At 36.1% G+C, this 144,179-nt stretch overlaps 1 protein-coding gene across 4 annotated transcripts; it reads right to left on the minus strand.

Moving 5' to 3' along the window:
• Window positions 1-49,816: 49,816 nt before the first annotated feature.
• On the minus strand, window positions 49,817-113,613 carry LOC100599929 (UDP-glucuronosyltransferase 2A1). 4 transcript variants are annotated; one of them, XM_003265692.2, is made up of 7 exons: window positions 113,554-113,613; window positions 107,254-108,022; window positions 60,366-60,514; window positions 57,371-57,502; window positions 56,280-56,367; window positions 55,595-55,814; window positions 49,817-51,052 (listed from the first exon to the last, which is right to left on the minus strand). In XM_003265692.2, exons 2-7 carry the CDS (start codon window positions 107,966-107,968, stop codon window positions 50,773-50,775), a joined length of 1,584 nt encoding a protein of 527 aa, XP_003265740.1. In that variant the 5' UTR covers window positions 107,969-108,022; window positions 113,554-113,613; the 3' UTR covers window positions 49,817-50,772. The 4 variants fall into 4 exon arrangements, with proteins under 4 accessions (XP_003265740.1, XP_004089029.1, XP_030674300.1 ...); XM_004088981.2 differs by lacking the exon at window positions 57,371-57,502 and adding an exon at window positions 97,510-97,641; XM_030818441.1 differs by lacking the exon at window positions 113,554-113,613 and having other exon boundaries at window positions 50,773-51,052; window positions 107,503-107,578.
• Between the last annotated feature and the right edge of the window lie 30,566 nt (window positions 113,614-144,179).

The following is a 144,179-nucleotide window of genomic DNA, read 5'->3' on the forward strand; positions in this document are numbered from 1 at the left end:
GGAGCTTCTAGGATTTTGGAGTAAGGTCCTGCCATCTTCTGCAGATAACTACTCTCCTTTTGAGAGACAGCTCATGGCCTGTTACTGGGTCTTGTTGGAAACTGAATGTTTGAATATGAGTCACCAAGTTACCATGCCATCTGAACTATCTATTATGACCTGAGTGCTTTCTCACCTATCTAGCCATAAAGTTGGACGTGCACAGCAGTGCTCTATCATCAGATGGAAGTGGTATATATTTGACTGGGCTCGAGCAGCACAAGTAAGTTACATAAGAAAGTAGCTCAAGTTCCCATAGGCCTCACCCCTGTTACCCTGCTTTCTCTCTCCCAGCCAGCACCCATGGCCTTGTGGGGAGTTCCCTATGAGCAGTTGACAGAAGAAGAGACCTGGTTTACAGATAGTTCAGCATGGTATGGAGGTGTGATGATTAATACTGAGTGTCAACTTGATTGGATTGAAGGGGGCAAACTATTGTTCCTGGGTGTGTCTGTGAGGGTGTTGTCAAAGGACATTAACATTTGAGTGATTGGATTGGGAGAGGCAGATCCACCCTCAGTCTGGGTGGGTACCATCCTAGCTAGCACAGCTAAGAAAAAAGCAGGCAAAGGAACGTGGAAAGACTAGACTGGCCTGAGTCTTCTGGCCTCTATCTTTCTCCCGTGCTGGGTGCTTCCTGCCCATAAACATCAGACTCCAAGTTGTTCAGCTTTTGGACTTTTGAACCTACACTAGTGGTTTGCCAGGTGCTCTTGGGCCTTTGGCCACAGACCGAAAGCTGCACTGTCCGCTTCCCCACTTTTGAGGTTTGGTTATGCAGACTGGCTTCCTTGCTCCTCAGCTCGCAGGCAGCCTGTTGTGGGACTTCACCTTGTGATTATGTGAGTCAATACTCCCTAATAAACTCTTTTTCATATATGCATATATCCTATTAGTCCTGTTCCTCTAGGGAATCCTGATTAATTCAGCAGACACCACCCAAAAGTGGACAGCTGCACCACTACAGCCCCTTTCTAGCACACCCATAAATAACACTGAGCAATGCACCTGGTTGTGCACTTTGCTTGGAAGGAGAAATGGCCAAATGCTTGATTATATACTGATTCATGGGCTATATAGCCAATGATTTGGCTGGCTGGTCAAGGACTTAGAAGAAGCATGATTGAAATATTTTTGACAAATAAATCTGAAAAAGAACTATGTAGATTGACCTCTCTGAGTGGTCAAACACTGTGACTGTATTTCTGTTTTATGTGAATACTCATGAAAAGGTAACCTCCATAGAATTTTAATAGTCAAGTGGTTAGGATGACCTACTCTGTGGACACCACTCAGCCTCCTTCTCCATCCACTCCTGTCATTGCCCAGTGAGCTCATGAACACAGTAGCCATTGTGGCAGGAATGGAGGTTATGCATTAAGCAACAGGGACTTCTACTCACCAAGGTTGACTTTACTACAGCTATGACTGAACGTCCCTTCTGCCAGCAGCAGAGAAAAACATGGAGCCCTTGATGTGGCACCATTACTCAGGGTAATCAGCTAGCTACTTGCTGACAGGTTGATTACACTGGACTTTTTCTTTTTTTCTCATGGAAAGGGCAGCTGTTTGTCCTCACTAAAATACACACTTCCTGCAGATATGAATTTGCCAATCCTGCACTCAATGCTTTTGCCAAGAATATCATTTGTGGACTCACAGGATACCTTGTCCACTGTCATCATATTCCACACAGCATTGCCTCTGACCAAGGCACTCACTTCACAGGTAAAGAAGTGCAGCAGTGGGCTCATGCTCATGGAATTCGCTGGTCTTGCAATGTTCTCTGAGGCATGGCATCATCCTGAGCCAGCTGGCTTGTTGAATGGTAGAATGACCTTTTGAAGTCACAATTACATCACCAACAAGGTGACAATACTTTGCAGGGCTGGGACAAAATTTTCCAGAAGCCTCTGTATACTCTGAATCGCTGTCAAATATATTCTACTGTTTATCCCATAGCCGAGGTTCATAGGTCCAGGAATCAAGCAGTGGAAGTGGAAGTAGCACCACTCACCATTACCTCTAAAATAAATTTTGCTTTCTGTTCTCAAAACAATTTGTTCTACTGGCCTAGAGGCCTTTAATAATCAAGTGGTTAGGAGGACCCATTCCGTGGACACCCCTTAGCCACCTTCTCCATCCGCTTCTGTCACTCCTGTCAGGGAGGGAAGAATGCTGCCACAAGTAGACACAACAATTACTTTATTAAACTGGAAGTTAAGATTGTGACCTGGCCACTTTGGGCTCCTCCTTTCTTTAAGCCAACAGAATACAAAGGGAGTTATCATGTTGGCTGGAGTGATTGACCTGGATTACTAAAATGAAGTTAGACTACAACTCCATAATGGATGTAAGGAACAGTATTTCTGGAATACAGGAGATTCCTTAGGGCATCTCTTACTATTACCATGCCCTTTGGTTAAGATCAGTGGGAAACTACAACAACTAAATTCAGGCGGGACTACAAATGTCTCAGACCCTTCAAAGGGTTGGAATAGCCCACCAACTAAAAAATGATGACCAGCTGATTTGCTTGCTGAAGGCAAAGGGAATACAGAATGGGTAGTAGAAGGTAGTTATTAACACCAGCTACAACCTCATAAACAGTTACAGAAACAACAACTGTAATTGACATGAGTATTTTCTCCTTATTTTATTAAGAATACGTTTGTGCATGTATATACTTGTACTAAGAAAATATCTTCATTTTATTTCCTTTCTTTTTTCTTTATCATGTAACATAAATTTATTTACTTCATATTAACATTTAAGTGTTTTTAACTTAACGTAATAGCATTTTGGTTAAGGATTAATGTACTTCCAGTTGTAGAAAGAATAGCTATATTATGTTAGATGTAAATATAATCTTATTATTTTCTGTATTTGGTGATTAATACGGTTTGAAGAGATGTGTATTAGTGCCATGTTGACAAGGGATGGACTTGTGACAGTAAATATTAAGTGCTAACTTGATTAGATCGAGGCATGCATAGATAGCTGGTAAAGAACTGTTTCTGGGTTTGTCTGTGAGGTTATTGCCAGAGGAGATTGAAATTTGAGTCAGTAGACCAGGAGTGGAAGACTCACCCTCAATGTGGGTGAGCACCATCAAATTAGCTCCCAGCATGCCTAGACCATAGCAGAAGGAAGAAAGTGGAATCAGCTGTCTTGCTGTGTCTCCTGGCTGTTATCTTTCTCTCATGCTAGATGCTTCCACCTATTCCTCCTGCCTTTGGACATGAGACTCCAGGTTTTTTGGCCTTTGGACTCTTGAACTTAACACTAGTGTTTTGAAAGTTGCACTCTCAGGCTTCCCTGTATTTAAGGCTTTTGGTCTCAGACTGAGCCACTACTAGCTTCTTTCTTTCTTCCCCAGCTTGCAGTTGCCCTATCATGGGACTTCACCTTGTGATTGTGTGAACCAATTATTTTTAATAAACACCCTTATATATACATATATCTGTTGCAGGAAGTCAGGGACCCCAAACATAGGGACCGGCTGAAGCCATGGCAGAAGAACATGGATTGTGAAGATTTCATGGATATTTATTAGTTCCCAAAATTAACACTTTTACAATTTCTTATGCCTGTGTTTACTGCAATCTCTAAACATAAATTGTGAAGATTTCATGGACACTTATCACTTCCCCAATCAATACCCTTGTGATTTCCTAGGCCTGTCTTTACTTTAATCTCTTAATTCTGTCAGCTGAGGAGGATGTATGTCACCTCAGGACCCTGTGATAATTGCGTTAACTGCACAAATTGTAGAGCATGTGTGTTTGAACAACATGAAATCTGGGCACCTTGAAAAAAGAACAGGATAACAGCAATGTTTAGGGAACAAGAGAGATAACCTTGAACTCTGACCACCGGTGAGCTGGGCAGAACAGAGCCATATTTCTCTTCTTTCAAAAGCAAATGGGAGAAATATCACTGAATTCTTTTTCTCAGCAAGGAACATCCCTGAGAAAGAGAATTCACCCCGAAGGTGGGTCTATAAATGGCCCCCTTTGGTGTGGCCATCTTCTTTGGTGGAAACTGTAGGGATGAAGTAAACCCCAGTCTCCCATAGCACTCCCAGGCTTATTAGGAAGAGGAAATTCCTACCTAATAAATTTTGGTCAGACCAGTTGCTCTCAAAACCCTGTCTCCTGATAAGATGTTATCAATGACTATGGTGCCCGAAACTTCATTAGCAATTTTAATTTAGCCCTGGTCCTGTGGTCCTGTGATCTTGCCCTGCCTCCATTTGCCTTGTGATATTCTATTACCTTGTGAAGTATGTGATCTTTGTGACCCACACTCTATTCATACACTCCCTCTCCTTTTGAAAGTCCCTAATAAAAACTTGCTGGTTTTGCGGCTTGTAGGGCATCACAGAACCTACTGACATGTACTGTCTCCCCTAGATGCCCAGCTTTAAAATTTCTCTCTTTTGTACTCTGTCCCTTTATTTCTCAAACTGGCCAATGCTTAGGAAAAATAGAAAAGAAACTATGTGACTATCAAGGCAGGTTCCCAGATATATATCCTATTAGTCTGTCCCTCTGGAAAACCCTAATACAACCATTATCAGGGAGAGTACCAAAATAACTCATATGTCTATAAGTTGTCCCTGGTACATTTGTATGGTAAAGCCTTCTCATTGATTCAATAATAATGAGGGAGTTTTTCTTACACTCATATAGGAGAGGAGTCCATATTTAGTATGAAGTAAAAAATTAGGTGGGTCTTTTTATTATCTCTACTTGGTTATGGTAAAGAAACTGTGATACTGGAATCTTTTTTGAATTCTTTGTATGTAGTATATGAATAAATTTGGTTTAATTAATTGTATATTTATTTAATAGGATATTATAGTATAAAAATGAACAAACTACAGTGATATGCAAAAATGTAGATAAATTAGACATCATTGAATGAGTTAGACATAGGATATTTTTAAATTACTTTATTACCTTATTTACACAGATGCAAAGACATACAGATTTCAGTCATTAGCCAGAGATGGGAGAAAGAATCAAGAGTCACATCTCTGCCATTTAAGTAACATGTAGACATTTATCAGCCAAATGCTTACCTCCAAAGCAAGATATAAAGACTTCCACTTTCTGGTTTCTTTGTATTGGCATTTATCATTCCACGGTCTGTGTAAATATTTCATTTACTTTTCCAACAACTAACTGGTAGGAACAAGAGTTACAACCAGAAAAACACATAGAATAGAATGTAGTTAGAAAGATAAAAAGTTAAGGTGCCAGAGCTTTTAAAACTTAGTGTTAAGTTTTAACAAGGAACCTCAAGATTTTCACTCAAGGGGGTATGATATTATATTCATATTTTGAGGATAAGATGAGAGAAAAGATTATGTGAAAACCATTTATATTCTTTACTTTCATGAATATTTGGTTCTTATAACTGGAGGTGGAAATCTAAAATAATGTTACTGTTTTGTAGGGCTCCTACACATTTACTATTTTCCACCACCATGTGAGAATAGCTGTATATGGAAAAAGAGGAGTACAGTCCTTTTTGGAGAAAGTGAAATTTGGAATGATTCACAAAACTTTGACACACTCATAGTAAACAAAAGAGGAGGTGACTGCAGAGTAAAGAAGAGAAGCAGAGTACACAAGAAAGTTGTGAATTTTTTAGTAGTGCTTTCAGGTGGAATGTAATGACAGATAAGATGAATAATACATTTCTTAATATAGGTAAGAGCATAGGTAGTACCAAGCTTGAATTTAAAACACTAGCACCTGCATAGAACTTGAAGAAAACATGAAACACATAAGAATCTTCCTTATCTTTAGATGGAATCAAACTGCTTACTTCTAACCTAAATGCTACAATCTTACCTACAAGTATAATCATCCTTTTCTACTCTTCCTCTTCCATTGAATTAATTTCTATGCTGAGTTTCACTTCTATTAATGCCAGTCTTCTGGAGATCCTCACCTTATCAAGTACCCCACCTTCCTTTTTTCTGTATCCATAACTTCCCTTCCATCATAATTCTTTCCCATTTAAAATCAGAGACAGATAATTTATTTTCAAATAGTATTGACCCTGGGCTCCATCAGTTTATGGTAAATTGTTCCCCAATAACTACCAACGAGCATAGCATTGTAAAATTATATGATCTACTTGTCACTGTTCTCTTATTGGTAAAATGTGTCCAAAACTAATATGATTTTTTATAATGTTTAAGAATTTATTGAGTTAGTACATTACACTTAGAATAACATCAAGCATTTTACATAAAACAATATTACAACATACTGGATCTTGATCTTGATGCCACATCTTGATGCTATGTCTTCAGGCTGCTATTGCTTTTGATGGCTTACCTTTAAGTTTCATAGATCTTAGAGCCATTCAAGTTTCATGTTATTCCTTTTATTTTCCATTCACAACTTACTTTTATGGGAGGTGTCTATGCATTTCATCTTCTTTCCTTACTTTCTATTTTGTAACTCATTTTCTATTGCTACCATTTCATTGAAATTGCAAACATGCCAGAATCAGTAAAAAAAGTCTTCAAGTCAGATTTCAAAAAAATTTTCAGTCATTTTATTGACACAATCTAGAATTCAATATTATTTTACTCTACTAAAATTCTTATTTTGATTTATGACTCACCATAGCTTCACAGTTTTCTCAGATTTTTTACTTCTTCTCTCTTCTTTATCAGATATGACAGCCTGTTTCTACCTAGTAAATGTGAGTGTTTTTATTTATTCATTAGTTCAGTCAACATGTCTCAAATTTGTCCTTTGTGCCCAGATCATCACCAAGTACAAAGAATGTGGAGACAAATGAGATCAGTCCCTACATTTTGCTATCTTTATTTTATTGATTGATGCATATCTAAATAAAAAAGTGACAAGATAAACAGAGTAGTTAAATTTGGGAAGAAAATTATGGGAATTATATAAACATATTTTGAATGCCTATGTTTCAATGGCTTTAAAGGAAGTTATTGCAAAAATTATTTTATTTCAGTATTTTCAACTTGTAGCCTATAATTTAAAGTTCAGCTCAGATGCTTCTCAGGTATAACCAGTGTATGGTAATTTTTGTTCTTGATTCTTTTCATGCTCAAGATCACATCAATGAATTCAAAAAGCCTATAAATTTGGTGAGTGTAGGTTATTTGCCCAGATGTGTCATCTAATAAAGTATATTATGAACACATTGTAAAATGACATATAGAGATTGATAGAAAATATTTTTTATCATATAAATACTGGGACTTCTCATGTTTAAGACTGATTTTATTTAGACTACCTGGACTCTAGAAGACTTAAAGGTCAATATTTAATTATAGGCTGGTTATCAGAGACTGGGAAAGCTCACAAGGTTTCAAATGGCTCAAATCTTGTCTGACTCTGAGGTTGTTCTCATCCTTAATTGATACACAGATGCTTTTTATGAAAAATAAGAACACTGGTTATCTGTTTTATGCAGCAGTATTCATGACTCTTCAAATTATCACTGTTTGCAATATGTTTTAACATGTTTATTGTGGGCAAGTTTTGTGAGCTCAAATTTGAAACTTGCTTGTTATAATGCTGATCAAAGATCCACAAAGAATGAGTGTTTCTAAGTTGGAAAATACATAGATAAAAAAGAAAAGATTAGTTTAGGGCTTTGAATTTTTAACTCATGAAAGAATAAAAAAAAAAAACCCTCTGTGGAAGGAAGTCGTAAGTAATGCCTAATATCATGTAGCCAAATTGAAATCATGACTATCAGGCCCAAAATCTAATTGTAGTGGTGAATCACAATGACTGTTCAATGTGCAAACTCATATATGTCTCTAATTTGCCTAATATTACATCAGGAAACTGAGTAGAAATGAAGGGGACTCTGAGATTTAGGGAGGAATATTTCAGCAGACACAGACAACTTAGAAACTTGTACTTCTAAAACTCCTTGAACTTCTTTTATGGGCTAAAAGATACCCTCCTTCTCTATCTGAAAACACTAATTTTGTGTTGTGTAAGACTTTGTAATAATTTAGCATGGAATAGTGTTCTAGCAAGGGAAACTACGGTTTCCAGAAGATCCAACTCTACCACTTCTCAGTGCTTCACTTCAAGAAGAGAATTGCAAAGTCCACCCACATATACAACAACATGAGGCACAATTTTATCACTTTGATGGACTGAACTAGAGGCTCATTTTTCATGTTAAGGAAAAACTATGAAAAGTAATATTTTATCAGGCCAACTGTTTATAAAGATGCATTTATCCACTACTTTGAAGTTAATGTGTTTGTCCAAATACTTAATTATGTCATTATCAGGCATTGGGTTGGATAATTAAAGCCTGGATTTAACATGGCTTATAGTAAATAAAGTTGAAATTTGATAACATTTTTGATATTCTGTATGAAAATAACCTATAGGCTGAGGGAAATGGGAATGTTAGAGGAGATGTATTATGTGCAGTATGCTCAGAATACATTTCACCATCTCAGTGACATTAAAAAAATGCATTCGTGCTAAGCATATCAATATCCTTGAGAATCTCTGTTGTGTTTTTACTCTGTAGGATAGAGATGAAAGTGAAAGATGCTGCAACAAAATTGGGATCCACAATTTCAGTGGAAATAATAGACACCCATAATGGTAGAGGCTGGTTAGTTTATATTAACTACAAAATACTTGATTTGGTAAAGTACCAAATCCAGCCACAGGACGGAAATTGTAGAGTGTTTCAATTTACAGGTAACTATGGCATTGCCTAATTGCTCACATTACTTTTTGGAATAAAATGTATGAACAGCCTACTATGATATTGCTTAATCTTTTATGAGTATATGAAGTAGATATCCTATGTGTAGACACACACATAACTTACATATCTTATACAGGTATTGAACATGTGTGTGTGTGTGATTAGATAGATAGATGATAGATAGATGGATAGATAAATAGATAGATTAGATAGATACATATATACATATATACACAGATACATAGATAGATACACAGATACATAGATAGATGATTAGGTTGCCTATAGACACCTTTTGACATTCATCTTATAACTCGGAAATTCCAACTTCACTTCCTATGTCAGTAGTAGATACCAAAGTTAAATAAACCTTTAACAAAATCTAGTAAGAGAATCTCAGGATTTTGGAGCTAAACTATCACCTATTTTCCTGAAATGTCTTCTCCGTTAGAAAAACAGTCCCTGATTTACTGCCAAGTTCTGGTGGATACTTACTATTAATATTTGTCCATGGGCACCAAGAACCTGTGCTACCTGAGATGGTCATTCTGTTGTGACAACAACAAAAATATAACTGAACATTAACGGCAATATTCTATTGTTAATGAATGCACAAATATAAGAAAAGGACTGAGAAATTTCAGAAAAACAAGTAAATCACTTTAGCAAACGAATAAGGCTCTCACGGAACTGAACAATGTTTTTAAACCAATCTCACTAAACCTGCCTAGAGATTCATAGGGTAATTTCTAATTTAAAAAACACAACACAGGGTTACAGTCCCACTCAGGAGTGTCTCTTAAAAAAATATTTAAACAGGCCAGGTGCGGTGGCTAACGCCTGTAATCCCAGCACTTCAGGAGGCTGAGGCAGGTGGATCATGAGCTCAGGAGATCGAGACCATCCTAGCTAACACGGTGAAACCCCATCTTTGCTAAAAATACAAAAATTAGCTGGGTGTGGTGGCAGGCACCTGTAGTCCCAGCTACTGGGGAGGCTGAGGCAGGAGAATGGCATGAACCCAGGAGGTGGAGCTAGCAGTGAGCCCAGATTGCACCACTGCACTCTAGCCTGGGCAACAGAGGGAGACTCCATCTCAAAAAAAAAGAAAAGAAAAGAAAAAAAAAACAGTAAAGAAAAAATTAAATACAATCCTTCTAATGGGCAGAATATCAAGCAGGATATCCAAATTACTGTCTTTTTTTTGGGAGGGGGAGGAGCATAGAATGGCCTGTGTTACAGATCTACAGAATCAAAGGTAGTACCTAAGGAATTGACTAGTTTATTAAGGATATGGAAATAATCTTAGTGAAAAATTAATGCAAAGAATATTAGAGGTAGACTTACGTGGGTTTACCTCTTGTAATTGGCAGAAATTACTTAGAAGGCATGCGCTCTAGGAACTGCCTCAGCAATAAGGTGGATAGAATAAGCAGTCCTATGGAAATCAGTCTTTTCCTCCAGACTTCCAGAATTTGATTGTAAAGTTTATTTTTAAAAAGGAACAATGGTGTCTAGGACAGAGACTATACATAAGTTTATGACATGGACTTTACCCCATCAAGGCTGATCTGGCTACTACAGCTGCTACATGCTGAATATGTTAATAGCAGATGTCAACTTGACCCATCCTCAGCATGGCATCATTCCCTAAGATTCTGGCCATCCACAGGTGCATTACATACATCACCTTTCATCATACAGCATGCATTCTTTCTTTCATAGTACATATAATTAAAAAAAAAGAATTTTCCACATCTTCTCTTTATTATTTCTGTGGCATCAAAATCTGTGAACATGAAGGACCCATAGTCAAATCATGATATTAATCTCAACATTGAGTATGAACAGGAAATATATTCACAGCCAAGGAAATGCAACAAGTTCTAATGTCTATGAAATGTGCTCATTTTACAAAGTTCCCCATTATCTAATGAAGATCCTGAAAGTTTTACCTGAGAGACAAAACTGATTTTATGGTCTTAAAGAATGCAGTATGTGCTTTAAATTAGAATCTGATAGCTGATATCTTCCATATTTTAGTTTAAGTACATGGGTCTAGAATTCAAGGGATTTAAAAAGGGAATGGATTCTCTCAAAAGTATGCTCCATTATTTTTCCTAAACTATTTTTTTTATTATTGCAACCTTGAGGCAATTTGAAGATTGTCAATCACAAGAGAGGAATATGGGATCCAAATATGGTAATATGGGATTCATATTACCTATGGATTTGGCCACAATTAACTTAGATTGGAAACTGAGAGTGCCTCTTGATTATTCTGAGCTACTGTGTTTTAGACTTTGGCCAGAGAAAGCATTACTCTCCTGGCTGTGGTTATTGATCCAAAATACCAAAGATAAATAGGGATGCTAAAATATGTTGAGTGTAGTCTAAATTATAGCTAATACCTGCATGTTACAATAACATATCTTAATACTTTGGTATTCAATAATAAAATTCAGTGAAAAGTAATGGCAAATCATTAAGACTAAACATATTATTACATGATTTGAAATTGATGAAATTTTGGATAATTCTACCAGCTAAAGAACTTTGACCAGAGGAAGGGCTGCCAGAGAATAAGGGACACATGCAATGTTTACAAACAAAATAAGTTAAACAACCAACTTCAGCCTCCTGATTAAGGGACGATCTTATAAGAGCTGTGCAAAAGCACTCTCACTGATGTGACCTGGTGTCTGCTGTGTGAGGGATGAGACTTTCCACATTTGACTCATCTGAATAGTTTTGCTAACAGCTGTTAGGGAAAGTTGATCCTCAGTCCCTCTCTCTCTCTCTCTCTCTCTGTCTCTGTCTCTGTGTGTGTGTGTGTGTGTGTGTGTGTGTTTGTGCATGTGTGTCTGTGTGTGTGTTTTCATGTATATCCTGCAGTTACACTGACTAATCCAGTTTGCATTACTCAGGAATTTTTGCCAGCTGATCTTCTAATAATATTCAGATAAAGAGAGATAATTGCAGAATATGAAAGAGAAGGAGGAGAGAAAGCAGCTACTATCTTACCTGCTCTTTCTCTACCTTGGCCTCGCCTTGCTTTCAGTGGCTGTGTCTCTCTGCAACCCCGTCTCTTACCATGGTATCTTGTTTCCACAGTTCCACTTCTTAAGGAACTCTAAAATGTCACTTCTTTTACTTTTCCTTTCCAATCTAGGGTTGATGGAGAGTCTCTTCTCTTGGTAAGTCATAGTTCATAATTTATTTTCTTAGCTCTGTCAACATTACTAGGAATAGTAACATCCTAAAGCTGAATTATCCTGGGGATACACCTGTAAATAAAATAAAGCCCCTCAGCTTTCAGGCAAAACAAAACAAACTCATCAGCAAGGAGACCCCAGGCAGATTCAGTGGCTTTGGCAAGGCCGGAGGTTAGTCACACCTCATTACTCCCCTTCCCTATAACTGCCACAGGACTTTATTTTCTAGTAATTGAACAGACACCAATTCCTGAAAAAAAAAAATGACTGAAAGGTGTTTCCACCAACGTTGACAGACTGTCTCACATCACGACTAGACTCCCCTCCCTTACTGTGGTTTCTCTAGGACAGCTGACCGGACTTACAAAGCTTTCTTTCCTAAGCAATAACGACTGACCACAGACTGGTTCTGACCAGCCCACGATGACTGTGCACAAGGCGCCTTTATGCCCTCTGATTGACTTTTTAATGTAAAGAGATAAGTTTCAGTTCATTTTAATGTTAAATCTCCGTGCCAAAGTGAACATGGGATGAACATACAGGTTTGTTCACCATGCATGTGTTTGGTCTTCTTCATACATATTCCTAGGATTATTATATATCCTACTGAATATGTATGCATAACTGGTAGGGTCCTGTTAGGCATAAAGCCCAGCCTCTTTTTTTTTTGTTTCTGAATCATATGCTTTTGGTATTAGCTGGAGACTCTGTTTCCTAGCCTGCAGATTATAACTCTTTGTAACAAATGAATCTCCCTTTTTTTCTTCTTCCACATATTTCACAGTGTTTATTAACACACTTTCCTGAAGCTCCTAAGCACCTACCTAGTACCTAAATTGACAGTTTCAATATAATCCAGTAAATTATTACTATCCGTGCATATATTTTAAAAAGTCAGTTGACTGGAATAATTGAGAGGGGAAAAGAGACAACCAAGTCTGACTCTTTAGGATTGAATTTAAGCCAAGTGTTGAGAGTATTCCTATTTAAAATGAACACACTGTTCCCTTTGTCCAGAAATCATGGTACAAGGGCTTTGAAAAGATAGTTTTATGTAGACTATTTCCACTAAAAAAAACACACTGCACAGAATTCCATTTGAGTTTGCCTTCTTCCCTACTTCTCAAATACCAGGCTTCAAAAATAAATGGAGTACTATAACTATCCTTCAAGTTTGGAAACTAAATAAAATAATTGTCTCAGGTAGCCTAGAAACAAGTTTAGGGCACCTATACAAATTCAGAGCAAATACTGACAAAACACGTAATAAAAAAAAAAAAACACGAGTTGATAACCATTTATATAATATTATTTTTTTTTTCTAAATGGCAGACTAAGAAGGCAATCAAGCATAATATAGGCTATGATCTGAATGTGCCCTCCAAAATTCACATATTGAAACTTAATTGCCAATGTGTTAGTACTAAGAGGTGGGCCTTTAAGAGGTGATAAGGTCATGAGGGCAGAACCTTCATGAATGAAATTAAGGGCCTTATAAAAGGGTTTGGAAGAATGGGCTTCTTCTCTTCCACTCTTTGCCGTGTAAGAACATAGCGTTGGCCCACTATTTATCTTCCATCGTTTCTGCCCTATGAGAACACCAAGAAGGCACCTTTTATGGCCTTCAGCAGATGCCGAAACTGCTGGTGTCTTGATCTAAGACTTTTCAGCTTCCAGAATTGTGTCAAAATAAATTTCTCTTCTCTATAGATTGATGAATCTCTGTTATTTTTTTATAACAGCAGAAATAGGTTGAGACAATATGTGAATCCCCAAAAGAGAATATTTGAAATAAAATAAGAATGTGAGGGTAATAGATTCTAGATCAAAAATCCGATTATGAAACAAAATGATAAAAGAGACAGGTGAGATGTTAAATTAATTTGTGAGAAATAACACTTAAAAAAATTGACAAATAAATTAGAAACAGAAAGCAAGGCTTATGACATTAAAGTGAATTTACTACTTGAAATTATTTAAGGCAATCTCAACGAGCTAAGAATAGTAAAAATTAATTAAAACAATTAGACAAAAAATAATACAGAATGAGGATGATCAAAAAATTTTAACATAGGGACAACTGAAATCTGATGTCCCAAAAGTAGAGAAAAAAAATGGAACTGAAAGTTATCCTAATAATCAAACAAAAATTAATTTCTAAAATAAAAAATGAATATATTAAATCTTAGATTAGCTGTGTTATAAAGACACACTATTGGCCTGGAAAATGTATAAAATATATAAAAATTTATTTAAGCTTCTGAGTTTAAAATACAATGATTTTTTTCTAGTCAAAATGGAAACTTTTAAAAAAAGAAAATAATTTGACAGACCTCCAAAGCTCTTTAGTAGCATTTAAAGCTGGAAGACTGAATATTATTTACACAGTTCTGAAGGGAAGAAAGTGAGAACTAAGTACATGATATTAAGACTTAGGTTATGGTCATTCTCACATAAATGCAATGAGTAAATATTGCCAAACTTGATCTCCGAGAATTAATATTCATGAGTCTTTATTGAAAGCAAATTCTGTATGACATGTTCAAACCAGAAAAAGTTCAAAATATTATGGAATAATCTCTGATTCAATAGTGAACATTGAATTCCTTCAAATATAGCAAAAAGAGCAAAGAAATGTGAAGCAAGTAAGTGTCAGAACTATTGACAAGTTATAATTATGATATAAATCATATAAATTAGAGATGAAATTACTTCCATAGCAGAAGTTTAGCTAATGGCTAAAATTAAAATGCATGGTTAAAAATAATGACTAAAACTATGCATACATATATCATAGTATTTCTTAATATTAGAGACATCTCTCAGAGAAAAACCTATATAAAGATATGTATCTAAAATTCAGTAGAGATTAGAGTTCCGTTTCAATATCTTTCAGCTAAATCAAATAAAATTATATTTAAAATTTTATTTAAAAATCCACAAATAGTACTAATCCACGAGTGTGGATAACCCCCAAAAAACAGCTATCACACTGGCCCTTTGCTCTTGCTGGTGGAGGGCAGCTGCCCCACATGATGAGGCAAAGGGCCCATTTGGCTGTTAACACCTAAGCCATCCACAGATGGCTGAGCTTAAAGAGCACTGTAACACACCCTCTGGAGCTTCAGGGAGTCACAGGCATCTCTACCTAGATGCTGCCGTGGGACCCGCACACAGTTTGTTCATGCTGGCACCCAAAAGCAGCTGGCCAGACCCATTACTCACTTGCCTAGGTGCTACTTCCTACAATGGGTTGAGCCAGGCAAGCTGAGTAAATGGAGTTTGTTCCAGCCAGTGTCCAGAAGTGGTTGTCCGGTTCCTGCACTTGCTCACTCCTGGTTCCTACACTTGTTTGCTTGCATGCTCCCTCTGCAAGGGGTACAGGGACAGGCTGAGTAAATGAGACACCTCTGCCATGAGTCCCACAAAGGGGTCAAGAAAATATCCTGCATCACTAGGTTATACTTTATAGACAGTGGTACTTATCTGGAGGTTTGTTAATGACTGCTCTTAAGATATTTTAAAAATTCACTCTTGTCATTATGTTTACATTCATCTCCACAGCTACCCCTTTGACCTTTATGTGAATGATGTCATTAGGCTAATGAGCAAATATGGGAACTCACACCATACAGAACTATGATAAATAGCTTTATAGATCCCATTACTTACACCATAAGTGATAAATGCTTTCGTTTTGAGATGATCTACTTTGTGGAATGGATGAGAATGAGATAAGGATTTCATTCAAGGGCAGGGCCCAGGTGATGAACTACAAGCAGCTCATGTGTGCTGCTCTCAGGAACAGGAAACAAAAGGGTTATTGGACCCTGACCCTGCAAGTCAATTATTTGAGAAACCAGGTTGGCATCCATCAAAGCAGCAGGGGAACACAGAGAGCAGAGAGGAGCAAACCTGGGCACTGACCTGTCTAGGCTTAGAATGGAGCAAGGAGAACCTCTCCAACATGAGAAAGGAAGAGTGAGTGACAGCTTCAAGAGGGATTGACACTCTCCATAGGGACCTGGGCAAGAACAGGAGTGTGAAAATCTCCCTTCCCCCCTCCTCAGCATCCCTGTAGTGTGCTTCTTGATTGAGGCAGTGAGCCACTCAAACATTTTGCCAGGTGAACTTGCAAGGAGATCTTATAAGCTTTAGGCCCAAGAGAAAACCAGCAATGATGCCACAGGTAAAACAGAAGACACAGTTGTGGTGCCTGGGAGCAGTAAGATTGCTCCCTTTGCTGCAAGGGGCTTAGCACCATTTTCCAGCCCAGCTGTCCTGCTTTGGCCCAAACTTGGCTGGCTACTCCACCAACCCAGCTACTAATAGCCAAGTAGGCAACACTTACTTGAGATTCCAGCCCTCTGTTCACATTTTAGTGTAAACTCAGCTGGAGCGCATAGTCTCCTCATGTCCCAGGAAACACCCAGATGGCAGGGCATGTGACCTCACTCAACGACACCAATTATAGCAGGTAAACAATGCCTCTAGAACTTCTGGCCCAGTAGCTCTGCATCTGTGTATACTCAGCTAGAGCATGCCGCATTCCATTGGTCCGGGAAACACCTAGGTGAAAGAGTGCATGAGGTTGCTCACCTCCATCACTAGTAGTCAGATGGGCAATACCTGTTCGAGCTTCTGACCCAGCAGTCCTGCTTCTATGGGAATTCAGGTAGTAGGTACAGCCTCTTATTGTCCCAGGAAGCACCCATACAGGAGGACAGATGTCCCCCACAATTACTGCTGCTGATAGCTGGGCAAGCCAAACCTGCTAGAACTTTCTGCCCAGCAGTTCTACTGCTGTCTGAATTTGCTGGGCAGCATATCCTGCTGCTGCCTTGGAAACACCCAGACTACAGGGCAGACAACTCCACTTACCCCTACCTCCAATAGTCAGATGGGCCATACCCATTTAGAGCTTCCAATCAGTATCCCCCCTTCCATCTGAATTCTGCTGACAGGTGTAACCCTGGGCTGCCCCAGAAAGTATATACACAACACGTTAGGGCTGGTCTGTCAAGGATATTTCTTGTCTGCCAACAGTGGCCCCTGCCTGAGAAAGCCCCATGGACCAGAACAATCAACAATAGAAACAAGGATATGGAGTTAGTAATTGGAGACAAAACACAAACAATCCACTATTCCAAACCCAGGAGTCGACTAGAATTGAAGCCAGTCAACCAAAGCCACGTAATATCATAATCAGTCACCGGAGAAAAAAGCAAACAATTCCATCCAAAGGACAGTAACTTCAAATAATAAAGGAATATCAGTCCACATAAATGAGAAAGAACAAGTGCTACAAGTCTGGCAACTCAAAAGTGAGAGTGCCTTCTTCTTTCCAAATGTCTGCACTAGTTCTCTAGCAAAGTTTATTAACCAGGCTGAAATGGCTAAAATGACAGAAATAGAATTTAAGATATGGATAGACATAGAGACCATTGAGATTCAGGAGAATGTCAAAACCCAATTCAACGAAGCTAAGAATCACAATAAAACAATGCAGGAGCTGAAAGATGAAATAGCCATTATACAAAAGAACCAAACTGATCTGTTAGAGCTGAAAAACACACTACAAAAATTGCATAATGCAATCACAAATACTAAGGACAGAATACCCTAAGCTGAGGAAAGAATCTTAGAACTTAATGATGGCCTCTTGAAATAACTCAGCCAGGCAAAAATAAATAAAAATAAATAATATCTGAGAAATCTGGAATTATGTAAAGAGAAAAAATATATGACTCATTGGCATAACTGATAAAGACAGGGAGAAAGCAAGCAACTTGGAAAGTAGATTTGAGGATATCATCCATAAAACTTTCCCAAACTAACTAGAGAGGCCAACATTCAAATTCAACAAATGCAGAGAACACCTGCAATTATGTAAAAAGACACCCATCCTCAAGACACACAATCATCAGATTCTCCAAGGTTTAAATGAAATTTTTTAAAAAATGTGAAAGGTGGCTAGAGAGAAGAGACTGTTCATCTACAAAGGGAACCTCTTCAGGCTGACAGCAGACTTTTAAACAGAAAATCTACAAGCCAGAAGAGTTTGGGGGCATATACTCAGAATTCTTCAAGAAGGAAATTTCCAAGCAAGATTTCCAGACAAATTGATGCATAATGAAGGAGAAATAAGATTCTTTTCAGATATGTAAATTCTGAGCAAATTTACCACCAAACCTCACTTTAAAAGGTCCAGAAAGAAGTGATGAATATGGAAAGAAAAGATGGTTACCAACCACTACAAAAACACATGCAAGTACTGAGATTACTGACACTATAAAGTAACCACACAAACTAGTCTGTATTATAATGAGCTAACGATACAACAACAGAATCAAATCTACACATATCAAGACTAACCTTCAATAGAAATAGGCTAAGGGTCCCTCAAATGGCACAGAGTGACAAGCTGGATAAAGAAGCAAGACCCAATGTCATGCTATCTTCAAGAGATCCATCTCGCATGCTATGACATCCATAGGCTCAAAATAAAGGGATGGAGAAAAACCTACCAAACAAACGGAAAACAAACAACAACAAAAAAAAGCAGGGCTCGTAATCCTAATTATAGATCAGAAGGATCTTAAGAAAGATAAAGAAGAGCATTATATAATGCTAAAAGTTTCAATTCAACAAGAAGACCTATCTTAATTATGTATGCACCCAACAATAGAGCACTCAGATTTATAAAGCAAGTTACTTTAAATCTATGAAGAGACTGAGATTCCTGTACAACAATAGCAGGAGACCTCAACATCACACTGACAATATTAGACAGATCATCAAGGCAGAAAATTGACAAAGATATTCATGACCTGAATTCAAAACTTGACCAAATAGACCTAAAAGACATCTACAGAAATCTTCACCCAAAACAACAGAATATACACCCAAAACAACAGAATATACATTCCTCTCATAGCCATGTGGATCGTACTTCAAAATTAACCACATAATCAGACAAAATACAATAATAAGCGAATTCAAACAAAAACCAAAATCATACTGACCATTCTCACAGACCAAGCACAATAGTAATAGAAATTAATAGTAAGAAAATCACTCCAAACCATACAATTACATGTAAAATAAAAAAAAAAACCTACTGCTGAATGACTTTTGCAGAAACAAAGAAATTCTTTGAAACTATGAGAACAAAGATACAAAATACCAGATTCTCCAGAAGACAGCTAAACAGTTTTAGAGGGAAGTAGATGGCATTGAATGCCTACATAAAACATTTTAAAATATTTCAATTAGGAAACTAGCATCACAAATAGAAGAACTAGGGAAGCAAAAGCGAAATAATCCCAGAGATCTCAGAAGAAAAAAAATAATTAGTCACAGCTGAACTGAAGAAAATTGAGATACAAAAAACAAACAAACAACAAAAAATCAATGAAACCAGAAGTTAGTTATCTGTAAGAATTAAAAAGAAAAATACACTTCTAGCTAGAGTAAAAAGACATGAAAAAAGAGAGAATATCCAAATAACCACAATTACAAGTGACAAAGGGGATTTTTCCACCAACTACATAGAAAAACAAAACAAAACAAAAATCAGAGCCTAAAATGAAAACAATACTCCAAGCACACAAATTACAAAATCAAGAGGAAATAGAAAAATGTATAGACACATTCAGCCTACCAAGACTGAAAGCAGAAGAAATTAAATCCCTCAACAGACTAACAAGTTCTGAAATTGAGTAAGTAATAAAAAGTCTGCTCATCAAAAATAGCCCAGGACCAGGTGGAGTCACAGCAAAATTCTACCACATGTATACAGAAAAGATGATACCACAATTTCTTCTAAACTGTTCCCAAAAAATGAGAAAGAGGTACTGCTTCCCAACTCATTGTATGAAGACAGCATCATCCTGATACCAAAACCTGGCAAAGACACAACAAAAAATGAAAACGTCACCCCAATATCCTTGATGAACGCAGATGCAAAGATCCTTAAGAAAATACCAGCAAACTAAATGCAGAAGCACATCAAAAAGATAATCCACCATAATCAAGTAAGCTTTATTCATGGGGTGCAAGGTTGATTCAATATATGGAAATCAATAAATATGGTTCATCTCATAAACAGAACTAAACACAAAAAAAACATGATTATTTCAATAGATGCAGAAAAGACTTTCAATAAAATTCAACAACTCTTCAAGTTAAAAGCCCTCAATAAAAATAAGCTTTGGAGGAACATACCTCAAAATAGCAAAAGCCATCTATGACAAAACAACTGCCAACATAATATGTAGTGGGCAAAAGTTGGAAGCACTCCCCTTGAAAACTGGCATGAGACAAGGATGCCCTCTCTCACTCCTCTTATTTAACATGATACTGGAAGTCCTGGCTAGAGATATCAGGCAAAGGAAATAAATATATGGCATCCAAATAGAAAGAGGAAAGTCAAACTCTCCATGTTTGCAGATGACAGTATTCTATATCTAGAAAACCACAAAGTCTTTGCCCAAAAGCTCCTTGTTCTGAGAAACAACTTCAGCAAAGTCTCAGAATAAAAAACCAAGTTCAAAAACCAGTGTAATTTCTATACACCAACATCCTTCAGGTTGAGAGCCAAATCAGGTACATAATCCCATTCAAAATTGACACAAAAAGAATAAAATACTTAAGAATACAGCTAAGCAGGTAGGTGGAAGATCTTTACAATGAGAACCACAAGGAAATCAGAGAAGACACAAACAAGTGGAAAAACATCTCATGCTTATGGATAAGAAGAATCAGTGTTGTTAAAATGGCCATACTCCCCACAGCAGTTTACCAGATTCAATATTGTTTCTATAAAACTACAAATGGCATTCTTCCCAGAATTAGAAAAAGAAAACTATTTTCAAATTCATATGGAACCAGAAAGAGCCCAAATAGCCAAGGCAATTCCAAATAAAAAGAACAAAGCTGAGGGCATCACATTACCTTAGTTCAGACTATACTACTGGACTATAGTAACCAAAACAGCATGCTACTAGTATTAAAACAGGCACATAAACCAATGGATCAGTGTAGAGAGCCCAGAAGTAATGTTGCACAACTACAACCATCTGATCTTTAACAAAACTGACAAAAGGAAGCAATTGAGAAGACATTATCTATTAAATAATTGAAGTTGGGATAACTGGTTAGCTATATGCAGAATGAAATGGGGACACTTCCTTTCACCATATGCAAACATCAACTCAAGATGGAAGAAAGACAAATGTAAAACCAAAACCCATAAATAGGCTGGAAGATAACCTAGGAAATACCATTCTGGACATAGGAATTGGCCAAGATTTTACAGCAAAGTTCCAGCTTACATTTTCACTTTAAGCTGGTCCCAGCTATGTTCTGTGTACGTTTTTTTTGTTTTGATTACATTATATTTATTTAAAAAAACAACTCATTTCTTTTGTGGTTGTCGCAAATTGTTTTTGTAATTGTTTTTTCAAGATTTAAGTTAAGCATACAGGTATTTATATTACAATCCCTTTATACTGAAATATAGACAACAGGTTGCTTTGTTTTTAAATCTTGTCTCTGATAAATTTTACTTAATATATGCAGGTAGAGTTTTTGGCATTAAGTCTCATTATCATGTATGTCTTCTCATTATTGTCCAGAAAATGTAATTGTAAGTTCATCATAAGTATGAGAAAATATCTGAAATGCATGCAAATTTAAATGCCTCCTCTAGAACAGAGTTTCAACTACTAACATAGGATAATCTTAATGGAAATTAATTTTTGGTATTATATGTTTAAATAAAATCTGTGATTAGTGGTATGTTTTGGGAGTAAACAGATGATAGGTTAGTACCCAGCTATTTAAAAATCTTCTTTTTCATTTCTGCTCGAAAATATATCTCCCATGGTTTTATTTCTGCTCCGCAATGCTTAGCGTCTACATTAATTAAGTAGTTAGGAAGCCCTATATGATCTGAGAGTGGCATGCGTTTCTGAGGTTGCATTCCTCTGAACCTTAGTGCCCAATGCTGAATTGTGCCCATTGTTTCAATCCTTATGAGGCCACATTTCACCAAGGCAGCATTTGTAACCAAAGGTCATCTCAGCTATAGCTGAAATTTTATACAGTTAACAGGGAATGTAAAGTGTTGTAAGAATCCATTAAGTAAAATTCAATGACCATTTGTTGAGCATTTATTTTATGCAAGTTTTTTTAACATAAAGTACAATAGTTATTAATATATTGTATTATAACATTTATGGTAATATAGCATATAAAATAGGTATGTTTTAATGTATTTTATTTTATTTATTTATTTATTACTATACTTTAAGTTCTAGGGTATATGTGCACAATGTGCAGGTTTGTTACATAGGTATACATGTGCCATGTTGATGTGCTGTACCCATTAACTCGTCATTTACATTAGGTATATCTCCTAATGCTATCCCTATGCCCTCCCCCCATCCCACGACAGGCCCTGGTGTGTGATGTTCCCCTTCCTGTATCCAAGTGTTCTCACTCTTCAATTCCCACCTATGAGTGAGAACATGCGGTGTTTGGTTTTTTTCCTTGCAATAGTTTGCTGAGAATGATGGTTTCCAGCTTCATCCATGTCCCTACAAAGGACATGAACTCATCCTTTTTATGGCTGCATAGTATTCCATGGTGTATATGTGCCACATTTTCTTAATTTGATTTGCATTTCTCTGATGGCCAGTGATGATGAGCATTTTTTCATGTGTCTGTTGGCTGCATAAATGCCTTATTTTGAGAAATGTCTGTTCATATCCTTCACCCACTTTTTGATGGGGTTGTTTGATTTCTTTTTCTTGTAAATTTGTTTAAGTTCTTTGAAGATTCTGGATATTAGCCCTTTGTCAGATGGGTAGATTGCAAAAATGTTCTCCCATTCTGTAGGTTACCTGTTCACTCTGATGGTAGACCATCTGATCTTTGACAAATCTGACAAAAACAAGAAATGGGGAACAGATTCCCTATTTAATAAATGGTGCTGGGAAAACTGGCTAGCCATATGTAGAAAGCTGAAACTGGATCCCTTCCTTACACCTTATACAAAAATTAATTCAAGATGGATTAAAGACTTAAATGTTAGACCTGAAACCATAAAAACCCTAGAAGAAAACCTAAGCAATACTATTCAGGACATAGGCATGGGCAAGGACTTCATGTGTAAAACACCAAAAGCAATGGCAACAAAAGCCAAAATTGACAAATGGGATCTAATTAAACTAAAGAGCTTCTGCACAGCAAAAGAAACTACCATCAGTCTGTACAATGTTTTAACTTTCATCTGGAAAGGGCACTGTTAGTCAATCTCCCTTTCCAATTAGTAGAGTGGCCACAAGGATTGCAGTACTGACCTGTGAATTTGAGCGAGGGCTTAGAAAATGTATTAGTCTGTTTTCATGTACTAATAAAGACATACCTCAGACTGGGTAATTTATAAAGGAAAGAGGTTTAATTGACTCACAGTTTCACATGGCTTGGGAGGCCTCACAATCATGGCTGAAGGCAAAGGAGGAGAAAATGCACGTCTTACATGGTGGCAGGCAATATAAGGTGTGCAAGGAAACTCCCCTTTGTAAAACCATCAGATCTCATGAGACTTATTCACTATCATGAGAACAGCAGGGGAATATACACTCCCATGATCCAATAACCTCCCAGCAGTTTCTTCCAAGACATGTGGGGATTATGGGAGCTACAAATTAAGATGGGGTTGTGACACTGCCAAACCATATCGGGCAATAAGATTGATGTTTCTTCTGTGAGATTTTCGACTATTGATCTTGGAGAAAATAAACAACTCCATCCTCACCTAAACTTTGTGCAAAATCTCATCTTTCTTGTGAAGGTAAAATTCTCTCTGTTACCAAGGTGCAGCATCATAGAGGAAAATACACTTTTTACATATACTTCGAACTAGAAACAGTAAAGAAGTGTCAGAGACATAATTAGGCTGATTCTTTCTTCTGACCAGTAGAGCTGTCTAGTCTCCTGAAGAATCATTATGATTCTAATACTTACGGCTTAAATGCATTATCAGTGATCACAAGTAAAAACATGAAACAAAATTGAATTAGAAAATGAGTAAATGATAAAGAGTAATTCTTCTCATGGTGCATGGAACTGTTACTTGAACAGCATAATTTAACCAACCAACAAAGTTTTCCACCTTGGCCTCTCAAAATTTTGGAACTATAGGTATGTAGCACTGAACCTGGACAGAATAAAATTTGTAAATAAGCATGATTCAAATATTCAGAGAAAAAAGAGTCACTAACATAACAAAAAGATGGGATAGGATAAGAAGGATGAATTCCAAAAAACAAACAAACGTAATGCGATACCACCTTACTCCTGCAAGAATGGCCATAATCAAAAAAACAAAACAGTAGATATTGGCATGGATGTGGTGATCAGGGAACACTTCTACAATGCCCGTAGGCATGTAAACTAGTACAAACACTATGGAAAACAATGTGGAGATTCCCTAAAGAACTAAAAGTAGAACTACCATTTGATCCAGCAGTCCCGCTACTGGGTATCTATCCGGAGGAAAAGAAGTCATTATATAAAAAAGATGCTTGCACATGCTATTTACAGCAGCATAATTCACAATTGCAAAATCGTGGAACCAATGCAAATATATGTGATGGAATACTACTCAGCCATAAAAAGGAATGAATTAACAGCATTCACAGCAACATGGATGAGAGTGGAAATTATTATTCTAAGTGAAGTAATTCAGGAATGGAAAATCACACATCACATATTCTCACTGATACGTGGGAATTAAGCTATGAGGATGCAAAGGCATAAGAATGATTCAATGGACTTTGGGGACTTGTGGTTAAGTGTGGGAGAGGGAGAGGGGTGAGGAATAAAAGACTACAAATAGGGTGCAGTGTATGCTGCTCAGGTGATGATTGCAACAAAATCTCACAAATCACCATTTAAGAACTTACTCATGTAACCAAATACCACCTGTACCCCAATAAACTATGGAAAAAAAATTTAAAACTAGATATTTTTATTTTTGAAATTAGAAATGGGCTCCCTACATATATGAAATATTGCCCCCAAGAGAAATCACCTAATGCTCTAGAAATTGCCAGTAAACTGATGAAAACATAAATGTTTTTTTGTTAACAACTTACATTAAAGCTGTCCTCATTACCTGTTTTTCTTCTAAAGCTCTCATGTTTCTACTTGTCTTCTTGGTCTTAACCATCCATCCTATGCTTTGTTGAAATATTTGTGATCTGATTCAATGTGTTTGTTTCCATTTTTATTTCATGCTATCCGAACTCTTGCAACTTGCATGTCCTCATTATGATTGATCAATTCAACTTCAAAGATCACCTTATCTGACCAAGGATTATTCATTAATTTTTACTAGTTTATTTGACCTTGGCTAATTTTATATCTTTGCCAGTCACTCTGAATCACAGTCATAATGACTCAGGATTGTGGATCTCTTTCAAATAACAAATTTATCTTTTATAAAGTCTCTATATTAGAGAAGAATCTATAGAAAATACACAAAAAGAAAAATTGAGGGCAGTATTTGAACAAAATTCTGACTGGATTATAAACCGAGAAAGTGATTAATCAGATTAATAACAGACTTTGCAGTAAAATCACTGATACATTTTTATATATTTGCATTGATAAAATTAATATTTATTTACAGGCAAAGCACCAAATAACTGGCGACTCCAGGGCTAGTTTGTTGGGCATATGACTGGTGGTAGGTGAACAGTACACAGGAGCCCAGAAGAGCATACTGCAACCTACTAGTATCTCAATTCTTATTATACATTTGCACATTAGGAAAAAGACCACCAGTGGGACTGCAAATTCTGTGGGCCAACTCTAAGCTCATCTTTGTTGGAACCTCTATATGCCTCAACTTACAAAAACATTATTTTCTTTTTTTTTTATTTGCCAAGGTTTATTGACAGTGCTGAGCAGTGACAGATAAATATTTCCAATCTAGGCAGTTTGGTTCTAGAGGTAAAATAGTCTAAACAAGAATTAAACATTAAACTGGTCTAACAAAATCTACTTATCCAGAGAATGTCTTTTAAGAGAAACAGGAAATTTATGGACTTTAGCATAGGTGTCATAAAAATTTTGTTTCTACTTTATTATTATTATTATTACACTTTAAGTTTTAGGGTACATGTGCACAATGTGCAGGTTTGTTACATATGTATACATGTGCCATGCTGGTGTGCTGCACCCATTAACTCGTCATTTAGGATTATGTATACCTCCTAATGCTCTCACTCCCCCCTTCCCCCACCCCACAACAGTCCCTTGAGTGTGATGTTCCCCTTCCTGTGTCCATGTGTTCTCATTGTTCAATTCCCACCTATGAGTGAGAACATGCACTGTTTGGTTTTTTGTCCTTGTGACAGTTTACTGAGAATGATGGTTTCCAGTTTCATCCATGTCCCTACAAAGGACATGAACTCATCATTTTTTGTGGCTGCATAATATTCCATGGTGTGTATGCGCCACATTTTCTTAATCCAGTCTATCGTTGTTGGACATTTGAGTTGGTTCCAAGTCTTTGCTATTGTGAATAGTGCCGCATACACATACGTGTGCATGTGTCTTTATAGCAGCATGATTTATAGTCCTTTGGGTATATACCCAGTAATGGGATGGCTGCGTCAAATGGTATTTCTAGTTCTAGATCCCTGAGGAATCGCCACACTGACTTCCACAATGGTGGAACTAGTTCACAGTCCCACCAACAGTGTAAAAGTGTTCCTATTTCTCCACATCCTCTCCAGCACCTGTTGTTTCCTGACTTTTTAATGATGGCCATTCTAACTGATGTGAGATGGTATCTCATTGTGGTTTTGATTTGCATTTCTCTCTCTGATGGCCAGTGATGATGAGCATTTTTGCATGTGTTTTTTGGCTGCATAAATGTCTTCTTTCGAGAAGTGTCTGTTCATGTCCTTTGCCCACTTTTTGATGGGGTTGTTTGTTTTTTTCTTGTAAATTTGTTTGAGTTCATTGTAGATTCTGGATATTAGCCCTTTGTCAGATGAGTAGGTTGCAAAATTTTTCTCCCATTCTGTAGGTTGCCTGTTCACTCTGATGGTAGTTTCCTTTTCTGTGCAGAAACTCTTTAGTTTAATTAGATCCCATTTGTCAATTTTGGCTTTTGTTGCCATTGCTTTTGGTGTTTTAGACATGAAGTCCTTGCCCATGCCTATGTCCTGAATGGTATTGCCTAGGTTTTCTTCTAGGGTTTTTATGGTTTTAGGTCTAACATGTAAGTCTTTAATCCATCTTAAATTAATTTTTGTATAAGGTGTAAGGAAGGGATCCAGTTTCAGGTTTCTCCATATGGCTAGCCAGTTTTCCCAGCACCATTTATTAAATAGGGAATCCTTAGCCCATTGCTTGTTTTTGTCAGGTTTGTCAAAGATCAGATAGTTGTAGATATGCGGCATCATTTCTGAGGGCTCTGTTCTGTTCCACTGATCTATGTCTCTCTTTTGGTACTAGGACCATGCTGTTTTGGTTACTGTAGCCTTGTAGTATAGTTTGAAGTCAGGTAGCATGATGCCTCCAGCTTTGTTCTTTTGGCTTAGGATTGTCTTGGCAATGCAGGCTCTTTTTTGGTTCCATATGCACTTTAAAGTAGTTTTTTCCAGTTCTGTGAAGAAAGTCATTGGTAGCTTGGTGGGGATGGCATTGAATCTATAAATTACCTTGGGCAGTATGGCCATTTTCACAATACTGATTCTTCCAAACCATGAGCATGGAATGTTCTTCCATTTGTTTGCATCCTCTTTTATTTCATTGAGCAGTGGTTTGTAGTTCTACTTCAAGAGGTCCTCCACATCCCTTGTAATTTGGATTCCTAGGTACTTTATTCTCTTTGAAGCAATTGTGAATGGGAGTTCACTCATGATTTGACTCTCTGTTTGTCTGTGATTGGTGTACAAGAATGCTTGCGATTTTTGTACATTGATTTTGTATCCTGAGACTTTGCTGAAGTTGCTTATCAGCTTAAGGAGATTTTGGGCTCAGACAATGGGGTTTTCTAGATATACAATCATATCATCTGCAAACAGGGACAATTTGACTTCCTCTTTTCCTAATTGAATACCCTTTATTTCCTTCTCCTGCTTGATTGCCCTGGCCAGAACTTCCAACACTGTGTTGAATAGGAGCAGTGAGAGAGGGCATCCCTGTCTTGTCTTTTCAAAGGGAATGCTTCCAGTTTTTGCCCATTCAGTATGATATTGGCTGTGGGTTTGTCATAGATAGTTCTTATTATTTTGAGATACGTCCCATCAATGCCTAATTTATTGAGAGTTTTTAGCATGAAGTGTTCTTGAATTTTGTCAAAGGCCTTTTCCGCATCTATTGGGATAATAATGTGGTTTTTGTCTTAGATTCTGTTTATATGCTGGATTACATTTATTGATTTGCATATGTTGAACCAGCTTTGCATCCCAGGGATGAAGCCCACTTGATCATGGTGGATAAGCTTTTCGATGTGCTGCTGGATTCGGTTTGCCAGTATTTTATTGAGGATTTTTGCATCAATGTTCATCAAGGATGTTGGTCTGAAATTCTCTTTTTTGGTTGTGTCTCTGCCAGGCTTTTGTATCAGGATGATGCTGGCCTCATAAAATGTGTTATGGAGGATTCCCTCTTTTTCTATTGATTGGAATAGTTTCAGAAGGAATGGCACCAGTTCCTCCTTGTACCACTGTTAGAATTCGGTGGTGAATCTATCAGGTCCTGGACTCTTTTTGGTTGGTAAACTATTGATTATTGCGACAATTTCAGAGCCTGTTATTGGTCTATTCAGAGATTCAACTTCTTCCTGTTTTAGTCTTGAGAGGGTGTATTTGTGGAGAAATTTTTCCATTTCTTCTAGATTTTCTAGTTTATTTGCGTAGAGGTGTTTGCAGTATTCTCTGATGGTAGGTTGTATTTCCGTGAGATTGGTGGTGATATCCCCTTTATCATTTTTTATTGCGTCTATTTGATTCTTCTCTCTTTTCTTCTTTATTAGTCTTGGTAGTGGTCTATCAATTTTGTTGACCTTTTCAATTCTCCAGCTCCTGGGTCCATTAATTTTTTGAAGGGTTTTTTGTGTCTTTATTTCCTTCAGTTCTGCTCTGATTTTAGTTATTTCTAGCCTTCTGCTAGCTTTTGAATGTGTTTGCTCTTGCTTTTCTAGTTCTTTTAATTGTGATGTTAGGGTGTCAATTTTGGATCTTTCCTGCTTTCTCTTGTGGGCATTTAGTGCTATAAATTTCCCTCTACACACTGCTTTGAATGTGTCCCAGAGATTCTGGTATGCTGTGTCTTTGTTCTCATTGGTTTCAAAGAACATCTTTATTTCTGCCTTCATTTCATTATGTACCCAGTAGTCATTCAGGAGCAGGTTGTTCAGTTTTCATGTAGTTGAGCGGTTTTGAGTGGGTTTCTTAATCCTGAGTTCTAGTTTGATTGCATTCTGGTCTGAGAGACAGTTTGTTATAATTTCTGTTCTTTTACATTTGCTGAGGAGAGCTTTACTTCCAACTATGTGGTGAATTTTGGAATAGGTGTGGTGTGGTGCTGAAAAAAATGTATATTTTGTTGATTTGGGGTGGAGAGTTCTGTAGATGTCTATTAGGTCTGCTTGGTGCAGAGCTGAGTTCAATTCCTGGATATCCTTGTTAACTTTCTGTCTCGTTGATCTGTCTAATGTTGACAGTGGGGTGTTAAAATCTCCCATTATTATTGTGTGGGAGTCTAAGTCTCTTTGTATGTCACTCAGGACTTGCTTTATGAGTCTGGGTGCTCCTGTATTGGGTGCATATATATTTAGGAGAGTTAGCTCTTCTTGTTGAATTGATCCCTTTACCATTATGAAATGGCCTTCTTTGTCTCTTTTGGTCTCTGTTGGTTTAAGGTCCATTTTATCAGAGACTAGGATTGAAACCCCGCCTTTTTTGTTTTCCATTTGCTTAGTAGATCTTCTTCCATCCCTTTATTTTGAGTCTATGTGTGTTTTGGATGGAGAATGACTTTGACGAGTTGAGAGAAGAAGGCTTCAGATGACCAAACTACTCTGAGCTACAGGAGGAAATTCAGACCAATGGCAAAGAAGTTAAAAACTTTGAAAAAAAAATTAGACGAATATATAACTAAAATGACCAATGCAGAGAAGTGCTTATAGGAGCTGATGGAGCTGAAAGCCAAGTTTCGAGAACTATGTGAAGAATACAGAAGCCTCAGTAGCTGATGCGATCAACTGGAAGAAAGTGTATCAGTGATGGAAGATGAAATTAATGAAATGAAGTGAGAAGGGAAGTTTAGAGAAAAAAGAATAAAAAGAAATGAACAAAGCCTCCAAGAAATATGGGACTATGTGAAAAGACCAAACCTACGTCTGATTGGTGTACCTGAAAGTGACGGGGAGAATGGAACCAAGTTGGAAAACACTCTGCAAGATATTATCCAGGAGAACTTCCCCAATCTAGCAAGGCAGGCCAACATTCAGATTCAGGAAATACAGAGAACCCCACAAAGATACTCCTCGAGAAGAGCAACCCTAAGACACATAATTGTCAGATTCACCAAAGTTGAAATGAAGGAAAAAATGTTAAGGGTGGCCAGAGAGAAAGTTCGAGTTACCCACAAAGGGAAGCCCATCAGACTAACAGCAGATCTCTTGGCAGAAACTCTACAAGCCAGAAGAGAGTGGGGGACAATATTCAACATTCTTAAAGAAAAGAATTTTCAACCCAGAATTTCATATCCAGCCAAACTGAGCTTCATAAGTGAAGGAGAAACAAAGACATTATTTTCAAAAGAAAGCCATGCCTCTTACTCATCTGAATCTAAGATTCAATGGCCAAGGGTACAATAACTTTGGGGATGCTAACAAGAGAAATTTGAAATTTGTTTACCATTTTTCAACTGATTTTTCCTCAGGTGCAAATAAAGCTTTGTCATGTTGAATCAAGACCCTGTAAACATTCCTCATTTGCCAGCTGTCTGAATGGTAAGCTTCATCAATACAGGACACTGGAGTGACTGCGAGGTGGTGGAGGCAGGAAGACAGATCCTTCCCAAGGCCCTACTCTTTACTGTTATTCAGTAATTTTTATGATGATTATTGGATTTTAACAATATATATTTTAAAGAATATACTTAAAAATATACTTAAAGAATATAAGAGGACATTTTCAATTAGCATATTTGTTTTATCTTTTAAGAAACATAGCATTCTGCTCAGCAATCAATATAGAAAACTCGTATGTATACAGTTTGTCCTTGATATAGATAGACCCAGCTTTATATCTTATTTTCAAGACTAAGTTCACAATTATTTGATTTTTGTCTTCAACCCCTGTGTTGCTTGCATATTTCTGTCTTTAAGTATCATATTCAAAATAAAAATAAAAAAGATTATCACAGAGATGAAGAATGTTACATAAACTCAGTCATTGTATGTGTTTTCTTAAAATTTATGTGTTTACATATTTTTAATGGATGAGATATTTAAAAGTTTATTGAATCAATATCAAAGAAACAGACAGATGCACAATATTACAATTTTTTGAATTTAATATACTTTGGGATTTTTATGACTATCGAGTATACCTTTATGTTTACATATTTTCCTAACTGTATATATATATATATATATATATATATATATATATCTCACTTTATGTAAAAAGACTTTTCAAAATTAAACCAATCAAAGTGAAAATATTCTTTGATCTCCTACAGATAGATATAGATTTATGTATCTGGCTATGTGGTTTAAGAATTGCAAAGAAGATCTATTTTGACAAAGCCATTAATACACTCCCAGATGATATTTTGATAAGAAAATATAAACAAACTAGTATTTAGCTTCCATAGTACATGTTGAACTTCATTGTTGACTTAGGCTAATATTTATATGTAAGGTTTACTCCTTTAAAAAAAAACATTAAAATAATTAAAGAGCATTCATGCATTACTTTTTTCCTTCCTTGTATTTTACTATTTTTTCTTTTTAATGGAATAACTATATGTTTAATTTAATAAAATATTCAGTGTATATTTCTTTTCTAGACATTATCATAGTTTCATTATCAATTATTGTTAAAAATATTATTTATGGAGGAGCACTGTAAAATTATTTACCATATGTCATAAATTATTATTATGCTTTTTTCCATTCAACTATTCAGATATACCTAGTCAGACAGAAGAACTGCTCTTAACGTGGTTTCTTTCTTCTCTGTGATTTGCTTTGCAATTCTTGTTCTGAATCTAAAGGCTATAATCACCAAAATTTAAAGGCAAGATTTAGAGAGCTTTTGCCATTTATTATGCTTTCTCCAGCATAGACTTTAAAAATTGTTGTACAGAATATTTGTTTCTTTATTCAATCTACAATTTATTTTTTTGTGTGTTATGAGAGGATAGTAAGTAAAATGATTATATACCTTTCTGGTTTGTGTGTCCTCAGTATGCAAGGTATTAAAGTAATTGAAAGTATCTGACTTGACAAGGTAAGGCCAAGAAGTGTGAGATCTTAGTGCAGGAGAGAAATCTTGTAACATTATAATCTAGAGGAACTGGACTAAACTTGCTGGGTTCCATCTGTCATTCCTAACTAAAAGGAACTAGCTTTTTTTTGTTTGTTTTGTGTGTTACTATCCAATTACAAAGGGTCACTACTAAAGCAAAAATAGCAAATCAAGCACATTTAAGGCCATATGAGCAAAACATCCTTAGACTTTCTAAACAAATAGTTTACCAGGTTGCATAGCTTTAGATAAGAAGCCAGTTATGACCATCTAGCATTTTTGAAACAAAGAAAATTTTCATGAGGAAATATTGTGTATTTCATAAACAATGTGGATTTAAACTTCGATGTAACACAAAAGACTTGCCTAAACACCATGCTAAGAGACTTGGCCAAGTTTAGCTCAGCTTATATGTGCACTAGGTGATGGATTTGTCCTGAAAAGTGACCCCAGCCTCCATGCTGAGACTTTGCTGAAAATAGCATGAACTGCTGAACTGCAAAACATATGCTGTCTAGGGGATGTTCCTGAACAATTATCAATTATTTTCCATTTCCTTTTTATGTAATATTCCATTTTCATATAGTCCTACTAGTCCCTTGATTTCCTTATTTTCATTTCCTCATATTTAATTTTTATTCATATCAGTTTTCTCTTTAGAAATCTCAGTACCTTTGTTTCAGTTGGAGTTGAGCTCAGTTTATACCATAGTCTCTATCCCCTACTTCAGTAGTCAGAATAACATCTGTTTTGCAATCTTTAACAAGGACCTTGCTTTGATTTTCTTAGCAGAAACACATATATTTTATTTGATTGTATTTTGTTTATACAGAAGATGTTGTTAAAATGCACAGTTAAAATGCCTAGTCTTTCTGATTTCAAATTAACAGATTGAAATTCCAGTAAATTTTGTGTTTTTACTTTAAAAATATACACTTGTAAGCATAAAAATTGAATTATTTGAGGTTTTCTAAAATTATAATTACACATTACTTAATGTTTAATCAGTATTAAAATTTTTAGATAAATCAGGAATTACAGGTCTTATGAAATGTAGAGGAGAATCTTGCCACAACTTAATGCACAGATGTGGAATTAAATTGAATGATCTCCAGTGTCATGCCTACCAGCCTTAGATCTCAAAGAGTGCTACAGTCTCTTTTCCTTCTTTATGAACTTAACAAACTTTTGATAACCAAAAAAAGCGACATTTCATGACAAATAGAGTAACAATTGCCACACGGGCCAGCACATGCAGACAGTAGTACTGGAACCAGGTGAGGTTGTGGGGAGCTGGTACAGATACTTGGTTGCTTTTTGGTGTGTGACAAACTCAGTTCAGAAGACTTCGTAGGGCTTCATAGCCTGAACATAACGAATGATCAATAACCACGTAACATTCTCTTTACAGCTAAAGGAAAATCAAATAGACACCAACTTATAAACTAGAAAAGATAAATATGTGAAAATCTTTTGCAGAAGTTTAAAATGAGTGCTACTAAACATGGATGAAAACTAAAATATTTTATTTCAAGGTGGTGATAGAGATTTTGGTTTACGGACTAGAATTTGTTTGATGCATAAGATTTCAATATGCGAAGAGAGAACTTAAAAGAGAACAAGTATTTCTAGCCTAGAGAGTGGAAGAAGTTAAAGCCAAAAGGAAATTTATATATATATATATAAATTTATTTATCTAATAGGTGGAATATTACATAAATAAATAAATGGAATATTACATAAATAAAATTTATTTATCTAAAAATATATATATATATCATTGAGAGTACAGAAGTTTAATTATCTGGTATAAAAATTATTAATGGATGTTGTATATACAGTTCAAAATTGTAATGGATGTGGCATACAAGGTTCAAAATAGTATCAAAGCCTAGAGGTAGGAGACAAACCTACGACAAGGTTCAGGTACGCTTCCAGACAAAGCTAATAAGAAGTCGGTATTGATCATGAATTAGTATTGACATTATGTCAGTGGATTAATGTTTAAAAGCATAAAACTGGTTTGATTTAGTGTGAATCTTAGAATACTTGGTAGAATTATTCTCACTATAAAGAGGTTCTCAGTAAATGCTTTTTATTATTACTTTTTCTTGTATTCTGGTTTGCAGAATCTAAGTGGTGCTCAATATTTTACTTTGAGGCATTGTACTTCTATTTGTTTCTGCTGTTGAAATAATTACAGACTAATAGACAAAGAATAAGAATGTGTCTTAAGTATTTGGCTTACCATGTAGAAACCAAAAGGTGCTATACAGAAGCCTCATATTTCTGGTTTGAGACATTTTGGCAACTTATTTCTTTCAAGTCAATTATTTTTTGATTTTATATTTTTTTAAAAAACAAAGCAACCACAGCTATAAAAACAAAGAATATAGCTACATTTATACTAGTATCTTCTTTTTATAATAATTTTTAAAAGTCAAATTTGAAAGCTCTGGTAGTTTACAATTTGTCAGTGATAGAAAAAATGTTAGCATAAAAACTTTGGAAGGCATTAAATACAATGGGAATTACAGTTTGATTATATCATGCTGATTTAATGAAAATGAATTATTTTTAATGAGTTTTAAAAATAAGGGAAAATGTGTAACTAATGTGAGATGCTGTACATATTTATTTGCTTCACTATGGTAAAATTTTTACTATGTATTTGTATCCCATAACATCACTTTGTATACCTTCAATATACAAAATAAAATTTATTTACAAGGAACATTTGATGAACTCTAATGTTGAAAGACCTGCATAAATTAGTCAGTCAGTACTGTCATGACATTCATGGTTCCCAGCTTCAGGTTTGTTCTCAATCTTCCTCATAATCCTTCTGTTACCATCATCAGCAATTTCTCTTATTTCACTTTTCAGCTATGTAAAAACTTGTGCACTATCCTAAAACCTCGGACAAATGTTCCCACTAAAACCACAAAAAGAAAACAGATTGTGATACTCACAATGGTTTATTGACTATTGCCTTCAAGCATTAGAAAACACATATATGTGCTCAGCATTGTGTTCATGTTCAGAGTCACTGCTGCTCCCTTGGTCTTCGTGTAAGAACTCATCAACTATGTAGTTTAAAAAAATCCTGTACATTCATGAAGGACCATTAATGACTGCTTTTAATGAATTGAGCAAATCCGCAGTTGACATTGCTTTTGTGTCCAGTCTAACAGCTTCTCCCCTAGCCTTCATGTGAACAATGTTATCAGGTTGATCTGCAAACAAAAGAAGCCCCCTCCACAGAGGGATCCCGTGGTAGATCCTCTCATAAGTGCCGTTGGCTCCACCATGAGTTATGAAAGCTTAGGTTTACGGATAACCAAGGATTTGATGAATTTTTGAATAATTCTTCGTTATAAGTCTTAGAAATAAAATGAGCAATATGCAATGTGAGGCAATGAAATGGGCAGTGTTCTCTAGATAAATTACTATTACAGTAAAACTGCATTAAAATTGCTTTAGATCTCAGAGGAAGAAACACCTCTGGGGCGATAAGTGAAGGATCCACAAGTGGTATGTGACTTGAGGCTTGAAGAATGAATAGAAGATTGTCAAGTGGACAAATACAGCACACTGTGGACAAAGAAAACTGCATATCCCCCACTCCAAACCCCCAAAAGCAGGGTGCATGCTGGAACATATTCTCTTAGAGAAATAGTGAAGTCATGTTGTCCAGGGCAGCAGGGAGTGGGGTGGTGGTGGTGCTTGAATAGTGGAAGGACAGGTCACACTCCATCACAAAATGCATTAACACTTCATGATAAAGACTGGGGATTTATTCCCATAGAAAATACAGTCACTGATGATAAAAGAAGGGCTGTTATTTTTTAGTTGTATTTGAAATATCTATATATTAGGAGAAAGGGTAGGTGTAACATTCAAATCAGGAAACAGACAAACCAGAATATTATTGAAAAATTATCTGCACAGTATAACTACACTAGAAATAAACGTAGTTTGTTTCTGGCTGTAAATAATATTGTGTCTGGAATTGGTGAGGTCTTGGTCTTGCTGACTTCAAGAATGAAGTCTGAAGTCGCAGACCCTCACAGTGAGTGTTACCAGCTCTTAAAGACGGTGTGTCCGGAGTTTGTTCCTTCTGATGTTTGGACGTGTTCAGAGTTTCTTCCTTCTGGTGGGTTCATAGTCTCACTGGCTTCAGGAGCGAAGCTGCAGACCTTCACGGTGAGTGTTACAGCTCTTCAGGCGGCACATCTGGAGTTGTTCGTTCCTCCCCTCCGGAGTTGTTCATCCCTCCCTGTGGGTTTGTGGTCTCGGTGGCCTTAGGAGTGAAGCTGCAGACCTTCTCGGTGAGTGTTACAGCTCATAAAAAGGCAGCACAGACCCAAAGACTGAGCAGCAGCAAGATTTATTGCAAAGAGCAAAAGAACACAGCTCCCGCAGCATGGGAGGGGACCCAAAAGGGTTGTCCCTGCTGGCTGGGGCAGCCTGTTTTTATTACCTTATCTGACCCCACCCACATCCTGCTGATTGGTCCATTTTACAGAGAGGTGATTGGACCATTTTACAGAGAGCTGATTGGTCCGTTTTGACAGGGTGCTGATTGTTGCCTTTAAAAACCTTGGGTTAGACGCAGAGTGCTGATTGGTCCATTTACAAACCTTTAGCTAGACACAGAGCACTGATTGGTGCATTTACAAACCTTGAGCTAAACACAAAGCTCTGATTGGTGCATTTACAATCCTCCAGCTAGACATAAAAGTTCTCCATGTCCCCACCAGATTGGCTACATACAGAGTGCTGATTGGTGCATCCATGAATGCAGAGCTAGACACAGAGTGCTGATTGGTGCATTTACAACCCTCCAGATAGACATAAAAATTCTCCAAGTTCCCACCTGACTCAGGAGCCCAGCTGGCTTCGCCTAGGGGGATCCCACGCTGGGACCACGGGCCCAGCTGCCCACCAGTCCCCCACCAGGTGCCCACACTCCTCAGCCCTTGGGCGGTCAATGAGAACCAGGCCGGGGGGGCGGGGGGGAGCAGGGGAGGGTGCCCATTGGGGAGGCTCTGGCCACGTGGGAGCCCCCCAGGTGGGGGTGGGCTCAGGCATGGTGGGCTGCAGGTCGCAAGCCCTGCCCCACGGGCAGGTGGATGAGGCCCAGCAACAATTCGAGCATGGCGTGGGTGGGCCAGCAGTGCTGGGGTACCCGGCACACCCTCTACAGCTGCTGGCCCGGGTGCTAAGCCCCTCACTGCCTGGGGCTGGCAGCACCAGCAGCTCCACGTGCGGGGCCCACCAAGCCTGTGCCCATCCAGAAAGCACACTGGCCCACAAGTCCCTTGCGCAGCCGGCATTCTCACCAACGCCTTTCCCTCCACACCTCTGCGCAAGCAGAGGGAGTTGGCTTCAGCCTTGGCCAGCCCAGAGAGGGTCTCCCACAGTGCAGTGGTGGGCTGAGGGGCTCCTCAAGCTTGGCCAGAGTGGATGCAGAGGCCGAGGATGCGCCAAGAGCAAGCGAGGGCTGCTAGCACTTTGTCATCTCTTGATATGACTGTGTATGATAAAATGCCAACTGTTGTAGTTTGTCACATTTTTCCCCAGGACTGGAATATTAATGTAATGAAGCTAGGTTTTGAGTTTTTAAATAATAAATGGTAGAACAATTAGTTTTCTGTTGAACCATTTCATCCTGTTTGGCTGATACCCACTTATACAGCTGAGTATTGGTACTAACGTATCTGATTTCCTGTCATCAAATTTCCATAGAACCATACAGATAAGGGATGCTAACAATGATAGCACAGGGACACGTAGAGGGCCACAACACACACTGGGGCTTTTCAAAAATGATAAAGAGACCACCTAGTTAAATGCCTTCCATAAAGCTGGTAAGGATATGAGGACAGGACAGGTTAACTAACATAGTTACAGAAGACTGAACTAAGTATAAATAAATAAATAAAATATTTGGTTGGTGTAAAAGTAATTGCAGTTTTTTAAAAAGTAATGTCAAAAACCTCAATTACTTTTGCACCAACCTATTTTTTATTTATTTTTACATTAAATTAGGTTAAATGCAATCATGATGTTTCACACATAGTGACTTAGACAAATAAGATAATAAGTGATAAATTCAAATATTTAAGTAATTGTTAAGCAGTCATAATTCTAATGTAAAGAAGAGTAATAAAGTACTAGTGGTCTACACTTTTTTTATTAATGTATTTACCATACTCACTTTCATCTGCCAAATTTAATATTAAGCTTTTTATTTTTAAATCAATTAAATTGGAGAGAATTTACTTATATTCACTTGTTCCATAAGTTAGAGTCTGACAGCTGATGATTTACAAAAAATCAAATCTATGCAATCATTTATGTATGAGAACTAAATTCTGCTTAGAAATTACATATAACTTGCTTCTAATTACAAATTACTAAGCATTTCTTCCATAAAAAATTCAAGTGATATTTTCACATATATTCAGAATATTATCATATTTGCTAGCATTTTAAATTCTTTAAATATAGGAAAGACTGATAGTTGATAAATAATAGGGCAGTTGAAAATTTTCTAAAATTGTGAGGATGCTAAATTTTGTTCAACTTACTGTTAACTTTCCAGTGACAAACTACAAAGCATTGACAGCAGGGATCATTATGGTCGTCTATAGCTAAGCCATTTGGTATATGCCTAATACCAAAATGAAGTACTGATTTTGGAGTTACCAAACAATCTTCATAAACTAGAGTATAATGAACACATTTTAACATATATGTGCTATATAAGCATTAAATGTAACTTCAGGTTTGCAGCAAAAAATTAGTAAAGGTGATTACAGAAGGCTATATAGGATATAAAACTAAAGAATACCTCATAAATATTCAATATGATATTTAGATCAAAGTTGTATTGTACATATTAGAAAGTTAGTTATTACTATATTTTATGGGGTATCTGAACCTCTCTCCCTACCTGGCTTCCTTCTACTTGAGTCTTCCTCCTCCTCCTCCTCCTCCTCCTCCTCTTCCTCCTCCTCCTCCTCCTCCTCCTCCTTTCTTCTTCTCCTTCTCCTTCTCTTCTTCCTCTCCCTCTTCTTCTCTTCTTTTCTCTTCTCCTTCTCCTTCTCCTCCTTCTCCTCCTCCTTCTTCTTCTCCTTCTTCTTCTCCTTCTTCTTCTTCTCCTTCTTCTTCATCTTCTTCCTCCTCCTCTTCCTTTTCTATCTGAGATAGGGTCTCACATTGTCACTCAGGCTGGAGTGCAATGGTGCAATCATAGCTCACTGAAACCTCAAACTCCTGGGCTCAATCAGTCCTCCTAAATCAGCCTTCTGAGTGGCTAAGACCACAGATAATGTACCTGTATGTCCTGCTAATTTTCTTTTTGCTTGTTTTTAGAGATGAGATATCGCTATGTAGCCCAGTTTGGTCTGGAACTCCTGGGCTCAACAGATCCTCCCACCTTGGTTGCCCAAAGTGCTGGAATTAAGCATGAGTCACTGCACCTGTTCTTGATTCTTCGTTATAGTCAGTTTTCAGGACAGTTTTCAGATACAAGTGGTTAAATTACTTGATGTTTATAATATATGCAGTGTACATTTTCTCTGTCCTTCTCTGTCAGGCAGCTATGATACTGAGACACAAATTTTAAAATGCTGCTTTACTGAGCTGTTTCATAGGCATGGCATAAGGCAGAAAACACCAGCTCTGACAAGATAAAACATCATTCTTTTTTACTTTTAGATATACAACTCTGTGATCTCAAATAAAGAATGATTTAGTCATGGGGTGAAAGCCAATAAACATTGGATTTGGATGCAAATATTGCTGGGGCCACACATTTATACTGTTGAAAAATGGTGTACGTTTTAAGCTAGAATAATGCTAAAGTGCCTCAACTCTTATATTAAAATTTTAGCATTTCATTCTGTTCATCGTGTTGCCAAAATGTGTACATTTACTTTTAAACAAGTACATAGGATTTCTTTTCTCTCAGATTTACCTGAGAATCTGTTGGAGTAACAGTTCTTATTGAATGAGATGGTATCTGAAGTGTCTGGCACATAATAGGAAATTCATAGTGTTAGTAACAACAAGAAATAACAATAACATTAATAGTCAACATTGATTCGAATGACTGACTAGGTATCAAATATATTTTAAGAGTTTTATCTCTATTAACTGCTTTTCCCACACAATGCAATATAAGATTTGTACTATTATTAGAGTAGTCATAGTCACCTAGGATAAGAATATTCTCGGATGCTTTTATCACCTGTTGCCTGAACTCTTACACCAGTCTCCTAAATGCTTCTGTGCATAGTCTTGGCCCTCTGCAATTAAAACCAGACACTGTATCTTAAGGCGTTTTTTTTGTAATGAAGTCTGATCATATCTTTCCCCAGCTCAATTTTTTTTTTCCTCTGGCTCCCCAATGCCTTTGTTAGATATTTCAAATTTATTTCTGTTATCTGATTCCAAATTATCTCTCTAAGGAAATCTGCCTCTTTATTCAACCTCTTCCTGCTAAATGGAGTCTTCGGAACTGAACTGTCATTACTATTCTACCTGCTTTCATTTTGAATCTTCCTCTCACTTGACCTATTTCTTCAAATCATTCAGGTCTCACTTTTATTATCAGTGTTGCTGGTATGCTTACTATTATCCCTACTGAATGTTTTCCAAGCATTGTGGTCCTTCCTTTCTAAAACATTTTATACACATTTTATGACATGCTTTTTATTCTACAATTCCAAATAGATTTTAAATTCTATGGGAGTAGAAAATGTGCCTAAATTTCTTTCTCTGCAAATCCAGCACTTACCTCTGGTGCATTTTAGTCACTTTATAAAGAGTTTTTGAGGAAATGATTTATACTGTCTTATGTGTTGAGTAATGAATTCCTTAGTTTCAGTGACCCTATTCTTAATGTTTCACAAGCATCTCACTTTATTCTATAATGATAATGATAGTTATTTTAGACAGGGGGTTAGCAGGTTTTCAGTAGGGTCCTCTAACAAAATCAAAGCTTGGTGAGTTTGGGAGAGAAAATACTAAATACTATCAGGTTCTAATTAGCCATATTTCTGTTTCCCCATTGTCTTAGACAATGTAGTGGGTCTCCCTGAATGAGTAAAATAAAAGACAGGATTATGAGATAATTGTCATGTGAATGACTGTGTGTAATTTTCCAAAATAAGTTGGAATAATACAGGCAATGCTTTGCAGAGTGTCTGTGCATTAATGAAACAATTATACTAATTTGGACATAATATAATTTGTGTGAATAATTTGTTATATAGTATACATGTACACACAAATACACACACATATATGAAAGGCAAAGTGAGAGGAGACCATGTCTCTAACATCACCTAGTCATTAAAATAACCCGCTATAAAATTGAATATGCATTTGTTTTCTATCTAAAGATATAAATGTAAACAACTACTTGAACTCCAGAATCAAGTAATCTTAACATATCCATGGAAACAGGTTTCCCAGGATTTTATTTTCTACTATTTAGTTTCTACTATTTAGCAAACTAGTTCCTGAACATTGGCTTTTCAAGTGAATATGATGTTTTTGAGAGAATGTCTGAATTTCTGGTACCCACTACTGCTTTTGCTTATGTTAATAACTGAAGAATATTGTTTATAGAAATATTTGGAAATATCAGTTGGAATTTTGTTCAGAAATAATGGAAATAAAGATTTGTGCTCACTCTTAGTTTTGGCTGAGTTTTTAAATGGAGAAAAATAGGTTTTAAAAAGTAAAGACTAATTTCATGTATGTCCAAACTTTAACAGGATTTTAGGTCTTTAAAACAGACTTGTGAGGACTTAATAAAGAAATGTATAAATATTAAAAACCTCAAAGTATAGGGTTTTTTTGCATCTGGAGAAAAAGACAATGTATTTCTCACCTGTGAAGAGTCCTTTAAGTAATATGAAATAAATATTTTCATTTTAAATAAGGAAACTGATCTATACAAGAAAAGGCAATTTCCTCAATTCTACACAACTGTGCTAAAATATATGTGTGCCTCATCAATCTATGCATTTGTTTATCAACATATTAGGAAGATGTCTGCTGAGTTTTTATAAGATAAAAATGAGTGTACGGTAAAATGTGTATCTAATTGCTTAAATAAATCTGCAATTCATTAATTCATAGTTGTATGACTTCCTACAGCGTCCTGTATAAGTGATGGCCATAGGCTTCTAGCTGATCCTGTAACAGCAGCTTTTCCACCATATTTGTAAGATTATTGATCATTTTATCTTTGCATTTTATCGTTTCACCTAAAAAACACACAGGTTTTGATTTTATATTTATATAAACTTACCTTAAAAGGCATAAGGAAACGTAAGACTTCATAATACCAATTAAAAACTTACATAGTTCTTCACTGTAAAACTAATCCCATTTCCTTTTCTTTTTTTTTTTAATAAAGTATGATTTTATTCCCTTTGTCTAGCTCACAGTTTTGGTTTTATTTTTTAATAGTGACAGTCCATAGATATAGACATTCCTAAAAGAAATAAAAGTAATTTAGTAGACATGTCATTGTTACAGAACCTGAATGTGGAATGAATTCCATGTTTTTGTTTGACTTTGTTGAGACAGAGTCTCTCTCTGTTGCCCAGATTGGAGTGCAGTGGCATGATCACACCTTGCTGCAGCCTTGGCCTCTCGGGGTCAAGCGATCCTCCTGCCTCAACCTCCCAAGTAGTTGGGACTACAGGCGTGTGCCACCAGTCTTGGCTAATTTTTTGTAGATATGGGGTCTCAATATATTGCCCAGGCTGAATTTGATGTTATTTCAAGTTGATTTTCGTGTGTTTGGGAGCTTGTCTTGTTCCTCAACTACTATGCAGGTAGACAGTTATCCCCCAGAGACTCACTAGATTGCAATATATTGTTCCTAATACAGAATTGTAGAGATGGAGAGTACCTTCAGTTTTCTAAATTTATTCCCAAACAGGATATCACTAACTTCTTTAGAATCATCCCTCAGTATACATCAATTTATTGAGAACTGCGTAATACTCAAAGAAATGAAATCTTGAGTTCAGTAAGCTGTGTTCCAAGCAGGAATTATTTTCACTTACCAAAATATCTGCAAGCTATCCTTGTTGAGGAATGCTGAAAATTAAATTTTAAGTATCTAGTCTAGACCATAGAGTGCTTCGGTGGGAGTATTTTGATTATATACCTACTACCCATCAGAAGCAGGCAGCTAATATTGTGAACTGAGCATTTTCGTCAAAAGTCACAGGGAAGAGACTAGAGAAGAATGAGAAAGGTCAAATGGACCTTGTGTGGCTGACTACATGGATTTTGTTTCTTGGAAGTCTGTCGCAGAAGAGAAAACACATAGAGGTGAAGAAACAGAACAGGCTCAGTCAGCATCCTTACCCAGAGATGGCAACATCTCTATTAAGACCAATGCAATACCTTTTCATCTTCAACAACTGTTGTTTTGTCTGTTTTTGATCCTTGGCATTGTCAAAAACTTAACTGCAGGTCCAGTGTATACTTTTCCTTATTTTTCCCTTTTACCTATCTGCTAAAATGAGTAAATGTCACAACTGTACTTTTCCAAAGAAACAGAATTATTGACAATTTATAGCCTGTCATGCAGGTCATGTTTCAAATTGAGGCTAAAATTTTCAACAGCTGTGGGAAAAAATGTAAAACATAGAAACATTGTACAATGTTAGTGTTTTTTTTAAAGAAAATGTTAGTTCATGGAGTATACTAAATATCTGTGATAGATTAAATATATTAGTTCTAATCTTACTTTTGATTTTGGGAGCCCAAAATAAAGGGAGTGTTGTTTTCATGGTTATGCCTTGTTTGTGGAGTCAAGTGCCGATATACTTGAGGCATGTTATGTGTCTTCTAATTAATATTTTTATCACCTTGAATTTGTGTCTTTTCCAAGCATTAAACTTTTACTATGTATCTTAAATTCCTTATTAAAAAAATGAAAATGTGAATACTTTGTTTAGCTTGTGTTTTCATTTATTGTGGTTGACCACATTTTACGGTTACTGAGTGCCTTCACCCAGCTGCAGTTTACCTTGTATCTATAAAAGTGTAATTTAGAGTAAATACACTGGCTTTAAAGTCGAGATCAGGGGCTCTCCAGCAAAAGCAAAACTTCTGAAATGTGGCAAGGTTTCTCAGTGCAGCTTAAATATTTAAACTGTTGACCATTTGGAAAATACTGGACAAAGGAGAAGGACAAAACATCATTTGCCATAGTTAAAGGTTATGCAAGGCAGGGCAAAGTTATACTTTTTGACTAAGTTATTCTTAAAAGTTAAATGCGGGTGGGCGCAGTGGCTCACGCCTGTAATCCCAGCACTTTGGGAGGCCAAGGTGGGTGGATCACAAGGTCAGGAGATCGAGACCATCCTGGCTAACATGGTGAAACCCTGTCTCTACTAAAAATACAAAAAAAATTAGCCAGGCGTGGTGGCAGGTGCTTGTAGTCCTAGCTACTCGGGAGGCTGAGGCGGGAGAATGGCGTGAACCTAGGAGGCAGAGCTTGCAGTGAGCCGAGATCGTGCCACTCTACTCCAGGCTGGGCGACAGAGTGAGACTTCGTTTCAAAAATAAAAAATAAAAAATAAAAAAGTTAAATGCATTTCTTCTTGTGAAGTGTGGATTATAAAACCAATCAAAGACAAAACCAGTGTGAAAAATGTTTTGTATTCTACAATACCTTTTACGAGTAAAACATAATTGTTTAATTTGTCATTTTATTTAAGGAGAAATACTCTTTCCCTTTAGTATGACCACAGTATTATAAACAGCAAGGAATATGTTCTGCTTTCTGCAGTTTTAGAAAGTCATTCCAGCCTGTGTGACAGAATAAGGTAAGACTGTCTCAAAAAAAAAAATAAATAAAACCTCACACCTGTAATCCCAGCACTTTGGGCACCAAGGTGGGCAAATCGGTTGAGCCCAGGAGTTCGAGACCAACCTGGTAACAAAGTTAGATTCCCCATCCCTCTACAAAAAGTAAAAAAAAAAAAAAAAACAGCTGGTCATGGTGGCACACGCCTGTGGTTCCAACCACATGAAATTCTGAAGCAGGTGGATCTCCTGAGTTGAGACTGGGAGATCAAGGTTGCAGTGAGCCATGCTCGCGCCACCACACTCCAGCCTGTGAAACACAGACCTTGTCGCAAAAAAAAGTCATCTGTGTGTTTCAGGCACATCTATGGCAATGCTTGTACCATGAATTTAAAACTTCTAACTTGATGGCACATTTTTACTTTTTTTTTTGAGATGGAGTCTCACTCCGTTGCCCAGGCTGGAGTGTAGTGGCACGATCCTGGCCCACTGCAACCTCTGCCCCCCAGGTTCAAGGAGAGACAGCCCTCCCGAGTAGCTAGAACTACAGGCATGTGACACCATGCCCAGCCAATTTTGCATTTTTAGTTGAGACAAGGTTCCACCATGCTGGCCAGGCTGGTCTCAAACTCTTGACCTGAAATGATCCACCCACCACAGCCTCCCAAAGTGCTGGGACCACAGGCATGAGCCACCACACCAGGCCCTGATGGCACATTTTAAAACTGATCCCATTTCTTATTGATTGTTTGAAACCAAAAGTTAAAAGAAAACACACATATGTGTATATATATATGTGTGTGTATATATATATATATATAGTGTTCTCCATTTATGTTATTTGAGTATAAAAATTGTGACAGAACAACACACATGTAGGAAGGAGGTAATTGAAGTCCTCCACTATACTTCTCCAGTATGTAGCCAGGAAAGAAGCAGAAACTGTGAAAAAAAAAAGGATGCTTTAGTAGCTCAGTCAGCAGCTCACCACTGAGACCACTGGCATGTGAAAAAATAACATCAAACCTCAACTTTTCTACATTTTCTTTTTAAGTTTATTGTTCAAAACCACATTTTTACAAAGATTTTCATAACAATCAGAAAATCCCCGTAATTGTTTTGCAGTAGTGCAATATCTGTCCAAAATGTATCTTTGGGTACATCTTTTATGCATTGATCTATCCTGCCAAAAAATTCTACAATCCATCTTTAGTGCAATATGTATAAAAAGATTCAAATTCAATACTAGTCTACTGAGATCAAGGAAAATGGAAGACAAAGGTCTAGAACAGTCACCTCATGACCTCTCTAGACAAGTTTATTCAATACTTACTTCATTTGAAGTGAGTTCATCCAGTTCTCAATTCACTTCCTATTGATCCACTGTCTGTATTTTACCAGCAGCTTTCCACAACTCCTCTACCTAAAGTAACAACTCAACTGTAGGGGAAGCAACACTGAAGTTCATTTCATAGACATTCTAGTTAAATGCAATGCTTATTTCTCTGTGCTATTGCTGTTGCTTCTAACTAAGGAGAAATCATCAAGAATTTAAAATAAAACTCCAACACATTTGGCTTATGCAGGCTTGCTGTTATAACAAGATACCCAAGACTGGATAATTTACCAAGAACAGAAATTGTTTTCTCACAGTTCTGGAGGCTGGCAAGTTAAAGATCAAGATGCTGATATCTAGGGAAAGTCTTCTTGCTGCATCCTCACATGGTGGAAGTGGAATGGCAAAAGTGACCAGTTCTGTATCTTCATGTAGCAGAAAAGCAAGCCTGCTGAATGTTACTTGAAGCCTCTTTTATAAAGACCTTCATCCCATTCATGAAGAAGGCAATATCACTTCTTAGAGGCCCCTCCTCATAATCTGTCCCATTGGCAATACCTGAATTTTGGAAAGGACACATTCCAACCATAGCAATGTCAAAGTAAATACATTATATGAACAATCACAGTTTCGGGATGGTAAATGGATCAAGAAAAGGTAGATGGCCTCATGCTTACAAGTGTGTGTCAATGCATCTTTTAAAATTACAAGTGTTTTACTCCCCAGTAAGAGTTGAACTTGTGTGTTCTAGACACTTAAGTCATGTAAGAGGTTTGTGAATTGTCAAGTACAGTGACAAATGGAGACTTCTTGGTCTGCAGTCCCCTTGACACAGAACCGGAGATAAAGTAATTATACAGCTGAATTACCATTTCTTGGATGTCACTGTTCAAGATACTTTTGTGTGTAAAAAATTTGTACACATACAAATCACATATTTGTCAATTTAAAGTGTACAATTCAATGGCTGGGTGCAATGGCTCATGTCTGTAATCCCAGTACTTTGTGAAACCCAGGAAGGTGGGTCGCTTAAACCCAGAGGTTTGATATCAACATGGGCAACACAGTGAATCTTCGTCTCTACAAAAAACAAAAACAAAACGAACAATTAGCTGGCTGTGGTGGTGTGCACCAGCAGTCCTAGCAACTTGGGAGGCTGAGGTGGGAGGATGACATGAGCCCAGGAGGTTGAGGCTTCAATGAGTGGAGATTGCAGTACTGCACTCCAGCCTTGGTGACAAGTGAAACTCTGTCTTCCGAAGAAAAGTTTTAAATATACAATTCAATGGTTCATCATATATTCATAGAATTTTTCAACAACTGGAACAACATTTAGACTATTTTATCACCCACCAAAAGAAACACTTTACCCTTAGCCATTCTTTATCCTGCATTTTAGGCAAACACTAACTTACTTTTTATCTCTATCGATTTTCCTATTAAGTGCATTTCATATGAAGGGACATATTGTTATATGAAGGATCTTTGTTGTTTGTCATCTATACTTAGTATAATGTTTTAAAAAGTTTCATTAATGGTATAGCATGCATCAAGACTTTATTATTTTTATTGCCAAATAATATTCTACAACATATTGTTTATTCATGTATCAGTGATGAACTGTAGTTTTCCTTCCAGTTTTGGATAAGATGTTGTTAATCAACATGCACGTATTAATTTTGTATAGACCTATTGCCATTTGTCTCGGGTATATTACTAGAGGTAGAATTCCCGGGTCATATTGTAACTCTGTGTTTAACCTTTTGATAAACTGGCAGATTGTTTCAAAGTGTCTGGATAATTTTTGATTCACACAAGTGAAGTGTGAAGATTCCAAATTCTCCACATCCTTGCCAACACTTTTAATTATTTATCTTTTTGATAATAACCATGTTAGTGAGGGTGAGGTGGTATCTCATTGTGGTTTTTACTAACATTTTCCTGTAATAATGTTGAACTTAATGATGCAGAGCATTTTTTCATTTGTCCTCATTGGACATTTACATATTCCTTAGAGAAATGCCTGTTCAGATCTTATGCACATTTTTAGATTGCGTCATTTTTTTTTTATCATTGACCTGTAAGCTTTCTTTATAAATTTCTTACATAAGTCACTTACCATGTATGTAATTTGCAACTATATCCTCCAAAGTCTGGTTTCTCTTCAGACTTTAGTGATGGTGTTCTTGGATGTACAAAAATTTTGATTTCAGTGAAGTCCAATTATCAGTTTTAATTTGACTGCTTCTACTTTTGGTGTCATATCTAAAAACCTTGCAAAATTCAGAGTTAGAAAGTTATACCCATATTCTTCCTGCTGAGAGTTTTATAGTTCTTGATGTTACATTTAGGTTATTTTTTTTATCTATTTTTAGTCCATTTTTATATATGGCTTGAGGTAAGGGGTTTAGGTTTATTCTTTTGAATATTGATAATCAGTTTGCCCACTGGTATTTGTTAAAGATACTGTTTTTTCTCCGTCGTATAGTTTTGCATTCTTGTCAAATATCAGTTGACTCTGTGTTTGACTATATTTCTAGATTTTACGAACTATTAAAATTGAGTATATGCCTAGCTATATGCCTGCAGTTAATGCATGCTAGGTTTAATACTTAGGTGATGGGCAGATAGGTGCAGCAAACAACCATGGCACACGTTTACTATGTAACAAACCTGCACATGTATCCTGGAACTTAAAATAACATAAAATTGAAAAAAGAAACAGTGAAAGAAAGAAGAATTTCAAAAATGTTACTAAGGCAATGAATGTAATTTGTCTTCTCAATTTCAAATATTTAAATTACCACTTTAGCTAGAAATGCCATTAAATTTATAAAGGGTAAAGAAAGCAAAATCTTCAATATATTTATTAAATTAATGCAAGGCTTAATCAAGTAAAAGTATTTGCCTTCAACTAGTGCTTTCCGTTGATAAATATTTATTATGCCATATCCTTGGTGAAGCTCTTAGTTTTTTATATACATAGCATAACAATTAATTGATAAATTTAAATTTGTGGAGATAAAGATAAAAATAATGCAATGATATCAAATTCCAAGTAAGCATTTTTTATTTTTTGGCATAAAATTAAACTTTTGATTACAAATAGTGATAATATATTGTGAACATTAGTGATTTTTAAGCATAATTAATTGATGGTTCATGTAATTATTTGCACAGTTAACTAAAAATTTTATAAAATTGATAATATTTTCTAGATTTCTAACAGTTATATCCTCTAAATATGATCTGTTCACCTTCAACATATAACCTAGTACTTTCTCCTTGAAATAAAAAAGAGTCAATTGATTTATTTATTAAAGACAGTACCCAAATCTTCCACTACAGGTTATATAAGAATATATGTTGAAGAAAGGCAGGCAAGTTATACCGTGATTTTCTAGATATGCTCAATGAAAATTTTGTAGACATTTAATAGGGATGCACATCACACTTAAAATTCATTCTCTAACTCCTGAAACATTGAGCAAGCAGAGGAGTTTGTTTTTATTAAAAAAGGAAATCATTACCTTTCTCATAACACACTACTCTCCTGTGGTGGCTCCCTGATTTGTTTGGTATATGGAAACTTGTGAATTTGACTCTTCCTTACACCTATCAAATTCCATCTACACTGTATGCATTACCAGGATTCAGCATATTGTTCATCATTAATTAAGGTTAACTACAAAATAATTTGATACTATGAATAGAACATATTTAAAATTAGGTAGTATCCTTGTGTCAGAAAAATGAAAGGAAGAGGGTATAGTCAGCAGGGAGAGACAAAGGAAAAATAGAAGGCTATAACTCACAAGTTAATAATAATCATGCCAAAATCTAGGCTTTATCAGTAGGCTTATCGCAGATAGAGAAATAGAAAATTTGGAAACAGGATGGGAGATGCGTTTTTGTTAAACTCCTTTTGGCTGGAATTAATAGGACTACACTACTCAGAATTTTGCCAAACTTAAAAATACGTACATTTCCTCTTTTTCTTGACCTATTCTCTTTTTTTCTTCTTTCCTATCTTACCAAGTTTTTGACAGGAAAACAAACAACATCGTATGACCAAAAATATAGCCGTTGTCACACAGACCAGCAAGAACCCAATTACATCCAAAGAGTGGTACTGGAACCAGGTGAGGTCGTGGGCAGCTGGCCGCAGGTGCTTGGCTCCTTTGTGGCGCATGACAAACTCGATCCAGAAGACTGCTCGATCCAGGGGCTTTACAGGTTGATCATGGTGAATTCTTGATAACCTCATAGCATTCTCTTTATAACTAGAAGACAAATAAATAGGCAGAAATTAGATAATTTTTGTTTTTATTTTCATTGAAGATAAATATGTGATACACTTTTGCTATACAAGTTAAAGGCCATAGTTACGTTGAGAAAATATAATTCTTGCATGAACTTTGCTAGTTGCATAGGATTTTAAGAGTTATGAAAAGGAAGATATGGATGAAATATATGCTTAACATAGTATAATCAAATGTAGACATAAAAAAGTAGAGTAAGCCAGTTGTAAATATATATGTTTAGCATAATTTTTCCAAAAATAATTTTGATACTGTGTGAACTCTACTGTCCAGGATGGTTCCAAGATGAAGATGGTACATAACCTAATACTGTGGGATAAAAATCATGTAAGACATACATAAGCATATCCTCTAATGTCTGGCTAGTTCATATGACAGACAAAGGAAATTGGCAGTCAGCATTAGTGAGTCATTTTACAGTTCTAAGCTGTTGTCACTGTGATAATTACTCTGTGGCACACATTTGCATGTTTGTGATGAAAAGGACAGTGTCTGTATCTGTAACATGAAGACTGAACAAAAATACTTTGGTGATTTAAGAAGTGGCATATCCAAGTACATGAACTTTGATGTTTCAATTGAAACATCTCTCTAGAATTAGAGCTCTAAATCAACTTGCCATCACAATAGCGATAGTAACAGAGATAACAGTTCTAATGGCCTCTCAAACAATATTGGGTGGATATCTACATATTTAAAAGGCAAACTATGTCTTCACTTGCAGTTTCCCTAGTTGTTAAACCAAAATTAGTAGGTTTCATTTTGGTTTGTGTCTGGAATAAAAGTTCCAGCCTGTATTCATGAAGATGAGAGAAGGTAAATGGTTTGTGTAGAGATGTCCCGGTGTTGGCAGGACGTTGTTAGGACTGGGGAATGGGGAACATGGTCATCATTTGCAAGAGAATATGGTACACTAGATTCAGCAGCAGGAGTAGTTTACATGTGTTGAGTGTGTGTGTGTTTGTGTGTCTGTCTGTCTAGTGAAAAAGAATATTCATACTTTCAACTGCATTGAAACAGGTAGGATCAAGACAGTAATTTCACATGGATCATCATAATATACTTTAGGCAATAAATAAATCTGTACATGTGAATCGAAAAATAATAAGAAGAAAGCATGTTTTCCTATAAATGATGTGGAACAAAGACCATGATCATAAATTTATTATTTCATGTTTTATTATACACTAATGTTTTATGACTGATATGGTAAAATATTTTGAATAATTAAATTACAATGGTCTATCTATTCAAATGTAATTTTTAATGTTTATTAATTGCTTTAATGAATAACAGAATGGAGTACAAACACATCCATATATATACTCTACACTATACCTTGTGTTCCCAGAGGTGGTATTTGGTTTAGGGTTAAAGTGTATGTATTTTGAATTAAATAATTTTTAGGCATTTATTTAGAAATTTGTAACAGTATTTATAGTTCTCATTTTTTGCATCAATAGTTTTGTCAATGAAATGAATCAAAATCTAAAATATTTGAAGATATTTATTTGTAGCAAGATATGAGTGACCATGGCCCATGATAAAGCCCTCAGGAGGTCCTGAGTATATGTGCCCAAGGTTTTTGGGGTGCAGCTTGGTTTTTACATTTTAGGAAGGCATAAGACATTAATCAAATACATTTAAGAAGTACATTGGTTTGGTTTAGAAAGGTGGGACAACTTGAAGTGGGGGTGCATCCAGGCTATAGGTAAATTTAAACATTTTCTGGTTGACAATTGGTTGAGTTTCTCTAAAGACCTGGGCTCAAAGGGAAGGAATGCCTGAGTTAAGATAAAGGATTGTGGAGATCCAAGTCCTTATTTGCAGAGGCGGCCTTCAGGTAGTAGGCTTCAGAGAGAATAGGTTGTGAAATGTTTCTTATCAGCTTAAAGTCTGTGTTGATGCTAATGCCGGAGAGGTATACTGGGTCATGTTTGACCCTCACTTCCCATTATGGCCTGAAATAGACGCTCAGGTTAAATTTTAAAAGATCTCTGGCTGAGGAGGAAGTCCATTCCGACGGTTGTGTGGGAGGCTTAGAATTTTATTTTTGGTTCATAGTTTTCAAGTCAATAATAAAATGTAGTGATCATTTTAAGCATTAGAGTTAAAGAGAATCACAGACCGTACCTACGCTGATAATTAATACAATGAACCAAATTGTCAGCAACTAACAACTTTGTAATAGTCTAATTGACTAGACATTAAGGTCAAAAAAAGATCATATTTGAGCCTTGCTGAAGCTCCTCACCCACCACTTAGCTCGTGAATTATGATTTCTAAAATTATGACTTACACAACATGTATGTATTAATAAAAGTCAGTTAATTGGAATGTGGATAGAGAGCAAAAGTGGGCAACCAAGGCTGAGTCTTGGTATGAATCTAAACCAACTGTTGAGAGTCTTTCTTTTTTGAAATGAATACACTGGCCCTCATGTCTAAAATGCCTGGCAAAGGGCATTGAATAGATGTTTTTAAGCAGCTTACTTCCATTAAGAAAAAGCACTAAATTCGATCCGAGTTTAACTTCCCCTCTACTTCCTGAATCTCAGCCTTCAGGAAAGTGAATGAAATATTAAATCTGTTCTTCAAGCTTGGACTCTACATGAAAACAATTAAGTCCAATACAACATAAAGCAAGTTTAAGGTACCCACACAAATTCAGAGCAAACACCAAGACCGAGAAAAAAATAACAGCCTGATAACCACTTAAATATACTGAAAAATAAATGAGAAACTAAAAATGCATTTAGGTATGGCATATAGTCCAAAGAAGAGGAGATTCAAAATACAATAATAGCGGGAGGGTAATGAATATGATATCAAAATTGACTTATAAAGCAAGAGGAGTGATAAGGAGACAGGTGAGCTGATGAAATAAGTTGTTAAAAGTGACAGTTGAAAGAATTAATAAAGAAATTAACAACAGCAAGCAATGCTCATGGTAAAAATAATAAATTTACTAATTTGTGAACTATTTGAGGCAATCTCAATGAATTAATAATAGTAAAAATTGATTAGAACAATTAGACATGAAATAATAGAGGAAAACATACCAAAATATTTTATCATAGGGAAGACTAAACTGGTGCTCCAGAAGTAAAGATAAAAAATAGAAATAAAAGGCATTCTAAGAAATAATACACAAAATAATTAATTTCTGAAAAGAAAAACTGGATAATTTTTTATCCTAGATTAACAGTGTTGTAAGGACACAGTATAATTGAAGAAAAATATATAAAATAATTTGTAAGAATACACCATAATTGAGTTTCTGAATTTTAAAAAGTAACGATTTCTTTTTCCAAGTTGAAAAGAAAGCAAAAAGATAAAATGGTCAGGCAGGACTCAGAAATCATATAGCACAATTTAAACTGGAAGGCCATGAGTAATATTTCCACAGGTCTGAAGGAAAGAAAGCAAGAGCTAAACATATTTTTTGCAGATAAAAGTCATTCTCATAACAAAGCAGCGAGTGAATATTGCTAAACATTATTTCGGAGGATTCAGTATACAAGTCTTTATTGGAAGAAAATTCCATGTGAGATAATCAGTCAAGAAATAAATCCTAAATATTTTGGAATAAATAATCTCTAATTCAATGGTGAACACTGAGTCCCTTAAAATATAGGAAAAAGACTAAATGTGAGAAAAAAATGACACAAATATTGGTAAAGTAAAATTACAATATAGGTAATACAAATTTGGAATCAAATAGAGATACATTTCAAAGCAGGAGTTCAACTATAAGTAGCTAAAATTAAAACACATCATCAAAAATAAAGACTCAAAATTACATATACATATATCATATTACTTCTTATCTTTGGTGAAATCTTTCAGAGAAAAAAAATAAGACACGATATATATACACACACACTATCTACTAAGCTAGATATATAGACATATATATAATATACTAAGCTATGTGTATATATATAGCTCAATATATTTTATAGATTCATTTCAATCTAAAAGCTGTCAGATAAAATTATACTTAAATTTTATTTAAAATATCACATAGTACCAGTCAATATTTAAAGAATTATTCACTACCCTATATCTTTTCTGTGTGTATACATATACTAATTAAAGGTATAGAATGGAATATACTCAGTGTTAATAGTTATTTCTGAATGATTATTACTGGGCAGATTATCATTTTAATTTTGTATTTACTGATTAGTTTATAATATGCATATACTTATTAATTAGTTTATAATATTAAGCAGATTATCCAGAAAAAATGAGAATTTATATCATCATAGCATTCTTTATCTTGAAAAATATTGAAATAATATTTGAAATCTTAGGATTTTCTTATTTTTCTGATTTCAGCAAATCACTTCAGCAGTTTGGCAAATAAAATGGTTTTTATATTGGTCAGGTTACAGTTGTTATTGGAAAATAATTAAAAAGTATTAAAGAATGTACATTTTCTGGTATTATAAATAACATAATTAATGTTTGACAAGTCGTTAGGAGCGTTAGTACTTACGAAGGTTCATTAATGACTGTTCTCAAAGCGCTAAGCAAATCCACACTTGTCATTGTGTTTAGGTTCACTTCCACAGCTGCTCCTTTGGCCTTCATGTGAGCAATGTTATCAGGCTGATCAGCAAACATGGGAACTCCCACCATAGGGACTCCGTGGTAAATAGCTTCATAGATCCCATTAGTTCCACCATGAGTGATAAAAGCTTTGGTTTTGGGATGACCTAATTTGAGGATGGAGTGAGAAGTGGGTGTGTAATAATAACACATTAGCGGAATTTGAGAGACAGAAGGGGTCAAAAAGCTATAATATATCTCTCTAAAGAAGGATCCGTTTTCTACAAAAGCAGATCACATAGGGCATTGGTATGTCAGAAAACTGTGATCCCAGGATAAGCAGTAATTAACAGCATTTGCATTTTCTGGGAATATATTACTGAGGAGATGATATCTGAACTGAAAATGAAACTTGAAGTGTGATTAATCTTAACTGAAAATGCTCTTTTGTGAACCAGAGAAAGCATGAATCTATAAAATTAATGGCAAATTATGTAATTATGTCTGCTTTAAAATTGAGTGTCAAATAAAATTTTAAATTATTAAAAATTTATTGAATTTATTTGCTATTAAACAGTTACTTAACTTGTCTATTGTCCCACTATACAGCTTTTCTTCCCCCACAGTCTTACCAAGAAGATCATTCTGGGGTATCCAATCATAGAGCTGAGTATTGTTCCCTAATGTGGCTGGTTTCTTTCCTTTGTATCTCCATAAAACCTGTGGAAAATGGTGCTTTAATTTTGCAAGGAAAAACACAATGAGGACATTTTAAGTTGGTAGAATTATTTAGAAATCAATTAGCCAGCTACTTGGAGGATGGGAATTACATAAGCAGTAGTTTACAAACGTTGAGATACGTAGTAGAACTGTTTATATGTACCTTTTTGTAAAGTCTTGTACTAATAGTTTATCAAGTATAGTATTATTGTTTTGATATTTACCACTTAAAAGCTTTTGGAAGTTAGATTTTAAGTGAAGCAATAGAATGTAAACAGGACCAGTTTAATCAATCACAACATGGAGGAGAAAAAATCATGAGGAGTGCTATGTGCTTTAACTAATACATAAATATAAAGAGTCCTAGGATGTGTCATGAATAGAAGTATAAAAAGAATAGAAATGCAAAATTGTAGAGATAAAAATTGAGGTTAATTGAATAACATAAGTCAGAAACTGCATGTTGTTGGACTATAATATTTGAATTTTAATTGTTTTTAGCTACAGAATATTCAACTTAGAAAGACTAAGTGAATCTAGGCTTCTACTTCTAAACCAACTACACTTTGATAAAGTTGTAATAAAACCTAGACATTTGAATTATATTTTTAGCATAATTTCTCCCTGCTTTGTGTATACACTCTCTCTTTTCCTGGGCCATGGAGCTAACAAACTTCAAAACTTTTGAAAGTAGTCAGTGGAGAACAAAAAATTTCAAATAGTAAAAGGTCAGTGGGGGCTTAAAGTTTTCATTTCTATTCCATTAAAAATAAATGACTTCAAAAAAGTCTGTGTTTCTAAAATAATGCCAAGGCTCAGTAGGCAAATGATTCAATGTGCTAATGTTCACAATTTTAATATATTACACAATGTTACTTACAACTGTTACTAGTGATACTCAGTGTATAATGAGTTTCAATTTTCATATGGAAAGAACATTACTAGCTGCACTGTCTCTCCCATTAGTAAAAAGCTGTGTACCAGGATCCCAGGCTGTACTGACCTTCTGTGGAATCTGGGCAAGGGCTGAGGCAATAAGATTGGCCTTTTCTTCTGTAAGGTTTTTGACCATTGATCCCAGAGAAAACACCACGACACCATCTTTACCTGAGCTCTGGATAAATTCTTCCATTTCCTGCACACATAATATATTTTCTATTACAAAGGTGTAGCATCATAAGAAAAATAAGTTTACTTACACATTTATGTAGGTAAAATTGAGATGTATGTCAGAGAAACTGTTAAACTATCTTCTGACATGCAGAAAGATCTAGTTTCTATTTTTTTTTTTTTTTTTTTTTACAGAGTCTGGCTCTGTCACCCAGGCTGGAGTGCAGTGGCATGATCTCTGCTCACTGCAACCTCACCTCCCTGGTTCAAGTGATTCTCACACCTCAGTCTCCTGAGTAACTGGGATTATAGTCTCATGCCACCGTGTCCGACTAAGTTTTGTATTTTTAGTAGAGATGGGGTTTCAACATGTTGGCCAGGCTGGTCTCCAGCTCCTGGCCTCCAGTGACCCACCCGCTTCGGCCTCCCAAAGTGCTGGAATTACAGGCATGAGCCACTGTGCCCAGTCAGATCTATTCTCCTTAAGAGGAAACATGTCTCTAAAATGTATAACTTGAATATACAATCAGTGATTACAAGTCCAAGCATGGAAACAAAACCATTACAGAAATGAACACTAAATAAGGGACAACTCTTCTCATGGTAACTGAAATTGTTACCCCCAAGGCTTAATTTAACCAATCAACAGGGTTGTTTGCAAACTCATAAAAATGGTTTTTGGAGGGAAGCCCAATAAAGGATACTGAGCTAGGCTTTTAAAATTGTTAGCATGCCAGTTATATCTAATAAAATTATTAATAAATTTACCGGTTCCTGTTAAGCATTCAAGATCATTTTCTCAAGTTTATGCTTTCTTTGATTAATAGGTCTAAGAAAAAGTTTGTTTAAAATGGCATCTAATAGTAACATATTTTAGAACAGGATAACAAAGTGCATCTCCAACTATAATCACAATGATGCTTATGAGACAATGCATCTCTCTCTTCCCGATGTATAAGCTGCCATGAGTGTGATGTTAGCTATGTGCCCTTAATTTGAGCCTTAAAGAAAAATTAAAATATAAATTTGTCTTCCAATAAAGTTCCTTAGGTCATTACTTATAGTTTTGCAAATTTGACACTGCAAAATCTGAGATTAAGGCCTTTCACATCATAATCTATACGAATGATACTTTCTACAGATGTATCCTTCATTCCCTGTGCAAATATTTGTTGTGATCACACTGGAATCACTGATGTATCACTTTATGACTAGACAAATTATTAGGGGAGGGTGATATCTTAAGTGAAAATAGATTGCTATTTTTGGCTTAGTTAATGTCAGGAGAATATTTCTGAAGTCCCAGGAATTGGTGCTTTGCCATTTTGATTTATTTTCCAAACAGATATTAATTCATTAAAATAACACACACACACACACACAAACATACACATACACACACAAACATACACACCTACCATACTGATATGGAATTTTCATTTGACAGTCTCTTGTTGTTTTTGTATTCTGTGTACCCAGTGATTGGCATAATTATTTCATCAGCAATATAATCCATGATTGGTATTCATATTTCCCAAGGCCTATATCGATATTTATATTGATTGAACACATAATGGCATAATGTCTGCTATTGTAAAACATGGCTGATTTGTCTTTGTGAAATTATGAATGTGTATATGTGTGTGTTTGTGTAAAAAGTGGGTTTGGGAGGAAAAACATAGTAGGGTGGCATGGGTCATTATCCAGTGACTTATGGATACGTCATGTATATTTCTGTTTCTTTATTTAGATATTGGTACATTATCTCCTATAATAAACATTCACTAGAGCTTGCCTGCAGCCATAACTTAACTGGCAAGAAAATCCTGAAATAAAATTTTTAGAATCTAGAAATAAAATTTTAAACTTAAATATGTCTTTTACCATAAACAGAAATTTAGTACTCTTATGGGAACCTGCAACTTTCTAAAAAGATTACGTTGGTTGGTGTATGAACCAAATAAATAATAGCCTGTTTCCTCACTCCCTATTGATAGTTAAATACATTGTTCCTGCCCTATGTACCTGTACTCTATGTTGCTTCTCAACACTTTTTCTGTATAATTTCTCTCCACATTTCTTCTCCGAAGACTTCATATTGTAGCATACAACTTCTTTCTCATGCCATAAAACCTGACATTATATTTATAAAGAACCAATACAACATTTGAGTCTCTCAGTTTTATAATAGCTACTTTATGCTGATGAATCTGAATCTATTTCTAATGTTTTCTGCTTGGATTTACACTTTGTACTACCTAAAAGATTTCTAGAAATTACCAAAAATCCTTTTGGTTCCTTAAAGTACATAGGTCAAAAACTGAAGTCACCATTGTCAACTCAAAAGAGTTTTTTTTTTTAACCAATTGATTCCTGACAGTAGATGTCACAACTATCTAATAAATTCTCAAGATTAAAACCTAAAAGCCCTGCCTCATTTCATTGTCTTTCTTCAATAATGACTTCTTACTCAGCAAGTTATATGGAATTCACCCAAGAGTTTTCATGAAGACATCTTTATCTCTCAAGAAATTTGGTAAATGTTCCTGCTCATAATGCTATGTGGCTTGTTAAGAAGACTAGGGCAGTCTCCTTCGTAATTTCTATGATCTGGTTTTCTGTTCCCCCAAGTCCAGTATCAAGGTGTAGACACACTGATATTTGTAACGCAAAACTTGAATCATTTTATTCTTCAGTTTAAATTGTCAGTGTAAAGTCCAAAACACCTAATATCACTTGTAGGAGACCTCTACCATGAGGAAAATAGATGTGGAGTAGCAAATTGAAATGTCCAGCAGCATTTATTTGTTATTGAGGCTATAAACTTTAAAAGAAAATTATGTATTTTATTATAAGGAGCATAACATCCTCCACTGTTGTAGACCTACCTTAGGTAAAGGTTTGGCAGGTTTGCAGTGCAATCCTCCAACAAACTCAAAATTAGGTAAGTATGGACGAGGAAATTCAAAATCCCAATATGTTCGGATTAACCAAATTTCAGCTTTCCCCATAGTCTCACATAATGTAGTGGGTCTTCCTGGAGAAAATGAAACAAGTTAGATGGAGGAAATTAGCTTATATGTTTGCTGAGGAGAAAAAAAACTACCAGTAATTTCCTGATAAGCTATTAAGAAAAAATTCAATTAGGACTTCTAGAATACTTATCATGTTTACATATTAAGAAGAAAGAGAAATTAAAGAGGAAGGAAGAAAGGAAGGAGGAAGGAAGAAAAGAAGGAAGGGAGGAAGGGAGGAAGGCAGGCAAGCAGGGAGGGAGAGAGAGAGGAAAGCAAGCAAAAGTGAGAAAAAGGGAAGAAAGAGATAAAAAAATAAAGAGAGGGAGAGAGAGAGGGAGAAAAGGAGAAACGGAGGAGAAACGGAAGAAGAGAGGGAGTAGAGTGGGGCTTGGGAAAGGAAGGAAGGAGGGAGGATTTTTAGTTAGTGAAAAACAAGTAATGTATAAGTGTAATTTCACCATAATAAATAAACCAAAATTAAACTATAACTACAACTACTGACAAATTTAACATTCATTTTCTCTCTTCAATTAAATGTCAGATAACTTTTCTCCCCAGGACAGCGAACCAGAGGCATTGTTAGCATGCCTCCCTCTACTTGAGAAGACGATCTAGTGAGTAGAGAATCACACTGTGAATTTTTTTACCAGAAGCAACACAGAAACCTAACAGAAAAAAAAACAAAAGTAACCATAAGCCCTTTGAAAAAAGTGGGGGGCAGCAGCCTATCCTGTGAGCCAGGTGAAAAACTATGAGTCCCCAGAGTGTGAGTGGGGAGAAACTGCCTCTGGGATATATACACCCACTGGCAAACCTGGCAATCCAGACCACGGGGAAGTGCCTTAACCCTATCCAGTACTGGAGCTGCTTTAGTGAGCAGTGGGAAATACACGAGAAAGAACAGCATCTGGACATGGTTTGTGTGCACTCCCAGACTCCAGCAGGAACAGAGAAAAGTAAATCCTAATCCTATATCACAAGGGACCTTGTGGAAGTCTGGAAACTAACTCAGGTTGTGGTCACAGGTTGAGAGAAGCTCCCAAGTGAGAGTCACAATACAATCTTGAGTGGGGGCAAACTCCCTTTGGCCATAATTGAGGAATGAGTAGGAAGTGTGCCATGGCCACAGGCACAGGAGATGGACACCCCTGCTTCAGAGGAGCATGGTCTGAAAGCCAATTTCCATCTCAGTGGGTGTGTTAGGCCATTCTCTTATTCCTATAAAGAAATACTTGAAACTGAGTAATTTATTTTTTAAAAAACAAGTTTAATTGGCCTATGGTCCCATAGGCTGTACAGGAAGCATAGTGGTTTCTGCTTCTGGGGAGGCCTCAGGAAGCTTCTAATCATGGCAGAAGGCAACAGAGCAGCAGGTCGTTTTGCATGATGGGACCAGGAGCAAGAGAGAGAGTGAGGGCAAAGGTGCTATACACTTAAAAAAAAAAAAAAAACAGATCTCCTGATAACTCACTCACTATCACAAGAACAGTACCAAGGGAGGATGGTGCTAAACCATTCATGAATACCCTACCTCCATGACCCAATCCTCTCCAACCAGGCCCCACTTCCAACATTGGAGATCACAATTTGACATGAGATTTGGGCAGAGACACAGATCTAAACCATATCAGTGGGGAAGGCTCATGACCTGGGGCATTTTTGAGTTTTGAGAGGAGTGTGCCTGGAATCCAGTTACCTGATGCTAGTGGAACACTACAAATGTGACACCTGCCTTGCCAAGCATGTAGGAGCCAGATAAGGTTTACTTCCTGCTGCTACACATACTCCCCATGTGGATTCTTCTTCTGTGCAGCAGAGGCAGCTACACTTCTCCCTGGAACATTACCCAAGCAGTCAGAGAGCTTCCCTCCGATCCTCTTTGTGACCACTGCTCCTGCCTACAAAGAGGGAGCCAGAACACAGACTTGGCTGACGCAGCCTCCACCTGTCCTTGCTCCTGCACCTGTCCTGGTAGCTTAACAGAAAGGACAGAGAATTTGGGGAGCTCCATGACCCCACCCCCAGCCCAGAGTACTTCTGGGTAACATAAGGCAAGCACAAAACTCACTTCTACCACTACAATTGGAGCTCTTTTGCAAGTGCCACCTCCTGGCTAGAGGCCAACTGACAGTCCATTACAGCATCTGCAGGCAGAATAACACAACACCAGGAAGGAAAAAACTTGTGCATGACCTCAGCTATCACCACTGCCTTCATCACTTTGGGTAACTGGGAGGTCCTGAGTTTGTCCGCGTGCCAGTACATTACTACTACAGCTGGCATTTGAGAAAGTCAACATTGCTAAGGCCAATAACCAAGGAATCTCACAAAGTCTACGTAACTTCCCTGCTACCCGTGTCAGAGCTGGTGCTGGTATCCACTGATGGGAGACTAGAGGACAGGTCACATCACTGGATCCCTTGCAGACATTCCCTAGCACCAGTCTGGGGTGTGACAGCCCCACTGGGTGGCCAGGTCCAGAGGAGCAGCAGCATTCATACGAGTCTGCCCTCAGAGACTCCAACTCTTAGGCAAAGTAGGACTGCACCACACCCATGCAACTTGAGAAGTTAAAGGGTAGAGTAAAACTAAGAAACCTGGAATAATTAATAATCAAGAAAAAGTATATTATTGAAATAGAAATCAAATTAAGAGTCAATCATGCTCAAAATAGATGCTGTTACACTTAAAATTATTATTTGACTAAATCTAGTAATATTTTAACAAAAGATATGAAAAAGTTGGACTCATTATAGTAATGAAATGATAGCTTAAAATTGAAAAATAAATAAGTTCACCTTATTAAAAGGTAAAAAGAGAAAAATCCTATCATCTCAAACAATAAAAACAACAGTTGTTCATAATCTTGAAATCCTATTAATAAACTACAAATAGAAAATAATTTCTTTACACCAACAAAGGCACTCCAAACAAAAAAGTTTCATCAAATGTAACTTTTATGTTAAAATAGTAAGAGCATTCTTATCAAGATGAGAAAAAGTCAGTGGTATGTACTAATGACAACTTTAATTCAACAATATTTTACACTACTGCAGTTAAACAAGAAAAACAATTTTTAGAATAAAAAAGATTTAGGAGTTCTATTTATCTGTCTATCTGATATCATGTTATGTAACTAATCCAAAATAATATGCACATAAATCTTCAGAATGAGCAAGAGAAGTTTTAATTTTGCTGAATGCAAAACTATAACATAGCAACTGAAATTTCTGTGCACAAGTAGACAAAAATTTAATTTAAAATCTAAATTTCCACTGAAAAACTTGGAATAATTTTTATAAAAGTTACATACTCTATTCATGCTTAGAATTACAAAATTGAATTAAAACCCACAATAGAAAAGTAAATAGAGCTAACATGTTCACAGATAAGAAGATCAAAATTCATAAAGATGTCCATTCTCTACGATCAATTTAAAGATTAATTATGAATCTTATCAAGGGTCAGGAGTTCAAGACCAGCATGGTCAAGATGGTGAAACCCTGTCTCTACTAAAAATACAAAAAAATTAGCCGGGCGTGGTGGCAGGTGCCTGTAATTTCAGCTACTCCGGAGGCTGAGGCAGAGAACTGCTTGAACCCGGGAGGCGGAGGTTACAGTGAGCCGAGATCACGCCACTGCACTCCTGCCTGGGTGATAGAGTGAGACTCCGTCTAAAAAAATACTAAATAAATAAATAAATAAATAAATAAATAAATCTTATTAAAATTTCAAAGTCACAGGTTTCATAAACCTTTACAATTGTTGTAGAACTTTATATGTGATTCTAAAATCCATACGGAAAAGCAAAGAGCCAAAAATAATCAAGATACTCCAGATGAAGAGATACAAAGGGAAAGAATATTATTTTATCAGATATCAAGGACTAATATAAAGGAAAGCAGTTAAGATAGTGAAAAAAAACCATTTATGTAATGAAATTCATGAATGACAAAGATGCAGGCATTCAGGAAAAATATGTTTTCAATAAATAGTGATGGGACAAGTCGTTACACTAGTGCAAAGATAGAAAAAAAACTATAATAGGTAGGCTGAGAGGGAGTCAGGGAAGAATGAAAAAGGAAAAAATGAAAGAAAATGCAAAGAAATTGATTCAACTCTACAAAATACATACAAAAAATAATTTATTTTATTATTATTTTTTGAGACAGAGTTTCACTCTTGTTGCCCAGGCTGGAGTGCAGTGGTGCGATCTCAGCTCACTGCAACCTCCGCTTCCCGGGTTCAAGCCATTCTCCCGCTTCAGCCTCCTAAGTAGCTGGGACCACAGGCACGTGCCACCATGTGCGGTAATTTTTGTAAAAAATAAATAATTTTAAATAAATTCAGATGTTTAAAGTAAAAGCAAAACCAGAGCTTCTATGAAGACGGCATAAAAAAATCATTTTTTTAATTTCATGGTAGAAAAGGATTTCCTCAGCAGCATAAAGAAAAATTATAAAGAAAATGATTAATATATTCACTTTCATTAAATTTAAAATCTACAATTCATTATCTCATATTAAAAGATAATGAGAAAACCATCATAAACTGCAGGAGGAGATCTGCAATATATAAAACTGGCCCAGGTTTATCTGGAATATATAAGATTTTTTTTTTGGGACACAGGGTTTTTCTCTGTCTTCCAGCCTGGAATGCAGTGGTGCCAACACAGCTCACTGCAGCCTTGACCTTATGGGCTCAAGCTATCCTCCTACCTCAGCCTCTCAGTGACTGGGACCAGAGGTGTACACCACCAAACCTAGCTTTTTTTTTTTTTTTTGAGACAGAGTCTCTCTCTGCCGCCCAGGCTGGAGTGCAGTGGCGCACTCTCGGCTCACTGCAAGCTCCGCCTCCCAGGTTCACGCCATTCTCCTGCCTCAGCCTCTCCAAGTAGCTGGGACTACAGGCGCCCGCCACCACGCCCGGCTAATTTTTTGTATTTTTAGTAGAGACGGGGTTTCACCATGGTCTCGATCTCCTGACCTTGATCTCCTGACCTCGTGATCCGCCCGCCTCAGCCTCCCAAAGTGCTGGGATTACAAGCGTGAGCCACCGCACCTCGCCTCTAGCTTTTTTTATTTAATTTAATTAAATTAATTAATTTATTAATTAATTTATTTATTTTTTGTAGAGACGATGTCTCCTCTGTTTCCCAGGCTGGTCTCAAACTCCTGGGCTCAAGTGATACACCTTGGCCTCCTAAACAGCTGGGATTACAGGTGTAGCAATCATTGAATTGTAGACTGAAACTGTAAATTTTAAAGCATGTAAATTATATCTCAATACAACTGTTAATAAAAGTCATTAAATGAATTGAATAGTTTGCAGAACAATGGGAAATATAACACCCTACTACTGAAAGTATAAACTAGTATAATCTCTCTGTGATGAGATTATTTATACCTATACATATTCCTATACCTATACCCATACCTATAGCTATACCTATACCTATACCTATACTTGTTGGGTGAAACTAAATTGTTTATATCCTGTAAATACAATTGCTCTTATGGAACGAGACACATAGCAAATGTTCACTGCATTCCACAAAAAAACTACAGTCAATTGTCAGTTGACAGAATGTCATGATATAGTCACCTGACGGACAACTGTCTATAGAACTTGGGGAAAAATAAAAAGGAAATACATGGTTGTATCTCTACACTAATGTTGAGAGTAAGTAGAAATTCTACCCACGTGCTTGTGGTTTCCACTGGAAGAATCACGTTTCTAATACTGGAAGCAAAACTTTACAGTCATATATTATCAAAGTTGATATAGTTTCTAAAAGTGGAAAATACATGCATATTTTAAAAGATATATAAAATATTTTTAAATGTGCAAAAATTAAAGTTCGTGGGTCAATCTTGCATTGTTCTAATTCTGCTATTACAAAAAAAAAGTTGCATTTAATTCATTGTCCTTATGTTTGTAGTATGAAGCACCCTAAAATTCTTTAATCATTTAGTGTCTACCCTCAGACATTTTCTGGGGCAGGGTACAAATCATTTCATTTTCTATTTGGCCATTTATCTTTTTGACTTGTAACTGTTATGGCATTTTAGGTAATTTAAGCCTTTTTCCTGTGATATGTATTACAAATATTTTTTTCAGTTGACTTATGAACCGATTAATTTTATGCACACTTTAAAACTTTAAACATAAACTTTAAATAATCTATTTTAAAAATCAGTGTTATGAATTGAATTGTGTTCCCCTAAACTTTGTATATGAAGCCTGGCTGTGTTTGAAGATAGGGCCTTTAGAGATAATTAAGCTTAAAGTAGTTCAAGGGTGGGTCTCTAATCCATTAGTGACCTTCCAAGAAAAGGAAGTGACACCAGGAATGCCCATATGCAGAGAAAAAGCTATATGAGAACATAAGATGGTGGCCATAAAAACTTCAAGAAAAAACAGACCTGGCAAACCCTGATTCTGGACGTCTAGCCAGCAGAACTGTAAGAAAATAAACTTTTGTTATTATTAGTTCTTGTATTAGTTTGCTAGCACTGCTACAGCTACACATCATTGTTTAGGAAGTTAAATTAGCTAATATTTTGCATACTCAGTATAATCTTTGGTTTGTTAGTTCACATTTCCTTAAGATTCTCAAAAATAATAGTTGGAGTGGAAGTCTACCTCAGTTAATGTATTTAGATGAAAGCTGTGTATATAAAAATTAGAAAGCAAAACCATTATTTAGCAGAATAGGCAAATAATTTTAAAATAAGTAGAATAAACGTTATCAGTGAAGTAAAAAAAGAAATCTACTGGTTTTTTGGTTTTGTTTTTGTTATATTTTTTTGAGACAGAATCTTGCTCTGTCACTCAAGCTGGAGTGCAGTGGCACCAACACAGCTCACCACAGTCTCGACCTCCTGGCTTCAAGCAATCCTCCTACCTCAGTCTCCCTGTAGCTCACCACCAAGTCTGGCTATTCTTAATGCTATTAATTTCTGCCAACTTTTTAAAAAGTCAGAAACAACAAAATACAGCAGGGTCATAAAAGTACTCTAAGAAAATAGAGGTAACATTATAGTCTTAGAGAATGGAAGTCCTTGTCTACAAGATAACCCAGAAATGATAAGAAAAAAAACTAATAAATGTATGCACACACTGTGACAAGGTTCATAATATGTTATGAAATACTTTAAATGGAGAGTAATGCTACATGATATAGCTCAGAGTTTTTTCTCCAAATCTGTGTGTTAGCATAGAAATACTTCTAAATTGTTTTATCTGAGAAAACCAAGGTCTAATTTAAAACTAAGGTCTAATTAATTGCATAAATTTAAAAGGATGGGATTATTTTTCATTAGGCTGGGTGAAATATAAAATTGTTCCCTTTACAAGTCACTTTTGAGTAAGCAAGAAAGTAAAAATCAGCACACTGCCAAAACAAAGTAAAAAGGAATTCTGAAGTACACAGTTTAGTACAACTTGAATGGTTCCTTCTGAAGATGCACAGTACGTTTTAGGGTGGGAAAGTAGGAAAGCCTAATGGGTTGCCCTAGTGTACCTCACTACACATATGCATTCACATAAGTTCAACTCCCCAAATCTGCCCTCACTCTTACAAATAAATTCCATTACATGGAAGTGTACAGCAAGAAAAATTTCCTGTGTTGACTTATCCCTCTGTAGAAGAAAAATATCTTCTGAGAATTAACATAGTCAGCACTCATGTGAATTTCCAGTTAAAATTCAAGCTAGAAAAGCATGTTGGAAGAAACTGACCCTAGCCTCAAAGGCTTCCCACAGATCAAATTCTAGGTTAATAGGCAGCTCCTGTTTACCAAGAAACAAGACTTCATGTATAAAATCAGCAAAAGTAACAGAGACTAGAAATATTAATATAATTATTTCAGATATTAGAATTATTTGAAATAGAATATAAAATTATTCCATATACTATCATGAGTTGGAAGATAGCTCATGAGTTGGAAGAATCAGTATTGTTAAAATGGCCAAATTGCCCAAAGTAATTTACACATTCAATGACATTCATGTCAAACTACCAAAATCATCACATAATTAGATAAAAACTATTCTAAAATTCATATGGAACCAAAATAAAGTGAGAATAGCCAAAGTAAAGAGCTAAGAAGGAAGCACCATACTACCAAACTTCAAACTATAAGACTACAGTAATTTAAAAAGCATGGTACTAGTTTGAAAAGAAACACATAGAAAAATGGAACAGAAAACAAGACTCATTAATAAAGCCACACACAACCATTTGATTTTTCACAATATGGACAGAAACAAGAAATAGGGAGAGCACTTCCTATTCAATAAATGGTGCTGGGATCACTGGCTAGCCATATGCAGAAGAAAGAAACTGGATTGTCACAATTTACCCCATACAAACATTAATGCAATGTGGATCAAAGATTTAAATGGAAGACCTCAGAATATAAAAATCTTTGAAGAAAACCTAGGATATTATGTATTGACATCAGCCTTGGCAAAGAATTTTTGGCTAAGTCCTCAAAAGCAATTGCAACTACAACAAAAATTGACATGTGGGATATAATTAAAGAACCTCTGCACCAAAAACAAAACAAAGCAAAACAAAAAAAAACTCTCCAGAAAGTGCAAAGACAACCTACAGAATGGGAGAAAATATTTACAAACTATTCATTTAATAAAGGTCTAATATCCAGATTATATGGAGAATTTAAACAAGTCAACCAGCAAAAAACAAATAACCCCACTAAAAAAACAGGCAAAAGACATGACTAGACACTTCACAAAAGAAGACATACAATCAACCTGCATATGAAAAAATGTGGATTATCACTAATCATTAGAGAAATGTGAATCAAAATCACAAGGATATATTATCTCACACCAGTCACAATGACTATTGTTAAAAAGTTAAAAAACAACAGAAGCTGACTAGGTTCTGAAGAAAATGGAAGCTTAGAAACTTTTGGTTGGAATGTAAATTAGTTAAGCCAACATGTGTAACAGTTTGAAAGTTTCTCAGAAAACTTAAAACAGATCTACCATTTCACCCAGGCATCCCATCACTGGGAATATGCCCAAAGGAAAAAAAATCATTCCATAAAAGGATACATGTGCTAATACATTCATCATTGTGCTTTTCACAATAGCAAAGACAAGAAATCATCTACCAAGAATGGTGGATTGGGTAAATAAAATATGGTACATATATACCATGGAATACTATGCAGTCACAAAGAGAACAAAAACATATATTTTACAGCAACATGGATGCAGCTGGAATCCACTATCCTGAGTAAATTAAGGCAGGAACAAAAAATAAAATACCCCAAGTTCTCACTTATCAATGGGAGCTAAACACTGAGCACACATAAACTTAAACAGGGGAACAATAGACACTGTGGACTTCTAGAGTGGAGAGAGAAGAAGGGAGGTGTGGGCTAAAATACTAACTTTTGGGTATTGTGTTTACTACCAGGGTGACAGAATGCATACCACAAACATTAGCATTGTAACAAACCTAAACACGTACTCCTATATGTAAAATAAAAGTTGAAATTTAAAACAAAACAAAATAGGAAATGCAAACTAGAAAAGCAAGAGAAAACCAAATCAAAAGTTAGTCGTAGAAAAAAATAATAAAATTAGAACATAATAAATAAAATTGTGTCTAATAAAATAATATAAAAGATAAACAAAAAGTTGTTTATTTGAAGATAAACAAAAAGTTGTTTATTTGAAGATAAACAAAATCAACAAAACTTTAGCCAGACTAACAAAAAGAAGGAAAGGTACAAATGAATAAAATCAGAGGCAAAAAAGTGGACACTATGACTGGTGCCACAAAAATTCAAATACAGGCCACTAGGAGCAACTATATGTAAATAAATTGGAAAACCTAGAAGTAAACAGATATCTAGAAATATACAACCCATAAGATTGAAGTATGAAGAAATCCAAAACCCAAACAAGGCATTATTAAATAATGAGGTAAAGCAGTGACAAAAATTCTCCCTTCCAAATAAAGCCCAGGACCTGAAGACTTTCACTGCTGAATTCTACCAAACATTTGAATAACTAATATCAATTCTACTTAAACTATTCCATACATGGTTGAAATATGTTCCAAAACATAGTATTCCAACTATGTTTAGAATACCAAAACCAAAGACACAACAATAACAACAACAACAACAACTAGAGGCCAATATCTGTGATGAACATAGACACAAAAATCTTAACAAAAATTTAGCAATCTGAATTCAACAACATATTAAAAAGATCATTCATCATTATTACATGCGATTCATCTCATGGATGCAAAAATGTTTCAACATATGCAAATCAATAAATGTGATACATCATATCAACCGTACCCGGACAAAATCCATATGATTATTTTATTTGATGATGAAAAAAATATTTGAGAACATTAACATACCTTCATGATTAAAAACTCTCAAAACAACTGAGTATAGAAGGAGCATAGTTCAACATTATAAAAGCCGTAAACCACAAACCTACAGGTGGCATCATATTGAATGAGTACAAATTGAAAGCCTTCCTTCTAAGATCTGGAAGAAGAGTATGATATGCACTTTCACAACTTTTACTTAACATCATAGTAGTAGTCCTAGCCAGAGCAATTAGATGAGTGAAAGAAGTAAAGGGCATTCAAATTATAAAGAAAATAAAGTCAATTATTCTTATTTACAAAAAATATGATCTTATATCTAGAAAAACCTAACAACCCCACCAAAAACTGTTTTAAGCTGATAAACCCATTCAGTAGTTCCCGGACACAAAATCAACATACAAATATCAGTGGCATTTCTATATGCCAACAGTGAACCATATGTTAAAAAAGGAAGTAATCCCATTTGCAATAAAATACCTAAGAATAAACTGAATCAAATACAATAAATATATCTACAATGAAAACCATAAAATATTGACGAAAAAGTTTGAACAGGACAGAAAAAAATGAAAATATGTTTTCTGTTTATAGAATAGAGGAATCGAAAGTATTAGAATATCTATAGAACCCAAAACAAGCTACAGATTCAATGCAATCCCTATCAAAATACCAATAAAATTCTTCAAAAAGTAAAAAATATATATATCTAAACTTTGTATGGAACCACAAAATACCAGAATAGCCAAAGCTATTCTGAGCAAAAAGAACAAAGTTGGAGGAATTACGTTACTTGACTTCAAATTATACTTCAAAGCTAGTAGCCATAACAGCATGGCACTATCATAAAAACAGACATATAGACCAATGGAATAGAATAATGGACAAAGAAATAAATCTACATCTACAGTAAACTATCTTTCAACAAAGCTGCCTAATACATACATTGGGAAAGGAATGGACTCTTAATGGTGCTGGGAAGCTGGGTATCTATATGTAGAAGAATGAAACTGGACCTCTGAGTAGTCTGTTCTCACATTACTATAAGGAACTGTCTGAGACTGTGTCGTTTATAAAGAAAAGAGGTTTAATTGACCCACAGTTCCACAGGCTGTACAGGAGGCATGGTTGGAGGCCTCAGGCAACTTACAATTGTGGTGGAAGGGCAATGGGGAAGCAAGCACATCTTCACATGGTGGCAGGAGAGAGAAAGAGATAAGGGGAAAGTGCTACACACTTTTAAACAACTATATCTTGTGAGAACTCACTATCACAAGAAAAGCAAGTGGAAAACCAGACCTCCTGATCCAATCACCTTTCAACAGGTTCCTCCCCCAACATTGTGAATTACAATTCGACATGAGATTTGGGTGAGGACACTGGAGACAAACCATATCAATCTCTATCTCTCACCATATACAATAATCAAATCACACTGAAAAATTAAATCACTCTAATTTAAATCTAATCTTTCTAATCTTTAAGTTAAATCTCATTAAATCTCACTGATTTAAAACCTGAAACTTGGAGGAAACACTAAGACAATGTTCTGGGCAGATTTGATTAATAAGACCTCAGAAGCACAGCCATCCAAAGCAAAAATGGACAGATGGGATCACATCAACCGCAACCTAAAAAGCTTCTGCACATTAAAGAAAACAATCAACAACCTGAAGAAACAGTCTACAAAATGGGAGAAAATATTTTCCATGTACCCATCTGACAAGGGATTGATAGGTAGAATATATCAGGAGCTTAAACAATTCAATAAGAAAAGAACAAGTAATCCATAAAAAAATGGGTAAAAGATCTGAATAGACATTTCTCAAAAGAACAGCCAACAGGCAAGTGAAGAAATGGTCAACATCACTAATCATCAAAGAAATGCAAGTAAAAACTATAATGAGGTATCATCTCAGCCCAGTTCAAATGGCTTTTACCACCCTGCCCCCTCACAAAAAAAAATAAAAATAAAAAAATAAAAAAATAAAAAACAGGCAATAACAAATGCTGGTGAGGATATGGAAAAAGTGAACCCTTGTGCACTGTTGGTGGGAATATAAAATTGGTGCAGCCACTATGGAGAAGAGTGTGGATCTTTCTAAAAAAACTAAAAATAAAACTACCATACAATCCGACAATCACACTGCTGAGTATATATCCAAATAAAGGAATCAGTATATCAAAGAAATATCTGAACACCAATGTTTATTGCAGTACTGTTCCCAATAGCCAAGATATGGAATCAACCTATATGTGCATCAATGGGTGAATCAACAGACAAGTGAAAATCCTGTCATTTGCAATAACTTGGATGAAACTAGAGTTTCCTCCAGTTAAGTCAAGTGAAATAAGCCAGGCGTGGAAAGACAAATATGCAGTATTTTCACTCACATGTGGAAGCTAAAAACAATAATTAACAAATGAAGATATAGAGAAGATATAGAGTAAAGGTATGGTTACCAGAGGCTGGGAAAGGTCTTGGGGGGTGGGGAGGGTATAAGGAGGGCATGATTAATAACTACAAAAAAACAGGATGAAAAAATCTAGTATTTGGTAGCACAATAGGATGACTATAGTTAATAATAATTTATTGTGTGTTTTAAAATAACTAAGAGTGGAATTGGAATTTTCCTAACATAGAAAAGATAAATGCTTGAGGTTATGGATATCCCAATTATCCTGATTTGATCATTACACATTTTATGCTTGCATCAAAATATCACATTTCCTGTAAATAGGTACAACTATTATGTATACGTAATAATTAAAAATGAAAACTTAAACAATTATAACATGTACCCCACCAACAAAAAGGAACTGAAGCGTTTGCAACTTCCAGTTTACCATTTCCTGGAAAGTCACTGGCTTACTCATTCAATTAATTTGAGAGAAATGAAGCCAGAAAAAAATGATAATTTTATCTTCTAACTAGGATGTGCAATGGTTCGTTTAGAGAGAAAAGAAATGGAAAAGTATAAGCTATAAATCCTCCATTTAGTTGGAACTGTAGCTTCTCATTATAATAAAACTCAAAAGCTAATGACACTTTCTAAATTTCTCTGCCATTTTCTTTTCTTTTTTTTTTTTTTTTTGAATAGTGGTTTCTAAGTTCATTTTCCCACTTGAAATTGCCTCTGTGTATGTGGCATCTATAATCAATGACAATGGAGTAAAGAAACATCTGCATAAGTTTCTGCCCGCGTTTTTTTCCACTAGTGTTTTGTAGTTACAATGTAGGTGAATAAGAAATATGTAGCTGGTGGAAATGGGATCTAATTCCAGTTTCCAATTGCCAGGAAATTCTCAACTTCTCTGATCTTGATTTCTTCATCTGTAAAATAAAGTTAGAATCACAGAACTATTGTTAGTATTCAACAATAAACTATGTGTAAAAGCACTTTCAAAACTATAAAACAAAAATGTGCATCCTTTGGCAGTTGCTGAATATTAGGACAGGTTAAAGCTAAATCTCACTTGAGAGTTCCTTTTTCGTCAAGCAGTTTATCAAGCTTTAGGATCTGCTGCCCTCCTGTGGATGACGGTTGATAGTGCTGAATAAGTATGATGAGTCCAAATTATTAGGAGTTTAATAACTTTGTTGATGGCGTAAAAATAAACTTCATTTAGATCTACTTACGTTTATACAAATATATAATATACATGTTTATAACATATAAGAAATGTGTATTATAAAACAAATTATGTGTACTTCTATACGTAGATGTACAAAACCAAGATGAACACACACAACGTATTTAATAGGAAATATTGTAGCCATTCTCTAAGCACTAGTTTCCTTCATATTCAGGAAGAAAGACTGTTTCAAATTAGGGCTAGTGCTATTTATAAGTTAAAATAATGATATGAATACATTAAAAAAGTTTAAGTAGATTTCATTAGCAACATACAGGATCCATTAATACGTTCTTTAAAATAATTTTAAACACTAAAATAATACAAATTATTATTCATTATTGGGAATTAACATTTTTAAAAATATTGCCATTATAATACACTTACTATCTATGATTTTCTGATGTAATTTTCAAGATAATTGAAATAAAATATAACTACGTTTCAAAATAAAACAGGATAATAATTGTCTTATCTAAAAATCTTCAATACTTAGTTTCCTGAGGAAGAAACAAAACCAACACAGTAACAATAAAAACAACAAAAATGATAAACAATACTTTACAATCCTAACATCATTGTGTTTAAATATGTCTTTCAGAAATCATTCACGTTTGGGATTTAATGAGAGAAAATTTTCCAGGCCTTAAGAATTTGTTTGTTTGACATTATTTAATTAGGAGTCTAAATAGGTTCAAATTAAAGAAAAATCGGATTACACGTTTTTATATAGAGATTTAGTATCCATGTATGTAATCATCATAATTCTATGAGAAAATATTATTTCTCAGAGAAATAAACCAGTAAGCGTGTGTATGTGTATGTTTGTGTATGTGTGCATGGGTGTGTGTGTGTATGTGTGCGTGTGTGTGTGTGTGTGTGTGTTGAAGGGGGAAGAATGTATTAAATTTGGTAAGTCTGGTTATAGTTCTCTTAAAAATATTTTTGGGGCATTAAATTAAATAGAACCAGTAACCCCAGGAACTCATACTAATCAATCTAATTGGGAGATTACACTAAAGGTTGGCAAAAGGCTTTGTCACAAGAGAAGAGATTTAAAAAGCACAAAAATGTCTTGGTGAATTCTAACACATTTCTAATTTTGTTGGTTGAAAGGGTCTTTGTCTATTTCTGCTGCCAAAAATAAATTTATTTTAACCATGTGGCTGTTGAATGAGAATTTAAATAGATCATGTTAACAATATTTTGAAATAAGTTTTCATGTGAAAGTACACAAAGACTGTATATTGACCATTAATCCCTGAAACCCTGGATACAGTAAAATCTTTATGCTTTTCAGATTCAATTTTCGTTAAAATTTCTTTAAAAGTGCAATTCTAAGTTCAATTAATTCTACGATTATATCAATAAATGTAGAAAACCTTAAGTATAATCCAATAGCCTTATTGGTTAAAAAATAGGAGTGAACTTTCTTAGATGAAAATTATAAAACAACTATTAAATGACAACAAACAAAATAAGACCAGCGAGAAACCAAACTTCGGAAAATTTTCTACTCAAAATTGAAAGGTTAGAAGAAATTTTTTAAAAACTCAGCATCAAGACAAAGATGTTAACATACTTTAAATTAATGTTGAATTTTATAATTTTATTATGCAATAATATATGGAAAAAAGTTATATATTATACAATATATGTATATACATTAGTAAATGTAGGAATTAAAATTATTTATATCAGAAAAAGGTTTATCAATGTTGATAGATATAATTTTAATACACAGGCCGCCTGTTGTGGTTCATGCCAACAATCCCAGCACTTTGGGAAGCCAACACAGGAGGATTGCTTGAGCCCAGGAGTTTGAGATCAGCCTGAGCAACACAGGGAGACATGTCTCTATAAGAATAAAAATAAAATTTAGCCAAGTGTGGTGGTGCATGCCTGTAGTCGAGCTACTTTGGAGACTGAGGTTGGAGAATTGCTTGAGCCTGGGAGGTTGAGACTACAGTGAGCCACCATCAGTGGCACTGTACTTCAGCCTGGGTGACAGAGCAAAATCTTGTCTTAATGCATACATACATATATACACAAAATAAAATAAAATAAAATAAAGCCAATATACAAAAGTAAATCGCAGTCTTACATACCAAATACAAACAAAAGTGAAATTTTAAAATAACATTAAAAAAGACTCTAAAAGTAAGGATATACCCAGAAATAAATCTAACATAAAAGGAATATAATCTTTTTCAGGTGAATTATTCCATTTGTTTGTGTAAAACTTAAACACATTCTAAAATCTGTGATAAAAAATAATGAACTCAGAATCATCCTGTTACCGAAACCTGGCAGAAACAAAACAAAAAAAAAAATAAAATTCAGGCCAATAACCTTGATGAATACTGATGCAAAAATCCTCAACAAAATACTTCCAAATCAAATGCAGCAGCATATCTAAAAGCTAATTCACGACAATCAAATAGGCTTTATCTGCAGAAGGCAAGATTGGTTCAACGTACACACGTCAATACATGTGGTTCATCATGTAAACAGAAACACAAAAACCACAAGATTATCTCAATAGGTATACAAAAGGCTTTTGATACCTTTATACAAAAACTCAATAAACTAAGCATTGAAGAAACATACCTCAAAATAATAAGAGCCATGTATGACAAACCCCCAGCCAACATCATACTGAATGGGGACAAGTTGTAAGGATTATCCTTACAAACTGGCAAAGACAAGTATGCCCTCTCTCACCACTCCTATTCAACATAGTATTGGAAGTCGTTCCAGAGCAATCAGGCAAGAAAAAGAAATAAAAGGCATCCAAATAGGAAGAGATAAAGTCAAACTTTCCTGGTTCACACACAACATGATTCTATATCTAGAAAACCCCATAGTCTCAGCCCCAAAGCTGCTTGAGCTAATAAAATCTTCAGCAAAGTTTCAGGAAACAAAATCTATCTACAAAAATCACTGTCATTCATATACACCAACAGCGAAGCTGAGAGCCAAATCAGGAAGGCAATTCCATCCACAATTGCTAAAAAAGAATAAAATACCTAGAAATACAGCTAACCAGGGAGGTGAAAGAGCTCTACAATGAAAATTACAAAACACTGCTCAAAGAAATCAGAGATGACACCAACAAATGAAAAAATATTTCATGCTCATAGAATCAGTCTCATTAAAATGACCATACTGTCCAAAGCAATTTAGAGATTCAAGGCTATTCATATTACACTGTTAATACCATTCTTCACAGAATTGGAAATAAAATCTATTTTAAAATATATATGAAACCAAAAAAGAGCCCCCAAAACCAAGGCAACACTAAACAAAAAGAACAAAGATGGAGTTATCACATTATCCAACTGTAAACTATACTACAGGGCTACAGTAACCTAAACAGTATGGCACTGGTATAAAAACAGAAACACAGACTAAGAAAAAACAGAATAGCGAGCTCAGAAATAAGCCTACACAACTAACAACCATCTGATCTTCTACAAAACTGACAAAACCAAACAATAAGAAAAGGATTCCGTATTCAATAAATGGTGCTGGGATAAATGGCTAGCCATATACAGAAGATTGAAACTGGACCCTTTTCTTACAACACATACAAATATCAACTCAAGATGAATTAAAAACATAAATATAAAACTCAAAACTATAGAAACCTAGAAGATAACTTAGTCAATACTATTCCAGACATAGAAAGAGGAAACATTTTATGACAAAGATGCCAAAAGCAATCACAACAAAAGCAAAAGTTGACAAATGTATCTAATTAAACTTAAGAGCTTCTGCACAGCAAAAGAAACTATCAACAGTAAACAGACAATCTACAGAATGAGAGAAAATATTTGCAAAGTATGCATCTGTCAAAAGTCTAATATCCAGAATTTATAAGAAACTTAAACAAACTTACAAGAAAGAAACAACCTCATTAAAAAATGGGCAAAGGACATTAACAGACACTTTGCAAAAGAAGACATACATGCAGCCAACAAGTATATTAAAAAGCTAAAAGCTAAATACCACTGATTATTAGAGAAATGACAATTAAAACCACAGTGAGATACCATTTTATGTCACTCAGAATAGCTTTTATTAAAAAGTCAAAAAATAACAGAAGCTGGCGAAGTTGCAGAGAAAAGGAAACATCTATATACTGTTGGTAGAAGTGTAAATTAGTTCACCCATTGTGGAAAGCAGTGTGGTGATTCCTCAAAGACTTAAAAACAGAACTACCATTAAACCCAGCAATCCCATTACTGGGTATATACCTAAAGGAATATAAATCATTCTATTATAAACACACATGCATGTGAATGTTGATTGCAGCATGATTCACAGTAGGAAAAACATAAAGTCAACCTAAATGCCTATCAATGACAGATTGGATAAATAATGTGTGGTATATATTCATCATGGAAAATTGCACAGCCATAAAAAGGAATGAGAACATGTTCTTTTGCAGGAACATAGATGGAGCTGGGGGGAGAGTCATTATTCTTAGCAAGCTAATGCAGACACAGAACACCAAATACCACATTCTCTCACCTATAAGTTGGAGCTAAATGATGAGAACTCATGGACACAAAGAGGGGAACAAAAGACACTAAGGCCTACTTGAGGGTGGATGGTGGGAGGAGGAAGAAGAACAGAAAATATAACTATTGGGTACTAGACTTAATACCTGGGTCTTGCAATAATCAGTACAACAAACCCCTGTGTACCACATCACCTGCATAACAAACCTGCACATGTACTCCTGAACCAAAAGGTTTTTTCTAAAAAAAAAAATTTTTAAATTTAACATATGAGCTTAAAATAGCCAAAAGAAATTGTGAGAAAAAAGTTGTGAATACTTACCTGAACCTATATCAAAATACCTAACAAAGTAATAATATAATGTATAACCCCACAAAGATGGGAAATTGGCATACAAAGTTAGAGATCAAAATATATTTATAGCTAATATGCTATATAATGGAATCTATATAATATACAATATGCTGAATGAATGATATACCTTAATATTATATATGCATTGTATATTGTACTGCCAATTCTTTGTCTAGAGGCTCAAACGTGAGGAGGGCATGTATTGAGGATTTCATGAGTTTTGAACTTCAATTCTATGCATGATGTCTAGGCAATGGGATGCTGCTATTGTCTAGCAAAACGAAGGAAATCTTCACATGACCCATAGGGTCAACAGGAATATAGAGGTTCAAGGTCCTCAAACACATTAATCCAGCAGTCCACATCCCATGTCTTGGCTTCGGCGTAGGAGATTTCCTGACAAAAATTGCTAAAAATTCAGCATCATTTACAATTCTGCTAAGCCACCAATTAGGTCTTGGCTGTAATTTTCAACTTAGTCTACCCACTTGCTATGGGTCATAAGGGTCTCTTTAAAAATTGTCATGGATGTGTTCTGCTTTATATTGTGTCCTGAGTTATACATGTCTGAATTAATTGAAATTCTCTACCTTCTGTTACTGAAGGTAATAAACACAGCTAACAGCTACACAATTCTTATAATTATTATTGCTTCCACACTTCTCAATTGTTGATTTGACACAAGCTAGTCCATCCGCTTCCATCTGTTCCTCATGACAATTCACCAAAAATGAAAATCGTAGTAATTGTGATTGTACTGGATGCCAAGTGATACCACTACGCCATTTCTACCAGTAATGTAGTCTTTACAGCTATCTAGCCTAGGATTATTGCAATATAACACTCTGTTTTGAGTTCCCCAAGAAACAGGCACTGAGAAAAGAATTTAAATACAAGTAATTTCTGTGAGAATCATCCCGAAGTAACACCACAAACACAGTGGATAAAACGCGGTAGGGAAAAGACAAAAGCCAATATGAATGTATTACCAAGTAACTTGCCACTGCAGGAAATTGCACATACATGTAAAAAAAACCAGCATAATATTTAACAGAATAGTTAATGTAAATATTTTTAAAAATACAAAATAATATTTTATGTTATTTAATGATAGATACAAAATGCACAAAGACATACAACAGACGCAAAGAATTGAAGTCACAGTTTTAAAAAGCAAATGAGCAACCAAGGTATAAAAAAACTTGTATAGTAATATTTAATTTCTTCAGATGGCTATCAAATATATTAGGATTTATCTCAAGTTATGTGTAAAATTACATGTAACACATTATAAAAATAATTCAAATAAAACCTTTGAGTTGAAGATGGAAAATTGAGCTTAATGCTTTTTAAAACAGATTCATTTGAAAGTAAATTAAATAAAAATAAAGACAAGCAAAAGCATTTCAGAAAATACAAACAAGAAAGAAAAATATTTTACAAAATTAATGCTGGCCAAAAAGCCCAGAACAAGCACCTTAAAGAAGCATCTTATATATTGTGAAATGTAACAAAAACATGTAATTTTCACAAATTATTTTTCCATGAACAATATGAACTCCGTTATTTCCTCATTTATTTTCTGTGTGCTTGTATTATCAAACACTGAGAGAGGACCATTATAATCTCCAAGTATAAATGGGAATCTGTCTATTTCTCCTTTAATTTTCATCAATTTACTTTCTTTTTTTTATTATTATACTTTAGGTTTTAGGGTACATGTGGACAATGTGCAGGTTTGTTACATATGTATCCATGTGCCATGTTGGTATGCTGCACCCATTAACTAGTAATTTAGCATTAGGTATATCTCCTAATGCTTTCCCTCCCCTCTCCCCCCACCCCACAACAGTCCCCAGAATGTGATGTTCCCCTTCCTGTGTCCATGAGTTCTCATTCTTCAATTCCCACCTATGGGTGAGAACATGCGGTGTTTGGTTTTTTCTCCTTGTGATAGTTTACTGAGGATGATGTTTTCCAGTTTCATCCATGTCCCTACAAAGGACATGAACTCATCATTTTTATGGCTGCATAGTATTCCATGGTGTATATGTGCCACATTTTCTTAATCCAGTCTATCGTTGTTGGACATTTGGGTTGGCTCCAAGTCTTTGCTATTGTGAATAGTGCCGCAATAAACATACGTGTGCATGTGTCTTTATAGCAGCATGATTTATAGTCCTTTGGGTATATACCCAGGAATGGGATGGCTGGGTCAAATGGTATTTCTAGTTCTAGATCCCTGAGGAATCGCCACACTGACTTCCACAACGGTGGAACTAGTTTATGGTCCCACCAACAGTGTAAAAGTGTTCCTATTTCCCCACATCCTCTCCAGCACCTGTTGTTTCCTGACTTTTTAATGATGGCCATTCTAACTGGTGTGAGATGGTATCTCATTGTGGTTTTGATTTGCATTTCTCTGATGGCCAGTGATGATGAGCATTTTTTCATGTGTTTTTTGGCTGCATAAATGTCTTCTTTTGAGAAGTGTCTGTTCATGTCCTTCGCCCACTTTTTGATGGGGTTGTTTGTTTTTTTCTTGTAAATTTGTTTGAGTTTATTGTAGATTCTGGATATTAGCCCTTTGTCAGATGAGTAGGTTGCGAAAATTTTCTCCCATTCTGTAGGTTGTGTGTTCACTCTGATGGTAGTTTCTTTTGCTGTGCAGAAGCTCTTTAGTTTAATTAGATCCCATTTGTCAATTTTGGCTTTTGTTGCCATTGCTTTTGGTGTTTTAGACATGAAGTGCTTGCCCATGCCTATGTCCTGAATGGTATTGCCTAGGTTTTCCTCTAGGGTTTTTATGGTTTTAGGTCTAACATGTAAGTCTTTAATCCATCTTGAATTAATTTTTGTATAAGGTGTAAGGAAGGGATCCAGTTTCAGCTTTCTACATATGGCTAGCCAGTTTTCCCAGCACCATTTATTAAATAGGGAATCCTTTCCCCATTTCTTGTTTTTGTCAGGTTTGTCAAAGATCAGATAGTTGTAGATATGTGACATTATTTCTGAGGTCTCTGTTCTGTTCCATTGGTCTATGTCTCTGTTGTGGTACCAGTACCATGCTGTTTTGGTTACTGTAGCCTTGTAGTATAGTTTGAAGTCAGGTAACATGATGCCTCCAGCTTTGTTCTTTTGGCTTCGGATTGACTTGGCGATGTGGGCTCTTTTTTGGTTCCATATGAACTTTAAAGTAATTTTTTCCAATTCTGTGAAGAAAGTCATTGGTAGCTTGATGGGGATGGCATTGAATCTATAAATTACCTTGGGCAGTATGGCCATTTTCATGATATTGATTCTTCCAACCCATGAGCATGGAATGTTCTTCCATTTGTTTGTATCCTTGAATGTGTTTGCTCTTCCTTTTCTAGTTCTTTTAATTGTGATGTTAGGGTGTCAATTTTGGATCTTTCCTGCTTTCTCTTGTGGGCATTTAGTGCTATAAATTTCCCTCTACACACTGCTTTGAATATGTCCCAGAGATTCTGGTATGTTGTGTCTTGGTTCTCGTTGCCTTCAAAGAACATCTTTATTTCTGCCTTCATTTCATTATGTACCCAGCAGTCATTCAGGAGCAGGTTGTGCAGTTTCCATGTAGTTGAGCCGTTTTGAGTGAGTTTCTTAATGCTGAGTTCTAGTTTGATTGCACTGTGGTCTGAGAGACAGTTTGGTATAATTTCTGTTCTTTTACATTTGCTAAGGAGAGGTTTACTTCCAACTATGTGGTCAATTTTGGAATAGGTGTGGTGTGGTGCTGAAAATAATATATATTCTGTTGATTTGGGTTGGAGAATTCTGTAGATGTCTATTAGGTCCACTTTGTGCAGAGCTGAGTTCAATTCCTGGATATCCTTGTTGACTTTCTGTCTCATTGATCTGTCAAATGTTGACAGTGGGGTGTTAAAATCTCCCATTATTATTGTGTGGGAGTTTAAGTCCCTTTGTAGGTCACTCAGGACTTGCTTTATGAATCTTGGTGCTCCTGTGTTGGGTGCATATATATTTAGGATAGTTAGCTCTTCTTGTTGAATTGATCCCTTTACCATCATGTAATGGCCTTCTTTGTCTCTTTTGATCTTTGTTGGTTTAAAGTCTATTTTATCAGAGACTAGGATTGCAACCCCTGCCTTTTTTTGTTTTCCATTTGCTTGATAGATCTTCCTCCATCCCTTTATTTTGAGTCTCTTTATGTCTTTGCACGTGAGATGGGTTTCCTGAATACAGCACACTGATGGGTCTTGACTCCTTATCTAATTTGCCAGTCTGCGTCTTTTAATTGGAGCATTTAGCCCATTTACATTTAAAGTTAATATTGTTACGTGTGAACTTGATCCTGTCATTATGATGTTAGTCGGTTATTTTGCTCGTTAGTTGATGCAGTTTCTTCCTAGCCTCAATGGTCTTTACAATTTGGCATGTTTTTGCAGGGGCTGGTACCAGTTATTCCTTTCCATGTTTACTGCTTCCTTCAGGAGCTCTTTTAGGGCAGGCCTGGTGGTCACAAAATCACTCAGTGTTTGCTTGTCTGTAAAGTAGTTTATTTCTCCTTCACTTATGAAACTTAGTTTGGCTGGATATGAAATTCTGGCTGGAGAATTCTTTTCTTTAAGAATGTTGAATATAGTCCCCCACTCTCTTCTGGCTTGTAGAGTTTCTGCTGAGAGGTCAGCTGTTAGTCTGATGGGCTTCCCTTTGTGGGTAACTTGACCTTTCTCTTTGGCCATGCTTAACATTTTTTCCTTCATTTCAACTTTGGTGAATCTGACAATTATGTGTCTTGGAGTTACTCTTCTCGAGGAGTATCTTTGTGGGGTTCTCTGTATTTCCTGAATATGAATGTTGGCCTGCCTTGCTAGATTGGGGAAGTTCTCCTGGATAATATCTTGCAGAGTGTTTTCCAACTTGGTTCCATTCTCCCCATCACTTTCAGGTACACCAATCAGACGTAGGTTTGGTCTTTTCACATAGTCCCATATTTCTTGGAGGCTTTGTTCATTTCTTTTTTTTCCTTTTTCTCTAAACTTCCCTTCTCGCTTCATTCCATTCATTTCATCTTCCATCACTGATACCCTTTCTTCCAGTTGATTGCATCAGCTACCAAGGCTTCTGCAATCTTCGCGCAGTTCTCAAAAATTGGCTTTCAGCTCCATCAGCTCCTTTAAGCCCTTCCCTGCATTGGTTATTCTAGTTATCCATTCATCTAATTTTTTTTCAAAGTTTTTAACTTCTTTGCCATTGTTTTGAATTTCCTCCCGTAGCTCAGAGTAGTTTGATCATCTGAAGCCTTCTTCTCCCAACTCGTCAAAGTCATTCTCCATCCAGCTTTGTTCTGTTGCTGGTGAGGAACTGCGTTCCTTTGGAGGAGGAGAGGTGCTCTGCTTTTTAGAGTTTCCAATTTTTCTGCTGTATTTTTTCCCCATTTTTGTGGTTTTATCTATTTTTGGTCTTTGATGATGGTGATGTACAGATGGTTCTTTGGTGTGGATGTCCTTTCTGTTTGTTAATTTTCCTTCTACCAGACAGGACTCTCAGCTGAAGGTCTGTTGGAGTTTGCTAGAGGTTCACTCCAGACCGTTTGGCTGGGTGTCAGCAGCGGTGGCTGCAGAACAGCGGATTTTCATGAGACTGCAAATTCAGCTGTCTGATAGTTCCTCTGGAAGTTTTGTCTCAGAGGAGTACCCGGCCAAGTGAGGTGTCAGTCTGTCCCTACTGGGGGGTGCCTCCCAGTTAGGCTGCTCAGGGGTGAGGGACCCATTTTAGGAGGCAGTCTGCCCATTCTCAGATCTCCAGCTGTGTGCTGGGAGAACCACTACTCTCTTCAAAGCTGTCAGACAGGGACATTTAAGACTGCAGAGGTTCTTGCTGACTTTTTGTTTGTCTGTGCCCTGCCCCTAGAGGTGGAGCCTACAGAGGCAGGCTGGCCTCCTTGAGCTGTGGTGGGCTCCACCCAGTTCGAGCTTCCTGGCTGCTTTGTTTACCTAAGCAAGCCTGGGCAATGGCGGGCGCCCCTCCCCCAGCCTCACTGCCGCCTTGCAGTTTGATCTCACACTGCTGTGCTAGCAATCAGCGAGACTCTGTGGGCATAGGACCCTCCGAGCCAGGTGCGGGACACAATCTCCTGGTGTGCTGTTTTCCAAGCCCTTTGGAAAAGGGCAGTATGAGGGTGGGACTGACCCGATTTTCCAGGTGCCGTCTGTTACCCCTTTCTTTGACTAGGAAAGGGAACTCCCTGACCCCTTGTGCTTCCCAAGTGAGGCAATGCCTCGCCCTGCTTCGGCTCACGCACAGTGCGCTTCACCAACAGTCCTGTACCCGCTCTTTGGCACTCCCTAGTGAGATGAACCCGGTACCTCAAATGGAAATGCAGAAATCACCCATCTTCTGTGTCACTCACGCTGGGAGCTGTAGACCGGAGCTGTTCCTATTTGGCTATCTTGGCTCCACCCCCAATTTACTTTCTTTACTTTGATCCTGTTAGGTACATACATATTTGTGATTATTATGTCTTCTTGATGAATTTAACACCTTTACTTATAAAATGACATTTATTCTCATAATAATCATTTTTCTGAAGATTTACTTTATCTAACATTAATGAAGCCACTTCACCTTTACTTTACTATTAGTATCATAGGTATATTCTCATTTTATTTTTAACCTTTTTCTTTTGAGTTTCTTAATATAGCACAGAATTTAGTCTTGCTTTTTTAAAAAAAATCCAATTTGACAATGTCTAACTATTGGTGAGGATTGTGAGAACTTTACACTTAATGTGATTATCTACATGTTTAAGTTGGGATTTTTCATTTTGCTATTTTTTTAATTTATCTCATCTCTGTTTTTTTCTTTTTTTCTTTCCTATCTTCATTTTTATTGGTTGAACATATTTTATGATCCTAGTTGACATTTTTATTAGCTTATTAAATATTCTTTTTTTTGCTCTACCTTTGTTGTGGTTGTATGTAAAATTTGCAGTTAGTATCATTTTTAGCGTAACAACTTTACAGCAGTGTACTTCCTGTATCTCTTTGCAGATTTTGTGCTATTGTTGCCATACAGTTTACCTCTATGTATTATAACTTCAAAACACAATAAATATCAGTAGTTATTATTTTGGTTTCAAGCAGTCATTTAACCTTTAGTAATATTAAATAAAATTTTTAATGTCTTTTTATTCATTGACTTATTTACAATTTTTGTCTCACCATTCATTTGTCTAGATCTAAATTTTTACTTGAGATCATTTTTCTTCTGCCTTCAACATTTCTTCAAGAAGTGGTGGTCTACAAAAGATTAATTTTCTTGGTTCTTGTAGCAACAAAAAAAATTCAGCCTTTATTTTTAAAATTATATTGGCTGGGTATTAAATTTGCTGGGAATATATGTATTAGTTATGATAATTTTAATTTATTTTAGTACTTTTTAGGTCTAACTGCTGTTTTTGGCTTGCATTGCTTTTAATGAGAAGTCTGTATTCATTCCTTTCTTTTTTTCTTTGCTAGATGAAGTATTTTTTAAATTTTCCATCCATTTTTCAGATTTTCTCTTTATCACTGTTCAGTATATTGATTATGATATGATAGAGGCATTTTATTTTTCTTTTTACTTGGTTAATTGAACTTCTTGGATCTATTTGTATATGGAATTCACCAAATTTGAAAAATTTGGAGGCATTATTTATTTTAATTTTTTTTCTGCTGATGCTCCTTCCTTTAGGGTATTGAAATACTATATGTTAGGATGCTTTGTTTATTTTGTGGGGAAGGGAGAAGTGATTATTTTTCTTTATTTTTCATTTTGTATAGTTTATATTACTATATCTTTAGATTCTTTTTTTCTATGCTGTGTCCAATCTTTTAATACTATCCAATGTATTCTTAATTTTAGATATTGTGTGTTTCATCTCTGGTAGTTTAATATGGGCTCATTTTTAGATATTTTATTTTTCTCTTTCTATGCTTACTTTTATGTTCTTTTGGCCATACCCTATTTTTTTTAGATCTACGCTGTATCACTTATGTAAATTTAACATTTGCATGCAGAAATACAGAGCAACTGCTAAATAGTGTAAAGATGTACCTTTTCAAAAGCCCCAGGCAGGAAGACTTAAAAAATCAATAAACAAATATTAAAATTAATTAGTCTTGCAAGTTGTCCAACATAATATCAAATTACAAAATTCAATAACATTCTCTAACCCAGATACAACTACAAAATGTAACAAAATAAGATGTTTAGAATTGCAACAAGAACTATCATCGAAGAGTTATCTTAAAGATACTCAATAACCACAAGCTATTTATAATAGCTGTTTTAGAGTACTTGTCTATTAATTCTATCATCTATGTCATGACTGTGAACTTATCTATTTAATAATATGCCATTTGTTGCTGTCAGTCATATATTTATGCTTTGTTAAATACTTCATAACTTTTTTTCTGATTTTACCTTGTTGGATACTGGGCTATTTTTTTAAATTCTTTTAAATATTTGGACTCTTTGATCTGGTAGAGGGATATATGTAATTTCATCCACTAGAAGCTTGCTTTTAAGTTTATTACATCACATACTAACATTTTATTTCAGTGTAAATTTTATTCCACCAAAAAAGGCCATACACATCTAAAGACTCTATTTTGATGTTTGGAGACCTTTAACCATGACAAAAAAAACTATATACATATGCATCATTTTTATATACATACGTATGTATGAAGTAACTATTATTGGACCATCTCCTATTTCTAGTGGTTTTATGCCCTGTTTCAGTAGTTTCCTGACAGGCCTGTGCAGATCAGTATTCCAAAAAACAAAACAGACTTGAGGATATTTATTGGGTATTATGCTCACTACCTGGGTGATGGGATCATTCATACATCAAGCCTTAGTGACACGCAATATACTCAGATAAAAACTTGCACATATACCCTTGGAAACTAAAATAAAAGCAGAAGATAAAAAATAAAATACAATGTTACTACTAAAGAAAGCTGGTCATTTAAAAAATTTTCATTATTCATCTTATATTCATTAATTGGAATTAAGAGATTGCTTGTTCATTGAACTGTTTATACAGTATAAACTAAAATATTAATGAATTTTATTTTATGTGTTCTATGCAATCAAACTAATTATTTATTTTGTTTCTCAAATTGTCCCAGATTTTGGAAACTTCTTCATAGTAGTTCCTGTATTCTTTTGACATGGCTCCATCATTTCTAAGCACTTTTGACTTTTTGGAATTACTAGATGGTTTAGACTCGACTTCTGTTTTCACTGCCTCAAACTTAAAATCAACCACTTCTCCAGTGGATGGTATTTCATTTTATTAGATAATGGCATATAAAACTCACGATATATATTATAGGTATATTCATTGTTACTGGGGTTTCATGTGTTTTCAATGGACAAAGAGAGAAAATATATTTGCACATATTGACACACACATAAACATTTTCTATTATCTATTTCTAAACAATTTTTAACAGTAAAAAACCTTTGCCACAATAACACAATGTTTACCTATTTGATAAGTCTTCATAAATACATGAAATTTGTTTCAGAATTACTCAGAGATTTGTTAAAAAAATCAAGTTTACTGCTTATGGAAAAATATTTGTCTCATAAATGAGTCTCTTAACGCATTGAAACAGTACTACCAGACTCATACCACATACTACACTAGTACATACTAGACTCATATGATTTTATGCATATATTATAACAAAATTCCAAGTAATAAATATTTTTGTCTTCCATAGGCAGGCAGGCAGGCAGGCGAAAGAAGGAAGGAAGGAAGGAAGGAAGGAAGGAAGGAAGGAAGGAAGGAAGGAAGGAAGGGAAGGAAGGAAGGAAGGAAGGAAGGAAGGAAGGAAGGAAGGAAAAGAAAGAAGGAAAGAAGGAAAAGAAGGAAGGAAAGGAAGAAAGAAAGAAAGATAAAAAAGGAAAGAAAAAGAAAGAGAGAAAGAGAGAAAGAAAAGAAAGAAAGAAAGAAAGAGAAAGAAAGAAAGAAAGAAAGAAAGAAAGAAAGAAAGAAAGAAAGAAAGGAAAGAAAGAAAGAAAAAAGAAAGTCTCCTAAGGCCAATTCAAACTGTTTAGAAAAGGACTGAAGAACATATATTTAAGGTTCATAATCACACATGAATACAAAGCAAGTGTTTCTATATCAAATTATGAGCAAACTGGAATTAATGATGAGCAAGGAAATATAAAATATTAGCATCACATTGAAATTAACTCAAGATGGAAGGAGGGATAAATAGGAAATTTGCAAATGTCATAGACAATATTACAGGTTAAAAGAGAATGGAGAGAAAAAATATTAAGATATTATTAATTTTTGCCTACTGACCCTTTATCATATATATGTTTTAAGAATATTTACTTCCATTCCACAGATTGCCTTTTAAGTTTGTTGATTGTCTCTTTTGCTGGCCAGAAGCTATTTTAGGTTGATATAATCCCACTTGTCTGTTTTTGCTTTTGGTGTTAGATCCAAGAAATTATTTCCAAGGTCAATGTCAAGAAGCATTTCCCTATGTTTTCTTCTAGGATTTTTGTGGTTTTAAGTCTTAGGTTGAATATTTAATTTGTTTCAGGGCATCAAAATGTCCACATCACCCAAAACAATCCAGATTCAATGAATCCATATCAAAATCCCATTGGCATTTTTTAAAGAAATAGAAAAAAACACCAAAATTTATATGGAGCAACAAAAAAATAATATTCAAAGCAACTTTGTTCAAGAAGAGAAAAGCTGGAGACATCACACTCCCTGGTTTCAAAATACGCTACAAAGTGACAAGAATCCAAACAGTATTAAAACACACATATAGACCAAGGGAACAAAATGGAGAACCTAGAAAGAAACCCATCCATATATGCTCAGCTGGTCTTTCAACAAGATGTCAAGAATACATGATGAACAAAGAGTAGTCTCCTCAATAAATGATGTCGGGAACACAAAATATCCACAAGCAAAAGAAGGAAATTGGAGCCTTATCTTAAGCCATACCTTTTCAAATTTCATGAAAAAAATTCTTAAAACTTAGAAAAGAGAACTTTTTTGAATTAATACAAATGGTTATATAACATAAGTTTAAATGGGAGAAAAAAATAAAAGCGTTTTCTTTAAAAGCAAATACATGAATGATCTAGAATTCCCAATTCTACTTAATACTAAATGTAAAGTTTCAGCTTACAAAATAAAATACATGTGAAATGTCTAAAAACTGAATAAAAGAAAAAAGACTGCCATAACTTTTACATGCTATTATGGTCTATATTGGAATTCAAAGGAATCTATAGCCACTATCAAGTTATAGTCTACACTGAGAGAGACAATCTTTCAATTTCCCTCAGCTATTAGTCTCAAACGGGATTCATTGACTGAACCCAAATTGATACCAAAGAGAAAGGGAGCCAGATGATACCAGGTGATACACAGTTACACTCTTCTCCTGACTATGTTAAAGCTACCTTTGTCATTTCCCCAGTACCACAAGCCATAGCTTTTTACAAGCATTGCTATTCCCTCTCCTTTTAACCACCTTCATTTGAATTTTGCAGATTCAATGGTATTAACACATTCTACTCTGAGTTACTACAAATGATGGGAATATTAACACTCCTCCAAGTAGAAAGGGAGCCAGGTGATACAGTCAATAAAAGTAGCTTCCTAGGACTCTGAATAGCGTTCATTCAGGAGGTATATACTACAAAGTGTTTACTTTGCAGATCTGGATTTCTCAACTTGTGCATTCCCAAAAAAGGCTCATGTTCTTACATTCAAGACGGGCTCGTACCTGGCTCTAAGAGCTGAGTTCCAATCTTTTGGAATACAGTGCCTAATAAGAGTGTTTTTGTATATCTGAGGTCTTGGTCCACATTAGTTTGACCAGATAGTTTACGTTATCAATGTGATTTACCATGATCACCAGTTTTTGCTCTGAGGGTCTGGAGTCTGGGTAGCTGAGGTTAGTCAAACAGGCCTTAGACATCTATGTGATTGAGCCCTAACAATAACCCAAGACATCAAGGTTCAGGTGAGCTGGTTGATAAAACTGCATCCTGTCACCACATATCATTGCTAGAAATATCAAATAAATCCTGTGAAACTCTACTAGAAGAGGACCCCTGAAAGATTGCAACTGATCTTTTCTGGGCTACCCTTTCTGGGTCTTTTCTCTCTCCTTATTTTAATCTGTATTATTTTGTTATAATAAACCATAACCATGAGTCTAGCAGCTTCTGAGTCCCGTGAGTATTTCGAGTGAATCATTGAGTCTCAGAGTAGATCCATAAGAATAATCAGTAAGATGTTATGAATAATTTGGTAAAACAAAATGTATATTATCATTGCAATAGAAATTTCTTTGTAAAATATTTTTTCTTTAATCTTGAATGTACAAGTATAGTTAAAATTCCAAAATACCACATGAAAAATAATGTACTGGAATTTATTTCTCATATTTAAATGTGACTTTAAATTACACTATTATAGTGTAATTAAGATTATATTAAAAGATTATATTAAAAATATATAACTAAAATACAGCCATATGGATCAGAGCTCTAAGTTTCTATTCTTGTAGACATTTGTCTTTCTCTTTGTTTTAATGAGGGTATATCAATAGTAATAGCTCCATCTGCAGTTAGCTTCGATGTATTTTTTTCTCCTGCAATTTTTGACGTAGTTAGAGTGAGGCCATATGTAACAGGGTCTTTAAGCAATTTCCTTCTTCCCAGATGTGCCATGCAGTGTCTTTACTCTCTATAACTCCCAATTCCCACCTCTTCCTGGTTACACTCTCATCCTGACTATGTTAAAGCTACCTTTGTCATTTCCCCAGCACCACAAGCCATAGTTTTTATCAACCATTACTATTCTCTCTCCTTTTAACCACCTTCATTTGAATTTTGCAGATTCAATGATATTTACACATTGTACTCTAAGCTACTACAAATCACTGTGAATATCAATACTCCTCCAAGTAGAAAAGGGTTATAAACAGGGAATTATAAAATAGGCCTCTAAGAAAACTCCAGAGGAATGCAAGTTAAAATGAGACACATATTTTCAACAAACTGGTCACAAAATAAAAACCATTTATTTAGCCAAGATGCCAAGGATGTATGAAAATTATATATGTTTTATTATGCTAGCGAGTGGTAACAGACCCTAAAGATGAAACTGTGAATGCAATTCTACTGCGGGAGGAATTCCTGATTTACCAAGTCTCCAGCACACCCACATTCACACAACTCACAAATACACTATATATCAATTATACATATATTATATATATACATACATGTAAGAATTATTACACTGTGGTGTGTGCTAAAGAATACATGAGTAAGTGGCAGAGTTAACAATACTACTTAAATGTTATTGATGACTTGAATGTGATCTCTGTGATAGGATGTCCCATCTCTCTAGATATGGAATCATTGACATAAACTTTCTATTGTTCTCTTTCTTAAACTATAACACTACTTTCTCATTTGAAAAAGAGAATCAGTGATATCTATCTCAATATCAAATGCTTTATTTTTGACTTCCTATTGATGTCTTTTCTTTGGAAAAGCAGAGAGCTAGGGCTTGAGTGAATCCGAGAATCACAAAGATACCTATACTATTTTAGTGAAATTAGTTAAGTGGGCTTTGGAGGTAAATAGATCTATCTTCCCATATTTTTTCAAAATGATGTTTGTCAAAGAGAGAGTTACTTAATTTTTATCTGTTTTTATTTTATCATAAAACTAAAATAATGATAATATTTTGAAAACATATCGTGAAAATTAGTAATAACAATCCAAATGTTTAGAAAAATGCTTCAGTGGAGAATTTAAGTCATCAAAAATTTTAAAACTAAACTGAAGATTATAGCACAAGAAAGTAGGCTGTCAACAGATTTACTGCCTAACCATCAATAATGAGAAATAGTTTAGTTATCTTTCCAAAGTATATAACACAATATGCAAAAATATAACAGAATGAAGAATATTATTTGAGATGAGAAGCCATCTTAAGCAGTCAGATATTTGTGTATCTAAACCTGCCAAGCAAGGAGAGGAGTGTGTGCACGGGCATTTCTGGGTGTGTCCACTAATTATCCCAGCTGACAACCTGAAAAAGAGAACAACTGTAGCCACTACATCAGGATATTTTGGGAATTTGAAGACTACGGATATATTACTAGGCTCCACTGATGCTGGGATACCAACTTTAATGAAATCACAGTTGAGCTAAAAACAAAGATTGGTTGAATTCAATTTCTATTCTAACACAAGGCTACTACTTCACACTACTTTTAGTTGGCACTTTTGTCAAGAAAAGACAGAAAATATCTGGAAACATGGATTCCAAAATAATATCATTAAAAGGACAATATAAGCACCACAATTTGTATGAATCCAATAAATACCACATTATAGTTATTAGTTTTTCTTTACTCCTAAAATTATTCACTTATGTGATGTATATTAACTTTATTTTTGAAAGAGATTCACAAAAATGAAAGATCTATTCCTATATGTTTACTTGCAATAACAAAATGATCTATGAATTCAAAGATAATTACATTCAGAGCAATTTTTAAAAGGTTCAAGGTGTTTTGATACAAATACAAAAGAAATCACAAAATAATTTGATTTGCTACCATGAAGGAAGAGGGAAGGCATAACATGTAATGTTACAAAGCTCAAAAGGAATAGGTTTGGGGGTTAATAAGGGGTCTGCATTAAAGATAAGGTAAATTTTTTTTTTCCACGAGTAGGGAAATTCTTTTTTAGTTTACACGCAGCACCTTTCAGAATTGAAGTTGAGTTGCTGATGATGCCAGTGCACCCACATTATGATTTCTTTGAAACATCCAATGGCTTCATCATTTAGGCCAAAGGAGCACAATCTCACTATGGGTAATTTCTATTTATGACAAACTAAAAACAGGCAGTTGGCAAACTTCTTAACGCATGACAATAGTAAATATGGAAATCACCCTTAGTGAATATATTTTTATAAAGAAGTAACTGGCCGGGCACAATGACTCAGGCCTGTAATCTTAGCACTTTGCGAGGCAGAGGTGAGCAGATCACGATGTCAGGAGTTCGAGACCTGCCTGGCCAACAGAGTGAAACCCCGTCTCTACTAAAAATACAAAAATTAGCCGGGCATGGTGGCAGGAGCCTGTAATCCCAGCTACTCTGGAGGCAGAAGCAGGAAAATTGCTTGAACTCAGGAGGCAGGGATTGCAGTGAGCCGAGATTGAGCCATTGCACTCCAGCCTGAGCAACAGTGCAAGACTCGGTCAAAAAAAAAAAAGTAACTATATTTAAGACAACTTTTATTTTTAATCAAGGAATACATTATGCACCAGAGATTCTTGATGGCTTACAAACCAGATGTGGGTGACAATTTAATCATGATGTTAAAGTTAAAATGATAAGAGGATGTAGTAAAAAGTCCACCAAAGAAAATTAAAAGTGAGTAAGAATGAAGAATGAGAACAAAGAGGTGGGAGTTATTCAGCCTAAGTATCTGAAAAGGTCTGGGTAGTGGCCTTATTAGAAAGGAATCCCAGAGAATGATTGATGTGTTAGTTACACACATACACATTCGATGAAACAAATCACACTGTACACTTTATGTACTTTTTATCACATAAAAATTATACCTTAATAAAAACAATAGAGATCAACAGAATGGTTACAATGAAAATAAATACCAAAAAAAATACCAAGTGTTGATGATAATGGAGAACAGCTGGAACCCTAGTATATGGCTAGTAGGTTTACTAGTTTGTACAACCTTTTGGGAAACTAAATTTTAATGGTATCTATAACCTTTCAATTCCACTCTCATGAATATATCCAACAGTATGGCATACATGCATTCACCAATATTAGGTACAAGAATGTTCTAAGCAGTGTTCAGCATAAGGTGGCAAAACCAAAATAGCCTAAATTTCCATCAGCAGTAGAATGGATAAATAAAATGTGATATTTTAATTCAATAGACTGCATATAGCTATAAGAATGAGCACAGCATATCTACATGCAACAACTTGTACGAATTTCAAAAACATAATATTAATCAAAATAAGCAAAATACAAAGGAGTACATAATGTGTGATTCAACTATATAACGTTTAAAGTCAAGGAAAATTGATCTATGGTATTAGAAGCCAAGGAAGTATTTACCCTTAGATAGGAGTTGTGGGGACTAATAAGCAGATGGAGGAGGAGTTATGGATTGCATTCATGTTTTGTTTATTAATTTGAGTGCTGGTTGCAAGGGTGGGGTTATTTCGTGAAACTTCAATGAGCTATAAAGTTTAGGATTTATGTTTTACAGAAAGATTACACAAAATTTTCAAAACTCGGCCGTGCACGGAGGCTCATGCCTGTAATCTCAGCACTTTGGGAGGCCGAGGCGGTCAGATCAGGAGCTCAGGAGATCGAGACCATCCTGGCTAACATGGTGAAATCCCGTCTCTACTAAAAATACAAAAAATTAGCCAGGCTTGGCGACCGGCGCCTGTAGTCCCAGCTACTCCGGAGGCTGAGGCAGGAGAAAGGCGTGAACCCGGGAGGCGGAGCTTGCAGTGAGCCGAGATCGTGGCACTGCACTCCAGCCTGGGCGACAGAGCGAGACTCCGTCTCAAAAATCAAACAAAACAAAACAACAACAACAACAACAAAAACCCACAACACTGATCACAGGAAAGCTACATATAAGAAGGAATTGGAAGGCTTACGTGACGAAAGATTAACAGAAAGCTCCAAGTTTTCCAGGGAAAGGGTGGGAAGTAGGGTATGAGAATTAGAGTGGGATTAGGAAACGGAGAGAAGCAATAAATACAACACCGGGCCCGGAAAAGAAACTACAGATGAAATACAAATAATACGTTATTGTGATTAATCTAGTTTAGTTGCAGACAAGTTGGATAGAGGGGGAAGGTTAAGAGGCTGTTTTTTTCTTAAGTTACTTGGGGCTTATTCCAAAAATAAAAAGTTGTTTTAACAACTGATAATCACTTTATATATTTTACCATATTGGCAGAACAAAGAGAATAATAATATAATAATTTGAATAGACGCAGAAAAACATTTGATAAAATTCATCATCCTTTTATAATGAAAATTTATTTGAATTAAAAAGAAAAAGGGTGATTCCTCAATCTAATAGGAGATACCTAAAATTCACCTACAGCAAACATTACACTTAATGGTAAACAATGAATGATTTTCCACTGACATCTAGAATGAGACAAAATGCCCATTACCCTCATTTTTATCTTATATTGTGCTGGAGTGTCTCATTAACTGTTAAGAGATTTGTATTCTTCATGGGCTGGGATAAGGTAACACTAGTTCTAAGAATCCATCTAAAATTTATCAGCAGGAAATGCTTGAGGGGATGGATACCCCATACTCCAGGATGTGCTTATTTTACATTGCATGTCTATATCAAAACATCCCATCTACCCCCTAAATATATACTACTATGTACCCACAAAAAAGTTTAAAAATAAAAATAAAAATAAATTTAAAAAGAGGAGTAAGGATTAAAGTTCAGATTTAAATTAAATATTAAATGTCAAAAAATAAAATTGAATAAATAAAATACATCAGCAGGAAAAGAGGGCCCAACGTGGTACTGACAGTTAAAACTAAATTATACCAGCCAAGTGTCATATAGCTTATTACTGGGCTTTCTGCTCTTCCAATCTACAGTGCGCTGGGATGGACAGAGACAGACTGGAAACCCAAAAGACACATGCAAAATGGAGCCATCCAGTTTCCTGTTGCCTTACCTGTCTAACCATTTTCACTACAGTGTTAAAGGGCTTAACCTTTCTATTGCTGCAGCAAAAGCTAGTCTCAAATTCTACAGTGAGAACTATCTATTTGCTGTACAGCAGATCTCTTAGAAGTTGAGGAAGAAATAAGGTTCAGAGGCTGGGTGAGGTGGCTCAAGCCTGTAATCCCAGCAAGTTGTGAGGCCAAGGAGGGTGGATAACTTGAGGTCAGGAACTTGAGACCAGCCTGGCCAACATGGTGAAACATTGTCTCTACTAAAAATACAAAAATTAGCCTGGCCTGGTGGCTGCCTGTAATCCCAACTACATTGGAGGCTGAGGCAGGAGAATTGCTTGAACCCAGGAAGCAGAGGTTGCAGTGAGCCAAGATCCACCACTGCACTCCAGCCTGGGCAACAGAGTAAGAGTCCATCTCAAAAAAAAAAAGGAGAGAGAGAGAGAGAAATAAGGTTCAGTTAAATCTGGTGGTGCCATGCAGAACACTTGGCCTGCCCAAAATTTATTAATAGATTCGTTTCTGGATATGAGTAGCAGTGATTTTCATAATTCCTGATATCCCTGTTCCCTTAGCTATTAAAGCTATTCTTAAAATGTTAATTGTTTTACTCATTTCATCTGTAAGATTTAAGACTTCCTCACTGATAAAGAAAACAAGTTTTTTAACTGGTGCAATCAGCTATGTCCTTGTACTTATTCCGATGTCCTTCAAGACATTTGGAGTTTTTCTTTGTCACAATTTAACATATCATTTCTCTAGTCTGTTTTTCCTACACAGAACTGAAGAACAACTATTGTAATGGAAATTCCACAAAAATTTGACATGTTGTTAGCTCTCCTGTGGTCAAACATAATTATGTAAAATTGTGTATCTGCCCTCTTTCAATATCACGTTACAGTTAGCAGGTGTTCTTAATCCTTTGAGAATGTGATGGCAAACAAAACACAAAGTGGGGTTTTACCAGTTCTTCACAGTATACCTTAATTTGAAATAAAATATTCAAGGAAGGTATTTGTTGTTCAAATTATGTTCAGTAACATGAGAAGTATAAAGGATTTAAGTAAATAGGATATTTAATTTCTTAAGTGATAGAATTTCTAAACCTAGATTATTATACTGTAAAGGTGAGAAGTTGGGAACTTGCTGTTTTACAAAGCCTTTTTCACACTTATCTAATTTGTTATGGCTTCCTTTGAGAAGGAAGGTTTAGTACCTACCAGAAGCCATTTATTTTTTGTAGATTTTTTTGGCTACTTTCCATTTACAGAGCCCCATGGTAATATAACTAGGGTTTTATCATTGCAGATTTCCTAAGTAGTTTGGTGTAAATAACATTTAATATAAGTATAATTCTTTATAATTGACATGGAATAGCCACATATGATGTCATATGATCCTCCTAAGGAATATAGTGAAATTTTTAACCCTATTTTAAAGAGGAGAAAGCACTGTGACTCAAAAGTTTCAGTTACTTGTCTGAGATCCCAGTTAGCAAGTGGAATCGGAACCTGAAGCCACATGCATTTTTCAGGACCCTTCACTTTGTTACTTTTTGTATGTCTCTTATTTAAGGTATATAGATTGTTAACTCATTCAGTAGCTACAATAATCACTATCCAATACGTAGCTGGGTAGTTACAATTATTATAGAACACATTTCAAATGTCTTGAGATATACTCATGTGAATCATACCCAAATTAAAAGAAAAATGTGGTTTGAAGGCATATAAAATTTGAAAGCCAGAAATAAAGAAACTACGGTTAAATTATGCCTTAAAGGAATTTTAAAAACACAGAATTATGCTTGTAAAATTTTAGTTACCACATCTTCAAAAATAAACTTAAATTTTATTTACCTTGCCTATGTTTTATATGGGGCATATTTAATATCTTTCCTCTAGACAAATTCTAAGAAAAAGTTGAAAAGCTTTTGATAAAAAAAATTATTGCAAGAGTTTTGCAATATCAGGAGAAGAAAAAAGATATATTCAAATACCACTTGTGAAAGATAAGAGTAAGATCAAGTTAGTTTATGAGTATTCTTGTGTGTACGGCTTGCCACAAGTCTTTGTACTTGTTCTTATCTACTCCTAAAAGGCTTTTCCTCCAGGGATCTTATGGATTCTGACTTTCACTTCCCTCACATATTTTGCCTGATGTCATTCTTTCATTTGATACTTTCTCTGCCTGCTCTATTTAAATATGCAAACTCACTCTAAGAACTATCTGTTCTTCTTACTTTATGACATAGCATATATCACAGGCTAACATCCATATATTTTATATATTTATTTTATTTATTGATTGTCTGCTCTCATTAGAATGTAAGTTCCATGAGATAGAGAATTTGATCTGTTTTGCTTATTGTTGTATTCCTACCACTTAGACAAGTTGTAGGAACTAGGTTGGCATTCAACAAATACTTTTTTACACAAAGTAAACAAGAGAGAATGAAGGAAGAAAAGTAAAAAAGGAAGGAAGTCAAGAAGGAAGGCAGGCAGGCAGGCAGGAAGGAAGGAAGGAAGGAAAGAAGGAAGGAAAAAAGGACCAAGGGGAGTGAGGGAGAAAGGAAAGAAAGTCAAAAGGTATGTAAAATGTCTTTCACATTACTTCTGTGAGAAAGTACCAGTGGTAGCATCATCTATTAATTCCGGCTATTGATTAGTGTCCCAACTACTAAGAGATCTGGAGGCAAAATCATCAAGAGAGAAGGAAATAAAAATATAAAGGGAGGCTCATAGAAGCCAGGAAAAATAAGTAATATAAACAACCAATCAGGACTGGCCTTGATGGTTAACATTATTGTGTTTGATTCTCATAAGGAATGTTTCATGCAAGGAAACATGAGGCTGGCCACAGGATAGAGAGAAATTAATTTGAGAGATGGTGTCCAACTACCCAGAGACGTGTAAAGATAGAGAGACAGTGAGAACCAGGGTAGAGTGTAAACTCCAGTTTTCTATTGCCTGATTCTATGCTTTTCAAAGCTTTCTGCAGACAAAGAAAATAATGAAGGACAAAGGAGGCACGGTAAATCATGTGTCACCTCAAAAATATTTGCCAGGTATTTTTCAGTAGTGTTATAACGTATCCTAATACGGGCACTTTCATTTATATTTTGAAATTGATTTATACATTGAAAAGCTATTACCTAAATGGACACAAAGTTGTTTGCATTAAGAGACAATAGCATACATGTTAATACCACCATTTCATTGTTAAGGATTTATTCAAAGAGAATAATCAGAGAATTGTTTGTACAGAGATATAAGAAGTCCATTATCTTCAGCTCAGCATATGCAGTGGAATGGAAATCTTTCGCCGTATGACAATAAGAATAAATAAGGGATGTGGAGTCATTAAAAAGAGAAAATTTTAGACTTACCTAAAATTTTGCTATAGTATGAATTCCATTCTCCCCAGTAGGACTGAAATATATAGTCTTGCAGAGAATAAGATATGGTATTTTTATTCCTTTCACCAAAGGTCATCTGGTCAGTGAGCTCTGACAAGGCTGCCGGTACATAGAGACTGGTGCTGGGATTTTCCCACAGTATCTCTCCACTGTTGATGCTGGAGAGAACCTCAATGTGTACATAAATGGAATTCCTAATTTCAGAGCAATGAGATCACCACAGATTTTTACTGGGTCTGCTACCAACACATCAAAACCACCTTTCTGAAGTCTTGCCATCAACTTTGGGTTCTTTAGTACACCATCACAGATTTGTATATTAATTTGAAAGAAAGTGCAGGAAACAGGTATCACTTCGAAATTCACAGGAGAATCAGGATTGGAGTTGATGAATAGAGTTGCTGATGAAGCCAATACAGTCATATTGCGATTTCTTTGAATCAACTCTTCTAGAATAATCTTAATATTTAACCAATGGCTACCATCTGTAGGCCAAATTAACACATTCCCACTTAGAATGACTTCAGTCGGAGTCAAATTAAAAACCAGCATCTGGACAAACTTCTTAGGCATGGTAAAATCCCTTATGGAAACCATCCTACTGTAGATCCTTCAAGATGAAAAAAAAAACTTCAAAGTATATTTAGGTCAATTTTTAAATAAAATAATATCTAATGTGATGGTTACACTCAGTCGTAGGTCAATTGATCTTTAGATTAAAAGGTAAATAATATAATTCAAATTCCTATATGCACTAACATCATTATTTCAATAAGAGAAATAAAATCTGGTTCTTTTTAAAGAAGAGGAAGCAGAGGGTTATAAACCTACCATCTACATATTCTGTGATAATAACTATGATTTATAAAATACATCTCTAATATATTTTTCACAAAATTGAATAGACAACTTTCAGAGGAAGTTTGCTCAAACATTTCAGGGTGTTTTAGATTATATGGATTATAGAGTAAAATACTATGCATTTGATATAGAATAGCTTTCTTCTCCATAAAGCCAATTGATTGTTGTCTCCTATGCCTTTGTTACAGGGAATTTTTCAGTTTCTTCCATATGACACAGATCAAGAAGATATGGCCTGGAACTCCAAAGAATCACAGACTTTGTTATTCAGAGAAGCTAGGTAGACACTGGAGTTCAATAGACCCAGATTCAAATATTGTCCTTTAATAAGATTTCTGACACCGGGGAATTATTCAGACCCTCCCATTCTCAGTTTTCTCAAAGAAAAATGAGAGGTGATGACATTCATTTGTTATATTACTTTGTGGATTAACAATAGTATCTATAAAGCTACTTTTCAGTCTTCTTGGTACAGAGTAAGAGTGTAGTAATGTTAGCGGTTTAATAAATTTGTCTAAAGATTGATTAGGAAATCAGTGGGCCAGCTACAGAATGACTGGCTAGACTTGGATATAGTGAGGTCAGATATGGATATAGTGTTGCAATTCTTATTGAATCCCAAACTGAGCAATAGCAATTATATAACAATGCTGTTTTGAAATCATTACAGGCCACCATTAAAAAGAGAAATCAGAACACATAGAGTGATTAAAAGGATAAAAATCAAACATTAAGATGAGAAAGTAAGTGACAGATTTTAAAGTTATACTCAATTGCCCTTAAATTATGTAATTTCAGGCCCTTGAGTAACAAAAGAACTGGGAGGACAGAGAACAGGAAAGACAAGAGAGAGAAGTGATGGTTTTAGAATTTTTGCATTTGTGTCCTCTCAAGAGTAAGCCTCAATTTGAATACAGTGGGAGTACCTTAAAAATTAATTAGATTTTTGAAACAAGGCAGCCAGAGAAGAGTGTCAAGAATCTTAATGGTCTTCAAAATAAGCCCAGTAAAAGGGGTTCAAAAATCTTCATAAAGAAATCTGTTGCTGTCAAACTTTCAATAAAAAGTAAAGAAAGCAAAACATTATAGAAAACATGAACAAAAGTCTATCTATAAAATACTTAGATTTGTTCAAATATTGAGTTACATGTAAGGAAAATATAATAATTAATTAGGGGTTACTCACAAATGTAGCTACAGTAGCACATAAAAGCTTATCAAAATATGCTCCAAAATCTCAATACATATAGATATCCCTAAATTACCCAGAGTAAGGGAAAAAATGATGATTTTAGTCAACTTCCACTTTTACGTAATATCTGCATGGCAATAAAATATTTATCTAATTTATTGAAGAACAATAAAATGTAAATAACCCTTTTAATTTGAGTTGATTATCCTTAAAACAACATTTTGTTTAGTAAAATGTATATAATGCTATTAGTCTGAATTGATAACCCTCAGAACAACATTTTGGTATGAAAGATTTTTTCTTCCACTAAAGACATGCCCTTGCCTGAAAGTCTTCTCTTCCTAAGTGCTTCCTGAATATTGCACCTGATGGCTAGGATTCAACTCTGCTGGCTCTTTTTACATTGTCTCCCCAAGGCCAAAAAAAGCCTGGAAACCAGCTTTCATACTGTTTTGGGTATGAGTGATTCAGTTTTATTTGAGTTTCTTGATTTGTATTTACCTAATTCTCTAAAAGCTTAAATTTAGATGTACTTTTAGTTTTTCTTTGTTTTGCTAAACAGTAACTGAGTATATTCTAGCACTTTGCTTTTTACCTCAGAGTGGAGCCTGATATTAAATGATTCACCACTTTCTGAATTGTAAGTAGGGAAGTTACTTAGCCTCATTTAACAAGTGCTGAGAACAATGGCACCTATTTCCTATAGTTTTTGGTATGGTGTGACATAATGCAGGTAAGTGATTCAGAACAGCACCTGGGCTCCATAAGTGATAGCTAGCTATGATGTTTTAGGGAGAGAATCTTATTTTTTTAATGATCAAATTAATCTGATCTCATTACCTTGACCCTTCTCTACTCTTTCCCTCCTCCTACACTGACAGACTGGGGAATCTAGGGTTTGGTGCAGAATTTCTCAAACACTGAGAGTCTCCCCATAAGGCAGTCACTCTCAGTCTTTAGGCATACCACAAGTGATAGGTTATTAACAAGGCACAGAGTACCAGAATTTACAAATTATTTATTTTAAGAAATATATGCATATAAAACTCAAGATTATATCCACACAAATTGTAACTTCCATTTCCTTTTGTTCTGATACCCTTTCATGAGTGGGAGCAAAAAAGATAGAGTGATCACTGTCTCCGAGAATTTCCAATGTCCCAATGTCAATTACATCTCCAATGTAATGCTGTGGCTGTCATTCAGCTTATGGCTCATTGCAGAAAAGGGAATGATACTAGAGGGTTTTTCAAAGATTCTAACCAATCAAGATCAATGTAAATTAAAACAGAAAAAGAATAAAGGAAGAAAGGAAAGAGAGAAGAAAACAAATGAATGATTAGTAAGAAAGAGAAAAAGAAAAAAAGGAAGACCTACGTAGAAATGTATTATTCTACAGGAAAAGATTCCAGTGCATTTTTTCTTCTTAAAATTGTGGATATAAATTTGTTGCAATGATTTGATTAAAGAATTCTGAGTAAATGTAGAAGATCAATTCAAATTACAAATTGGAAAGGAGTTATTTTTACAAGTCAGTTCCATTTATCATTCTCCTTTATCATTCTACATCCACAAAGTCTTGCACAAAAATAAGTTACTCTATCATGTCAATACTTTACTTCTTACCTGGTCTTTTAAATATGACTGTTCGTGTTCCTGGCATCAGTAAGAATATTGTGTTTTAATAAAGACAAACTTAAGTAGTCATTCTAATTCAGAAGAGGGTAATTTGATCAGAAACATGATATATCAAAATCAGAGGATAAGAACATCTTTAGAAATCTTCATTATGTTCCTCTGAACAAATTATTAAGAAAGATTAGTTTCATGTCTTAAGACTGAAAGAATAGTGTGCTTTTATTACCAGCATTAACTTACAGGCAAAATAAAATGGAACATGTGATTCTGAGACTGCCAGCCTAGATAAAGTAAACTAGCGTATAACTTCACAAATAAAGAGCATAGTAATCATGAGAATTAGAATTCCAAGGTTGATGATGAGCAGTTGACAAAACTGAAGTAGTAGGATTGAAAATGTAAATATGAATTGTGACCAAGAGATGGTCTATGTACATTCCGCTCTTACATGAACTGAGATGCTGCACATATTCAGAGTCCCTTTTAGTTTACCACATACATGAGGTTATGAAGGAGATTTTGCCATCTTGACAGTTTCATTGCTTCATAAAACTTCAATTTTGTTCTCCGCTCTCTTTTAAGATCTAGTTTCAACCACAAGATGTTTCCCATTCACTTTTATCTTTATAGGACACTTGAAGGTTTATCTATAATCATTGTAGCAAGGTTTGTAGTCTCTGAATGACAGAATAGCTGGCTCTTCTTTTACATCCCAAGAGATAAAGATCTGTTTTTGAATTTTGGGCCAATTACTTAACATACCCAGAGGAGATGATGACTTTTGCTATCGGTGTTAATTATAGTTAGTTTACCAGCTTTTGATAATAATCATTCACATGGCTGTAGTATCTCACATCCTCATTCACATACTAACCCATGCATATTTATTTTGATTGATATATATCAACTTTACAGTTATTTTAGAACAGAGATCTGTAGAAAAGAAGCTAATGTGTCAGTAGGTATCACTACACAGAAATCTTACTTTTTCTTTTGCCAACATTCATGCAGCCCACTGTTTTACACTTTGTCATCTTTAAATTATTTTTAATCGCATTTAGGATGTTCATTCATTAGCTAGTAAACATCTCTAGGCCTTACAAGCTCTGCTTAGCAAACATTACAGTCTCTGCAGTCTGTACATTATTACTTTGTTATCAATAAATGAATGAACATAAATTAATGTGTCAATGTTACTAGCCCATGAGATTACCTCTGAGATCTCATCCCATATATCCAGCTGCTTACTGGATTTCGCTAAATATTCCCAAAAGTATCACACACACAACATGTCCAAAATTCAATGCAGTATTAATTTTTACTCTCCCATATTCGCTATCAGGGTTGATTGGGCCACACTACTCTAAAATCCTTTCAGATGTAAACTAATTTAGTCCTTTTAGTAGCCCTGTCAGAGATGAGATAAATGAGGTTCAGGTGCAAGGAGACTGAGTTACTTTTCCAAGGCGCAGACTGCTATGTGGATGTTGTCTGTAAGCGCCTGCTCTCCCAATTGTGTTGCTATGTAGGCTCATACTGCATTATTTTCCTCCATTTATCAGCTACTTCTGTAGGGCAGGCTCTTACCACATCTTTCCTAGAGGGATACATCAGTCTAGTCTCACACCTCTCAACTCTACTGCCACATCTGTCCAAGCGTTTTACATAAAATGAAAATCAGGTCATAATATTTCCCTTTAGATGGTTCTCAATTGCTTATTAGATTAAAATGTTTTTAGAATGACATACAGGAGACTTTGAAATATTCATTGAATTAATTCACTCATTCTTGCTGTTCCGACGTCATTGGCATCTTCCCCCATGCCTCCCTACCTTACACTTGAACTTTCAGAAATATTAAATTATCAGAAATATCCATTGTACCTGTGCTGTTTTGTCTTCAGCTTTGAGCACACTTTTCCTTCCCCATTCTTACTTTGCAGAACTCACATTCAGTATTTTAAAATATCCTTATGCATCATCTGAACTCTGAAGTTTTTCAGAATAACACACTCTGTCTGTCACATAATACCTAACTCCTCTACATTTTGTATTTTGTGCATATTTCCATATTTACATAATTCACATAATAAATATTCCTTTTAATGTCTGATTTATTTGTTTGTGAAATCCTTGAACCCATCGACTTTATTTTAGTCTTCCTATCTAAAAGAGTGCTGAGTAAAGAGTAAGAAATCTATAATTAATGAAGAATAAATGATAAAATTCAAAAGCACAAAAAATGGGCAAGCCCTGTTTGATTTTTAGACAAATATGTGCATAAACATATTCAACATGATCAATATAGGCTTTTATTCTAGTACCACTGATAATATTGTATTCATCAGGTAAACACCATATCACACTTAAGCAAATTAAATAAGCTTAGCATGGATAAATCATCCGATGAATGGTTGTAGTTCACACCTTACAATTAAAGGTGATAAAGCCTTAATGCATTTTGTTTCTTTATGAGCCTTAACATTTATTAAGCGATGATCAGAGATTATCCACATATATGTATGTTCTTAAACATGCATATGAATGTCTGTATTAATAGTAAACTTGTGGAAAGTTTAACATTTTCTGGCTTTCTCCACACATCACTGCAGCTTCTAGGCAATTTCTATTTTGAGCATAATATCTACATGAGATCCAGCCCAACTTTTAAACTGAAGTATTTGTCACTATATTTTATCCATAAAAGAACTGAATTGATATATTTAAGTCCATGCAATCAGAAAACAACACACTGTACTTCTGAAGTACAATGTCTTTTCTCTTCTGCTATCAAGTGATAGTAATACATAGTACATCAATACTTAGGATTAAAAAAGAATAGACATAGGGAAATAAAGAAGGGCTCTGCAAAGGTCTGTTTGTTCAAATTCAAGTAATAAAAACAAAATTTGTTACATACCTAAAGCTTTACTATAGTATGAATCCCATGATTTCCAAAGAGTTTCAAACATGTAGTCCTGTAGGTGGTAGGAGATGAAATTTCTTACTCTGTCAGTGAAAGACATTTGGTCGCTGAGTTCTGATAAAACAGCAGGAACATAGGAAGGAGGGTATGGTACCTTCCCACAGTGCTTTTCCACTGTTGAGGCTGGAGAAAACCTCAAGGAGTACATAAATGGAATTCCAAGTTTTAAAGCTACTATATCGCCACAAGGAAATACTGGATCGGACACCAGGACTTCAAACTTGCTTTTCTTTAGCTTTTCCATCAGCTGTTGGTTTTTAAGAACACCATCACAGATCTCCTGAGACACTACGTGGAAGTCCTTGATTACTTTGGCCACCTCCTGATAGAATCTCCAAATGGTTGAAGGAGATGGTCTATTTTCCAGCCATGTCAAAACGAAGTCCTTAATTACTCCTTCTATTCTTTCTTTGCCAAAGGGCACCTTATATATTTCAAATGTCAGAGATGAGTTAGAGGTTGGTGTGATGAAAAGTGCACCAGAGGCAACTAGGACAGTCACATTATGGTCCTTTTTAATGAGCTCATCTATAATTATCTTAACATTTAGCCAATGACTACCTTCCATTGGCCAAATCAAAACATTCCCACCAAGAGTGGTTCCTATGAGACTTATCTGAAGGGAGAACAGCAGAAGATTGTTTAACATGATGTGGCTTGATGCAGAAGATTTGATGAGATGTGAAGCAAATGTTTTTCTCTGCTTTTAAAGAAAAAAAAGGAAAGACAAAAGTATTTCTGTTTTGAGGCAAACCATTAATATCCGTAAAAGCCTTCTTTCTAGAAAGTGATACTAGTCACAGTAGCTCCATATTTTAGGGTATTTACAGATTTATAGGTAATGTGTCTTACTTCTCAATCTGTTGTTTTAATTTTAGTGTTACAGTTATTATTTATGCTGTCTAATCCACATTTTGAACTTGATACTCCAATCCTTTTTTGTGTGTTTCATAATTGTTAACTTTTTACAATTAAATTGGGTAAAGCTTCTGTATCTCTCAACTCTACATTCAGGCCTAGGTATTGAAACCTCAGATAGGACCAAAACTCATTCAGAAATTTAAAGATGTTAATGCTGTAAGTCTTTAAATTTTTAATGCATGAATATAATTCCATTTGTCACAATTAAGCATTATAATAATAGTTAACAATATATACGATTATGTCAAATAATATTTATAAATATATATTACTATAAATAATATATAGAAATTCAAATATTTATAAATTCAAATAATACTTATAAATAATATGTATGACACATATAGTATTATATTACTGCTTTAGTAATACGTTTACAAAAATAGTTTATGTTAATCATCAAGAAAATATTATAAATAAATGAATAAAATAAAATATGTGCAAGAGATTATAGGTAATGTTACTAGTGAACAGGAGCTATTTAAAGAGAATTACTAAGTCAAGCATACATCTACCAAAAGTGCTGCTCAAAAGCTATCTAGCCTTCATGAAAAACAGCTACATGACATCTAGACTCAGCCTTCAATGATTGCTAGCGTTTATTAAGTCCTTGTTATATGTCAGACATTATGCAAACTCTTTAACACGTTAATTTCATTTCTTCCTTATTTTAAAAAAGATCCAATTATGGATCTTTTATAATTACTCCCACATCAAAGAAAAAGAAACCACTGCCCAAAGAAATTGAATAATTTGCCATGTTCCTACAGCAAAATAAGAAAATATTACTTATTGGGTACAACGGAAATACAGTGTACACTACTTGAGTGATGGGTACACTAAAACCTCAGATTTCACCACTACACAATGTACCCAAACAGGACAACTGCACTTGAACCCCTAAATCTATAAAAATAAGAATAAATAAAAGATAGGAATTGCTGGTAGCAGTCTTAAGGATCTCTGACTCCCAGAGTCTATTGTATTAACCACTGGGATAGATTGCCACATCAAAATGTATCATGTCCCCTTACCAATTAAGGAATCCATATGAATAGCAGCCTGCCAAAAGCATGCTAACACGATACAAAATTGTGTAACACACATTGGATAATATCGGATTAAGTAATTCAAGTAAAGCGATCTCTGTGAAAATATTATGTTGTATGCATGTGTCTGTGAATAAGCAGACTGATCCTTTTTGTGTTAGTAAATCTTCTGAAATTATAAATTCTATATTTTTAGTAATATCATAAAAATGTCTCTTCTAAGCTCTCCCATCACCAAAGATAATCTGTATGGAAACATCAACTGTTTCATTAAAACAATTACTTTTATAAAGTACTGTTCAAAGTTTAACAGAGTGATCATAAAATTCCTTGAATGTATTTCCATTGCAGGCTTTCTGCATAAGATGTTATGGTGTGCGCAAACTTTTTGCCTTTCTGGTGTCACTCTGGTTCATAGTGACTTGGCAAGAAACTTTAAAATAATTGTCATGATTCACTAGGATGTCATGATTCACTGATGCTATTTTCTTCATTTTATTTATTGGTAGGGAATCAGGTCCAGTTTTAGACAACTAAAATACAGTATTTTATTCAGGTGCTATTGAGAGAGGAGAAAGCAAGAAACCAGTTAGGTAGATAGAACAAGGTCCTTTGGTAAAATTCTTTCTAACAAAAGGGCAGCCTGAAGCTGCACAACCTTCAAGCACAGATAAAGAGGCAAGGTCGACCGTAAAACACCCTTGTCTTTTGCAACCAGCAAAAGACATATACATATACATATACATACTGTGGGCTTCAGTGAGCATGTTTCTTTCCTTTTTTGGACATACTGAGATAAAAGAACTTGCACAGGGGGGCTTGCTTACGACATCCCTGGAGGTGCACAGATAAGATTAGTTACACAGAACCAGACATGTCTGCAATGGAAAAGTCCATCTCCTGACACATGCGCAGTAAGGAAACAGGGTAATATGGAGTAACTCAGGTTAAGGGCCTGCATGCGCATGAGAAAGAGCGGGTGGAGTTGTGAGAAATTCGCACCTTTGCAAATAAAAATCTTTTTTTGTGTGCCATATGAAAATGAAACACCCCACCCCAATGGCTGGTTTACAAAAGCCTTTGTATTCAACTGAGAAATGGCAATTCTCTCGGGCCCCCTCTCTGCTGTGGAGAACTTTCCCCTTTCACTTACTAAACTTTCACTCTAACCTCACCCTTGATGTCCACGCTTATTAGTTTTCTTGGTCCTAAGACAAAGAACTCTGAGTAATACCTCTGATAGGGAGACTGCTCCAGTGACCCTAGGCAGCTTCACTATGTGTTTATTGGGTACCTACTATTCACACACAGCAGTACCTACTAGGTAGAAGAGGAATCCAGGAGATCTTTCTCATATTAATTTTATAGTCTATCAGTGGAAGATAAGAAAAACACATACATATCTGTGACAAAAATCACTGTAGTACATTATAGTCAGCAAGATATTATAAACACAATTTAGATTTTATAATAAATTAGGCCAAAGAATTCTAGCTTAACATTATGCTGCTTAATGTTTATTAGACTCAATTTAATTTTCTCATATATAAAATGAAAATTAAAAACAACTTGAGTTTGAGAATATAAAGTAATAAGATAAACAACATATCTGTTAATATATTAAAAATTAATATACAAAAAATACCGTAAGTTATTATGTAATAATACATACAACATATAAGAAAACTATATATTTAAATAGATACAATTGTATTTATTAAGCAACAAGTATATTACCTGGAGTAAAAGTGATGTTTAAAAATGTATTATCTTTTTCATGTAATCCCTTCTCTTTCTGTTCCCTAGAGAAATTAACAAGGGCCTTCAGATGAAATGACATAGGTAAAGTGTTTTCAGAGATCTGTAGAGATTGATTCCAGCTTTTTGAGGAGATTAAGGGTAGGGTGGAGGACAGGAAAGTCTTCATGAAAGGTATGATATTTGATATTCATGTTGAAGTATAGGGTACCTGGATGTGCATGACAAGCAGTGCGCAAAAGCAATTGCTGTTATGCCACTAATGAACTTTAGTGTTTTTAAATGTTTTCTATTTTAATTTTTGTGGAGTACGTAATAGATGCATAAATTCATGTGATGCATGTGATGTGCTGATACAGCATAAATACCTCAGAAATATGATCAGTATTAAAAAATTTCTCACACTAGTGAGGTTAAATTTTTAGGTTGATTTGTATTTTCGAATTTAATAGAAAACTAAATGAAGTTATATTCACAACAAAAGGTTTAAAGAGGTTAAGTATAAAGATTTTGCCTAAAATGTGGGTCTGAATTTGTGTTTGTAATTACTCTGATCTTAAAATCACTGAAAAGCTAATCTGCCCTTGCCAGAAAAATTTTGAAAGAAACACATCATATGCCTGTATCAAAACATCACAAATATGTCATAAATATATACCTGTATATACTATGTACACATAAAAATTAAAAATAAAAATAAACCATGTGTAATATGATTACAATAGTTGTGAAAGCTCGTGAATTCAGAGAAAAAAACTAACATATTTCAGAAGAAGCTAGCATACTCAAATATTTTCATCTTAGAGAATGATAATAAAATATGTACTTTGCTTAATTGTGTTACAGGTAATTAGATAGGCATTAGGAATGTCAGGTGACAATTCGATGATTATCACACTGCCTCTCTAACAATGAGAATTTTGCAGCCAGTGCCAGGGAGAGACAATCTTTTTATGATTCACAGTTGTTAACATTAAAGCGTTAATTGAATGCAGATGCCAGAGAGGAGCGACTGCCTGGGCACGTGCATTAAGAGACAAAATGTTGAAGTGTGACCATCCAAGGACACTTTACCAAAAAAGGGAAGAAAGCCTCAGATGAGCATATATACAACTTCCTAAACAGACTGTGCATGCTTATTTCCCAAGGGTAAGAAGGGCACTGCACATGTGGGCAGCCCACCCTAAGGGAAGAATCATGGAAAAGAGGCGAGCCTATAAAGTCCTAGGATCAAGGTTAAACGGGGCACTTCAGGTGCCCACTGGAGTCTCTTCCAAGTAAGTTTTCCTTTCTTTCCTGTCCTAAAGCCTTTAAAATAAACTTCCACTCCTGCTCTGAAACTCCCGTCGGTCTCATCTTCTCTGCCTTATGCCCCTCAGTCAAATTCTTTCTTCTGAGGAGGCAAAAATTGAAGTTGCTGCAGACTTGTAAGGATTCACCACTGATAACTCAGATGCCTTCTACTGGTTAACAACTGCATACAAAAGGAGTCAGCATGGCATTCACATTAACACAATTGGTTATTGCTTTTACAACAGTATTTTCTTTAGAAAAACTTTATGTCTTTTTTTTTTTTTTAGACGAAGTTTGGCTATTGTTGTCCAAGCTGGAGTGCAAGCACACAATCTTTGCTCACTGCAACCTCCACCTCCCAGGTTCAAGCTATTCTCCTGCCTCAGCCTCCTGAGTAGCTGGGATTACAGGCGACCACCACCACGCCTGGCTAATTTTTGTATATTTAGTAGAGACAGGGTTTCACCTGGTCTTGAACTTCTGACCAGAGGTGATCCACCTGCTTCAGCCTCCCAAAGTGCTGGGATTACAGGTGTGAGCCACCGCACCTGGCTGTCTTTTTTCTTTTTTTAATAAATACAATTGATTTTGCATAAAACTTATTTGATTTATAGCATAAAACTTATTTGACTTATATTTAAAGTAAATAGATTTTTAAATAAATATTTAAAAATCCATTAAACAATATTAAGAAAATAAAATACCCACTAAGGATGACATCTTACATCCTCTTATTCATGTGTTGTCTTAAAGACCACAGTGGTCACTTGTGTGCATTATCCTTGTCTTCATATGTCATTGTATGACATATGTCAAGTTCATTATCCTTGACTCCATATGTCAGTATAAAGTTTATTTGTCACTTTATGTGTCATCTAATGAAGGAACAAACAACTCTCCACTGGTAGGAACAAAAGGCATGAGAAGAACCTCTAAAGAGGACTTTGAGTTCACACTTAGACAAAACTCTCAACTTACTGCTCTGTCCACACAGTTCCTTCCGTATCTGTAAAATTATTTTGAAGTATAAAATCTGGGAGAAAAATCCATCAAATTATAAAATAGAACTAATAATGCTTTCATGGGTAAGCAATGAAACAAACCAAAAGGTAAACCAACGTTTTAAAAATTGATATTTCTTTAAAAAGAGAATGGAAAATAAATTTAAATATACATTTTATATTGATTATCATGAAGTTTTCTAATTTCTTACCTGAAGTTTCCTGAAGGAACTTTAACAGCACTCATTTGACATTAGGAAGAAGCTGAATGTAAATAAATCCTAGGTGGATAAGCATAATATAATGAGTAATATGATCTTAAATGGAAAAAAGATTATGTAAAGTTGTTTATACTTAGCATTTTCCACCCACTACACTGTGAAGCCGATTAACCTGCTGTCAAAGGTGTAACCTTCTATTGGTTCCCTAGCAACTATTTGCCCTGAATTTTGCATTTACTATCATGGTCTCTGCCCCTACCCCCACTAACCAAGTGTGTCAGGGTATATCTAAAATAAGATTGACAATAATTAGTAATCTTGAGATTGTTATGAATAAGTATGAGCAATTAATATCCCTCAAACTCATGAAACAATTATATTTATTATGAAAAAAAATTTTTGATTAAAATGTCTTTATTTTTATTTATTTATATATTTATTTTCCTGATTCATGATGATGAAAGTGGGTGGTTTGATTGATCTTTGCCATAAATAAAGAAGATAGTAATTTAGATAATGAAATAACTTTTTTAGAGTTGCACACGTTCATTATGCACCATCCTTGGGGAATAAAATTACTGCTGTTTCTTTGTGCAAATATTTTGAAGTAGCAAAAAATAACTTAGTATTTTTTTGGCATAGTGTCCCAAATATGTCATATTTAGTAATAACTAAGTACTGAGATAGAACATCACCACTTGTTGTTTTTGCTGATAAACTTATGGAAATGTGGAAATAAATTTCATACAGCTAGTAAGTATGGCATTCCATACAATGTATGATAATAATTTTTATCAATGTTTAAAAAGCATTTTGAAAAATTCATGTCAAATGTTTTCTTTTCATTTTAATTTCTGAGTTATTTTTCCTATGTGTATCAGTTGTTTATTGCTGTGAAAAAATTCACTTCAAATTTAGTAGCTTCAACCAACAATCATTTTATTTGCTACCAATTTTTTGGGTGAGAAGTTTGTGCTTGGCTCAGTTGGACAGTTCTACTGATTCTCTTGTATATGCCTCATGCGGCAAAAGTCATCCTGGTGGCTCTATGTGATGGTTAATTTTTGTATCAACTTGGCTGGATCATAGTCCCCAGATATTTGGTCAAACATCATTCTAAATATTTCTGTCTAGGTGTTTTGGGAATGAGATAATATTTTACTGGATTATTCTTCACAATGCGGGTGGGCCTCATCCAGTTAGTTGAAGGCCTTAATAGACAATAATTGACATCACACCCAAGTAAGAAGGAATTCTGCCAGCAGACTGCTTTTGGACTCAAATTGCAAGTCTTCCCTGAGTCTCAAGCCTGCTGGCCTACCTTGCAGATTTTGGACTTACCAAGCTTCCACGATTGTATGAAGCACTTCCTTAAAATAAATGTACCTATCTCTCTCTCTACACACATACATATACACACACTCACACACGTCCTGTTGGTTCTCTTTCTCTGTAGAACCCTAACACACTCCACTTAGACAGAGTGTCTAAGGTGGCTTCACTTAAGTTTTGGATGTCAACTCTTGCCCTCAATCTCTTGAAACAGTGTTCTTAGACTCTCATGTAAAGAAACTCCATCTAGCTGCACCCTGGCATTGTCCCAAAAAAGTGAGGATAATACCAGCAAGGTTTCTTAAGGATTATGCCTTGAAGTCATATTTTACTTCTGTAGAGTTCTATTAGATCAAACAAGTTACCTGGCCAAGCCTAGGGTCATAGTGGGAGAAGTTTGAGGGCCATATGGCAAACAGCCTACCATACAATACATTCTCAAATGGCTTCTCAAATTTTACATTCTTGTGAATGATTCTCTCTTCCCGTGATTAATTTTATACACATTACTTCAATATAAATTTTTATCTCATTGCATTTTCAGTTTTTTTGTAATTTCACATTTATGGTGCACTTACAATGTGCCATGTGCTATTCTAAGTATTTTATGTACATTAATTTAATTCTTACAACAACCTTTTGAAGTAGGTAACACTATTTCATTCCCATTTTCAGATGAAAATGCCAAGGCATAGAAAGCTTATATAACTTGCCCAGTAACACTCAGAAACTTAATGTCACAACCAGTACTTAAATGTATACTATCTGACTACAGAGTATGTATGCTTAGTCATAATGTTATTAAAATATAATTTGTGATGACTGAGGCATCATGGCAGATAGGAGGCAGGACTAGATTGCAGTTCCAGATGGAGCAGGAGACAGAGGCTTGCAAGAGCAAACCAGTAATCCTGAGAGGATCCACAGATCCTCTGGTGGAAGGAGAATGTTTCTGCAGGACCAAGGAGACACCACAGATACTGTGGGTGTCCCAACTGCAGAAATTGGAAAGGGAGACCCTTCTCTTCTAAACACACATCCCCACTAGAGAAGCTTTTTCTGACTTTAACTGGAGCTGAGTCAAGTTAGAGAGCTGAGCCAAGCGAAATACAGGGGTAGGGGAAGTAGCAGAAAGGCCCTGGGAGTTCGCTGGATCCTCCAAGCAGCCCATACCTGCCTGGCACTGTGTCCAGAATTGGTGGGTTCTTGGTCTCACTGACTTTAAGAATGAAGCCGCAGAACCTCGGGGTGAGTGTTACAGCTCTTAAGGTGGCGCGTCTGGAGTTTGTCCCTTCTGATGTTCAGATGTGTTCGGAGTTTCTTCCTTCTGGTGGGTTTGTGGTCTCACTGGCTCAGTAGTGAAGCTGCAGACCTTTGTGGTGAGTGTTACAGCTCATAAAAGCAGCGTGGACCCAAAGAGTGAGCAATAGCAAGATTTATTGCAAAGAGCGAAAGAACAAAGCTTCCACAGTGTGGAAGGGGACCCAAGCGGGTTGCCACTGCTGGCTCGGGCAGCCTGCTTTTATTCTCTTATCTGGCCCCACCTACATCCTGCTGATTGGTAGAGCTGAGTAGTCGGTTTTGACAGGGCACTGATTGGTGTGTTTACAATCCCTGAGCTAGACACAAATGTTCTCCACGTCCCCACTAGATTAACTAGATACAGAGTGTCAACACAGAGGTTCTCCAAGGCCTCACCAGAGTAGCTAGATACAGAGTGTCGATTGCTGCATTCACAAACCCTGAGCTAGACACAGGGTGCTGATTGGTGTATTTACAAACCTTGAGCTAGATACAGGGTGCTGATTGGTGTATTTACAATCCCTTAGCTAGACATAAAGATTCTCTACATCCCCACAAGACTCAGGAGCCCAGCTAGCTTCACCCAGTGGATCCTGCACTGGGGCTGCAGGTGGAGCTGCAGCTAAGGCCCGGTGAGAAATCAAGGCAGCGCTGGTGGGCTGGCACTGCTGGGGGACCCAGTACACCCTCCGCAGCCGCTGACCCGGGTGCTAAGACCCTCATTGCCTGGGGCCGGCAGGGCTGGCCAGCTGCTCCAAGTGTGGAGCCTGCCAAGCCCACGCCCACCCAGTGCTCCAGCTGGCCCACAAGCACCGAGCACAGCCCCAGTTCCCGCTCATGCCTCTCCCTCCACACTTCCCTGCAAGCTGAGGGAGCCAGCTCTGGCCTTGGCCAGCCAAGAAAGGGGCTCCCACAGTGCAGCAGTGGGCTGAAGGGCTCAAGTGCCGCCAAAGTGGGAACCCAGGCAGAGGAGGTGCTGAGAGCGAGCAAGGGCTGTGAGGACTGCCAGCACGCTGTCACCTCTCAATCCCCCCTCTAAACAGGACACCCCAACTGCTGTTGGGAATTTGGCTGATGACCGCTCTAGCTACTTCCTGCTCAATAGGGGTGAAGAAGGGGCCCTGCAGTTGTAGTGTCCTTCAGAGGGGAACTCTCCAGGCCAAGGGAAGTGCCAGCAGGTCAGTCCAGGGGTCCTCAGTAGAAGTTGTTAGTTGAACTCATTTGGGGTTCCATTTGTAAGACCATCTGTAGCTTGATGGCCTCAATTCTAGAGGAAATGAATATGACAAGAAGGTTAAAAATACAGGGTCCAAAGGCAAGTAACAGCAAGATGGCTGCCATGGGACCTAGAAAGGGGAAAAGCCATGTTGCCCAACTCCAGAGGTTGGCATGAGAATTTGAAAGGCATTGTCTGATTTCAGAAGCCTTTTCCTGTAAATGCTAGGCGGCATCTCTTACTATCCCCAACTGGTTAGTGTAAAAACAACACTCTTCCCCTAAGAAGGTGCAGAGTCCTCCTTTCTCAGCAGTGAGGAGGTCTAGGCCTTGGCGGCTTTGGAGAGTCACTGCTGCCAAAGAGTCTATTTGGTATTATAAAGTAAGGATAGATTTCATTATTTCTTGCAAACTGTTTGAGAGGCAGATATGGGTTGAAGATCCACATAAGTAGAATATGCCTTGGCTGGGTAGATAGAAATTTACCTAGGCCTTTAAAGGAATAAGGTACACTGTCTTTTTCTTTACTACTTTCATGTCTCTTTCTTTCTCTTTGACTTCTTCTTTGTCTTTCTCTCTGACTTTCTGTGTCTGTTCCTCTTTCTCTCTGACTCCTTTTCTTTGTCTCTGTTTCTGACTCCCTCTTTGACTTTCTATCTCTCTGTCTCTTCCTCTGTCTCTTTCTCTGACTTCCTGTCTCTTTATTTCCTTTCTGTTGCCTCTACCAGCTGCTTATGCTGCTGTACTCCCCTCTCCTTCCCATTTTGATGCCTTTGTCAGTGTAAGATTCCCACCTCTTTGTGTTTTTGCATTGCGTGCAATAACTCTATAATTTCCTTGTGGTATTTAATGGGGGTTTCCCCAGAGGTTAGGAACTCCCTCCATTTCCATATTGCAGCATGGGCATGCAGGATTAGATAAGCATACTTGCTATCTGTATACACATTTATTCTTTTTCCCTTTCCCAGTTCTAAGGCTTGGGTAAGTGCCACCAGTTCGGCTAACTGGGCACTGGTCCCTGAGGCAAGAGGCTTACTTTCAAGTATGGTTACATCACTAACTATTGCTAACCTGCCCTTAGTATCCCATTCTCCACAACTGAACTTCCATTGGTATATAGGTTAAGGTCAGTATTAGTTAAGGGGACTTCTAAGAGATCATCTCAGACGGCATAAGTCTGGACTATAATTTGTTGGCAGTCATGCTCGATTGGTTCCCCATTCTCTGGGAGAAAAGTGGCAGGGTTGAGGGCCACGTGGGTGCGTATTTGAAGCACCAGTCCCTCAAGGAGTAGCACCTGGTATGTAAGTAGGCAGTTGTCTGATACCCATAAACTTCCTTTGGCACCTAGTATGCCATTCACATCATGAGTAGTCCAGACAGTGAGATCTTTTCCTTGTATTATTTTGATAGCCTCTGACACTAAGACGGCCACTGCTGCAACTACTCTTAAACAGTGAGGCCAGCCCTTTGCCATAACATCAATTTCCTTACTTAGGTATGCCACTGGTTGTGGGGTTGTCCCACGAGTCTGAGTAACGACTCCAAGAGCTATCCCGGCTCTCTATGTGACATATAAAGAGAAGTTCTGTCGTGTGGGAAGGCTTAAAGCTGGAGCTTGTACTAGGGCCTGCTTTAAGGTTTGGAAGGCTGCTTCTGCCTCTGGTTCCCATTCTACTAGATGAGTATTTGCCCTCTTGGTTTCCTTGATTGAAGTATAGAGGGGCCTGGCTATCTCACTGCATCCAGGGATCCATAGTTGGCTAAAGCTGGTAATTCCAAGGAACCCCCCTCAACTGTTTTAATGTCTTAGGGCAAGGATAAGCCAGTATAGGCTGTATTCATTCCTTGCTGAGGGCCCTTGTCCCTCTGGCTAAGATTAGGCCTAGATATTTAATCTGCTGTAGGCAAAGATAAGTCTTCGACCTAGACACCTTGTACCCTTGATTAGCTAGAAAGTTCAAGAGATCTAGAGTAGCCTGCTGGCACAAGGCTTCCTAACTGGTAGCCAAAAGTAAATCATCCACATATTGAAAGGCCACAGTGCCGGGACTTGAGAAGGGGCCTAGATCTTGGGCTAGGGCCTGACCAAACAGATGAGGGCAATCCCTAAACCCGTGGGGCAAGACCGTCCATGTAAGTTGGGACAAGTGGTCTGTGGGATCCTCAAAGGCAAAGAGAAACTGGGAGTCAGAGTGCAGGGAATACAGAAGAAGGCATCCTTGAGGTCTAGAACCATGAACTATTCTGCTTCCTCTGGTATTTGAGAGAGCAGGGTATAGGGGTTGGGTACAACTGGATATAGTGGAATTACTGCCTCATTAATGAGTCTAAGATCTTGCACTAGTTTCCACTGACTGCTCGGCTTTTGTACTCCTAGAATTGGGGTGTTGCAGGGACTTCTGTATTTCCTTACTAATCCTTGAGCTTTCAAATGTTTAACACTATTCTGTAATCCTTTGTGAGCTTCAGGCCTTAAGGGATATTGCCTTTAATAAGGAAAAGTGGTGGGATCTTTTAACCTTATTTGGACTGGGCGGGCATTTTTTGCCCTTCCAAATTGTCCTTCCAATGCCCAGACTTCAGGGTTGATTCCCTCCTCAAGTAGGGGACAATAAATGGGTAACTTGTTCCCCATATTCATGTAGATAATAGCTCCACCCTTGGCTAATATATCCCTCCCTAATAAGGGTGTGGGACTTTCAGGCATCACAAGAAAGGCATGTGAAAAGAGCAAAGTCTCCCAATTACAACGGAGGAGGTGGGAGAAATACCTGGTTACAGGCTGTCCCAGAATTCCTCAGATGGTAACTCACTTTGCGGATAGTCATCCAGGACAGGAGATTAACACTGAGAAGGCCATGCCAGTGTCCAGGAGGAAGTCAATTTCCTGGCCCTCAATAGTTAAACATACCTGGGGCTCAGTGAGGGTGATGACATGAGCTGGCACTTGCCCTGGGCACCCTCAGTCCTGTTGTTGGATCATCTGGTTGGGGGCTTCTGACCCAGGGAACCTTTGTCCTCTGGGGCAGTGCACCTTCCAGTGATTGTCTTGGCATAGTGGACATGGATGAGGGGGCAGCTTGTTTCTCATTGGACAATATTTTTTTTAAAGTGTCCTAGTAAATCACACTGATAACAAGCCCTATCAGGTGATTGGCCTGCTCCATTTTCTGTCCTCTCTGAACCACCAAGGTTTGTTTGTCTGAGGGCCATGACTAAGGCTGCGGCCTTTCTCTGATCTCGCTTTTCCATTTGGGCCTGTTCCTCTTGGTCCCTATTATAGAACAGTGAGATTGCCAGGTTTAATAATGTCTCCAAATTTTGTTCAGGGCCCAGGACTTGCTCTTGAAGCTTTCTCCTGATATCTGTGGCTGATTGGGTAATAAACTTCTCTTTTAGAATCAATTGACCCTCAAGTGATTCAGGTGACAGGGGAGTGTATTTTCTTAAGGCCTCTCATAGCCGCTCAAGGAAGGCAGAAGGATTTTCTTCCTTTCCCTGAGTTATGGTGGACATCATTGAATAATTCATGGGCTATTTTCTAATTCTCCTTAGTCCTTCTAGAACACGGGTCAACAGATGTTTATGACTCCAGTTCCCATGATCTGAGTCAAGGTCCCAGTGGAGATCCACACAGGGGGGATGGCTTGCTGACCGGTAGGGAATTTGTCCCTTTCTTCGCCTGTCATTCTATCATTTACTTGACTAAGATACCAGGTATCTCCAAACTCTCAGGCTGCAGCTAAAGCCTCATTCTTTTCATTAAAAGCCAGAGTTTGATCTAACAGTAGCATGACATCTCTCCAAGCGAGGTCGAAGGTTTGCCCTAGACCCTGTAGGACATCTATGTACCTAACAGGATCATCTGAAAACTTCCCCAGGTCTGCCTTGATCTGTTGTAAATCAGAGATGGAGAAGAGGACAGGTACCCAGGTTGGGCCAAATTCCCCTCCCCGTACAGCTTGAAAGGGACATAACCAATAGCCCGGGGGTTTTTGTGGACCTTTGGAGATTTCTTTGCTTAATTCCTTCTGGGCTGGGGAGATTAGGGGAGGATTATCATTAATAGGAAGGGGAGCTATAGGGATGCTAGGATGTGGAGGTAAGCTGAGAGGTCCTTTGGGATGTAAATTGCAAGCTTTGCATAGTTGTGTATTCTCCCTCAATGAAAAGAAAGCTTGGATATAAGGTATTTCACTCCATTTGCCTTCCCTCTAACAGAAAAGGTCAAGCTGGAGGATAGTATTGTAATTTGTACTTCCCTCAGGTGGCCATTTTTCCCCATCATAGAGAGAATATCGGGGCCAAGCCATAGTGCAGAAAAAAATGAGCTGCTTCTTTTTCAGGGTTTGTGGGTAAAATTGGTCCCAATTGATTAGGATGCATTTCAAGGGTGAGCCTGTTGATGCCTGAATGTTTCCCATCTGAAAGACAAAACTACCCATGTTTTTTGTTTATTTTATTTCTCCCCCTGCCCAAGAACCCACAACGGTCCCTGGACCCTGCTGATCGGAATAGTTGTGCTCACGGACACAGCAGCAGAAACAACCCCTGCCCAAGAACCCGCAATGGTCCCTGGACCCTGCTGATCAGAATAGTTGTGCTCACGGACACAGCAGCAGAAACACTAGTTTTCCTCCCAGACCACATGGAGGACCGAGGTAGGTCGGATTTAGTGGTCCTTACCAACGCATTCTCGAAAACCTGCACCCTTGCCTGTCCTCCTAGACCACAGGGAGGACTGACTGAGAAAAATCGGATTTAGTGACCCTTATCGATGCATTCTCGATAACCTGTTAGAGCCCTAAGCATTCTCCTGTTAGTATTGGGACTTTATCCCTTTCCTATAAAGATGTTATGCCCCAAAAATGAAGTGGAGGGCCACACCCTGAGGGACAGAAGTGATCTCCAGGGTTGGAAGAGTGACATCTTTTGTTCTCACTTATATGAATAGAAAGTGTACAATTTCTGAGGCTCCCCATATCCTAGCTTCAGGAATAGCTTTTGTTAGGCCTATTAGTCTAAGGAAGGATCCTAAAATTCCAGGTAGTCCCCACTACAATGGGGCTTTGGGCAAAAATTGTGTCTTTCTGATTGGTGAGCCTGGGTGCCTAAAGAAGGTAACAGAGTCCTGGAGTTTATACTAGAAATCATTCTTATAGGAGAAACTAGAAAAGCACCAGAGACAGGTAGCAATTTTTAGAAGCTGGTCTAACCTCAGAGAAGAGAGGTGAGAGGAAGTTTGTCTGGCAGGCATCAGGACCCAGGGGGCAAGGGTCAGGATAGATAGGATAGATGGGCGAGTCTCGCTTGGGCAACATGTTTTTGAGAGTTCTGCTCATGGCTGCAGTGTCAACCAACTTGTTGTCGAGACCCCGGAGATGCATGGCTTTCCTCTCTGTCAACCCTCGGCTCAGCCCAGAAGTACAGGAAAAGGGGACGCTGGTTCTAGGCAAACCAACGGTCCCAACTCTGAACAGTCAGGGGTTGTTAAAGAGCCCTTTCCCAGAAAGCCTGACACCCATGTCTTTAGTCCGGCGGCCACAGTAGTCACTTTTAACTGGCCGACAGGTGCCCGGTATTTAGCCCCTAAATTCTAAGGAAAAATAGGACAGAATAGCAAGTGAAAGGGGTCCGATGGTACTCACTGCTTGGCGATAGGCAATTGTCTCACCACTCGGCGATAGGTGAATGTCCCATCTGGGTCGCCAAAATGTGTCCAGAATTGGTGGGTTCTTGGTCTCACTGACTTCAAGAATGAAGTCACAGACCCTTGCGGTGAGTGTTACAGCTCTTAAGTTGGTGCGTCTGGAGTTTGTTCCTTCTGATGCTCGGATGTGTTCAGAGTTTCTTCCTTCTGATGGGTCCGTGGTCTCACTGGTTCAGGAGTGAAGCTGCAGACCTTCACGGTGAGTGTTATGGCCTTTAAGGCAGTGCATCTGGAGTTGTTTTTTCCCCCTGGTGGGCTTGTGGTCTTGCTGGCTTCAGGAGTGAAGCTGCAGACCTTTGCAGTGAGTGTTACAGCTAATAAAAGCAGTGTGGACCCAAAGAGTGAGCAGTAGCAAGATTTATTGCAAAGAGCGGAAGAACAAAGCTTCCACAGTGTGGAAGGGGACCCGAGAAGGTTGCCACTGCTGGCTCGGGCAGCCTGCTTTTATTTTCTTATCTGGCCCCACACACATCCTGCTGATTGGGAGAGCCAAGTGGTCTGTTTTGACAGGGTGCTGATTGGTGTGTTTACAATCCCTGAGCTAGACACAAAGGTTCTCCACGTCCCCACCAGATTAGCTAGATACAGAGTGCCAACACAAAGGTTCTCCAAGTCCCCACCAGAGTAGCTAGATACAGAGTGTCAATTGGTGCATTCACAAACCCTAAGCTAGACACAGGGTGCTGATTGGTGTGTTTACAAACCTTGAGCTAGATACAGAGTGCTGATTAGTGTATTTACAATCCCTTAGCTAGACATAAAGGTTCTCCATGTCCCCAACAGACTCAGGCTTCACCCAGTGGATCCTGCACCAGGGCTGCAGGTGGAGCTGCCTGCCAGCCCTGTGCCATGCGCTTGCACTTCTCAGCCCTTGGGTGGTCGATGGGACTGGGCACTGTGGATCAGGGGGCGGCGCTCATCGGGGAGGCTCGGTTCACACAGGAGCCCATGGAGGGGGTGGGAGGCTCAGGCATGGCAGGCTGCAGGTCCCCAGCCCTGCCCCGCAGGAAGGCAGCTAAGGCCTGGCGAGAAATCGAGCTCAGCGCTGGTGGGCTGGCACTGCTGGGGGACCCAGTACACCCTCCGCAGGCGCTGGCCTGGTGCTATGCTCCTCATTGCCCGGGGCCAGCAAGGCCAGCCAGCTGCTCCAAGTGCAGGGCCCACCAAGCCCTCACCAACCCGGATCTCCAGCTGGCCCACAAGCGCTGCATGCAGCCCCAGTTCCTGCGTGCGCCTCTCCCTCCACACCTCCCTGCAAGCTGAGGGAGCCGGCTCTGGCCTTGGCCAGCCCAGAAAGGGGCTCACACAGTGCAGCAGTGGGCTGAAGGGCTCCTCAGGTGCTGCCAAAGTGGAAGCCCAGGCAGAGGAGGCACCGAGAGCAAGCGAGAGCTGTGAGGACTGCCTGCACACAGTCACCTCTCAGTGTCAACACCATCTAGGGCAACATGGCTTCCTGAAATGAACTAAATAAGGCACCAGGGACTTCTCTAAATAAGGCACCAGGTATCTCTGTTTTTGGAGGAACAGATTTGTGACCTCTCAGGCAGATAATTCAAAATAGCTGTGTTGAAGAAAACCAAAGAAATTCAAGATAACAGAGGAAGAATTAAGAATTTTACCAGAGAAATGTAACAAAGAGATTGAAGTAATTAAAAAGAATTCTCAAGAAATATTAGAGTTGAAAAAATGCAATTTCCATAATGAAGGCATCAGAGTCTCTTAATAGCATAATTGATCAAACAAAAGAAAGAATTAGTAAGCTTGAAAAGAGGCTACTTGAACATATGCAGTCAGAAGATGTAAAAGAAAAAAAAAACACAATGAAGCGTGCCTACAGAATCTAAACAATAGTCCAAAATGGGCAAATCTAAGAGTTATCAGCATTAAAGTGGAGGTAGAGAAAGAGAAAGGTGTAGAAAGTTTACTCAAAGGGATAATAACAGAGAATACCCAAAGCTAAACAAAGAAATTCTATCCAAATATGAGATGGTTTTGAACACCAAGCAGATTTAACCCACATAAGATCACCTGAAGGCATTTAATAATGAAACTTCCAAAGGTCAAGGATTAAAAAAAACAAGGATCCTAAAAGCAGCAAGAGAAAAGAAACAAACAACACACAGTATGGCTCCAAAATGCCTGACATCAGAGTATTCAGTGTAAACCTTATAGGCCAGGAGAGAGTAGTATGCCATATTTAAAGGGTTGAAGGAAAAAACAAATAAAATACAAATAAATAAATAAATAAATAACCTTTACTCTCAAATAGTATATCCAGTGAAAATACCTTTCAAACATGAAAGATAAATAAAGACTCTCCCAGAAAAACAAAAGCTGAGAGATTTCAACACCAGACCTGTCCTAAAAGAAATGCTAAAGACAGTTATTCAATCAGAAAGAGAATGACAATAATGAACAATAAATAATCACCTGAAGGTACAAAAATCACTTGTAATAGTAAGTACATTGAAAAATACAGAATATTATAACACTGCAACTGTGGTGTATAAACTAATCTTATACTAAGTAGAAAGACTAAAAAAAAAACCAACAAAAAATAATAACCACAACATTTCAAAACATACTCAGTACAATAAGATATAAATAGAAACAACAAAAGTAAAAAAGTGAGAAGACAAATTTAAAGCATAGAGTTTTTATATGTTTTATTTTTGCTTGTTTGTTTGTTAAAGCAGATAGTGTTAAGTGGTTATCAGGTTAAAATAATGGGTTATAAGAGTATTTGCAAGCCTCATGGTAAAATTAAACTAAAGAAAATACAATAAATACACAACAATTAAAAAGCAAGATACTAAATCTTATCAGAGAACATAACCTTCATGAGAGGAAGACAGGAAGAAAAGAAGGGAGGAAGACAAGGCCATAAAACAATCAGAAAATGAATAACAAAATGGCAGGAATAAGTACATACTCATCAATTAAGAATCATGTTGACCGTAAATGGATGAAAGTCTTCAATCAAAAGACATAGCTGGCAAAATCATAGACTGGTTGAATGGATGAAAAAACAAGATCCATTGATATGTTGCCTATAAGAAACACAATTCGCCTATAAAGACATATATAGTCTGAAAATAAAGGGATAGAAAAAGATATTCCATGCTAATGGAAACAAAAGGAGAGCAGGAGTCACTAACCTTATATCAGACAAAATAGACTTCAAGACAAAAACTATGAAAATAGACATACAAGGTCACTATATAATGATTAAAGGGTCAATTCAGCAAGATAATATAACAATTTTAAATAGATATGCACTCAACACTGGAGCACACAGATATACAAAAGAAATATTATTAGAGCTAAAGAGAGAGACAGACCACAATACAGAAATAGCTGGAGACTTCACCACCCCACTTTCAGCACTGGACAGATCTCCCAGAGAGAAAATCAACAAAAATGAAATATTCTGTAAAGACCTATTAGACATGTTTGATCTACAGTACAGATCAAATAATCTGGTACTATATCTGTATCTAAAGTACAGATCAAATAATCTCTACTATAGATCAAACAAGTCTAATAGATCTTTACAGAATATTTTAACCAAGAGCTGCAGAATACACTTTCTTTTCCTCAGCACATAAATCATTTTCAAGGATAGACCATGTGTTAGGTCACAAAACAAGTATTAAAACAGCCAAAAAATTGAAATAATATCAAGCATCTTCTCTGACCATAATGGAATAAAACTAGAAATTAATAGCAAAAAGAGTTTTGGAAACTATACAAACACATCAAGATTAATCAATATCCTCCTGAATGACTAGGGGTCAGTGAATAAATGAAGAGAATTGAAAAAATTCCTGAAACAAATGATAATGAAAATACATTACAATACCTATGAAATACAGCAAAAACAATACTGAGGGAAGTTTATTTGTATAAGTGCCTACATCATAAAAGAGGAGAAAGGTCAAATGAACAATCTAATGCTACATCGTAAAGAACTAGAAAAGCAAAAGCAAACCAAATCCAAAATTAGAAGAAGAAAAAATATAATAATAAAGATTAGAGCAGAAATACATAAAATTGAAATGAATAAACAATAAAAAGATCGATGAAGAAAAGTTGGTTTTTTGAAGAGTTAAACAAAATTGACAAACCATTAGACTAAGAAAAAATGAGAAGATCCAAATAAATAAAATCAGAAATGAAGGGAGAGACATTACAACTGATACTGCAGAAATTCAAAGCATCATTAATGGCTACTATGAGCAACTATATATCAATAAACTGGAAAATCTAGAAGAAATACAACCTCCAGGACTGAACCAATAGGAAATGCAAAACCTGAACAGACCAATAACAAGTAATAACATCGAAGCTGTAAGAAAAATTCTCCCAGTACATAAAAGCCCAGGACATGATGGATTTGCTGTTGAATTCTACCAAATATTTAAAGAAGAACTAATGCCAATCCTACTCAACTTATTCTGAAAAATAGAGGAGGGAATACTTTCAAACTTATTTTATGAGGCCAGAATAACTCTGATAACAAAACCAGAAACAAACATATCAAAAAAGAAAACTACAGGCCCATACCTCTGATTAATATTTATGCAAAAATCCTCAACAAAATGCCAATAAACTGAATTCGACAACACATTAGAAATATCATTCATTATAACCAAGAGGGATTTACCCCTGAGATGCAAGAATGGTTCGACATATGCAAATCAAACAATGTGATAAATCATATTGATAGAATGAAGGATAAAAATCATTTGATCACTTCAATTGATGCTGAAAAAGCATTCGCTAAATTCAACATCCCCTCAGGACAAACACCCTGTTAGGAAGAGAAAAAGTGGCCACACTAACACCATTTTAAAATATGCCTCCTTCTATAAGAGGCAGGGGCACCAAAGGTTAAAAGTTAAACACCTTGTGTGAGATTTCGCTAAAAGCCCAAAAATTACTTCAAGTCCTGGAACATGTCCCGGGACACTGCTCCCAGAATGGTAAAGTTCCAGAGGGCATCCCAGAACATTGCTCCCATAATGATTGTTTCAGTGTTGCTTGCTCCGGAAGAGGCCTCCTGAGCAAACAAAAGAGGGTGCCCACAGTAACAACTGGACTTAATAAAAGGAGCTTACACGTAGGAGGATTGAAGGCTGTTGTTGTGTGCTGAGGAACAGCACCAACTCCAACTGCAGGATCCCAGGTGTCTGCCTTCCTACTCTGGTGATGACTCTTCCTGTGGTCTGGTGAGCTGTGGTTACATGTTGTCTTCTTTTGTTAGTTTGTTTATACCTACTTAATGCTGCTTTTGCTGTGATATTTGCTTACAACTTTTACTCCAGGAGGCTAGGCATCTGCCTTCTGACTCCGGTGATGACTCTTCCTGTGGTCTGATGAGCTTCTGGTTACATTTTGTTGAGCTTTGGTTACATTTTTTCTTTTCTTGATACAAGGCTGTTTTTGTTGTGATATTTGCTCACAGTAATAAAGTTTTAGTTTTCCCATCCCTCTCACTTGAATGCTCAGCTCATTCTTCCAACACAGTCTTGAAACAATCCTCAACGTAATAAAAGCCATATATGACTTATATATTAGTATATTCTTGCATTTCTATACAGAACTACCTGAGACTGTGTAATTTATAAAGAAAGAAGGTTTAATTGGCTCATAGTTCTCCAGGCTGTATAGGAAGCACGGGTGGGGAAGCTTCAAGAAACTTACAATCATGGCAGAAGGTGAAGAGGAAGGAGGCATGTCTTCACATGGCAAGAGCAAGAGGAAGAGAGAGCAACAGGGGAGGTACTCCACATTTTTAAACAACTACATCTAGTGCGAACTCACTATCATGAGAACAGAAAGGAGGAAATCCACCCCCATGATCCAGTCAGCTCCCAACAGGCCCCTCCTGCAACACTGGGAATCACGATTAGGCATGAGATTTGGGCATAGACACGAATCCAAACTATATCAATATACCCATATCTAGTATCATACTAAATGGGGAATAACCGAAAGCCTTTCCTCTAAGATCTGGAACATGACAAGGATGCCCACTGTCACCACTGTTATTCAACATAGTAATTGAAGTCCTAGCTGGGGCAATCAAACAAGAGAAAGATAAAGGATATAGAAACTGGAAAGGAAGAAGTCAAATTATCCTTGTTTGTAGCTGATATGATCATATATTTGGAAAAACCTAAGGGCACCACTGAAAAACTATTAGAACTGATAAACAAATTCAGTAACGTTGCAGGATATAAAATCAACATACAAAAATCAACAGCATTTCTACATTCTGACAGCATACAATATGAAAAAGAAATTTAAAAAATACCATTTATAATAGCTACACATAAAATTAAATAGCTAGGAATTAACCCCAGAAGTGAAAGATCTCTATAATGTAAACTATAAATATCTAATGAAATAAGTTAAAGAGGACACCAAAAAAATGAAAAGATATTCCATGTTTATTGGTTGGAAGAATCAATATTGTTAAAATGTCCATATTACCCAAAGCAATCTACAGATTCGATGCAATCCTTATCAAAATACCAATGACATTTTTCACAGAAATAGAAAAAAAATCCTAAAATGTGTATGGAACCACAAAAGACCCCAAATAGCCATAGGTATCCTAAGGAAAAAGGACACAACTGGAGGAATCACATTCCCTGACTTCAAATTATATGACAGAGCTATAGTAACCAAAGCAGCATGGTACTCACATAAAAACAGACACATAGACAAATGGAACAGGATAGAGAACCCAGAAACAGAAACCACACATCTACAGTGAACTCATTTTTGAGAAAGGTGCCAAGAATATACACTGGAAATAAAGACAGTCTCTTCAATAAATAGTGCTGGGAATACTGGTTATCCATATGCAGAAGAATGAAACCAGCTCCTATCTCTCACCAGCTATCAAAATCAAATTAAAATGAATTAAAGACTTATATCTAAGACCTCAATCTATGAAACTACTGCAAGAAAACATTTGGGAAAATTTCCAGGACATCGTTCTAGGCAAAAATTTATTGAGCAATTCCTTACAAGCATAGGCAAACAAAGCAAAGATGGAAGAATGGGATCACAAGTTAAAAAGCTTCTGCACAGCAAAAAAATACAATTAACAAAGTAAGGAGAAAGAACTGGACAAAATATCTGTAAACTACCCATCTGACAAGGGCTTAATAACTAGAGTATATAAGGAGCTTGAACAATTTTTTTTTTTTTTTTTTTTTTTTTTTTTTTTTTTTTGAGACGGAGTCTTGCTCTCTTGCCCAGGCTGGAGTGCAGTGGCGCGATCTCGGCTCACTGCAAGCTCTGCCTCCCGGGTTCACGCCATTCTCCTGCCTCAGCCTCCCGAGTAGCTGGGACTACAGGCGCCCGCCACCACGGCCGGCTAATTGTTTTTTGCATTTTTAGTAAAGACGGGGTTTCACCGTGGTCTCGATCTCCTGACCTCGTGATCCGCCCGCCTCAGCCTCCCAAAGTGCTGGGATTACAAGCGTGAGCCACCACGCCCAGCCTGAGCTTGAACAATTTTATAGGGAAAAAAATCTAATAACCCAATCAAAAAATGGGCAAAAGTAAGCATTTCTCAAAAGAAGAAATATAGATGGCAAACAGGCATATGAAAAGGTGCTCAACATCACTGTTCAACAGAAAAATGTAAATCAAAACTACAATGAGCTATCATCTCACCCCAGTTGAAATGACTTATATCCAAAAGACAGACATTAATAATGATGCTGAGGATGTGGAGAAAAGGGAACTGATGGTGGGAATGTAAATTAATACAACCACTATGGAGAACAGTTTGGAGGTTCCTCAGAAAACTAAAAATTGAGGTACCATATGATCCAGCAATCTCACTGCTAGGTATATAGTGAAAAGAAAGCGGCCGGGCGTGGTGGCTCAAGCCTGTAATCCCAGCACTTTGGGAGGCCGAGGCGGGCAGATCACGAGGTCAGGAGATTGAGACCATCCTGGCTAACACGGTGAAACCCCGTCTCTACCAAAAATACAAAAAATTAGCCGGGCATGTTGATGGGTGCCTGTAGTCCCAGCTACTCGGGAGGCTGAGGCAGGAGAATGGCGTGAACCCAGGAGGTGGAGGTTGCGGTAAGCCGAGATCACACCACTGCACTCCAGCCTTGGGGACAGAGAAAGACTCTGTCTCAAAAAAAAAAAAAAAAAAAAAGAAAGAAAGGAAATTAGTGTATTGAAGAGATATCTGCATTCCTGTTTGTTGTAGTACTCTTCACAATAGTCAAGATTTGGAAGCAACCTATGTGTCCATCAAGAGATAAATGGATAAAGAAAATGTGGTACATAATGCACAATAGAGTACTATTCAGCCATAAGAAAGAATGAGATTCTGTCATTTGCAACAACATTGGTGGAACTGAAGATAATTATTTTAAGTGAAATAAGACAGGTACAGAGAGACTAACGTCATATGTTCTCACTTATTTGTGGAATCCAAAAGTCAAAACAACTGAACTCATAGCCATACAGAAGAAGGATGGTTTCCAGAGGCTGAGAATGGTAGTGAGGGGCTGGAGGGAGGAAGGAGGTGGAGATGGTTAATGTCTACAAAATAAATAGAAAGAATAAATAAGACCTACTGTTGATAGCAGAATAGGGCGACTATAGTGAATAATAATTGTACATTATAAAATAACTCAAAGATGTAATTGAGTTGTTTGTAACTCAGAGGATAAATGCTTGAAGAGACAGATACCCCATTCCCTATAAGGTGGCTATTTTGGTTATTTCACATTGCATGCCTTTATGAAGGGCATACCATGTATCCCATAAATATATACATCTACCGTGCACTCAAAAAAAATTTAAAAATTTAAAAAAACATTTAAGTATATTTTACGGATCCATAGAGCCTATCTTCCATATTCTGTTGCTTTTGAAAACATTTCTTTGATTTTGCATATTTTTTAATATCAAGTGGGTAAAAATATAACACAGAGAAACTCAATTATTTTTCTGAAAGCACACATTTATCTTGTAAAAATTTTATATTGTTTCTTTACATAGATTAGTCATGTCAAAATTCAGTATGCATAATCAAAGATAATATTAACATTACCTTTATATCACAAAGTCTATGGGTCTTCAAAATCTTAACATTTCATTAAGTACCCTAGTTTTTTTATCTTTATTACAATGATCGATACTAATACCTAATCTGTTTATAGAAGTGAACATTATATATATATAACTGTATTTAAAATCTCAACCACAAATAGTGTCTTTTGACTTTCTCTTTAAAATCATTTTCACTAGATTTAAAATATTTTATGTAGAAAGGATTAATGCTCAGCTAGCAAAATTCTTTTTTTTATTTTAGTTTTATGAGCAGCCCCTCTTTTTTATTATTATTATACTTTAAATTCTAGGGTACATGTGCACAATGTGCAGGTTTGTTGCATAGGTATACATGTGCCATGGTGGTTTGCTGCACCCATCAACTCATCATTTACATTAGACATTTCTCCTAATGCTATCCCTCCCCTGTCCCCCTACCCCACAACAAGCCCCAGTGTGTGATGTTCCCCTCCCTGTGTCCAAATGTTCTCATTGTTAAATTCCCACCTATGAGTGAGAACATGTGGTGTTTGGTTTTCTGTTCTTGTGATAGTTTGCTGAGAATGATGGTTTCCAGCTGCATCCATGTACCTGCAAAGGACATGAACTCATCCTTTTTTTATGGCTGCATAGTATTCCATGGTGTCTATGTGCCACATTTTCTTAATCCAGTCTATCATTGATGGACATTTGGGTTGGTTCCAAGTCTTTGCTATTGTGAATAGTGTCACAATAAACATAGATGTTCATGTGTCTTTATAGTAGCATGATTTATAATCCTTTGGGTATATACCCGGTAATGAGATCACTGGGTCAAATGGTATTTCTAGTTCTAGATCCCTGAGGAATCACCACACTGTCTTCCACAATGGTTGAACTAATTTACACTCCCACCAACAGTGTAAAAGCGTTCCTATTTCTCCACATCCTCTCCAGCATCTGTTGTTTCCTGATTTTTTAATGATCACCATTCTAACAGGCATGAGATAGTATCACATTGTGGTTTTGATTTGCATTTCTCTGATGACCAGTGATGACGAGTATTTTTTTCATGTGTCTGTTGGCTGCATAAATGTCTTATTTTGAGAAGTGTCTGTTCATATCCTTTGCCCTGTTTTTGATGTTTTTTTTTCTTGTAAATTTATTTAAGTTCTTTGTAGATTCTGGATATTAGCCCTTTGTCACATGGGTAGATTACAAAAATTTTCTCCCATTCTGTAGGTTGCCTGTTCACTCTGATGGTAGTTTCTTTTGCCGTGCAGATGCTCTTTAGTTTAATTAGATCTCATTTGTCTTTTTTGACTTTTGTTGCCATTGCTTTTGGTGTTTTAGACATGAAGTCCTTGCCCATGCCTATGTTCTGAATGGTATTGCCTAGGTTTTCTTCTAGGGTTTTTGTGGTTTTAGGTCTAACATTTAAGTCTTTAATCCATCTTGAATTAATTTTTGTATAAGGTATAAGGAAGGCATCCAGTTTCAGCTTTCTACGTATGGCTAGCCAGTTTTCCCAGCACCATTTATTTAATAGGGAATATTTTCCCCATTTCTTGTTTTTCTCTATTCTTAAGCCCAAGCTTATATATTTGTCGGTACAATAACATTTAGTTTTTTTTTTCTTTTTGTGCCATAAGGATATATCTATTTCTTCAACTACACCACCCATAAAATTTTTTAAATTCCTGTTTCATTGTGTTTAATGTATATAACTCTGGGAAATGATGCACTTAAGGACGGGGGTAAGGTGGTGTGTTGGGATGCATGATACTAAGCAGTCAACATATGTTTCACCAGAGTGAGACAATGGAACACTCAAAGGGGCTGAAAAGACAATAAATATTATAAGATCTCTGTAACTAATACTTGAATCAGTTTAATATATGGACACTTTGCTAGAATAATTTAACAATTGCTAAAAATATAATAAGGACCATATTTATCTTCAGAATAGTATATAAGTACAGAACCACTCTAGTCTCCATGATATCAATTTTAAGGTAATTACACAAAGAAAACACACTGAAGAAAAACATCTCTAAAAGAATAAAATAAATATTGGCACAAAAAATATGCAGAATAAGGAGATAAAAATCATGGCACTAAAATATTGAAATAGGATCTTAAAAGACAACAAAATTTGATGCAATACATTTAGAGACATTCTTTACTACTAAAATTATACCATATTTATTGTGTAATAAATATTGCCCGAGTCTTCTCTAACTATAATCACAGATGTGACAACATATTAATCTTAGGGAAAAGATGCAAAATAAACAAAGTTATTCCTTCTAGACTCATGGCTTCTTGTTACGTTAAAGTAACACAGAATATTTTTCATTAAAAAGGAGAGAGATCCAGTTTGCAAAAGTTTTAAGAAAGACACTAATTTTTTTTCTAATTTTAAAAATTTATTTAGTTTCTTGATATCTGACAATTATATTCTATGTAAGTATATTTTAAATGATTTATCTGCTCTCTATAAGAAGATTTGATTAAGATAAAAAATAATTAAACTTTAAGTAAAAATTAATCTGTAATTATAGTCTCAGCCAGGAAGGACAATATAATGACAGGGTGATGTAATTTGATCCACAATATAACCTGATAGGACAATATAATTTTCTAAAGTAGAGTAGAGACTTGTTATAAAACAATTAAGTTGCTCTCTAGGAATAAAATATTTTTTAAAAAAGTAATAAATCAATTTTTTTGAATTGTTAAAAAACATAAACAAAAGACGCTTGACGGCAATAAAAAGAGTGACAGATGCTTAAGAGAGAAGGGTGTCCTATGAAGTTAAGAAAAATAAAATAACTTCAGTAAACATAATCAATAGAAACTAACTAAACAAGTTCATCTTTTCCTGAGAAATATGAGCTATTTTGCTTCAGTAAAGAGCCTCTTAAAATTAAAAGTAGTAATGATCAAAGCCCCTTCAATAATCATTGTCTTTGTCAGAATACTGATCTGCACATGCAGGTGAGGAAACTGCTATAATAGGGCATAAAACCACCACAAACAACAGGTGGTCCAGGAATAGTTAGTTCATATTGATTCCTGCCATGGTGAAAAGGTCTCCAAACATCAAAGCACATTTCTTAAAGTCTATTACCTCATTGGTGGGGTAAAATTTACTCTGAAATAAAATGTTCGAATTTGATTTAATAAACTTAAAAGCCAGCTTCTAATGGATCATTTAGAAATTTCTCTCTACCAGATCAAAGCCACCATTTAAAAGAATATAAATAAATAAAAAATAAATAAAATCCAGTAACCAACAAGGTAAAATCAGACTAAAAAGTTCTGAAATATTCAACAAATCATAAATGTGACACATATGATATAAAATATGGCATATTATTTAATAGACCAAGTCACAGTAATGACACTGATGATAGAATTAATAGACTTGAAAACAGCTGTTATAAACAGCTTATGGTTATTGAGCTTTCTTTAAGATAATCCTCTAAGGATAGGTTTTGCTATATTTTCTAATTGTATCTGGCTTAGAGAATGCTATTAAGTTTTATAACTTGATATTATATCAGACAAGTTGTTAGACTCTTTAGTTAGTTTTAATATTTGTTTATTGATTTCGCAAGTTATCTTGCCGGGAGCTTATGAAAGGCTACATCCTTACAATACTTAGCAGTTGTTCTGTATTTCCGTGTGTGAATTTTAAATTTACTTAAGCGATATAGTTTAGACCTGAAAAGAAAATAGCTATGGCCCGAAAAACATAAAAGTGAGCATGTGAGGAGAAAAATAAAAGATCTAAACATGAGCCTATATTAAACTACCAGAGATGAAATACACAATATTTAAAATTAAGAATACTTAGGATAGTATTAACAGATTAGACATATATAGAAAAATATAATAAACTTTAAAATAGTGTAATATAAACTACTAAAAATGAACAAAGCCATTCTTCACTCCCCCTATAAAATAAACAAAGCATCCCAACATGCATGTAATTAGATGACCTGAAAGAGGGAGCATCAACAGAAACAAATTTGGAAAGAAATAATAATTATTTTCAAATTTGGTGAATTCCATATGCACATAGATCCAAGAAATTCAATTTACCAGGTAAAAAGAAAAAAATCATCCTGAGCACATCATAATCAATGTATTGAACACCAGTGATAAAGAAAAAGCCTTAAAAATTGCAGAAAAGTTTTAAAAAACATATCACCTAATGAATGAAGAAAATATAGAAACAGACTTCTCATTAAAAGCAATGCAAGCTAGAAAACAATAAAGCTAAATCTAAAAAGTCCTGAAAAAATACAATCCTTGTAATAAATATATGTATGCCCAGAAAATTAAATATACAGCAAGTATAATTTTTAAAATAAAGACTGAATAAAGATTTTTTATAGCTATAAGAAACAAGAAAATTAATCTTCTCTAGAAGACCACTTCTTTAAAAAATGTTAAAGACAGAAAAAAAATAATATCTAATGGATATTTGGAAGTAGAAAACTGAATGGAGAGATGTAAAAATTGTAAATATGTGTGTGAATATAAAAGATGTTTAAAAATTTTATTTACTATCACTAAAGGTTGAATGACTGCTTAAAACCAAAATAATAACTACTGTTATTTATTGTACTGTGAAGTTATAACACATAGATGTAAAATATATGGCAACAATAGCAGAAAATCTGAGAAGAGGTACAGGAAGTATACTGTTGTAAAGTTGATATGCAAAAGATGATATTAATAGCAAACTGAACACACAACCACAAGAAAAGGAACAAAACAAATATCTAAAAGGCCAAGAAAAATGTCAAATAGAATTATAAAATATATTTTACTAATTTAAATGAAGGTAGAAAAGAAAAAAAGAACAAAGAAGAGATAAGATGAATTTATAAAACAAATAGCAAAATAATAAATTTCTCCTCAAACATATGAATAATCACAATAAATAAAAATGGTCTCACTACTCTCATTAAAAGTTAGACATTGTCGGATTGGTTTTTCTAGACATCTATATGATGTCTAGAAAAAACTCATTTTATAAAGAAAAGTTTTAAAAATAAAATGAGAATACACATTTTATAGTAACACAAGTATAATAAAACTGGGGTGGCTACAATAATATCAAATAAAGTAGATTTTCGGAAAAATTATTAGAGAAAAACGGTGATTTGATAATTAAAGGTGTCATTTCATCAAGAAGACTTAACAATCATAAATATATATGTACCTAAGAGCATCAAAGTAAAGAAAGCAAATTGATGAAAATTAAAGGAGAAATAGATTCCCATTTATACTTGGAGATCATGATGGCCTTCTTTTACTAATTGAAAAAATAAGCATATAGAAAGTAAATAAGAAATAATGGAGTTCATATTGTTCATGAAAAATAATTTGCAAAAATTAAATATTCTTGTTATATTTTACAATATACAACATGTCTTTTTAAGGTGCTTTTTCTGGGCATTTTGGGCCTGCATTAATTTTGTAAAATCTTTGTCTTTCTTGTTTTTATTTTCTGAAATGCTTATGCTTATGTCTTTATTTTTGTTTACTTTCAAATAAATCTGTTACAAAAAGTATTAAGCTCAATTTTTTTACCTTTATCTCAAAGTTTGTATTTGAACTATTTTTATACATAGTCATACATAATTTCACACATAAAGTGAGGTAAAACAAATACTAATCTATCTGATAGCCATCTAAAGAAATTAAATATTACAATACAATTCTGTATATCTTGCCTGCTCGTTTGCTCCTTATAACTGTGACTTCAATTCTTTGATTCTCATGTTCTTTGTAATGATTTTTTGTATTTATTATTAAATAACATACATTATTTTAATATTTTTAAATATGTAACAGAATACACAATATTCTGTTAAATATTATGTTGATTTTTATTACATGTGTGCACAGTTTCCCACAGTGGTGACTTAGTAATACCTTTATATTGGCTCTTGTCCTTTCTCTATTTAATGTTATCCACTGCCTTTGTGGAATTACCTGGCAATGCTTCTTACAGAAATTATTTGCACTAAGCCAGGCGCGGTGGCTCACGCTTGTAATCCCAGCACTTTGGGAGGCCGAGGCGGGCGGATCACGAGGTCAGGAGATCGAGACCACGGTGAAACCCCGTCTCTACTAAAAATACAAAAAAAAAAATTAGCCGGGCGTGGTGGCGGGTGCCTGTAGTCCCAGCTACTCGGAGAGGCTGAGGCAGGAGAATGGCGTGAACCCGGGAGGCGGAGCTTGCAGGGAGCCGAGATTGTGCCACTGCACTCCAGCCTGGGCGATAGAGCGAGACTCCGTCTCAAAAAAAAAAAAAAAGAAATTGTTTGCACTCAAATTTTTTCCTGAGAGCCTATTTCTTTGGGAACTCAAAATAGAGAGTAATATTGTAGTGATTCTAGGCCATATAGCTATAAAAACTACATTACTGGTAGAAGTGAGGTAGATATCACTTGGCATGCAGTACAATCACAGTTACTACTATTTTCATTGTTGGTGAATTGTGATGAGGAACAGATGGAAGAGGATGGACTATTCTTGTGCAAAATCAACACTTAAGAAATATGGGGCCAATAACGATTATAGGATTACATAGCTGTTAGCTGTGTTTATTACCTTCAACAACATAAGGTAGAAAGAAAATAACAGAATCAATTCAGCCATGTATATCTCAGGACACAATATAAAGCAGAAGGTATCCATGACAGGATATATATATATATATATATATATATATATATATATATATATATAGTAATTCTTTTCTCAAACTTTTATTTCAGGTTCAGGGGTACATGTGAAGGTTTGTCACATAAGTAAATTGTGTGTTATGGATGTTTGATGTACATATTATTTCATCCACCTGGTAATAAGCATAGGACTCAATAGGTAGTTTTTTGATCCTCATCCTCCTTCCTCCCTCCACTCTCAGGTAGGCCCCAATGTCTGTTGTTTCCTTCTTCATGTGCATATATACTCAATGTTTAGCTGCCACTTTTAAGTGAGAACATGCGGCATTTGGTTTTCTGTTCCAGTGTTATTTTGCATAGGATGATGTCCTCCAGCTCCATCCATGTTGCTGCAAAGGACATGATCTCATTTGTGTTTGTTTTTTGTTTTTTTTTCTGCTGCATAGTATTCAATTATGTATATATACCACATTTTCTTTATTCAGTCTACCATTGATAAGCATTTAGGTTGAATCTGTCTCTGCTATTGTGAATAGTGCTGTGATGAACACATGTGTGCCTATGTCTTCAAGGTAAAATGATTTATATGCCTTTCAGCGTATACCTAATAATGGGATTGCTGGATTGAATGGTAATTCTGCTTTGAGTTCTCTGAGAAATCACCAAACTGCTTCACAATGGCTGAACTCATTTACATTCCCACCAGCAGTATATAAGCATTCCCTTTTCTTTGCAACCTCACCATGGTCTGTTTATCTTTCGGCTTTTAAATAATAGCAATTCTGACTGGTGTGAGATGGTATCTTGTTGTGGTTTGGATTTGCATTTCTTTAATTATTGATTTTGAGTAGTTTTTCATATGCTTATTAGCCGCATGTATGTCTGCTTTTGAAAAGTGTCTGCTAATGTTCTTTGTTCACTTCTTAATGGGGTTGTTTTTGCTTGTTAGTTTAAGCTCCTTATACATTCTGGATACTAGGCTTTTGTCAGATGCAGAGTTCGCAAGTATTTTCTCCCATTCTGTAGGCTATTTACTCTGTTGATAGTTTCTTTTGCATTATAGAAGCTCTTTAGTTTAATTAGGTTTCATTTATCAATTTTTGTTTTTGTTGCAATTGCTTTTCTTATTTCCATAATGAAATCTTTGCCAACTCCTATGTCCAGAATGGTATTTTCTAGGTTATCTTCCAAGGTTTTTATGATTTTAGGTTTCTACAATTAAGTCTTTAATCCATCTTGAGTTGTTTTTTTTTGTATATGGTGGAAAGAAGGGGTCCAGTTTCAATCTTCTGCATACGGCTAGCCAGTTACTCCACCATCATGTATTGAATAGGGAATTCTTTCCCCATTGCTTGTTTTTGTTGACTTTCTCGAAGATCAGATGGTTGTGGGAGAGTTTGACTCTCTATTCTGTTCCATTGGTCTATGTGTCTGTCTGTTTTTATGCCAGTTATTTTGGTTACACTATACTGTGTTTACAGTAAAGTACTTATAGTATAGTTTTTAAAGTGACCCTTATGTCCCATAGCAAATTGGCAAACTGTCTTGAAAATCATAACCAGGACCTAATCGTTGGCTTATCAGAATTACAAAGGATGCTGAATTTATAGCAATTCTTTTTGCCTAGCCAGCAAATAACCTACACCAAAGCCAAGGCATAGGATTGGGACAGCTGGATTGGTGTATTTGAGAACCTTGAACCTCCATATTCCCCTGAACGCTACAGGTCAGTTGAAGACTCTCTTCTCCTTGCTAGACAATTAAGCATCCTCTTGCATGGAGACAACGCATAGAATTGAAGTTTATAACACACAAAGTACTCAATATATGCCCCTCTCATCTTCGAGCTTCTAGACCAGGAGTTGTGAGCATGATATATAATATATATAATATTAATATGTAATAAATATTATATTATTTACACATTAATATTATCTATTATATAAATACTATGTGTCTATTTGACAGATAATATATAAAAATTATTTTTTCTAAAATCTGTTTCTTTAAGAAATTTGTAATTGGTTTTGTTAGGCACAAAAAAATGCAGTTTTCTTTTTGTTTCTATGTGGTTAAACAATTGTTTCAGGTCATTAATTAAGCAATCTATAATTTTTCCCATTTTCCAGTGGTATGAAATGCAGTGACATATTAGCTATACATATATGATAGGTCTCTACCTTTCTTTATATGCTAGTTTTCCATCCCTGTGTTGTTACCACACTATATTATTACTTGTTATTATTTATCATTTACCTTAATATCTGTTCATGTGACTATGACTTTGTCCTTAAAATGTATTTTGGCTATTTTGAGCCCTGTATTAGTCTATTATCAGGCTACTATGAAAAAATACCCGAGGCTGAGTAATTTATAAAGAAAGAGTATTAATTGACTCACAGTTTCCACATGGCTGGGGATGTCTCAAGAAACTTACAATCACGGCTGAAGGCACCGCTTCTCAGGCGGGCAGGGGAGACAATGAGTGCAAGCAGGGGAAATGCCAGGCGCTTGTAAAACCATCAGATCTTGTGAAACTCATTCACTCTTAGGAAAGCAGCATAGCAAAAACCGCCCTTAGCTAGACATAGGTTCTCCAAGTCCCCACTAGACTCAGGAGACCAGCTGGCTTCACCCAGTGGATCTCGCACCAGGGCCGCAGGTGGAGCTGCCTGCCAGTCCCCAGCCGTGCACCCGCCCTCCTCAGCCCTTGGGCAGTTGATGGGACGGGGCGCCATGGAGCAGAGGGCGGCGCTTGTGAGGGAGGCTCGGGCCTCTCAGGAGCCCATGGTGGGCGAGGGGAGACTCAGGCACGGTGGGCTGCAGGTCCCGAGCCCTGCCCAGCGGGGAGGCAGCTAAGGCCCGGGGAGAAATCAAGCGCAGCGCCCGTGGGCCTGCACTGCTGGGGGACCCGGCGCACCCTCTGCAGCTGCTGGCCCGGGTGCTAAAGCCCTCACTGCCTGGGGCCAGCAGGGCCGGCCCACCGCTCCACTGCTGGGAGTGTGGGGGCCCGCCAAGCCCACACCCACCTGGAACTCTAGCTGGCCCTCAGGGTTTGTAAATACACCAATGGACACTCTGTATCTAGCTAATCTAGTGGGGACTTGGAAAACTTTTGTGTCTAGCTCGAGGATTGTAAACTCATTAATCAGCACCCTGTCAAAACAGACCAATCAGCTCTCTGTAAAATTGACCAATCAGCAGGATGTGGGTGGGGCCAGATAAGAGAATAAAAGCAGGCTGCCCAGCTAGCACTGGCAATCCGCTCAGGTCCGTTTCCACACTGTGGAAGGTTTGTTCTCTCACTCTTTGCAATAAATCTTGCTGCTGCTCACTCTTTGGGTCCACACTGCCTTTATGAGCTGTAACACTCACCTCGAAGGTCTGCAGCTTCACTCCTGAAGCCAGAGAGACCACAAACCCACCAGAAGGAAGAAACTCCGAACGCATACCAATGTCAGAAGGAACAAACTCCGGACACGCCACCTTTAAGAACTATAACACTCACCACGAGGGTCCACGGCTTCATTCTTGAAGTCAGTGAGACCAAGAACCCACCAATTCCGGACGCACTACTGCAGGCTAAAATAAATTTATTTTTGGCAGCAGGAATAGCAAAAGATCATTTGAATCAGTACACTTAGAAACGTATTAGAATTCGCCTAGATATTTTTGTGCTTTTTAAAACTGTTCTCATGTGACAACATTTTTTCCCAAACTTTGGTAGAATTTCTCAACTATATTGATGAATTTGAGTTCCTGGAATTTCTGACTCTATTAATTTGATGTCTCAAAAATATTTTCAAGTCAAATATAATCAGTTCTATCAAATTCAATACATGCTCCCCCTTTCAACCTACATATACAACAAACACACGCATAATTTTCCCACAGGCTTATTTTCCTGTGAAATGATATTTTCTCATAGAATTATGATGATTATACAACATGGATAAAAAAACTCTATATAAAAATCTGCAATCAAGTTATTCTATAATTTGAATCTATTTAGACCCCTAATTGAATGACTTTGAACAAATAAATTCTTAAGGCCTGGAAAATTATCTCTCATTTAAACTCAAATGAGAGTGATTTCCAAACAGCTTATTAAAACACCGTAACGCTAGGATTACACTGTCTTGTTTATCATTGTGTTGTTACACAATAACAGCATATTGTGTTAGCTTTGTTACTTCCTCAGGAAACTAGGTATTGAACATTTTTAGATCAGACAATAATATTTTCCAGCATTATTTTGAAACCTAGCTATATTTTAATTCAATGATGTTGAAAATTGTATCAGATAATCCTGGATATTAATTAGATGTTAGTGGAACTGGTTTTAGAAATTTTAATATATAGTATTGAAAAAAATTGTGTCATTTTACTGTTTAAAATTATTTAAAACCTGTTAATGGAGCCTATATGTTGCTAATGAAATCTGCCTAAACTTTTAATGTATTTATATCTTTTTCTTAACTTACAAATAGCACTAACTCTAACCTGAAAAAGTCTTGATAAATATCAAAAAAAACTAGTGCTTGGAGAATAACCACAGAATTTCCTAATAAATATATTGTGTGTGTTCATCTCGGTTTTTGATATATATATATATATATATATATATATATATATATATATATATTTAGATGAAACTTCATCATTTTGCCATCAACAAAATTATTAAATTCCTAATAATTTGGACTCATCATACATATTCAGCACTATCAACTGTCATCCACATGAGGGCAGCATATCCTAAAGGATGCAGATTTTTATATTACAGTTTTGAAAGTGCTTTTACAAATAGTTTCATGTTGAATCCTAGCAAAAGTCTATTCCTAACTTTATTTTACAGATGAAGAAATCAAAATCAGAGAAGTTGAGAAATCCCTGGCAAATGCAAACTGGAATTATATTCCATTTTCACCAATTACGTATTTCTTATTCACCTACATTTTAACTACAAAACAGTAGGAAGAAAAGCATGGGCAAAAACTTAGGCATATGTTTCTTTACTCCACTATCATTAACTAGAGATGCCACATACACAGAAGGTAATTTCAAGTGGGACAATGAAACTTAAAGACGACTATTCCAAAAAAATAAAAATCTTTGGCAAAGAAATTTCAAAGTGTCATTAGTTTTAGATTTGTGTAGTAATGACAAGCTACAATTCTAGCTAAACAGAGAATTTACAGCTTGCACTTTTCCATTTATTATTTCCCTTAATGCACTGTTGCATATTCTAGTTAGAAGATAAAAAG

Source organism: Nomascus leucogenys, chromosome 9 (assembly GCF_006542625.1).
Source record: "Nomascus leucogenys isolate Asia chromosome 9, Asia_NLE_v1, whole genome shotgun sequence".
NCBI lineage: Eukaryota > Metazoa > Chordata > Mammalia > Primates > Hylobatidae > Nomascus > Nomascus leucogenys.

What these genes read in the sequence shown, in the direction of transcription:
- LOC100599929 (XM_003265692.2), bottom strand. Translation starts at nt 107,968, where the DNA reads ATGTTAAACAATCTTCTGCTGTTCTCCCTTCAGATAAGTCTCATAGGA. An exon ending in CTGCCAAACCTTTACCTAAG is followed by an intron (nt 57,503 to 60,365) that starts GTAGGTCTACAA and finishes TTATGTGTGCAG; the next exon opens with GAAATGGAAGAATTTATCCA. An exon ending in ACCCCAGAATGATCTTCTTG is followed by an intron (nt 55,815 to 56,279) that starts GTAAGACTGTGG and finishes TCCTCAAATTAG; the next exon opens with GTCATCCCAAAACCAAAGCT.